Raw genomic sequence first — 144,179 nt, forward strand, 5'->3', positions numbered from 1 at the left:
AGGTCTATATATGATATTACTATGTTTCGTTGACAAACTCGTCTACACATGCAGAGTGTGCTATGAAAACTATCACATAGATTTAGGATAGTACCATTTGACCTGACGGCTGCAACTGTCGAATTTTCAGTATCATTCTGGTGATGAAAAATATTTTGGCTAGGAGAAGAATAATAGAAATGGAGGCTCTGTTACTCAGAGGGCTTTCAATTCCTCAGTAGCAAAACTCATCTCTCATCCCATCTTGTACCTCCCTAGGCTTAGCTTCTTTGCATTCGGTTACCCTGAAGCATTTGGCACTTGTTTATTTTGTTTGTGAAAAGCTTATTCATAAAGGATATGGCGATGTGCTGCTTGCACCTGGGAACCAGTGTTATTACCAAATCAACAGTTACTTGCAGAGATTTAGAAGGTAAAGTCTGACATGCAAATCAGCTCTTGCTAGTGACTGCAGAGATCAGAGGAAACATAGATTTTAAATGCAGAAAGACACAGTCATGGTAGGCATGGGTGAGAATTTTCTAGTAGTGAATATGGGGAAAATAGGAAACATTAACTTACTCTTTTGTTCTGTAGGTTTTGTTCCTATAATGATAATAAGACTTGCCTGAATTTCCACACCTGGAAAGGAATGACACCTGGTTTTTACTCATCTCTTTAATCTCAAAGCCTTCTTTCTCAACCCGGATGCCATACTGCACCGTGCAGAGTAATGCAGGTGTCATAATAACAATTACACCAACATTTATGGAATTTTTCTATGGACTGGACTCTTCTAAAGACGTTAAAGTGCATCCTCACATCAAAAACACATTGAGGTGAGTGTGAAAGTTAGCTCTACTCTATAGATGAATAAACTAGAGTGTCTCAGAATCAGGCCCTGTAATTCAAAACCCATCCTCTTCTTATTCGTATCCTCTTAAGTTCACCTTACGGCTTTGGAGAAAAAACAAATAAGTACATGTGTGAAGCATTAAGAAGCAATATGAAATGATAAAAAGAATTTGTATGTCAGGATCTGGAAAGTCAAGTTCAAGGCTCTGATCTGCCACAACTCTCTGTATCAAATTGGATAAACCAGGTGAACATTCTATACGATGATAGAATTAAATGAATTATTATTACACATAGTTCCCGATGACCATTCTGACTATAAATACCAAATTTTTGCTACAGATTATAAAAATAATCTCTTTTAATCAAAAAGAGGGAGACCTCATTCTGAAAGGTATGGACCACATCTGACGTTTTCGTTTTATTCATTTTCTTTAACTTTTCTTTTCTTTTTTTTTTAATATTTTCTTTTTTTTAAAATTTTTACTTATTTATGATAGTCACAGAGAGAGAGAGAGAGAGAGAGAGGCAGAGACACAGGCAGAGGGAGAAGCAGGCTCCATGCACCGGGAGCCCGACGTGGGATTCAATCCCGGGTCTCCAGGATCGTGCCCTGGGCCAAAGGCAGGCGCCAAACCGCTGCGCCACCCAGGGATCCCCTTCTTTAACTTTTCAACTCATTTTGCAGTAGGTTTCTTTTATACCAAACACTTCATAGAACTACTTTAACAAAGGTCTCCAGTGAATTTCCAATTACTATTTTTAATTTTTGAAACTAGTATTGTATCAGTTAAAGGATCTTTTTGTGCCACAGAATTTGATTCATTGAGATTCTGAGAAAAGCTATGGGATCTTTCACTGGAGGAATACACTAATGCATGAAAACACATTTCTACATATGGTCTCAGGTGACCCACAGTTCCAAATACTGCATGATGCTGAAGAGGGGTAAGGGAACTCCTCTGGATTTGTTGAGAAGGACTTTGTAAATCTCCACTGTTAAAGTTTGGACAAAACTCAGATTATAAATGATTACAGAGGGAAGAGTTTGAGTCAATGAATGCATTGGAAGCTTGTGGGATTTCTTTTTGAAAATAGGAATATGGGGATCCCTGGATAGCTCAGCAGTTTAGCACCTGCCTTCGGCTCAGGGCGTGATCCTGAAGTCCCAGGATCAAGTCCCACATCAGGCTCCCTGCATGGAGCCTGCTTCTCCCTCTGCCTGTGTCTCTGCCTCTCTCTCTCTCTCTCTCTCTCTGTGTGTGTCTCTCATGAATAAATAAATAAAATCTTAAAAAAAAAGAAAATAGGAATATATAAACAAGCAGTGTTAATCCTGGAAACATTAGAAATGATCTTATTCAAAGCTTTATTTTACAAATCAGGCAAATTATCTATAAAAATAGAAAACAAACTTTGATATTGTAAAATTACTTGACTAGTTTTCTCTTTTCCCCCTCCCCCAAGCCTCAAAATAAAGCCATGGGCAAAGTAAGTTGTCAACATCTGTTTTGTGCTGTAAATTATTTCTTTTTAAGTATATATGTGGGATTTCCATTTCTTCCCATTTTCATTTCCCAAAGAGAAGAGTCTTACAATCTGTTTTGGCTTGCATTCCATGCTTCCGTGTCTATCTGTGAGTTGGTAGTGGTGAATGAAACCAGAGAGTTAAGTGGCATCTTGCTGTGCACATCAGAGGAAGAAATGATAAGATAAAGAGATAAGCAAAGTGATAAATAGCTTGGGTGATAAACACATGCTGACTACTGCTCTTTTCGCCCCGACTCCAATCAGAAGTGATATCCCCTGCTACTTCCTCATACCATTTTTCTACCAGTGCCAGAGATGGGCAGTTTCAAGTAGACCCATATGAATGTTGCTCTAACCACTGAATGAATGACTGTAAGCAAGTTGTTGAGTGACTCCAGACCTCATTCCTTCATCATTTGCAAGTTTGTGGACAGGCTTTAAAAAAAAAAAGTCTGGGGCAGCCCGGGTGGCTCAGCGGTTTAGTGCTGCCTTCAGCCCAGGACATGACCCTGGAGTCCCAGGATCAAGTCCCACATCGGGCTCCCTGCATGGAGCCTGCTTCTCCCTCTGCCTGTGTCTCTGCCTCTCTCTCTCTCTCTCATGAATTTATAAATAAAATCTTTGAAAAGAAAAAAAAAAGTCTGTGTAGATCTCAGTATATTTCCTAGGATATAGTGAATATTCAACAGTGGTGATTTTCACTATGATCACGTATCAAAACATTTCCTTTTAGGAAAATCTCTGCTGGTGGTAGAGTACTTGTTCAAAGCAAAAACAAACAAAAAAAAAAAAAAAAAAAAGAAAAATTGTTACACAAATTCATAATGAGCATTCAGTTTTCTATTTTGAAAAAAAAAAGTATAAAAGGATATTCTCTAGGTGTCCTCTACCAGTGCTATGAGAAGTTCACATTTACATGATTATATGTGTATGTGTGTGTGTGTATAAATATAAAAATATAAATATATAGTCTCTATCTACCTACCTACCTGTCTATGTATTGAGAGATATTTATTGCAAGGTATTGGCTTCCATGGTTATGGAGGCTAAGAAATTCCAAGATCTGCTGTCAGCAAGCTGGAGACCCAAGAGAGCCAATGGCGTAAATCCAGTTCAAGTCAAAAGAACTGAGAACCAGGAGAGCTGATGGTCTAAGTTCCAGTGCAAATGCCAGCAGACTTGAAACAAGCAAGAGTCAGTATTTTAGTTCAAGTGTGATGGCAGCAAACAGCCAATGTCCCAGCCCAGCAATTAGGCAGGAGGAATTCAGCCTTTTTTGTTTTATTCAGATCTTCAACTGGACTACTATTGGATGAGGTCCATCCACATTAAGGAGAATAATCTATTTTACTTGGTTAATCTCTTCCAGAAACATCTCACAGATATATTCTGAAAAATGTTTGGCCAAATGTCTGGGCACCCCATGTCTCAGTCAAGTTGACATATAAATTCATCATCACACCATAGAATTGCAGATGCCCAGAATTTGAGAAAGATGGAATTTGCCTGACTCTGCATGAATTGCGTGTTCCTTGTGACTTAGTTTTCAATACCAGAAGCCTGCTACAAGGAGAGACAGAGCAAAATGGCAGAGACTAGGTTCTCAAAATTCTAGACAAACCAAGGTAGGTAAGACTCATTCATGGCTAGAAGGTCAGACACAGTCTAGTGAGCCTTGCTGTTCCTAAACCTGATCACTATAATCAACAACTTGTCCACCCCACTGGAATTATGACAGTAAACATTTGTCCTGAAATGTTACGTTGCTTTTCTTGAATAGGAACATAAGATCAAATCCAAAGGAGAATTTGATCATGAGAGATGTAATGTCCCTGGTGGGGGGCGGGGGGGCAGTCTATCAGAATGACTCTAAGGTTTTACCTATATTCACCTGCAAATCCACCAATATCACCCCTAAGTATAACTTACATCCACATCCCCTTATCTCATTTATGCTCCATCATTGCCTCCAATAGCCCTTACAAGATCTGTGCCTGCCATTTTGAAATCTGGCCATTCTCATGAAAAAAAAAGGGGGGGGTACCTTGGTTTCCAGTCAATTCTAAACATACTTTATCAGCACGAAAGGAATCAGATGTCAACACCTAACACAAAGGCTGCTCTTGGTTTAGTTTGAAAAACTGGCCAATGGACAACCCATCTCACAGAATCTACTTAGAGTGCTTATCAAATTGTAATAAATTTGATTTAAAAGAAGAGCTTTGAATGCAGTTAAATGAACACCTTTAACATGGGAGGTTTTGTAGTCTATTTGCTGTCACCGGTAATATCCAGCAAACTCCTCGTCTCTCTTTTCCTTATAGAGCCTTTACTTCAACAAGTAGAGATTTGCTTTGTTTTCTTTCTTTTCTTGGCAGGCAGAAGAGTTGTGATATCCAGGGTACCAAGGCTTCAGCTCCGGTTTGTCATCTGGCGATGCTATCACATCTCATTTTTAAAAGAGAAAATTGCACTGGTGCCCACAGGCCATAGAAATGTCAAAACTACTAAAGAGTTTGATCCTCCCGATAGTTTGGGAAAGCTCTCTGAAAATCCCATGGATGTAACAAAAGAGCAGGAGAGAGAGAAGGGAGAAAGGGAAAGGGAAAAAGTAAAGCAGTATTCATTTCCCCTAAACCCATGCAGCAATCAACTTTGCAATTACCGAGATCCATTTCACTGGACTTTATAACTGGAAATGAAATGAGTGAGAAATGAGAATCTCTAATGAAGCCTCAGGTCCCCACCCATCACGTTATCATCACATTCCACCACTTCCAACATTCACTCGCCAGCTTTGTAATTTGCAGCTTATTTTCTCACAGCTCGCCAAGCGATTCGCATTCATTTACATTATTGCAGTTTAACACGCAGACAAGTAGAAATATGGTTTCAGATCTGATGGGCTCGGCATTTTTTTTAATATTTATTTATTTATTTATTTATTTATTTATTTATTTATTTATTTATTTTTGCCTAGTTGAGTTTGTTTTGCTGCCTGAAACAAATGTCTCTGGAGCTCTGTTTAATTTAGCATGTCAAACTGCTTCCTTCAAAGGCGATTTGGAAATGCTTTATATATACGATAGACACAAAAAAAAAGCCAGAAAAAAAAAAAGCGGGGTGGGGAGTGGGGCATGATGTTTAAATGAGGAGCCATGAAAACACAAGCAGGGCTGCCTATCAACGTGGATGAGATTTCCATTGTTGTTAGATGAGCACCTGCCTTCCCGAATTGAAACCAACAGAAGAGAGGGGCAGGAGGCATTTCAAAATTATGAGCTATGAAGATGTTTCTTGTGCATCATTTCTTTCTCCTCCTCTTCTTTTAATTTTTATTGTTTTAAACTATCACCTCATAGTGGCAACTCAGGATTTGACTAAGGACCCAAACAAACACTGTCCAGAGATCTTGAGCTCTTGGGGATTCCATCCTTTTTATATTTATTCTTGATACTAGACCCCAGACATATGATTTGCACTGATTTCCTCCCATCCTGGGCACTGTCTTTTCACTCTCTTGATCATGATCATAGCCTTTGATGCACAAATGTTTTTAATTTTTATAAAATCCACATCACCTTTTCTTTTCTTTCTTTTTTTTTTTTTTTTTTTTTTTTTTTTGCTTTCCTGTTGCTCATACAGCTTGATGAACAAGTCTCATCCAGTGCCCAGTGCATTAAGGTATTCTAAAAATATTCTTTAAAAATGGAATCTGCCTGGACTTTCCAGGAAGGAATGACATTTAATATTGAGGTCATGGGGATACAGGTGATTTCTCGTCACCAGGTGCAAAATCTGAAATGCTATTGGGATGAAAAGTTTTTGTAATTCAGTGGTGAACAAAAACTGTCCTAAACTGTCATGAAGCTAGAGATACTCTTCATTTATCCCACTTAGTGGGAATATTTGTCCATTTTGTTTCAGAAGTATTACTATGGTCAATAATGAGATGATATCTCAGACTCCACTGACTCTAATGATTGGCATACATACTGAACTACTCTTTTTTGCTCCAGATGCCAATAAGCTTCCTTTTAAGGTGTACAAATATTAATATATTTTAATTTAATATTTAATATGCAAATACATTGTGATAGGATTTAACTTAATATTTAATATACAAATAAATTGTAAAATGATTACTGCAATCAAGTTAACATATCCATCCCCTCACATAGTTTCCTTTGTGTGTATGTGTGTGTGTGAGAGAGAGAATATTTGAGGTCTATTTTCTTAGCAAATGTCAGCTGAATTACTTTTAAAAAAATCTAGAATATTCTTTTTAAAAAAGATGTTATTTATTTATTCATGAGAGACACACAGAGAAAGGCAGAGACATAGGCAGAGGGAGAAGCCGTCTCCCTGTGAGGAGTCCAATGCGGGACTCGATCTCAGGACCCTGGGATTATGACTTGAGCCAAAGGCAGACACTCAACCACTGAGCCACCCAGGTGTCCCCAGAATCTAAAATAGTCTGAATTTTGAAGACCTGCTGAAATCATTTATGAGCCTGCCATGGTAATAGCAACTAACAGGGGTGTAATGCCGGGGGGCCTGGTTTTCTTAGTTAAGTGTCTAACTTTGGTTCAGGGCTCAGGTCATGATCTCAGGGTCCTGACTGAGCCCCAGGCATGTGGGATCAGTTCCCTGCCCAGCACGGAGTCTGCTTGCCCCTCTGCCCTTCCCCTTTCTCCTCCCCTGCTCATGCTCTCTCTCTCAAATAAATAAACAAAATCTTAGTAAAAAAAAAAAAAAAAAAAATAGAATGGAATCTTTTAGTTTCTAATGGGCTTTCTTGTATTATCTCACTTGAACCTCACCAAAGGTTTTTACGGAGGGTGTTAGACCTATTTTGCAAGTAAAAACACTGATGCTCAGAGAGATGAAGTGTGTTAAAGAAAACCAGAGCAGGACAGAAGTTAAAGCAGTGGAGATAAAATTTATTATTTTTTAAAGCTACTGTAATAAGGAAAAACAGACATCAGTATTAATGGGTTAAATTCCAAACACAGCATGAACCAGTGGGAATTATTGTCAAGGAGTTAAGGGGGGGGTCGTTTGGGGGGTGTCAGTGAGTTCAGAATTATTAGGAGGAAATCTTCAGGGTAAGGGAAGATTTTGGTGAAGCTGTTTTAAGATAATTGCTGAAGGTAGGTCAGTGTGAACAGATACCAAAGTGGGGAGATGAGGAATTTGGTGAGATATTGAGGGTGATCAGATATTGCTAGCTATGCAGGATTCTTGGCTAAAACTGAATCCTCAAGAAAGAACACAGAACCCCTAATTGAGGCCTAGCCAGAAGGAGAGCCTCAAAGAACCTGGCAAAAGTTTGGTCAAGGAGAGAGTCTTTGTCCAGTGATTTTCCCAAAACTGATGAAGTGTCAGAACTGAGAGGATAGATCTTATGTCCTCTAGGCTCCAAATTCCAGTGGGTAGTATAGTATCTATGTTTCAAGCATTCAGATCAAGATTTACTAAACAAGTTGACCTCTAAGCAAACTGTAGTCAACACTGTGTCTATGGGATGCTAGAATAAAGCAGGTAATTAATTGAGAGAAGGAGCAAGAGCAAGAGTGAGAGAGAGACACAGAGTCAGTAGTCTATGCCAGACATACTCTGGATGTGACAAGACACGTAATTTTCTATTACTGCATGCCCGGAAACCTGAAGTCAGGGAGTGCGGCTGATAGAACCAAGAAGAAAATCAGGACTGCCCACATAGCCTGCTCCGGATTTCTCTTCCATGAGATGCATCCTAATGAAAGCATAAGGACTCTGAATTTGAGATGGAGAAGAGGAGGGGGCATCAAAGAACCCTGAAATTGCTTTTAAAACCTTGAGAGTTCCAGCTTACATGACTTCTTATAGGATGTTACTTGTTAACTGTGTAGCCTTGGAAAAGCGTTGTTAACCTCTTTGAGGCTTCTTTTCTTTCTTCTTTTTTTTCTGATGTAGCTATAAGTTTGGCCAACCTCTTAATATTGTAAGGCTCCATCCTGCTGGCAAACACTTCAGAAGCTAAGAACTCACTTTGTATACCTGCCATATGGGAGGAGAGAAGAGAGTGCCATTGGAGGGTAGCCATATTGAGTAAATAGTTGTTTCAATAGTCCTGGCCTTGTTTCTAGTGGAAATTTCATTCAGAAGTTGTGAAAAGATTCTTTTTATTTATTTATTTATTTATTTATTTATTTATTTATTTATTTATTATTGTTTTTTACAGAGGGAGAGAAAGAGAGTGGGGTGAGGAGGGGCAGAAGGAGAGAAAGAATCTTAAGCAGGTTCTACACCCAGTGTGGAACCTGACATGGGGCTCCATCTAACAACTGTGAGATCATCACCTGAGCTAGAATCAGATGCTACACCAACTGAGCTAGCCAAGTGCCTCATGAAGAGATTGTTTAAGTCAGGCCACCCATCACTGCACTTGATTTCACTCAATCAAACCAAGGTAGGAATTTGGCAATAGGCACCATTCTGAATCATCCCCTGCTCCCTGTTCTTTCTACTTGTATACCTGCTTGCAGAAATGAGTTGGACAATTTACTACAATCCAGAATTTAAAAGAATTTTTTTTTGTGTTAAAAAAAAAGTTTATAATTCTTCCAAGTTACCAATTAGCTTAGATCTCAAATATATGGATAGGTTGGTAGGGCAACTAGGGTGGGGTATGGAATAAAACCTGAGTAGAACCTTTCTTATTTTGTTTGATTCAAGCAAAATAAGCAGTTCTCATAGGCACGTAACCAATCTTTCATATAAATCCCTTTCCTCTGGCATTCGATTGAGATACAGGAGCCTGAAGGTTCCTGTACATAAGAAGCGTACAATGCATGCATTGCAGTGACTCAAGTTAGCTATTCCCCCATACATCCTCATTTCCTTTTTTCTTTTTTTAAAAAATGAAAACAAAAACAAAAATGTCTTTACTACCAAGGTTAGGAGTATCAATTACTAGCTAAAATCTTTTTTTTTTTTTTTCAGGAAATAATTCTGCTGAAACTAATCTTGTCATATTAAGGTAGGTAGGTAAAGTAATGTTTAAGAGATTTCCCAACTTTTATTACTTATAGAGTGTCAAGATAATAATTCTTACAAAAAAACCCACTTTTTTCCCCCTTCTGTGGCTCTTATGATTCTATTATTTTTAGTGGCCCCACCCCCTCCAGGGTGTAGACTCATTTCTTCTCTCCCTTGTGTTAAGCCAGGACAGGAAGCATTTTGTGATGGGCAGGATAGATTTCCAGAACTCCCTGGTGCTTCTAAATCTCCTATTTTGGCTGGGGGAAATTACCCAGCACAATTTGTAATATCAGACAGCAGTATAAGGAGAGGCTAAATGTCAGGGCTGGGGAAGCAGAATGATGAGGGATAAATGTAATGGCCTAAAGCAGGGCTGAAGACGATCCCATTAATCTTTCATTTTACAGGCACTGGTTTCTAAGGCAGACAACAGGGACACAAATAGAAGAGGTGTGATCTGAGCAACTTATGGGATAAAACCTTCCCATGACAACCCACTTGGAATGTTACATGGCCTTGCTAATGCCAGCATTTAAAGGATTCTGATGTTCCTGCTGTTGTCTTAAAGATCTCATTAGAAGAACATAGATGAACATTCCTTGAATCTCTGTGGAAAATATTCACAGTTTGTGGGCCATGAGAGAATTTGGGGGGTTTCATTTTTTAAATGAATCGAACTCGTTTTAGATCATGGCCATTAAGAACTCATGGGAGCATGGTATTTTCTGTTATTATTGTTGCTGATTAAAACTGGACTCCAATGGTTCAATGCCATAATAGCAATGTCGAAACCCATCTACAATTGAGTCAACAATATCCCATGAAATCAGGTTAGGTCACAGTCAAATTTTTACCATTTCACGTATCTCACGTGACTGGTTCTGAATAGCCTATCCTAATCTTGGATTTACAAGTGAAATTGTTTATTTGCATATTTATTGAAATAGTGTGGTAGACTAGATAGAGTGGTTACAGTGAGATCCTATCCCTCTGCCCCTTCCCCCACATGCTCACGTGTATGTGCATGCTCTCTTGCTCTCTCTTTCTCAAATAAATCTTTAAAAAACAAGGATGGAAAATATGTTTGAAAGACCACAACACTAACATTACATGGCATAATTTATATTTTTCCGAGTATGTCAGGAATCACTTCAGAATTTTATAATTTATCAGAATTATTGTTATGAAAAGAAATTTTCAGTGCATTATAAGGATGCAAAGGGGTCAATTATATACTTATTTAAATGTGGAATATGCAATACTCTCATATGATCTTCTAAGTGACTAATCATACAATTCTCACAGCAGAGAATCTGATCGTTGGGTAATTTATGCATTTGAATAAGCACAATGTGTGAAAGAACTTATGTATCTTCAACTATGACAGGGCATAAATATTTTTTTTATCATTTTCATGTCACTGGGCTATTAGAACACTAGTGCATTCCAGAATTAATTTTATTTTTTAAAGATTCATTTAATTATTTTACAGAGAGAGAGAGAGGGAAAGAGAGATAAGTCGGAGAAGGGAAAGATGGAGAGAATCTTCAAGCAGACTCTGCTTGAGCCCAATGCTGGATTTCATCTCATGACCCTGAGATCATGGCCTGAACCGAAACCAAGAGTCAGATGCTCAACTGACTGAGCCTCTCAGGCACCCTATTTTCCATCTTTTTTTTTTTTTTTTAAGAAATGCTTTAGGTTTTGATATTATTTGTGTACTACTAAAAGCAAAACTGTCTTCACAAATTTGACTTTTGCTGTGCATTGTGTAGAACAAGTGCATATGTAGAACAACTGAATATACACCTGTTGAATTATATTTAATGCTATAATCCTATTTACTAGAATATTTGATTAAACTACACAAATTATTTTCCAACTCGGCTATGGAATCTGGTTTCATGTGATCAAGTGTGACCGCTAATATTTTCATAAAGTTTTTTAACTTTCATTTTGAAATAATGTCAAATTTTAAAAAGTGGCAACAATAGTATAACTAATTCTCATATACCATCTCTCCAGCTTTCAAAAATGATGACATCTTTATATAACTACAGTTTTAAAAATATTTTATTTATTTATATGAGAGAGAAAGAGAGCAAACGAGAGAGAGAGAGAGAGAGAGCACAAACAGTGGGGAGAGGATAGAGAGGGAGGGAGAAGCAGGAGCTTGATCCTGGACCCTACAGGACGCAAGGATCAGGATCAGGTTAAGTATCAAAGGCAGATACTTAACCGACTGAATCACCCAGGTGCCCCCTTATTGCAGTTTTATAATAATCAAAATTAGGAAATTCACGAAGGCATAGTACTATTAAGTAATCAACAGACCTGCACAAATTTTACCAATTGTCCAACTAATGTATTCTTTTCTGGTGCAAGATTCAATCCATAATCCCACATTGCAATCAACCATCATGTCTCCTTAATCCACTGCAGATTGATATGGTTCTTTGTCTTTCATGACCTCAAGCCTTTGAAGAAGACTGCACATTTACTTTGTAGACTGTCTCTTCTTTTGGGTTTGTCTGATGTTTCCTCACAATCAAATTAAGGTTCACATTTTTGGCAAGAGGACCAAAAAGGCATAATACCCTTTTCACTGCATCATATCAGGAAGTACATGTTGTTGCTAAGTCTCATTACTGGTCTTATTAATTTTGGTCACTTTAAGATTTGGCTACAAGAGACCAAACTTGAGATCATTCTGCTTTATTGTGACTAAACCAACTTCAGATCTTAACTTCACATTCAGACTTTAGTTTTGGAAACAGTTGTTGAGATAATGGTGTATGAGCTTTACTTGGAGACAAGATTGTTATTTTCTTTTGAATTTGTGGTTAGTTTCTAGAAACCAAGACATGGGTCTAAACCTTTTATGTAAGCTAAAGGAATCAGTACATGCAAGTTCAGTCTCTCTCATTGGTTTCTCTCTCTGTCTTGCCGCAGTTGCGGAAAACCCACCAAGATAACAGGAGTCTACTCTTCTTTATTAGAAATGAAGCAACATGGATCACAACCCTCCCCCCCCAAAAGAAATATCATATACTTGCAATTCTTCCATTTTCAATCCTTAAGTATAATACTCAACCAAATTACCTTTTCTTTCTTAGGGAATGATCTCTTGCTGACCTTAACTTCCCTTTTATTGTTAAAGGACATTATAAGGTCGGTTTACGTAAGGAGAAATAAGACCAACAGCCCAGTTCTTAATGACAGGAAGTAGGAGAGACAAAACAAAAAAGTTTAAGAGCTGCAGGAAAAAATTACTGAGAGACTGTAACTGTATATGTCTCTGTGTGGGAAAGATTAGTGAAACGAGACTCATCCCTCTCTAAATCAGAAATTCAGTTGGAAATGAGAAGAAAGACCAACATAACACAAATGGTGAAGAGCCAAATATGGAAGCGCATGTGAAATTAAACTGTCCAGGTCCATCATCATATAAAAGCTGTGCTACCAAGAGTGCCAGCAGGTTGACATCCTGCTTATGTGAACCTAAACAGAGTTGATGAGATTGTTTTAGTGAGACTATCTGACCACTCTGGCTGCCTTATCATTAAAAGCAAAGAATGAGATTGCTAAATGATGAGCCAAGTCCTATGTATTATCACATCAGAAAGTATTAAAAAACGTGTGGTCTTCATTTATGGTTCAGTGTGTTCATATACTCAAGTAGGATTTATCCCTGATGAAACATGGTAAATATGCAATTTGGAACATCAAAGTACAACTATCTATAGTTTCTCTATTTGGGAAAAGCCTATGAAATCAGAGGGGAGAGATCTCTTTTTTAATAATTCTAGGATTCAGATAATTTAATGGGGAACATTTGCCTCACTACCATCGTAGAACAGAGTTGGTCACTGATACCCAACAGTTAGTCCTGGGTGGAGAAGCAATCACTATCACTGCATTCCTCAACATACAGATATCTGGGAGACAGAATGAAAGAGTTTGAGTCTAAATGCTCCAGATTATTAGGGATCCCGGCTGTTTTCACTGTTCTCTTTCAAGCTCAATCAGTCTTAGCTTTTTACATCAACAGTGAATGTTCACTTGACAAAATACATTCATAACTACTCTATATTCTATCTCTCTTGACAACACCATTCAATTATCAACCTGTCTTTTCTAAAAATGATGCCATAGAATTAAATTCATGAGCTGCTTTCCATGCTGCATTTTTTAAGTTTTTAAATAACAAAACAACCTCTGTATTTATTTAATACTTCCAAAAAGGAGCACATTTTTTAGCTACTTCATGATTAACTATTGAAATGTGTAAGCCTAGGAATTTAACAGGTCTGCAAAAACCAAACACCTTCTAAATCTGACTTCCATTTGAAAAATTAGAGAAACCATTGAACTCTTATTATAACTGCCTGTTGCTTAAAAGATCATACTGAATACCAAAGAGAAGTAAATAGATCCGATGAAAGGAATTTCTGTGGCTGGCTGCTTAGGTTTGTTTTGTGTAAAACACACCTTTTTTATTTAAATTAGATAAATGGCAGGGTTTCCTGCCTAATGAGACTGTTTGGACTCGTGGTTTGGAAGTGTCACCTCCATTCTTTATCAGATAATCATAATTAGGGCAAATGAACGAACCAGGGAAGTGGGAAGCAAGTCAAAAAGTATACTGAATGGAAACAAAAAAGACTTCCAACAAGCAGACCACCAGGGCGCAATCAGGGGGAAATATCTACAGTACAAACACACAGCCGGGGAAAGGGTGTTGGGCGACAATGACATGATGTGGAATTGTAGAGCTAATAGCAAGTTTGAATCCTGACTGTCCAGATTGCCTACCCTCTTGTTTTTAAATTACATCCGCTTTTTCAATACAGCCCCCAAAACTCCAGTGTTTCTTTCTTCCTCTCTCTTACTGTTCATCAAAACTGCCCGTGGTAGATTTAAATTGCATTAGCCCTTAAATTTGCTTGTGATATTTTTCTGCTTCAATTTGAGAAGTCTTTCAACAACATTGGCATTTCCCTGTCCTAGCACACATACACAAAAATTTTCTGAATACCTACATGTAGTCCTTTGGAAGCACTGTAGAATCCATATCAGATAATAATAATTGCTATCAGTCTCCTCTAAAATTCTGTTTTTGTTTTTTTTGTTTTTTTTTTTTATGAAGTTTCAATATTACTAAATGTCTTTCTCTTTAAGAAAGATTCCTGGGGGAAATTTCTAGGCCAAGCCAAGATCAAGACCTGAACTGCGATTAAATACAAAAGGGCACGGTAGTTGCTACAGGGATAGAAGAGGCCAAGGCCAGGTTATCATTCAAAATGGTGGAAAAACAAAAATAAGATAATCGTGTAATTAATTTGAAGGAAATGTGGAAGTAGATTTTTAAAACCTGATGCCTCAAGAACATGGGAAGTAAAGAACAGATTCCAGATTAGTGACTGGTTACACATTGGAATGATAGCACATATATATTACTAGGCACCATTTTTCCATTAATTCTGATTCAGTAAGTCAAAGGTGGTGCACAAAGATCTGCATGCTTTAGGTGTACAGATGATTCTGATTCACCTTGTTATCACATAGAATACTTTCGAGGAGCACTGTGCTAATATACGATTGAACTTGCTTTGTGGCAAGGGACATAAACTCATCTCAAATTTGTTTAAGCCAAAGCAGCAGGAATATATTGATTCAAGTGGTTGAAGTGTTCAAGAGAAGATCATTAAGGTCAAGATGAAGGTGGATCCAGGTGCTGAAAGGAAATCATCTGGAAACTTTTTCTGTCTTCTGGCTTTGCTTTTATACTTGCTGGCTTCATTCTCAGGTAGGCTTTGACTAGGAAAGGTATTAATATGGAACTAACAATTTTGGCTTAAGGTATACCAGCTTAGTAAACCTATTAAGAAGATGATTTCTATTTTAAATTAGTTCAACAAATTTACTTTGATTTGATTATATTGAAGTAATTTATTAAATTAATTAAATTAATCTATGGAATTAATTTGGTCTACTAAAATAACTGCAGTGGACAAAAGGATGGGGCATACTCATTAACTACCTTTGTCTTCCTCCCCAGAATTTTGGGATGAGATCTTCACACACAAACCAAATAGACTGAAGATGAATGAGGGTTAGAACGTGGGGTTGGATTTCCAAAAGGAAATCTGGATCCTACTCTCAGAAGAGGAAATGAATGCTGAGAAAGAATAAACAACCTATGTCCACTACACATGGATTCAGGTAAAGCAAACAAAGCCCTGGGCCTGAATACAATGAATCTAGCTAATGGTCAGCAACTCAGTAAGAAGAAAGTCAGCTTATGGAGAGGTAGTTTTTTATTCTAGAATAAGGATGTGTTTTCTTGTCACAGAATGTGTACTCTCTGCTTTGAAGAAGCACGAGTGTCTAGGAGTGTATTTAACAGGTTCTGGGAGAGTTAAATTCAATAGGTACTAGAAGGTATTTTCACAAGGGCAAAGTTCTTTGAGGGATTTTGATAGATGGGTGTAGAACTCTGAATGCAAAGACTTCAGCAACAGACTATTAAGTAATTTAGTCATACTCGGGCAACGGGGCATACTGGGTGTAGTCAGTTAAGCAGCCAACTCTTTGTTTCAGCTCAGGTTAAGATCTTCAGGGTCATAAGATCCAACCCCAGGTTGGACTCTGTGCTCAGAGGGGAATCTGCTTGGGATTCTATCTCTCTCTTTCTCTCTCTCTCTCCCTCCACCCCTCCCCTGTGCTCTCTCTGTAAAATAAATATTTCTAAAAGAAAAAGAATTTAGTTACAGATAATGTTTTCTACTGCTGATTTACCTCTAATCAGAAACTCTGAGAATGTTCAAAAGTTTTATACAGTGTGCTAATTCCAAAATAGATTTTACTTCAATAAATTTCTCGGGAAAGTTAGGAAAGGATATACCAATGATGTTTGATAAATGAAAAAGGCCATAATAATCTGTGATTAAAAGCTATAGGTTGATGTGAAAGGTAACATATTCATTGTTAGTTTATTACCTGTCAGTTTAAGGTCTTTGACACTCAGCACATGTAACATAGTATTAAGCTATATATGGATACACATATAAAATACATATATAAGAGCATATAAAGTATATATTATTTTACTTTTTTATTTTAGTAAAATAAATATAACTTAAAATTTACCATTTTACCTATTTTAAGTATATAGTTTAGTGGCATCAAGTACATTCACATTGTTGTACAACAATTATCACTATCTAAATGCAAAGCTTTTCATTAACACAAACTAAAACTCTGTATCCATTAAACAATAGCTCCCCATTCCTCCCTGGTAGCCATTGGTAACCACTGGTCAACTTTCTGTCTCTGTAAATTTGACTAGTTTAGATATTGCAGCTGAGTTGAGTCATATAGTGTTTGTCTTTTTGTGGCTGTGTTATTTCACTTAGCATAATGTCCTCAAGATTCACCATAAATAGCATGTAGCAGAATGTCTTTCCTTTTTTCTCTCTTCTTTTCTTTTTAGAGAGAGAAAGTTACAGTGGAGTGGGATGGGGAGGGACAAAGGGAGAGAGCAAGGGACAATCTTAAGCAGACTCCATGTCCAGCTCAGAGCCCAATATGTGGCTCGATCTCAAAACCCTGAGATCATGACCTGTGCCAACACCAAGAGTCGGTTGCTTAACCAACTACCCAGGTGCCTCACGTCTTTCCGTTTTTAAGACTGAATAATATTCCATTGTGAGACTATACTACATTTTTTAAGTCATTTATCCAGTGGCAGACATTTCAGGCTATTTACATCTTTTGGCTATTCTGATAATGCTATGAACATGGATGTACAGAACACTATATGTAATATATATATTATATTATGTACTATATGTTATATATTTTAATTATATATATTATGTATTATATTACATATATGTGTATATTTTTAATGAAAAAAGAAAAGTCTGCAAATGCATATAAATGTATATTTTAGCTGGTAAATATCAAACTTTTATATTTTGGATTATAGCTGTCATTACCATAAAAAGAATCTTATAAAATAATTTTACTTTAGGGATCCCTGGGTGGCGCAGCGGTTTGGCGCCTGCCTTTGACCCAAGGCGCGATCCTGGAGACCCGGGATCAAATCCCACGTCGGGCTCCCGGTGCATAGAGCCTGCTTCTCCCTCTGCCTGTCTCTGCCTCTCTCTCTCTCTCTCTCTCTCTCTGTGTGACTATCATAAATAAAAAAAAAATTAAAAAAAAATAATAATTTTACTTTAGAACAAGTGAGTGCTTGCTTTGGCAGCACATGTACCAAAACTGGAAAGCTACAGAGAAGATTAGTATGGCCCCTGCACAAAGATGACATGCAAAATCATGAAGCGTTCCATTATTTATAAAAAAACAAACAACAAAGCTAAATTCTCTTTAGGTAGAAAGCCTAAAGAAATTAATTGTGGAGTTTATAGACTTTAAATAAGCATGAATAGACTTCAGATGACTGTTGTGTAAATAAGACTATGCTGTGTTATCCATCGTTGCTCCCAGTGTGTGATACCACCTATGGTACTTAGAAGTGTAGGTGGCATCTGGACAAACATTTAATTCCGTGGTTATATATACATCTTTTTTTTTTATTGTGACAATATGTCGCCAGTGCATAAAACATGAGGCAACCTTAGAAAAATGCCTTTTTAAAACAGATGCACACACACACACACACACACACACCCCAGTAGGCTTGAAATATATGATTTTATTTAAAAAGTAGTAAGTGGATATGGCAAAAATTGTTAAGGTAATGACTGAAATTTTGGTAATTTATTATGTACTTAGGAAAAAATAATGGAAAACAAATCTATTACCAGGAAGAAAGATAAAAGTCATTTAAGTTTGCATTTGTATGCATGGAATTGACAGAATAATAGGTCATAACACATTAGGGAGAGAGAGCTAATGTAGTACTTATTCAATGCATTTGCATACAAGAGACATATAAAAAGGAAGAATTTGACTGGGGTTTGAACCAAGACTTGAAAGAGGTGATAGAAAGAAACTTTTGCCTCATTGTTCACAGTGCTGATGTCAGATTCTCTTTCTGCCAAAATTAGCTTAAATAGAATGAAGTGATTTTCACATTAAGTCCTTTTACAGATGCACCTGGTTTTCTTGTTCATTGTCAGTTGCAAACCCCAAATGTTACACTGAACACATTAACATTGCATTTGTCAGACCTATAGAACAGTTAAGTTCGTTCTTAGCAGAGAATGGTTATTGTTTTCTATTTCAAAACTGTTTCTACATGACATCTAAACGCTAGAGGTGAACTGTAAAACTCAGTTCAAGGTACTCGATCTTTTCTCTATCGAAGGTTAAATAGATAGGTTCTCATAGGTTATCTCCAAAGCAGTGAATGAATCAAAGTTTATTTTTGGATATTTTGATGTTTGGCCATTTCCTGAAATTTATCTGTGCTGAAACTTGTTAATTTCATATCTTTTTTTTTCTATTATAAAGCAAGAATCATTGTAAAGGATTGTAAAGGATGAAAAATTGGGTATTTTGATAGGATATAAAGTCATTTCGTTTTAGGAAAACACTTTAAAAATGTCAGTTCTTATTATCAGAAGGCCATATACTCCTGATGCTATTATAATCTTAAAGATTTGAGCTGAGAGCATCATATAGGAATATCTCAATGCGTTTCAAACGAGTGCTTCTTAATTATCTTCCCATGAAATATAGGAAACTGGCAAGATAGACACTAGACGGAAAAGGCCTTTACCTGACACTTTGGAAGCCCATGGCTCCACCACAGTTTTAGGTCCATAGAAAGTGCTAAATAAACTTAAATTTCTGTGGATGACTGATACTATATGCTCATTTGAATAAAAGTCATCTAAAATTTCTAACTTGAGCTTTAAAAAATATCCAAAAACTGTTAAGGAAAAGCTAGCTGTCTTTGGAAAGTTAAAACTTATGTTTTGTAAGCACAAAATTAAAGGCAGAAAATTTTAAACATTTTTAGTTTATGTCAAAGATATAAAAGTATATGGAGTTTATGGGAAAATGTATTAAGTCTGAGAACACAACACCCTTTTTCTGGATTATTTGGTATTCTTTCTCTTTTTTTCTCTCTTGCCATAAGTATATCTATCAAAATATATCCTAGATCATTAAATTTCATTGCATTTCCTAGATTGTGGAGTACTTATGATTTTTGAATACATTAACTTCAAATTTAGATATTATAAGCTCAAAGCTGATTCTTCTTAAAGGAAAACAGGCTAATTATATCCATTTATTTAATCTCTATTAAAGCCATCACAAATGATTTATTGAATATTTTTAAAATACAAATACCTTTTCATATAGGTCTCCAAGAAAATGCTAGAATCACAGAGTATGCCCTCTGATGATTTTTATATTCAAAAAGATTATCTTTTCAAAGTTTCAATAATTAGAAAACTATTTTTGCAATTTAAAAATATATACATGTATACTATCAACATTCTTAGATTCTGGAGTCTATGAATTAATATTTTTCAAAAATTGGTACAAAGTACTTGAAAATGCAAGATAAAATACTGATAAAATTTTAAGAGTGAAAAATATGGAATTAATATTCCCTACTAATATCATCTATTAAAATGTGTTATTTAAGTGAATGCCTGGGTGGGTCAGCCATGGAGCATCTACCTTTGGCTCACATCATGATCCCGGTGTCCAGGGATAGAATCCCACATTGGGCTCCCCGCAGGGAGCCCGCTTCTCCCTCTGTCTATGTCTCTGCCTCTCTCTTTTATGAGTAAATAAAATAAAATCTTTTTAAAAATGTGTTAAGGACAGTATTGTACAGCATTTTTCAAAGCGTGTCATGAAAATACTTATTTTTTTGCAAAAATGGTTTATGATAAAAGGAGTTAGTGTTCTAAGAAATTAGGGATGTGTGTCCCAGCAAGCCCTAATGCACATTATTGTATTAAGGTTTCTAAGACAGTAGGATTACTCTAAAATGGCTTTAACTTGAACTTATGTTTCATGCTGTTTTTTAGTGCACACATGGAATGGCTTTTAGAACTGATGTTCGCTAGAATAGTAGAAGGAGGCCAGAGAACATAATGTTTACGAGGATACCTTGGCACTAAGATGCTTGGATTCAAATCTTGCTACTTAAGTCTTTACCTTGGAGTTTCTCTATCTGTGAAATGGGAACACTGAAATAATAGTATCTGTCTTATAACATAAGTATTATATTAATTAACATATGTAAGGGCTTGGAATAATGCACAGAACAATGGGCACTTAAAAAATGCTGTTATCAAAATTTGGTAAACCGTTCTGGGGCTTTGAAGTAACCTATGATCAATTCATTTGTTCCCATTCTATCTCTTACTACATATGCATGATATGTATGTGTGTGTATATATATGCATACAAGTGCATCTATCCATCTACTCTAATCTATTTTATTTTTTAAATATTTTATTTATTTATTCATGAGAGACAGAGAGAGAGAGAAAGGGAGAGAGAGAGAGAGAGGCAGAGGGAGAAGCAGACTCCATGCAGGGAACCCGACCTGGGACTTGATCCTGGGTCTCCAGAATCAGGCCTTGGGCTGAAGGCGGTGCTAAACCGCTGAGCCACCTGGGCTGACGCACCATCTAATCTATTTTAATAAGTTTTGCTTCTTGGGGCACCTGGTGGCTCAGTTGGTTAAGTGTCTGTCTTCAGCTAAGGTCATGATCCCAGCATCCTGGAATTGAGTTCTGTCTTGGGCTCCCTACTCCGTGCAGAGCCTGCTTCTTCCTTCCCCTCTGCTGCTCCTCCCTGCCCCCTGCACCGCTAGTGTTTTCATTTTCTCTCAAATAAATGAATAACATTTATAAAAAAAAAATAAAAATGAAAATATAAATTTCATTTATCTGCATATTGCAAAATATTTTCAATACAAAATCATAGGGAAGCCTGAGTGGCTCAGCAGTTTAGCATTGGCCTTCAGGGAGTGATTACGAGTCATGGGATTGAGTCCCACTTTGGGCTCCCCTTGAGGAACCTGCTTCTCCCTCTGCGTATGTCTCTGCCTCTCTCTGTATCTCTCATAAATAAATAGATAAAATATTTTTTAAAAGAGAAAAAATACAAAATCATAAAATTAATGTCAGATATAAAATCTTAAGATTAGTTTGTTAAAAAGTATTTTACTATATTTTCCTAAAATACAAATAAAATCATGTCCTTTTTTTCCAGGAATGCTGTCCAGTTAGCTATCTGAATTAGAGAAAGCATTTGCTAAAGACATACATACCTTTGACTCAGCCCTCTTATTTCCAGACTACTACACAGAGCTCCTTAAATCTTTTGCTGGGACTTTGAAAATGAATTTCTGCTCAAACATGTGTTCTCTTTTGTAACCAGAATATAAGTTTCTGAGAGTATTTTCCTCTTACTGTGTATCTGGTTGCTAGACACACATGGTCTGTTCAGATTTCCTCCTAGGTTAGACATACATAATATTTTTATTAAAATCCATACATTTTATAATGAGATTGAAAGAAATAATTCCACATTGCCCATATACTGCTCCTATTTTTCCCATATTCTCATAGAATGAGTAAAAATGCAAACTTATTTATGCTTTATTTTAATTAAATTGATATTTTTTAAAAATGAATCACCAGTCTAATGTACACTGCTAAAAAATAAGAGAGGAATTTATTGGCTTACATAATTATACCATTCAAGCTGTGAAATTTACTTTAGGTACTTCTGTATGCAAAGCCTTAAATCAATGGGTCTCAGTGGGGATAGTACCACCCTCCAGGGCACATTTTGAAAATTTATGGAGGTTATTTTTAGTTATCATAACATTTGGGGGGTAGTCACTACTAGAGTTTTGTGAATGGGGCCAGGAAGGTTAGACATCCTGCAATGATCAGGATTGTTCTGCAAAATAATATTATCCATAGCCTGCAGAGTTCTAAATATCTTCCATGCATCCAAAGTGCGTATTTATACCTAAACCTAAAGACTAAAACTCCATTTTACATATAAATTCAAAACAGGTTTTTGGGATAGCTTTAAAGCAAACTGAATAGCCAAGAAATGCAAATATTATATAAATCAAAGAAAACTTGTTCTGTTTTAAACTTTACCAAGAATTGCATATCACTTTGAATTTTCCATTAAATGTGGCCATATTTCTCATGGAATTTCTGGATCTTTCTCAATTTGTAGGTTCTGAATGCAAATTTATAATAGAGGATATCTGAGGCTCTTTTTCATAGCCAGGTGAAAATACTATTAAAATTAGTGGAGACATAAAATATAGGCATCTCATTAAATTTTATTAATAAAGGTTGTCTAAAAATAACTCATGTTCTTAGCTTTCTATATTTGAGTATTTCGAAAACACAATGAAAAACTTAATTGTGAGAAAACATAAAAAAATTATTTTTCATTTTCTATATTTAGAATTGGACCATGAACCACGTGGGAGTTAGGAACACTAACCTTCTGGTGCAGTCAGAAATTCATGTGTAGCTTTTGACTCCCCCAAAAACTTAACTACTAATAGCCTACTGTTGACTGGAAGCCTTATCAATAATCTAAACAGTCGAGTCACACATATTTTGTATGTTATATGTATTATATACCGCATTCTTAAAATAAAGTAAACTAGAGAAAAGAAAATGTTAAGAAAATAATTAAGGTAAGGAATAGAAAATAAATTTACGGCACTATCCTATATTTATAAAAAGAAAAAAAATCCATATGTAAGTGGATCTACACAGTTCAAAGATGTTGTTCAAGAGCAACCTGTAGTTGTTTGTTTGTTTGTTTATTTATTTATTTATTTTCCAGAGAAAGAGAGAGATCAGTGAAAGAATACTAAGCAGGCTCCATGTCCAATGTGGAACCTGACGTGGGGCTCAACCTCATGACCCTGAGATCATGACCTGAGCCAAAACCAAGAGTTGGATGCTTAACCAGCTAAGCCACCCAGGCACCCTAAAATATTGTTATAAAAAAGGTTTCAATTAAGAAGTATTAGGAATATGAAGAAATATCAAAACATTTTTGAACACTAGTGTTTTAGAATCACACTTGTAGGTAATACTGAGAGCAATGACCTAACTCTTCTCAGTTATGTGACTGCCTTACAACCACACATCTAGTACTACTAAGAAAGAAGCAAGACACCAGATTTCTATACTTCTAGCAAACTCTATAAAGCTATAGTTGAAGATAATCATCGTGTGAACTTTCAATAATATACACTTACTGAATTAAAATACAGGATTAAAGGAAGATAATCAATCAACCAATATTTGTCTTAAATTAATTCTTATCCTCCTATGTTTTAAAGTAAAACAAAGTGCTTTTGCAACTTTTCTGATAACTCCTTTTGACTCTGTGAAAAATACCAGAGCACTTTGTCTTAGTTAAATCTACTGTCCACTTTGAGTCCTGCCTTAGAGACCTTAAGACTTTACACACCTTAAATAATAATTGGAATCATGAATCATCTTTATCTCCGAGTCAATAGAAGACCCATGTACGCACTATGCTGAGGGAAAAACAAAATCCCAACCCCAAATTCCAAATCACTTTGTTTTCAGGATTAAGCAGACTTAAATATTACTTCCTTTGCTACTTCAACTGAAAGAATGTGGGTCTAAAAGCAGTTTTAGTAAGACCTGAATGAAATTATAAAGCATTTTAAAAATGAATCCTATTCTCCTGAGTTTTAATAATAAAATGAACCTTGTTCCTGGAAAATATCAAAATTGTGGTCTAGAAATGATGTGCAGTGACTAGCCTACGTAATATTTGAGTCTGTGGAATATTAATTTACTGAATGATTGGTTGCTTATTGCAAATTTGGTCAGAAATTTGGCAGTGCTGACTCTGGTACAGTCATTCTCTCTGTTCATTATCTTGTAGGTGTGCTACCTCCTAAAAGGGTCATAAGAGCAATGTGCTATAACTTGGGCTTTCTTACAGCTGCAGTTCTACCTAATTTGTACTTTGGCACTCGAAAGATTATAATAAATGAAGTGCTGCTTTCAAAGTTTCAGACACACCAATTTTTCCCCGTTTGGCAAAGGTGGATTTAATTTGACTTTCACGAGTGCAAAATCTGTCTCCTTAGAAGTTGGTCAAACTATTAATTTTATGGCAGGGACAACTGAGTACAGTAAACCTTTTCACAAAGCCAGACAGCTTAACCTAATTAAAGGGTTGTTTTGACAGGTGGTTTAAAGTAGAATGAATACTATCAAGAACGTTTCAAGAAATGAGTTTGATGAATGTGTAGAGTGTGCATGCAGGTGAAAGGGTGATTTGGAAAGCTCTGATGACAGGTATGTGTCCAAAAAGTGGAAGGTAGACTTCAAGATTTGTCTGTGTATTTAATTGGCAATTTCTTTCTCTTATTTAGATATTTTAAGAGATGGAAAACATCAAGTTCATGTGAACACCAAAAGATACCGAGAATGGACATTGGCCATGAAAATAACTTGCAAAATAACTTGCTTGTTTTGGAGAAGAATAAAAGTCTCCCTTTAAGAAACTGGAGGTGTGTTAGGACAGAAATTTTAATTTTGAATTGAGATTTTTCTGAATATTAGTAAAAGCTTTCATGCTTTATTTCTATTGGAATTTTTGAATCCTAAGACTTGAGACAATATAGAGATATTATCAGTAGCCCATCTTATGATAATTTGATCAGTTAACATATAACTTTTGGGCAACTTTTTTTGTCCTTTTATATAGGTTTCAGAAATGAAAAAATGAAATAAAAAAAGATCAATTTTCCAGGCTATGTTTCAAGGATGTGCTCTCAAGAGAAGAATCTATAAAATTCGTTTGGAAATGGCAGCATGTGGTCTTCTACTTCATGTGCAACAAGGATTGATTCTCAGAATGCAGATTCTTTATAAACCATTCTTATTTTTCACCCTCAGTTTCTTTTCCCCAACTCTTCACTAGAAAGTGCAATTAAGGTGATACAAGCTTCTGGATCCCAGAAAGCAAAATGAAACCAAATCAATACAGGTACCTATAGATATTCAGTAATCATATGTTATATTTCTCTAAAAAGGTGAAAATTTCTTTAAAATTTAACACATTGACAGTTTCAACATTTTCAGAAGGAATTGCCTTGGCATATGCCTCATCAAATTGCTTCCTTATCTCTCTGATGATGGATAATAACCTCTTAAAAAGAACCCATGAGAATTTCCATTTTCATTTATTTCTGTACTTATAAAATTTTAAAATCTGAAATTGCCAATAGTTAAAGTGACATTACTGCCGATGACAAGAATAATAACAAATTTTAAAGTAACTTGTTCAAAGTCACATACCATAAATTAATATGTAAATTAATTGATAAAAATGAAATTTAATCCAAGCCTTTAAAATTTGAGGCACATTCTCTTAACTATTCTCTTAACTATGAGGCACAGACTCTCTTAACTGAGTCTTCAAAAATATGCTTTGTAAACTTTTGTTATTCTAATTTAATTAAACAATTTAAGATAAAATCCACTCAAAATCTAATATTTGCATATTCAAAATGTGTTTGGATTAATACAGATCTAGCTTAAATTCTAAAACATGGCCTTGGGGATCCCTAGGTGGCTCAACAGTTTGGCGCCTGCCTTCGGCCCAGGGCGTGATGGATCCTGGGATCCAGTCCCACATCCAGCTTCCTGCATGGGGCCTGCTTCTGCCTCTGCCTGTGTCTCTTGCCTCTTTCTCTATCATGAATAAATAAATAAAATCTTTAAAAAATAAAAAATAAATAAAAAATAAAAACGTGGCCTCTACATAGGACAAAGAAATAAGATGAAAATACCAACTATATTGAACTAACATATAGAAAAAACTATTGCCAGAACTATGAAAACTTTTTGCTGATTTAAGGTAACTAGAAGTAGGAAAAAAAGGAAAGTTGACCAAAATTATGACCTGGCTTCAACTGGGTTTTTGTGAGATAAATGCCGCCTCAGAAAAAAGAAAATTCACACTGCTGTCATCAAATCAACGTGAGCACTGACTCATGATCTAGACACTAATAACAGGACATTGATGTATTTTGTCTCATTGTACTTGGATACTGGTCTTTCTTACATATACTGAATCTTCCCTGCAAGCTCTGCCAAATGTTATTAAAATGAAGGGAGCTTTATAAACAACATAAGCTAATGAGCAAGAGCAGCATGAAAAAGTTTTGTGTGCATTCTAAAAGTTATAGATCCAATGAGTAAAGGGAAATTGTTGAGATAAGATAATTAAAAGAAAAAATTCTTGATAGCAGATAACTCAGAAATTATATTTAAAAGTTGGATAGCTAGAAATATTAGAAAACTCGGTAGTAGAAGCAGGTGAAACAGACAACTTCAGGATAATAGAACTTTCTTGGATCCGAATTTTAGAAAGGTACTCGGTCTACTATCTTCTCTCTAAATATGTAAAGAGTACACATGCCTACTATTCAGAGGATGAGAACAAAGTCAGTATCTTCTTCAGTCCCTTGAAATTGTGTGGAAATAATTTTTTATCATGTAGTCAAAAGAAAGAGTAAAAGGTACACAAACTCACACATGCTCACTACACTCGTATTACATAAATCACTTGCAAATATTTTTCCCATTCTATGTCTTTTTACTCTCTTGATAGGAACTTTTTATACACAGCATTTTAAAGTTTTGATGAAATCCCATTATTTTTTTCTTTTTTGTTTCATGTTTATACAACACAGATATCTAGGCATTTCATAAATGTTCTTTAAAAAATGGAATCTGCCTGAACTTCCCCCCAAAACGGGATTTCATCATGGGATCATAGAAATACAGATCAAAATTTCTCAATCCCAATTCCAAAATCCAATAACTATTGAAATGGAAAGTTTCTCTAACTCAGTTAAGAATGAAATTTGTACTAAATATAGTCACAAAACTAGATGTACTCTTTATTTATCTCACTTGGTAGGAATATTTGTCTATTTTGTTGCAGAAATATTAATGTATTTGATTATGCAGACCTCATTCAATCTAATGAGTGGCACATGTACTGAATCACTTTTCTGAAATATAAAATATTCTGAATTTTGAAGATATCTTGTCCCAGGAGATTCTGTAAGGGCTTGTGAATCTTCATTGACTTAGTAAATAGCAATGGTGTAACACCAATTTAGTGTCTAAAAAGCTTTCCTGTATATTACCTCACTTGAACCTCATCAGACTTTTATAGTGGGTGTTATTCTTATTTTGCAAATAAGAACACTAAGTCTTAAAGAGGTTATATGACTTTCCCAAAGGTAATAAAGCATAAGAACTGAGAGGTTGGATCCCATGTTTTCTGGCTCCAAATCCCAGTGGATAGCATGGTTTCTATTTGCTCAGTACACAGAAGAGATCTGCTAAACAAGTTTATCCCCATATAGTGTCATTCCCTTCGAAAACAAAATATTAGTGTTGATTATAAAAAATGGTCTGAAAGTGAAGTATAAAAAAAGTGTAAAAGTAAGAAGACATTTTCAGGAAAATGTAAACAGAAAAGAATACTATTCCTTATACAGCGTTGCAAACCCTCAGAGACAATTTATAGGGAAGGTAATATTATCCCCATTTTATAACTAAAGAAACTTAGGTAAATAGTTATGTATAACTTGTCCACAATTTCCAGAGTTATTGCTGTTATCACTCTCCCTGTCACACTATCACAATGTCACACTACTGATACCATGAAATGGGTATTAAGGCAAAAACATTTAAACAGAATAAGTAGGCATTTTAAAAATCAGTTAAGGATGCAATTCACAATGATAAGATAATTAAGTAACTTTGATGAACACAGAGTATTGAATATTGCCACAAGCCACAGTAGTTAGAAAAGTAAAGTGAAATTGATATTAAAGTCAATTATATAAGTTGACAATAACATATTAATATAATTTGTCTTCAGATAATGTAGGTGATAATTAATTGCATAGATTATTAACATATTCATATATAAAAAATCTGTTCTCTTTATACAAAGGCTGTAGCTCCTTTTCAAGTGCATAATGGAATATTTCAAAATTTGATCTAGTATGATTCAGGGAAAATATCAGAGCCCAAACCAGATGTTTTAGAGGTTATATTATTTGACTGCAGTAGAATAGCACATTAAATTAATAACAGCTAACCACCATCCAATAAAAAAGAAAGAAAATCACCTTTATCCAAAGAAATCAATAAAAATTCCCAAATATCTATAAACTTAAAACAAATCTACCTAAAAGTTTTGCCAAAGTTTTAGGAAATAAAATCTGCAATTATAATGACAATCATACATATAAAAATTTACGGTATTTATCCCAAAACATATAAAGAGGAAAAAATGTTATTAAATGTTTTTATTAGTAAAGAAAAAAAATAGAATAAACTATGCAATCAAGGAAAGGCACATATAGTTAGACACACACACACTCATATGCACATACCTTTAAGGAGAATAGGTACTGCTAGAAAATTAACAGAATTTACGAATTGAGATAAGATTAAATTTTTTGAAAGATAAACCACTGGCAAAGCTATTCATAGAAAGAATAAAACTGCTTGCTATTATAAAATAGAGGATAAAACCATATTTAAAAAAACAGCTTTTAACCTGAATGGGACAGTAATCATCAAATATATTCAAAATGTAACAACAAACACACTTTTTATATTACCAAGCTTCTATAACTTTTCAGAAAATTCTAACAAATCATCTGAGAATAGATACTTCCATATAATTTGATCAGCTTTTTCTAAGTGTAAGCTTAGAAAACTGTAAAAAGCAAGGAAAGATGTTTAATCATAATTGTAAATAGAAAAGATATGAACTGCTAAAACAGTAAAATATTACCTTTAGCTATCATATTTAGATTTAAAAATAGATTTAAAAATAGTGATGTGATTCAGTAGTGCTGAGACAATTAAGGAAAAAATTCATAACTGGCTCATGAATGTAAAAATTGATTGTGTCTTCCTGGAGGCATTTGCTACAGAAATACTGTAGGATGTCTAAGCCAATAATTCATAGCTAAGAATTTGATTATTTGATTTCAGGATGTAGTAAAAGCAAAGTGTGTATTCAGACATATATGTATAAAGATCTTTATTACAGTGTTGCTTTTTTTTTTCCTGTATCTAATAATATCTGTATGGTCAAGTCAATTTTGGTGCATCCACGTGTCTATAAATGGATTATTATGAACTCATCAAGAGAGATGATACAGAGATCTGTTTATTGCCACAGAAATACCTTCATCATTTATGGGAAAATACAATAAAATATCTAAAAATTATTTCTCATGTGTTTTTGTTTATGCATATTGCCTTATGTATATTATAAAATATATTTATACTATAAATAATGTGTATATAACTATATATTAGGTTATATATTTCGTATAAATAATAGCTAAGTAGTTAATAAGTTAAACAAATGCCCCTATCATTTGTTAAACATGCACCAGAAATGAAATGTTGGGGAAGACTGGTTCATAGAACTGTTAAAACTATAACTGAGTGTGGAAAGATTGGCTTTACATAAGTAAAAGGAAAGGAATATAAACAAAATTTTAGAGGCAGAGAGTGTGGTGTTTATTGGGTGACCTACACTGGACATGAAAGAAATCTGATTTATGGTCAATGTATACAAGACTTGTTCCTCCTGTGGTTGACATAAGCAACCTTCATTTATCTGAAAACTTGATCTTCTAGAGTGAAAATCTTTTTTTTTTTTTTTCTCTCTCTTCACTGGGACCCATTTGATGCTTTCTGAAACATGGCTTTTTTTGGTGATTTATCCAGTAAGAATCTGATAGTTCCTATCAAAGCATTTGGCACCCATTTGACACTTGATAAATGCTTCTTTGCTATGAGCAGGACACAGCAAGCATGTGGGCTAGCTCATGATAGTTTGTCTGAATCTCTGTATTATCGCTCTTCAGACTGTTTTCAGGGAGACTCACATTACAAAGGATTGTAATTTTCTGGCTTCTTATAGCCTTTTGAAAGTGCTAATGCAAGTGATCAATGAATAGAAACTGGGCCGGTAGCAATATTCTGTATGAGCCCAACATTTGGCCATTATAATATGGTTTCTATGAATATCTTGTACATATGATTTTGTTTTCCTTAAGATAGATTCCCAAAACTGGTCAAAAGTATGTGCTTGAAGGGCAATTTTGTTCCTTATTTGTGGTTCACCCGTTGGTCATTTGTATGTCTTTTGAAAAATGTGTATTCAGATCCTTTTCCTGTTTTTTTTTTTTTCTATTAAATTATGTGAGTTCCTTGAATAATTTGGATATTAGTCTCTTATCAGATATTTGGTTTACAAATATGTTCTCCCAGTCTAGAGGTTGCTTATTCATCCTGTTGATTACTTCCTTTGCTGTGCAGGAGCTATTTAATTTAATGTAATTCCAGTTGCCTATTTTAGTATTTGTCGACTGTGCTTTTGTTGTCATGACCAAAAAAATTATTCCCAAGACCAATGTCAAGAAACTTTTCCCTTGTATTTTATTCTAGTGGTTTTATAGTTTCAGGTCTTAAATTTAACTTTTCAGTCATTTTGAGTTGATTTTGGTATATGGTACAAGAGGACACTTGAGGACACTTTCATTCTTCTGCACATGAATATTCAGTTTTTCGAACACCATGTATTAAAGGGACTATCGTTCCCCAATAGTGTGTTCTTGCCAAACTTGTCAAAGATCAGCTGACCCAAAATGTGTTCATTTATTTCTGGCCTCTCTTTTCTGTTCCTGTTCTTCTATTTCTAATGTCTGTACCATATTGTTTTGATTATCAAAGATTTATAATATATTTGGAAATCAAGGAGTATGAAATACAAACCAAAACCAAAATGAGCTATACCCTACCACCTGCCAGGATGGCTATTATCAAAAAGATAAAAGAAAACAAATGATGGTGAAGATATGGAGAAAAGGGAATTTTTAAATTAATTAACTAACTAATTAATTAATTAATTTTAGAGGTAAAGAGAGAGAGATAGAGTGAGGGAGCATAGAGCAGGAGCAGAGGGAGAGGGCTGAACAAACTCAGCTCTGAACGCAGAGCCCAACACCTGACTCCATCTCGTGACCCTGAGAAAATGGCCTGAGCTGAAATCAAGAGTATGAGGCTTAACTATCTGAGCCAACAAGGCACCCTGAAAAGGGACTCTTGGTGGTAATGTAAATTAGTAAAGCCATTACAGAAAACAATACAGAGGTTCTTAAAAAGATGAAAAATAAAACTATCATATGGTCTAACAATTTTATATCTAAATATATATTCAAAGGAAATAAACATTGGGACTGGAAGAGGTGTCTGTACTCACATGTTCATTGAAGCATTGTTCAAAATAGCCAAATATGGAAACAACCTAAATAACTGCCAGTGGATGAACTGGTAAAGAGTTAGTATACACAAGTGCACACGTCCACGTGTGCGTACACACGGCAATACTATTTAGCTTTAAAAAGGAAGGAAATCCTTCCATTTGCAACAATATAGATGAACCTGGAGTGCATTATGCTAAGTTAAATAAGCCAGGCACAGAAAGACAAATACTATATGATCATACTTTTATGTGGAATTTAAAACAAACTCACAAGAAGCTATATAGAATGGCGGTTGCTGGCAGAGGAGGAATGGAATGAGATGTTGTTGGTGGTCAAAGGGTACAAGGTTTAGTTATGCAAGATGAATGAATTCTAGAAATCTGACATACAGCATGTTAATAATAGTTAACAATATAGTATTGTATACTTGAAGTTGGCCAATAGAATAGATTTAAATTAAATCTTCTCACTGCACATACACACACACATAATAGCAATCATGTAGAAGTGATAAGTAAGCTATTGGGCTTGATCGTGATGATCATTTCACAGTATATACATAATTCAAAACAGCAAGTTGTACACCATGAATATATAAAATTTTTATATGTTAGAAACATCACAATAAAGTTTAAAAGAGAAGGGAAAAATATGTGCATGCTGTAAATCTCTTTCTCCTATTCCTTCTTTCTCCTTTGTGTCTTTCTACCACATTTATTTGTTGTCTTCTTCATTCTGTGATAACTGTACTATTGTCCTTATAGATACCGCAGTGGTAATTTTGAAAAAAATTGAGAAAGCCTTATTTGCCATAATATTTCTACATCTTGGCAATATTAACTGCAAGTACAATGAATTGTAATAAAATGTGGTTGAGTCTCCATGGACTTTGTTAACTTTTCAAATTAAACTTTATTGATGTTTTATAGATTCACATTGAGATTTTACAATTCTGTCTTTAGTGAAATTGTTTTATGGAACTAATGCCATGAACTAAATTAATTATTTTAAAACTTAACCCCATATTAAAAATATTATCTGGTTCTTAGATGAAAAAAATGTGCAATGAACATTTAAGCAAGCTAAAGGTTGTTGAATAAAATACACTGAGTTGAATTATTTATTAAAATATTATTATGATTTATTAATACAAATTGCTATTAATGCAGAAGTTTCAAAGATCAAAGAATAATCAGATGATTGGAAATATACCACATTTTCCTAGGTTTTGCCATTTAGTTCATTTAGTTCAATGCTAAGCTGAGATAAATATAGGATTTTTTCCCCCAGTGAGATTACTTACTATGGAGGTTCCAGAGCTTACCATTCTTAAAGTGAATGGATCTAGCTATCCACAGACATGAATAAAAGAATGAAATGTGTTCTCTTTACCAAAGACTAAAAAGAGTTAGTTCTCTGTCTAGAGCTTTGTTTCCTTGATTGAGTTTTCATAAGAAGCATTAGAGGTTAGGGTGCTGGGAGTCTCCTAGATGACTGACAAGAAAATAACTCATGAGATGAATTTGTCTCCCACCATTGAAATCAACTTCAAGTGATGTATTAAGGAAAATCTGACTTATTACTGAGATTCAGACTTAAGGAAAGCTAATAAATATGTTTTACTCATTCACACACACACATAAGATGTATTAAGAAGTTATGTAATTATCAGTAAAGATAATATCCATAAGTTCCTTCAACATTATAGCTCCAGTCTTGAGAGATTTGTTCTAACAATTCTACTGACTACATTTTTCTCAAAGCTTTATTGAGATATGATTCAAATGTCATATAACTCATCAGTTTAAATTATACAGTTCAATGGTATTTAGTGTGTTCACCAAGATAAAACCATTACCACAATAAATTTTAGGGACATTTAATTTTTTTTTATTCTGTAGGGTGCATCAGTATTTTACTCCCTTTTATTTTTTATTTTTTAAAGATTTTATTTATTTATTCATAAGAGACACACACAGAGAGAGGCAGAGACACAGGCAGAAGGAGAAGCAGACTCCATGCAGGGAGCCCGATGTGGCTCTGGATCCTGATCCTGGGTCTCCAGGATTACAGCCTGGGCTGAAGGCGGCGCTAAACTGCTGAGCCACAGGGGCTGCCCTATTCCCTTTTATTTCCAAGTAATATTCAATTATGTGGATATACCATATTTTATCTCTTCATTGGTTGATCAATTATACATCCCCACCAGCAGTGTATGAGAGTTCAAATTTATCTGCATTGTCATTGTTATTTGCCTTTTTTTTATTATAATCACCATGACTTGCATCTCTCTGATGGCTAATGATATTGAGTATTTTTTCATGTACATAGATCTTTTGTGTATCTTCTTTATAGAGACGTCTATTCTGATTATTTGTACATCTTCTAATGGAGTTGTTCAACTATTGAGATCTAAGAGTTCTTTATATATTCCAAAATACAGGTCTCTTATCAGATATATGATTTTAAAATACCTAAGCCCATTCTGTGGGTTGTCCTTACACTTTCATGATGATGTTCTTTGAAGCACTAACTTTTAACATTTTTATAAAGCCCAGTTTTATTTTTTTTTTCGTTGTTTTAGGTGTTCTATCTAAGAATCCTTGCAGAAGTCAAGGTCATTCTTATATATTCTTCTAAGAGTTTTGTAGTTTTTTTCTTTATATTTCGATCTTTTTGATCCATTTTTATTTTATTTTTGTGTGTGGTGTGAGAATTTGCACGTGGCCATCCAGTTGTTCCAGTAACATTTGTTAGTGTTGAAGAGACTGTTCTTTGCCCTATATGGTTGTCTTGGCATTCAATGAATACTGACTAAGGTTGAAAATAACTTTATTATATTGGTTGCCCTAAAAATAATTTCAGATATGTCATTCCTATAACTATGCAAATCTCAACCTTTGGAAAGAGATGAATAGCAATCTGTTTATTACTGATAACTATACTTTCTACAATTTAGTGTTATTTTAACACCTTTGACATTGTAAATATTGCAGTATCAGTATAAAAGTCTTAGTAGCATATTGCTTACAACTTTAATCAAATTTAACAACATAAGAACTGTTCTGTGTGTGTGTATGCATGAATTTGTATTCACGAGTTTGTGCGTATGTCTGTATATGACATAGAGATTATACGTAATAGTATGTCTGAAGTAAGAATGTGCTGCATTATGTTATTGATATCTGGAGTTGTTATTGTAATCTAGGGTTGTACCTAATATGAATTAAATTCTAGAATCAGTTAATAAGTGGGAAAAATTAAAATTCACCTGTGAAATCTCTTAAATTGCCTAGAAGTAGATTATTAAAGTTTCAACATCCAAGACTATTTTTAGCTTGCATGTTAGAAGAAATAGGAGTAGAGGTTGAAAGCCAGTAAGTTGCTGTCATATTCATATTGTTTCATGACTGAGGAGTGTGGCTAAGAATTACCTTCCCTTTCACATCTTTATGAAAAAAAAAAAGCCCTATTCAAATTTTTTATTAAAAGAAATGATGAATAGGGGAAAAATCAAATATGCCTTATCTAGCCAAGAAATAAAGACCATTAAAATTACAAATCAATTGGTTCTACGTACTAAGAATATTCAGGATATTTACCTATAGAAGTCACACTAGTTCCTTATTATAAATTATTACCTTTTATCTTACCTGCAGTTCCTAATTATCTAGCAGTAGTATTATATGACTGAAAATAAGTAAAAGAAAAGGAAATATTTAAAAAATTATATAAAATTATAAAATATCAGAATCCCTGAGATTTTAATTGAACTATAGTACATTTCCAACCAATGAAAATGTAAATTTTCTTCACGGTACTCTGTTTGAGATCATAAGAATGAGTAATTGTTTTTGTTAAAGTAGAATAAATAAAGTTCTAAAAACTCTCAGTGTTTCAAGATTGCCAACAGAATAAAGGAAAAATAGGCAAAGTGTAGAGGTATGGCAATCCATTTCTTGGATATCAGCTTCTGTCTGAAATGGCTTATTGGATTGATAAATTGCATAAATAATTCTAAAATATATTCAACCACTGTCCTAGGGCTTATATTTGGCACAGAGTGTATGTGGTTTTAATCATTGTTTTAGTCCAAGTTCTGTGAGAAGTAGATGTCAAGATTGGATTAAGCCTCCATGGCATTTATCAGAGGAACAATTTGTGAACCAAAATTGGTAGGGGGGGAAACCAGGATGGGGGAGGAGGGGTGTTAGACCATGATGCAGGTATGATCTTGAATTCAGGAAAAAGGTTGGTGAAAGCACTTTCATTTGCAGTAAAGTTCTTGAGAAAATTAGATGAGACTGTCAAAGGAGTTCTCAAGCCAAGGTTGCTCCTGAGAAACATACTGTGTCTTCCAGGAATGGGTGTGCTGTGGCGTCTCTGCTGTGTTCAGTGACTGATTAAGCACACAGATCTTACAATTTTTGTCAGATTTATCCTTGAATATTTTATACTTTTTCATGCTGTTAAAATGTCATTTTTAACTTTGATTTCTGTATGTTCTTTGCTAGTTACTGTAGATTATCACATATTAGTTCTGTGTCCCTAATTTAAACTTACTAAATGATTAGTGTCTTTTTTTGGTCGATTTCTATTTTTGTATATTTTCTATGTAAAATATCATGCCATCTTTGAATAGAGACAGCTTTACTTTTTCCTATACAATCAGGACGACTTGTTTATTTTCTTGCCTGATTTCACTAGTTAGACCCCTGTAGTAGAATGGTGAATAAAAGGGTGAATGGTGAATAAAACATTTTATCTTATTCCTGATGGTAGAGGGAAAGTTTTCAGCCTTTCACTGTTAAGCATGATGCTATCTGTAGGTTTTATAGATACCGTTTATCAGGTTGAAAAAGTTCAATCCTATTGCTGAAAGTTATCAGGAAGGGCTTTGAAATTTGCCAAGTGCTTTACCTGCGTCTATTGAGATAACCTTATGTTTTTCTTTTTCAGTTTGTTAAAAAAGTGGCATTCCTTGGTCATGATGTAGTTAAATATCCTTGGTCATGATGTATTACCTATCTTATATATTTTTGGATTGAATATTAACTATTAAATGATAATATCAATATTAAGTAAATTTATATAATAGGAAAATCACATTTATTTATCATGTCTTCTGGTCTTCATTCATATGTTGATCCTTATTTTCACTTGGTATTTTCCTTCTGCCTAAAGGGTTTGTTCAACATGTCTTATAGTACAGGTCTTAGGTGGTGTTATTTCTGCTTCTGCATGTCTAAAAAGTCTTCATTTTTACTATTTTTTAAAATATATTTTTACTGGAAATAAATCTTAGGTTGGCCTCTTTTTCCCTTCTTTACTTAAAACTGCTGCTTTACCATTTTTATCCCTTGCATTTTTTTCTGACAAGAAAGTGCTGTCATGTGTTTCCTTGTTCCTCTGAAAGTAGGGTTCTTCCCATTCCTCATTGGTTGCTTTAAAGGTTTTCTGTTTATTACTAGCTTTTGAGCAATTTGATTATTATTATATAATATTATATATAATATATAATATTATATAATAATAATAAGTATAATAATTATAATTATAATTACAAAACTTTTAAAACTTTAAAAATTTAAATTTAAAAAAATTTAACATTTTTAAACTTTTCAAACATAAGATCATGTTTCTTGCCCTTTGGGTTTGGTGAATCTCTCGGATCTGTGGATATATAGTTTTTATCACATTTGGAAAATTTGGGTCTATTATGTCTTCAAATATTTTCTGTCCCCTCTTTTGAGGATTTTGATTCCACATATATTAAAATTCTTGAAGATCTACAGCTCCATGATGCCCTTTTAACTTTTTATTTGATTATGCATGTGTTTAATTTTAAATAGTTTCTGTTACTATGTCGTAAATTTCAGAAATCTTTTCTTCTGCAAATCTAATTTGCTGTTTTTTTTTTAACATTTTAAACATTAACATTTTCAGTTGTAGAAGTTTATTTAGTCTTTATATTTTTTTCCAAGTCATGATTTAACTCATGGAACATAAGAAATACAGTCATAATAATAGTTGGAATAGCCTTATCTTCTAATTTTAACATCTATGTCAATTTGAGTTTCCCAATTAATTAGTATGTTTTTTGAGTACATGTCACGTTTGCGATTCTGTGTATGTCTGGTAATTTTAGATTTGATGCTTAACATTTTGAATTTTACCTTGCTGGATACTGGATATTTTTGTATTCCCATAAATGCAAAAATCCCTGTAATTATTTCTGAGCTTTGACATTATATTTCTTAACTCTTAGACTAATTGGGAGTTTGGATAGGTAGAACTGGTAGGAAATAATGCATGAGAAATACCAAAGACTGCTTGATACTATATACACCTGCCTAGAAATATTCCAAATGAATTATGTCTATGATATTTATTTCCATCCTGCCAAAATGTAAGTTCACTTTATTAATGGGTCATTTAACAAACTGTAAGCAACAAATAACTATAATTGACTGAATATTTTCTTAGAAACATTAATCCAGATCTGATTATTTGACTCCATCACTTGAGAAGGTAGTTCACACATTTAATATCTCCCTATAACATTCTCTTCTCCCTTGTGTAAGATGATGCAATATGTTTGACTGTCTAGATAATTAAGAAAAATATAGAAAGATACAAGTATAAGACATCAAGTACTTTCAAATATCTAAGTAGGTCATAAAGCTGTCTTTTCCTAAATCTTAGTGTTTTGTTTATATTTTTTGTATTTACACTCCCATCAGTGCCAGACTTCTGCTTGGATACACTCCAAGGCATGTCAACATTTTACTGAGCCTCTGCCTATAGCAATTTGAATTATAGAAATTGAACAACTTCATGGTTAAGCCTTTTTCTATATACAGGACCTCCTCCTGATGCAAAAGTAGATCTGCTTTCCAATGGTTATTGAAATGCATTTCATTTGAAACTCAGGGGGAAAACCAAGAAAATTTATGCTCAGCACTTTGAAGATTCAGAATAATACCAGGGTTTACCTTCTGTTTTGCTTTTCACATTTGCACATACCCACGGTGCAGTGAATATTTATTATCTCACAATGAAAAGACTAATTCTTATCTAGCTAAATAATAGTCAATGGTTAGATTTACATGACCTCAGTCTAGTGAAGTAGATAACTTCAGGGGTCAGGGAGATATTTCACATAAGCCCATTGTAAATAGTGGGAAAAGGGGCTGCGGATGTATTGTGTGAGGTTTAAGTTCAATTCCTGTTGCAAACATAATAGAAAGGTAACATTAGTTTATATCCTATGGACACTTGGTTTTACTTGCTTCTAGGAACATCTATCTTTTTTTCCCTTTCTTTGTACAAGAACACTGCTTTACTTAAAGGAAATAAAATCAGATTTTAATTATAAGACTTCAAAAATTTTAGTTATTGCCACATTTAAAAGCATTGAATGTTTGATATAGCTTTGTTTATGAGAAACCATTTTTCAGGTTTCTCACTTAATAACTGTAGAATCAATTTTTAAAAGAGGTAGTTTTACCAATAACATTTTGGTTGTTGGTATATTGGTGGTATATTTAGTATATTTGGTTGTTGGTATATTGGTGGTATATTTAGTATATTTGGTATTTGGTATATTGGTCGTTCCTTCTTATTTGGAGTACTTTTGGAATACTGGAATGAATCCTTTTGTAGTCAGTCTTCATCACTCAAGGGTCAAAAATTCATGCTAAGTTATGAAAATCTGCATCCGAAAGGTGAACAAGAGATCTTCCATACTTTTCTAAAAATGACATATTCTTTATATGTTAGAATATCAAGTGATGACAATACTCTGAGGCATTATTTACAATATTATTCTTAAGCTCAATAATCCCCATTTTTTTGTCTTATTTATAGTAATCTTTATATATAATATATAATCATATATTTTTTGCTATTGTTCAGGAATGTCTGTTCTGATGGAACCCTTAATTCTTTAACTGCCAGATGGATCATATTTAAAGACTAGTATTGAAATACTTTAACTTTCCGTAAAGAATAATTTGTCAAAACATTGTATTGACTCTTAGATATAATGAGTTAATAAAATAGCTTTGCACTGCTTCATAAAATAATGCCACATTAAAGTGTTAACAGTGAAAAGAAGAAGTGTGGGCTTTGAGCATCAGGATCAAGCAATGAGACAAGATGATCATGGGTTTCAAACTTGGGAAATTTCAGATCAAGTGAGGATGCAGAATCCAAAGCAGATTGGAAAAAATGGCTCAGAGCAAGGTTTTGGAAGCCTCCATGAAAGTGATAATTGAATTGTGTTGCAGGGAATCGTTTCTTAGAACTATTCACTTTGCATCTCTTTCCAGTTGACTCCATGGTCCAGCTGCAATGAATTTTCTCTGATTTCAATTTTTTTAAAAGATTTTATTTATTTATTCATGAGAGACACACACACACACACAGAGAGAGAGAGAGAGGCACAGACACAGGCAGATGGAGAAGCAGGCTCCATGCAGGTAGCCTGATATGGTACTCGATTTCGGGTCTCCAGGATCACACCCTGGGCTGAAGGCAGTGGTAAACCGCTGAGCCACTGGGTTGCCCAATTTTCTCTGATTTCAAAAAGACTTCAGTGAGATTTTTAAAGAGTAGTTGAGAATGTGATAAGGAATATAAGCCAAGAGCAATCAGTCCTATAGGAATTATTTGGAGGGTCACATGACTTGTTTGTTAGAGCGGATGGCAAGATTGTTTAGGGAAGCCTATATTTATGCAGTGCTCTCAAACTGTTCTTGCATATCTCCCCCTGTGGAAGTTTCTTAACATCCTCCACCAAGGAATCATGTGCAACTAATGCAGATAAAAAGGAAAGTAGGAATCTGATAACTGACAAAGAATACTTGATATTATAGTTCATTGAATACAAACAAGAATAATTATTTTGAAACTTATGACCATTTATCTTTTTTTTATAATCTTATTTCATTTCCTGCATCCTTTTGTGTTATTATCCTAGAGAGAGGTGAGGGCAAATTGAAAGAAAGACGATAGGGCCTAAAAAGAATTTGCCATAAGAAATAGAGAGACCTAATGGTGGAGGTGAAGCTCTGGTGCAAAAGAGGATAGAGTATAGCAGGCAGTAAAATGTGAATATTTTTACTTGTCTCCTTTGCACTGACCATCATAGGGCAAGAGAGGAGAGGGACACATAGAAACACTTAGATAGGTTTGAGAAGATACAAGAAGCTCATGTTTAGTGCCCTATGCTCCCTCTTGTGGTGTTATTGAGACTGGAAGCCTTCCAGAGAAATATCACACGTGGCATAGCACAGTGGACATTACGGTAAGAGTGGCCAAAGGAGCAGCATTACGGGAGGAGGTCTAGATAAAATCTGATATGTAGCACTACATGTTGCTCACAGCCTGAATGTACCATGTAGGAGGTCCAGAAATTAGAGTGGAAACCACAAAACACCAACATATCTGAACACATTTTTAAGAGGAGAAAAAATATGTTAAGATAAAGTCCAAATTTTAAATGTATAGCATTTATGAAAAAGTATCTATTCTAGAGCAGAGAAGATAGAGTTATTACCAAACAGCACTTCTCCAATGGACAAAAAAAAAAAAAAAAAAGGCATTTATATTTGCTTAAAATAAAAGCTCTTCCATAGTGCCTAATGACGTAGTACAGTTGACCCTTGAACAACATGAGTTTAAACTGCATGGGTCTACTTCTATGCAGATTACATTTGATAAGCATGGTACAGTGCTATAAGCATATTTTAACTTCCCTCTGATTTTCTTAATAACATTTTTTTCTCTAGCTTCCTTTGTTATAAGAATATAGTATATAGAACATACAACATACAAAATATGTGTTAATCAACTGTTTATGATATAAGTAAGGCTTCTAGTCAATGGTACGCTATATCGCTAAATTTTGGGAAAGTCAAAATGATATACATGATTTTCAACTGCACAAAGGTTCAAGGGCCAACTGTGTGTATAAGCAGTACAAAAGTAGAAATTTAAGGTCAAGTGTCAAAAGAAGCTTTTGTTTGTTTAACAGCTTTCTGAGTAAATAGCAGACAAAAAATTAAAAATAAAATTAAATAAATAAATAATTAATTAAAAATAAAATTTAAAAAATAGCATTTTTAACTTCTAGCTCAGATTTATTTTCAAGATAAATTTGTCACAAATTAGTCTATGTTTCTTCTCTTTTTTCTTTTCTGTTCTTCTTCTCATTTCTTCTTTTTTCTCACCCTACTCATCCCTTTCCTTTTCTTGGACAAAACAGGGATAATTTAACCTGTATTTTGCTTCCTTTGATGAACTTGGGAACAGCCCAAACATATTTCTTAAAGGTTGCCACTCTTTCATTCAAGCCTTCCTTTCTTTCTGGAACCCTAAATCATTCATATATCAGACTTTATTTTTAATGTCTTTAAAATTTTCTTTCAGATTTTCCAACTATTTGACTCCTGCTGGTGCATTATATATATTATTTAACCTGACATGCAATTTATTACTTTTCTCTTTAACTGGTTCTAATCTGTTCTAAACTTATTCACAGAATTTTACTTTTAATAATTAGATTTTAATTTTGAAAATGTGTATTTGGTAATTTAAAAACATGATATTTATTATTTTAATAACATTTTATCTTTTATTTTTCATTATCTCAATCACTATTTTATTCAATCTCTTATTTTTCAAACATATTGAGGGGTGTGTGTATATGTGTGTGTAATGTAAATCTCCACATATACTATTTTTGCATTTTTCATTCTGCTACAGTTTTTGTTGGCTTTTGATCATGGTACACTTTTCCCTTGTGACTTGGTGGTTTACTTTTAATTGTGACTCATATTGCTTGGATATTTAATTGCAAGGATTACTGAAGTGAGTTCCTACAGAGAAAATTTGAACATATTTCTGAACAATTCCTGGGGAGCAATATCTATGTTGAATCAAAGCTGAATAATTGAAGCTGAATTATTCACCAGAAATGGTTTTCCTCCCAAATAAGTTCTGTAGTCTGAACTTTATGAGAACTGCCTTCAGAAATGACATCATTTTCTCTATCTAGCATCTTATTCAAGACAGGTACCATGGTATGGAAAAATATGGTATTTTTCTTCTTCAACCTTACACTAAATATGTATCCTTTATAATAAAGCTGAAGTTTATGCAAGTTCAACAAGTGGCTATATATTAATACTTCTTCAGTTATCTGACAATCTTTCTGGACATGAACTTTCACATAGTCTATAGCATATGACGCTTGCTTTTCTTTCTTTCTTTCTTTCTTTCTTTCTTTCTTTCTTTCTTTCTTTCTTTCTTTTCTTTATTTCTTCTTTCTTCTTTTTCTTTTTTTTTTAAAGATTTTATTGATTTATTCGTGAAAGACACAAAGAGAGAGAAAGGCAGAGACACAGGCAGAAGGAGAAGCAGGCTCCATGCAGGGAGCCTGATGTGGGACTCGATCTTGGGACTCTGAGATCATGCCCTGAACCAAAGGCAGATGCTCAACTGCTGAGCCACCAGGCATCACTCTTTTTTCTTTTTATCTGCCAGCTCATTATGCAATTAAAAGATGATTTTTATATTAACTTGATGTTATTAGATACTATCAGTGAGTAGGTAACTCAGGGTATGAAGTGAACCAGATTACTGACAAGGGAAATGCAAGTCTTGACCCCACTAAAAAATAAATTTAAAAAAAAATTACAGAACATACCAGATAATTAAAATGCCCATACAAAGGCATATCTCACTGTTATAGGTTGAACTGTGCTCCTGCACCACCAAATATTATGTTTGAGTCTTTAACCCCAGTATGTAATTTCATTGAAGATAGACCCTTTACAGAGGTAAAAATGAGGTCATTAGGGTAGTCTCTAATCTTATATGACTAGTATTCTTATAAAACTCTTGGTCACAGATCTGGGATTATAAAAATCTTGGACACAGAGGTTAAGTGACCAATATGGTCTCTCATAGGCCTTTGAGTAGTCTAGAAGAGCCTAATGACCATCACATAAGCCAAGATCTAAACAAGGTAGTTTCATGCAGCCACAGGTGTTCTGTAAACCTTAAAGCAGTATTATAGTAGGGGTTTGTGGGAGTTCAGGGAACTTTAGTAAGATGATTGGGAAGGTCCCTTGAATGAGTTCATATGGTTTAAGATCTGAATGACAAAAAGGAAACCATGGGACATTCTTGGTAACAGATATAGAGAACGAAGGAGCAGCAAAGGGAAAGACCCAGAGAAAGGAAGTGGCTGCAGTTTTCAGGGAAAAGAAGAAAGATCACTGTGGTTATGTCTTGGTAAATGATGGCAACTGGCACTTAATTCCCAGCAAGACAGAAGAGACAGCTGTTATTACAATAAATCAACCAATGTCCACTCTAGGGACATTAAATGCTCAGGGCATTTTTCAAGGGAATTTCCTATATGGAGTTCAGCAGATTTATAATCAGGAAGCACTTAGTTGCCTTGAAAATGGCCTCACCTTTACAGCCTAGGGCCAAAAATCCTAACCACTGAAGATGGCACAAATACGAAAGAAATTGATATTTCCATGTTACATCCTGGGGCTCCAATTCCATAGGCATTTTTTACCTCATTTCACATGCCATAAAAAAAAGGCTTAGAGAGGTTTTGCAGCCAGTCCTTGTATTCCAGAGCTTATAAATTGCTCTCTTTAAAAAAAATCCCGCTATATCTCACATTACTATACCCTTTATAACTAAACTCAAGCATCTCTGAGTACAAAATGAGTCCATTCTTCAGGACATCTGTTTTTACCAAGAAAAAGAGGCTACAGCGTGTTGATCAACATGGCTTCTCCAAGAGGTCAGAATGTGGCCTTGTGCACATCACTTCGTTTAGTTTACCCAAGAAATGCTGATTAAGTTCCTATTGAGTGCTGAATACTCTCCTTGAAGTGAGGCACATAGCAACGAGTAGGACAAAGGCAGATCCTGATAGCTTATGTTGGAGCTAGAGAGTTAGCCAGTTAACAACAACATTGAAAAAGAAAAACACAGAGACACTCACAGTGGCAGAATGTCGCTTGAAGATAAGAGCTTTGCTACCACAGTGTAGTGAGCTAATAAACTAATTTTATTTATCATTTACTCTACACCAGAGACTTTTCTGTGTGCTTGGTGTGTATCAACTCATTTAGCTCATTTAGCATTCAACTGTCTATGGTGGGTACTGTTGTCATCCCTCTGTTACAGATGGATTAACTGATGAATAGAGAAGTTTAATATTTGCCAAAAGACACACAGCTAGTAGATGCAGAACTGAGATGCCAATTCAAGGAGTCCAAAGTGTGCATATCCTCTACAAACCATCTTAATATTGATATCTTTAAATGCATACCTTCTAAAATGCGTTTGCCTGGATGCTTCTTGTTCCTTTGATATGGTCCAGCCACACATAATAGCCAAGAAATGGACAGAAAAAAGGAAAAAAAAAAAAAAAAACACTTCCCTAATATTCCCTCATTTACTTTCATGTTTATCTTTCTTTTCTTATTTTTAGTTTTTTGACTTCCATTTTCTGCTTCAGATTTAAAAAATTTTTTTAATTTTTTTTTACTTATTTATGATAGTCACAGAGAGAGAGAGAGAGAGGCAGAGACATAGGCAGAGGGAGAAGCAGGCTCCATGCACCGGGAGCCCAACGTGGGATTCGATCCCGGGTCTCCAGGATCGCGCCCTGGGCCAAAGACAGGCGCTAAACCGCTGCGCCACCCAGGGATCCCCAGATTTAAAAAATTTTTATGAAGACATATACCTAACTTAGTTCATCATAGTCCATTCTGCACTCATACTCTTAATTTCCTATTTGTCTCTACATATTAACAGCTACAGGAAGAGGACACCCCCCTTTTTTTTTAGTGAAATCCATGACCAGTGAGGCATCTGTCCACAACAGGCTGTGCAGGGAGAGATTATCAAAATGTTAAAAAAAAAACAGCAAAAGCATTAGAATCAGATAAACCAACTCTTTAACAATATCTCCAACCACCTGGAAGTATGTGGTATGTGACCATTTCTAAGTCATTAAAACCTTCAGCCTCAATTTTCCCATCTGTAACATGGGGACAGGAAAACAATCTTCTCAAAAGACTCTACTTGAATAATTTCTGCATTACACTACTACTGGAAGTAACATCAGTTGCAGGCAATGGTTGGCTGGAAATTGAATTGCATAGAAACAAATAATGATTTATTTTTTATTTTTTTTAAGATTTTATTTATTCATTCATGAGAGACAGAGACACAGGCAGAGGGAGAAGCAGGCTCCATGCAGGTAGCTTTACATGGGACTCGATCCCAGATCTCCAGGATCAGGCCCTGGGCCAAAGGCAGGAGCTAGACTGCTGAGCCACCCAGGCTGCCCACGAATAATGATTTAAAGAGTAAAAACAAACTCTATCCTTAAAACATTTTCCCAACATGATCTTTGGTAATGATAGGCCATAAAATCTTACAATTTATTCAGTGAAAAATCTATGCTGATTTGTTGTATTTCCTCACAGAATTTGTGTAACTCTGTTCTTTTCCACAATGATTGTGTGGTTATATTATTTGTAATATTTAGCTAGAATTTATATTAGAAAGAATAATTTATAGGACATTTAAAGCTAAACTAGCTCAACAAAATGGACAACTCATTTCTACTGCCATAGTAGCCATGGGCACACTACAAAATGTTATAAATTAACATCCTAGAGTCAGTATTTTTTCAGTGTATTATCATATAGATAAAGACATTTTATAATATCTGTGGGAGGAAATTTGACAAATACATAAGATAATTGTTGTCACTAGCAAAAGAAAATCATCCCTTCAGGTTTTTGGTTTGCTAATTCAATGAAGATCACCAAGATCCCAAGGCACCTGGGTGGCTCAATCAGTTAAGCTACTGACCTGTATTGGGCTCAGATCCTGATTTCATGGTTGTGAGATTGAACCCTGTACTGGGCTCCGCACTCAGAGTGACATAAGCTTGAGTTTTTTCTCCCTTTGCCTCTGCCCCTCATGCCCCATAAATAAATAATAAATAAATAAATAAATAAATAAATAAATCTTTTAAAAACAAAAAAAAGATAACTGAGGTCCCAAGGCAGGATTAATAACACAGAGCACAGTCCATGATACAGTTAGATAGATATACACAGCTAAATGAATAAAAATCCAAGCCCAGGATGACAGAAAATATTTGCAACATAGAGACACAAAAACTTTTAAAAGTCAGCAATAAGAAAATAAGCAACTTAATTAAAAAATGAAGGAAGAATCCTAACAAACACTTTAGAAATCAAGATTTTTAAAAAAAGTAAGAGATGGCAAATAAATGTCTGAAAAGATGCTCAACATTATTTGTCATTAAGGGATTGCAAATTAAAACAACAATGTGATACTAGTACTTACTGATGAAATGACTAACATTTTAGAAACTTATAACACCAATTACTGGCTGGGATGTGAAGCAACAGGAACTCTCATTTATTGTTAGTGGGAATGCAAAACAGTACAGCTGTTTTCATAGATAGTTCGACAGTTTCTTACAAAACCAAATATAGTCTTATTATATAATCCAATATTCATGATTATATATATTTGCTTATTTGAAAATATGTGTGCATTTTATCTGCACATGAGTGTTACGGCAGCTTTATTTATAAACACCGAAAAGTGAATACAAGCAAGATATCCTTTGATGAGGGAGTGGATTAAAAAATAAATAAATAAACAATGATCCATCCATATAAATGGAATACTAGTCAACAACAAAAAGAGCTATAAAACCATGAAATGGATTAATCTTCAAGGCATATTGTTAAGTGAAAGAAGCCAGACTAAAAAAACTACAAACTGAATGTTTCCAATTATACAACATTCTGGAAAAAAAAAAAAAAATAAAACTATAGAAGCAGTGAAATGTTAGCTAATGTTTTGACCTGAAGCCTGGGAAGAAGTTTGAATATGTAAAGCACAGGGGATTTTTATGTTGGTGAAACTATTCTTTATGGTAGTATACTGGTGCATATAACACATTAAACACTTGCTGAAACTCATAGAACTTTATAGTGCAAAGAGTAAATCTTAGGGTATGCGAGTTAGAAAAAAAATAGGAATTTGGGGGAATCTCCAAATAGGATGAAGAGTATGACACAAGAATCCAAACATATTAAATCCCAGGGACAATGAATACATCTAATGCCAAGACTTTGGTGATTAATACCATTACTCAGTAAAAGCAATAGAGCTCCTTGGAGAAATGAAAGATTCCAAGACTGGGGAAAGAAACATACATACAGATCCTGAAGCAGCTTGTGATGCCAGGAAATAAGTATTCAGACCAACAAAATACAAAAACCAACGGATCTACCAACCAAAACCCCCAGTATGATAAGGATATGTTAAAGGAATATAAGGACCACCTAAAAGAGCTCTTAGTGGCCAACCTGGAGCACTTTGAACAAGAAAATAAATAAATTAGTATTGAATTATAACCTAAATAATAAAATAAATAATAAGTCCATACTGACATAAATAAATTATTACATGAATAAATAATTATGGAAGAAGAGCCAAATCTCCTATATAGAGAATCCCAATTTTTAATGTAGATATCGAGCAACAAGATGGAGTGTAACACTTGCCTACTTGAGTGTGGGTTCTGCATAGTGACTTTCTTACAGATTATAATATAGAGAAGAGGAAAAAAGAAAGAGTAATTTTACAGTGTCTAAGTCTGACAAACACTGCCTCAAGTTAGCTGATGAAGGTTAACATCAACAGTGTGTCATATTAATAGCCTGTACTCTTGATATGATGTGATAAGAATGGATTTACCTCTATAATCTTCCTCTTCAAAACACTTTACCCTGTTCTTATCATGGGAAAATCATGAAATAGGTCCCAAATGAGGGACATTCTGCAAATTATCTGACTAGTATTTTTCAAAACTGTCAAGATCATAAAAACAGTCTGAAAAACTGTCACAACTAAGAGAAGCTTAGGGAGACCTGACTATGAAATGTAGTGTGGTGTCTTTGGAGGGATCCTGGAACAGAGAAAGGATATTAGAAGAAAATGGAGGAAATCTGAATAATATATGGACTATACTTCATAATATACCAACATCAATACTTTAATTATGACAAATATGTAATAGGTGAACCTGAATGTACAGTATACAGAAACTGTATTATCTTCATTTTTAATTTTTTTCAAGATATTATTTATTTATTTTTGTAAATAAAAGAGAGAACATGAGCAGAGGAAGGGACAGAGGGAGAGGGACAAGCTGACCCCTTGCTGAGTGCGGAGCCTGACATAAGGATCAATCTCACAACCCTGAGATCATGACCTGAGCCAAAATCAAGAGTTGGTTGCTTATCTAACTGAGGAACCAGGCAGCTCTGTACTACCTTCATTTTTTTTTTTTTTGAATCTCAAATTTAACTTGAAAAAAAAAAAAGCATGTTTAAAAATTTTTTATTCTTACATTTTGTTTTTTGATGATCTCTGGATCTTCACATACACAATCATTCTCAAAGAAAGCAACAATAATTTTATTTCTTTTTATACAACCTTGCTATCTTTCATTCTTTTTCTCTCTTATGTTCAAAAATGTCCAGTAACATATATTTTTTATATCCAGTAAAATATTAAATGAAGCTGGGCTTTTCAGCATCAGTAAGCTTCCCCAATATCACCCTTACATGTTTCCTGTTTGGTGTTTTTAAGATACACTTTCATTTGTTCAAATTTTCTCTGGGTGGATAAAAGTGAGAGTTGAAGAAGTTTCAGAGGTAGGGACCAATAATAATAGTTACCATTTATGACTCCCTGTTGTGTAGATATTATTCTAGACCCTTTACCTAGATCTTTTTGAGTCTACAAGATCGCATGGCAAGTCACTTTATAGACTTTTAACTCATCAGCAGAGTAGATCCCAGAGAAGTTAATTAATTTGCTTAATGTCACAAAAAGGGTCTAGCAGAGATAGACAAAGCTCTTTTGTCCATCTAAAGTAGCATATACTTAAAACAAGTGATTTAAGGAGTTTAAAAAGGTACAGACATTTATACGTCAAAAAACATGATTTAAGAGTTTGAAATTGAAGGCTTTGTAGAGAAACGAGGCTGAGTATGGAAGAGGAGGAGTTGAAAAGGGGTCCGTGGCAAGGAGGTTATATTTGGGGTCTAGTTTGTGGATGTCACAAAGCACAGATCAGGGTAAGAGCTAGAGTGTACCAAGAGAAGTGACAAAAGTATTAGGGTCAAGATCAGAAATGATACTCTGCTTTTTGGTGTAACCCACATGCTTTCACCCTCAGATGCACAGACACTGTAGCTGTAAATACAATAATTAAAGAAATACCAAATACCCACCTCATCAATCATATTTGGCTTCAATATCTGTCTCTACCCACTGAAACTGTGTGTTGTTACACAAACAATTTAATAGTTCTGTTTCAATTATCTGATTTGCAAAAGGGAAAGAATAATGATAGAAACATCATAGGAGACACTGTGAAATTCACTGAGGCTTTAGAAAGACAGATCCTCTAACTTGCTAGATTTGAAGATGAGAACTGTCAAGCTACAGTACCGCCTTTCTATCCTGAATGAAAGACTAAGAGGTGGAGAGAAACTTAGCTCTGAGCACCTTAGTCCACCATGCCTGAAGCACTGAAGACCAGTACCTCTAAGAGGATGGTGTTGGCATGTTCCCTTCTTTGTCTAACCTAGTTTGAGTCAGATTTTCTTTCGTTTTTGAAAGAGAGAGAGAGAGAGAGAGAGAGAGACTTAACTGATATATTCTTTTCTTCCTCATACTCAAATTCTCAAGTTCTTTGTCTATAGGTGAGTGTGGTCATGATTTCTGGTAATAGCACTGCTCAAATGATTTACCAAGAGGGCCACTGTGGGTTAAGTATGACATTTAATTAACTAATTAAAATCTGAGAGATGTTCTCTCATGGCTGCTGGCCCCAGACAGAGCCCTGGGGAATGAGGCTCTTCCAATACCTCTCAGACTCTCACCTTCTAGGTTATATTGAAAGAACCAGGTTTCCAAATCTGAAGTGGGAAGTGTAGTGAAACTCACGTCTCACGCGAGAAAGGTCCCTTAAACAGCAGATGGCTGTCTGAGTGGTTCTGAAACATTTAGTTTCTATTTGATATTAACCACAAGTAGTCAGAAAATAGCTTGGCTCATGCTACTCAGCAAATTCTCTCAAGGGCAAGGATTCATGCCATGAGTTTTTTAAGGTCTGATGACTAAATCTCCTACTTCATTTATTACGGGGGCACTATCTGTTCTCTGGGGGCAGCACAGAATAGAAAAGAAACATTTTGTAGAAAGAGGTTGGATGATGAGTGTGCATCTCTTTCCCCAATGCTGCATTTTGTCACTTCAGCCCAGGACGAGAGCAGCCAACTAAAGAGCTTCTGGATGTTGCATTGTAAAAGATAAGAAAAGAATCCCATTGAATGGCTAGCAAGCAGAAGAATGCATGTCAGCTCCTTCTGTGAATACCTAAGGAATGGAATGGCAGCCCTGCCCCCCAACTTCACAGGTACTTTTGCATTTCGTGAAGACAGTTGTAGATTTTGTTGGAAAACTTAGCCACTAGAGGGTTCCTCTGTTCAGCCAGGGCATACAAGGTTGAAGAGTTGACACAGAGGAAGAGAGAGAGAGAGAGAGAGAAAGAGAGAGAGAGAGAAATGGGAGGGGAGACGGAGAGAGAGAGAGAGAGGGAAACAGTTACAGCTTTGAAAATATGAATAAAAGAGAAAAACAAAAATTGGAAGGTAGTAGGATTGCTTTAGTTCATGAATATCTGCCTGTATTCCACTAATACAGGCTGTTGGTTGAGCATCTTAAATGGGATTGCTCCTCTTTGAAGGAGAAATAAATGATTTTGCTCTAAAATACACAATGTCATATTGATAATTATTGATTCTAACTAGCTAGTATATTAACATCGGAACGGAGGATTAAGGTAGTTGGTTGCAGTCCTTCTCCCCCTCACCTGCACCATCATGGAAATCCTGATATCTAAACTGAAAAATGGATGAGATTATATGATTTATAAGAAATATCTATTTTGGTCATTCAGATAATGAAAAAATATTTTTCTCGGCTCACACTCTCCCAAACCCTTGGAATTTTCTAAGTAAGGAGAACTATAAAGGTGTCTTTGTTTGCTCTAGGGTGACTTTTGGACCCCACCCAAGCCCAGGGCCTGGTTGTCAGGAGAACCAACCCTGAGATTAAAGGTTGGGAATTTTCAATTCCCACCCATGTCCTCTGGAGAAGGGAGAGGGGCCAGAGGTTGAATCCGTCACCAAGGACCAATGGTTTGATAAATCATGCCTCTGTAATGAAGCACCTTGTAAAAACCCAAAAGGATGGGTCAGAGAGGCTCTGGGTTGATGAAAATGTGGAGATTTGGGAAGAGTGTCACAATTAGAGAGAGCATGGAAGCTCCTGGTCCTTTCTCCACAGTTCGCCCTCTGAACTTTTTCCATTTGACTATTCCTGAGTGACATCCTTTTATAATAAACCAGTGATCTAGTAAGTAAAATATTTCCCTGAGTTCTGTGAGCCACTCTAGGAAATGCACTGAACCTGAGGAGAGGGTCATGGGAATGAATCTCTGATGTACAGCTAGTCAGTCAGATAAACAAGTAGCAATACAGAAAAATGCTTTTGACTTGAGATGTTAGACTTAGATAACAATTAATTCAGAAAATTTATGGGTTTCTGCCATAGGATGAATTGTGCCCAAATAACATCCTTCCGAAGTGTTTGGGTATTTATAAATGTGATTCTAAAAGAAGGTTGTGTCTTCCTTGGTTTGGAAGTGGCCATGGATGGCCATAAAATGAGGTCAGATATTTATTAAACATTTTCTGCTTTCACTTAGAAACTTGAAAGGTCCAGATGGTTAGTAAAAATATATCCTGCAAGTGAAGTTTCCCAGCATTGGGTGTCCAAAGCATTTTGCCCCATTTTTAGTTTTGCTGACAGTGGGAATATATTTTCAGGCTGGCTGAGATAGTGAATCAGATTGTAATAATTGTTCCTGCATGGACACACTCATTAAGCTGGTGAAGATTTTATGACTGCTGTTTTTTTACTTTTGTTCAAACAATATTGTTTTTATTCCCCCATCAGTAATGTCTTGAAGTCTTTTTCATGTATTTATATTCAATCAATCTTTTAAGACTGCTAAAATCCTAAAACATCTTCAAAGTCTTCAGGCCTCCCAGATGAATGATTCTTCTGAACTAAAAGACTCTTTAATAATCTATGCCTTCATCTGGCCCTTGGTCATATGAATATGATCTTAAAATTTATTATCTTCATTTATTATTATTATTATTATTAATTATTATATAAACTACTATGAACTATTATTTATGGAGATTTTTGCCGTCTATATAAAAAGTGGAGAGCTGAGACCATGTCTGCTTGACTTTAATACACTAAATCATCCATCTATTAATTCAGATGAATTCCTAAGCATGGAAGACTTTATACTTTTCAGAGAATCCTACATTGGCTATGATTGGTCCTGCATCTGACTCTATTAAACAATTCTCACATTGAATTATATATGTTTGCCTCTCTGGCACTCTTCTGGATAGAAAAGGAGGAATCCTTAAGGGAAAGACTTTTCTTTTTCATCTTTCTATCTCCTGTATCTAATGTAGTACAGGTGACATATTAGGCAATTATTCTTTCTTTCCTCCATTTATTCACCAAGTCAATCATCCATTATAATTCAAAACCATATTGAAGCCCTACTCTGTCCCAGGGTCTCTAATTTCTAGTGATGCAAAAATTAATCTGGCATTAATTTTACCTCTCAAAAAGTCCTTGGCTAGTGGTGGGTCATTTATATTTAAATAAACAGTACAAAATAACATTGTTATTATAGAATACACGGATATACTCAAAGAATATACTGATAGAAATGCCCAGGTTATTGGGTGCGTGGGTGGCTCAGTTGATTGGGTGGCTGACTCTTGATTTGGGCTCAGATCATGATCTCTGGGCCTGGGATTGTGCCCCAAGTAGAGGCCCACGTCTGGCTCCAAGCTCAACAGAGTGGGCTCCAGCCCTCTCTCCCTCTCCCCCAACTTGTGTGCATATACTCTCTCTAAAATAAATAAATACATCTTTAGAAAAAAAAAAAAATTCCCATGCTTGGCTTCTCAGAGGTTGATGTTCGATCACCTATTACCTTTCCAAGGCTCAAAGTATAATATTTCCTTTAATGCCAAATCAAGAATTACAACAACCACGAGTTTGTTTTAAATGCTTTCACACAAAACATATAAAAATCCAATGAAATATAATTCTACTACTGGCAAATATTAAAAATATTTCTGAAGTATTCATAGGATACTACAAGTCTGGCCATATGTGTTCAGCTCACCTGTAGTAGTGTAGTAGACATGGGTAGAACTGTGTAGTAGCAATGGGTATCCATGTATGTCTGTAAGTGGAAGATGTATGAGAAAATCCAAAGATTAGCCAAGGGAATATATACAAAGGATTCTGAGTAACTGCTGTACAAGAGTTGTTCTGGGTATGGGACCATGTGGGAGTAAATAGTTTGAGAAAATAATATCTTCCCTTTGTAAAACTTTTAGTATTAATGAGAATGTGTGCTCTCCAACAAGAAGGAGCTTACAGAGCCACAAGACACAATAGGTATGCTGTGGGAGGGCTCAGTCTGGAGGAAAGAAAGGGATGTGAAACAGCTGAGAGAAGAGTCCTGATTTGGCTCATTCCTTCTAACATTTATTTATTCTCTCTGGGTCATCTTATTCTTGATTTAAGACTCATTTGAATCACAGTTGACCTAGATGACAGTGATGGGAGGAATAGGGAATGAGACCCCAGATGCTTTATTAAGTGTCAGTGAAGTATTTGACTCCCTAACTTACTTCTCTTACTTGGTGTGACAAAACATTCTGCTCTTATCCAAAACTGATATATGTATACTTATCTCTTGTATTTTAAAGACATAAAATTATAACATAAAGTGAATACTGAAGAAAGTATTGTTAACTGTTTGGTGTGTGGGATTATGGACACAGAGTGTCCTGCCTTTTGGGGTTAATGGCAAATTGCTAAAGGACATTTGAAGATCATTCAGAGCTTCAGGTGGGAGAGGTGATTATCAATCACGATTGTACCGAAGGCTGGCAAAGTAGTGCTTTGAACATAATTATATGATGGATTCAATGTCCCTCACCCCTTTTTAAATGCCACTTTGCTTTCAGAATCTGATGATGTTCTTTATATAATACAAAATGTCTTAGGGGTGAAAGTCACTATATTAAAAGTATCTCTATGTTCCAAATGTGTTGCAAAATATTGCAGCAAGAAATTCAACCAGAATGAAAGGAAGGAACTCTGAATTATGCTGTGTATGGATCACTGCAGATTTATAGAAAAGTTATAAACCAGATCCATATATGTGAAGGGTTTGCATAAAACTCCTTTCCTATAGAACAGAGACCAAGAATATTAACAAAGAAAGTATATAAAGAGTTAAATCCATGCTACTTCAATCTTTCCAATAAATTGATTTTATTTATAACAACATTGCCTGGCTAGCTTATTTCTTGACTTTTTTCTTTAAAAAAAAACTATGTGTCAAGGAGAGAATTACCTGATTCCACTCAGATCAAATTTATTTCATAGAAAATAATGCCTTTAGGAAGCAGGTGCAACAATGTTTTATTCTGTTTTATAACATTAAGAATTTCTCTCTTACTTCTCAAGAAAACATTCTGAGCTTTTGGGTTAACAGTGGTGCACACAGAAAACATGAATTGGGAATAACAAGGCCGAAATTAGTTATTTTTAAAGTGTATCTTTCCAAATTGGACTTGATATAAGCTTTATTAACTAGTATGATGGCTGGCTGAGGGTGGCAAATCAAGAAAAATGACAAGAGGCTAGGTAGCTGGTCTTGTTTTACATCTTCATTAATGATCGAGAAGGAGCAAACAGCGCATTAAGTTTGGATGATATTAATTCAATAGCTTTTGAAAGCCTAGTGAGGTCAGGGAAAGAATTTTTTAAAAGGCCTGTAAAACTTAAAATTGATGAAAAAAGATTGAAATAAGAGAAAGGGACTTCCCAGAGCTTGGGAATAGGTAATGTTCAGAACCAATACTTAATGAAAAGGGTATATTGCTAATGAGAACTACTGAATAAAACCTCAGATTTATAATGGGAAAAATTAATAGAATTTGCAATATGACCCAAGGGTGAAAAGATAAAGATAAATTAGCCTAATCATGTATTAGTCTAATACATGAATTTAAGAATGTGAGCATTTATACAAAATGAAGATATCACCCACAAATATTCTTCATAGTTCAGTCACAACAAATGAAAGCCCCAAAAATCTTTGTATATGTCATTCATCCATAACACCTATGCTTAAATTTTCTCTTTACTTCCAGCAGCAACCAGAATCATATTCAGATTTTCCTTTGACTTATAGGCCAAGGACTCAAGTTGTCATTCTATCTATTAGTAATGTAGTTATGAATAAAACAGACCAAATCCTGCCCCTACTGAGCCTATATTCAAGTGGAGGGAGACAAACAATTTTGGGGGATCAATTGAAAGAGTTTTAAGAATAAAATTAATAACTTAATGGGATGGGCACTGGGTGTCATACTATATGTTGGCAAATTGAATTTAAATTAAAAAAGAGAGATGCTTGGATGGCTCAGTTGTTGAGCATCTGCCTTTGGCTCAAGTCATAATCCTAGGGTCCTGGGATCGATTCTCGCATTGGACTCCTCTCAGGGAGACGGCTTCTCCCTCTTCCTATGTCTCTGCCTCTCTCTGTGTGTCTCTCATGAATCAATAAATACAGTCTTAAGAAAGAAAGAAAGAAAGAAAGAAAGAAAGAAAGAAAGAAAGAAAGAAAGAAAGAAAGAAAGAAAGAAAGAAGAAAGAAAGAAGAAAGAAAGAAAGAAAGAAAGAAAGAAAGAAAGAAAGAAAGAAAGAAAGAAAAAAGAAAATTAAATGATAAAATAAACATTTTGGAAAGTGTTGAAAATGCCACATTAATTGCATCTGTGTTAAACCTTATTGATAGAAGTATTAAAATAATAACTTTAGTATCCATTTCAGTTGTCTGTGTAACAAATCACCCCAAATTTAGTGTTTTAAAACAATGTCAATCATCTTTTGTCATTATCCCGAATATTCTGGGGCATTGATGAGGCTCAGCTGGGCAATGTTTTCTTGGATTCTCTTCACTGTTTTAGTCAAATGGCTGCTGGGGCTGGAAGCATCTCTAAAGCTTCTGTGCTCTGCTGTCTGGTACCTGGTCTGGGAAGATTCAAACGGCTGGAGGCTTAAACAGTCACAGCTCCTTGAGCATCTCTGTCCTATGTGGTTTATCCTTGTGATTTATCAGCATGGTGGCTTCAGAATAGTTTTGAGCTCCAAATGCAAGTGGCCTGGGAGGAAGAGACAAAACCAGGTGAGAACTATATTTCCTTTATAACCTAGACTAGGATCACTCAGTGTCACTTTTACCACAATTTACTGATTGAGATATTTATAAAGGTGCAATCCAACACTTCCATAGGGCATCCTGTGCTCATCACAACAAATGCACTATTAATCCCTATCACCCATCCCCCTCTCCTGTGGTAACCATCAGTTTGTTCTCTTTAGTTAAGAGTGTATATCTTGGTTTGCTTCTTTCTCTCTCTCTCTCTCCCTCTTTTCCCCCTTTGATCGTTCTGTTTCTTAAATTCCACATATGAGTGAAATCATATGGTATTTGTCTTTCTCTGACTGACTGATTTTGCTTAGCATAATATACTCTAGTTCCACCCTTGCCATTACAAATGGCAAGATTTCATTTTTTTTTTTTTAGAGATGTGCTCACTTATTTTTTTTTTAATTTTTATTTATTTATTTGTGATAGTCACAGAGAGAGAGAGAGGCAGAGACACAGGCAGAGGGAGAAGCAGGCTCCAGGCCCCAGGAGCCTGATGTGGGATTCGACCCCGGGTCTCCAGGATCGTGCCCTGGGCCAAAGGCAGGCGCTAAACCGCTGTGCCACCCAGGGATCCCCTATTTCATTCTTTTTTAATGGCTCATTATATATATATATATATATATATATATATACATATATATATATATATATATATTCAGCCTATGCTTACTTAGGCTGTTTCCATAATTTGTCTATTGTAAATAATGCTGCTATAAATGTAGTGGTGCATATATCCATTTGAGTTAGTATTTTTGTCTTCTTTGTTTTATTATTATTATTATTTATTAATTTTTAAATTAAATTAAATTAAATTTTTTTCTACTTTGGGTAAATACCCAGTAGGATGATTGCTGGTTGTAGGGAGTCCTATTTTTATTTTTATTTATTTTTAAAATATTTTATTTATTTATTCATGAGAGACAGAAAAAGAGAGAGGCAGAGACACAGGCAGAGGGAGAAGCAGGCTCCGTGCAGGGAGCCCGACATGGGACTCGATCCCGGGTCTCCAGGATCACACCCTGGGCTGAAGGCGGCACTAAACCCCTGAGCCACCCAGGCTGCCCGGGAGTCCTATTTTTAACTTTTAACTTTTTCAACCCTATACTGTTTCCCAGAGTGGCTGCATTAGTTTGCAATTCCCACCAACAGTGCAAGAGGATTCTCTTTTCTCCACATCCTTGACAGCACCTGTTATTTCTTATGTTTTTGTTTTAGCCACTTTGACAGGTGAGTAGTGATATCTCATTGTAGTTTTGATCTGCAATTCCCTGATGATCAGTGATGTTGAACATCTTTACATATGCCTGTTGACCATGTGCATGTCTTCTTTGGAAAAATGTCTATGTATGTCTTCTGCCCATATTTTAATTGGATTATTCATTCTTTGGGTGTTGAATTTTATGTTTTTTTATATATTATTTTTAAAGATTTATACATTTATTTTAGAGCAAGAGCATGAGAAAGAATGCAAGTGGGGGGGTGGGGCAGAGGGAGAGAATCTTCAAGCAAATCCCCTGCTGAGCAAGGAGTCTGAATCGGTCTCCTTGCTCAGCAGGGGATGTGCTCACAACCCAGGAGATCATGACCTGAGCTGAAATCAAGTGTCAGATGCTCAACTGACTGAGCCACCTAGGTGCCCCATATAGGTTCTTTATGTATTTTAGATATTAACCCTTTATCGGGATCCCTGGGTGGCGCAGCGGTTTGGCGCCTGCCTTTGGCCCAGGGCGCGATCCTGGAGACCCGGAATCGAATCCCACATCGGGCTCCCGGTGCATGGAGCCTGCTTCTCCCTTTGCCTATGTCTCTGCCTCTCTCTCTCTCTCTCTCTCTGTGACTATCATAAATAAAAATAAAATAAATTTAAAAAATTAATATTAACCCTTTATCAAATATGTCATTTGCAAGCATCTTCCATTCCATAGGTTACCTTTTAGTTTTGTTAATTATTTCCTTCACTGTCCGGAAGCCTTTATTTGGATAAAGCTCCAATAGTTTATTTTCGCTTTTGTTCCCCTTGCCTTAGGAGACATATCTAGAAAGAAGTTGCTATGGCCAATGTCAAAGAAGTTATTGCCTCTGTTCTCTTCTAGGATTTTTATAGTTTCAGGTCTCACATTTAGGTCTTTAATCCATTTTGAATTTATTTTTGTGTATGGTGTAAGAAAATGGTCCAGTTTCATTCTTTCGCAAGTTGCTGTCCAATTTCCCCAACACCATTTGTTGGAAATACTTTTTCCCATTGGATATTCTTTCCTGATTTCTGAAGATTAATTGACCATGTAGTTTTTGATTCCTTTCTGGGTTTTCCATTCAGTCTCATTGATCTCTGTGTCTATTTTTGGATCAGTGACATATTGTTTTGATCACTATAGTTTTGTAATGTGACTTGAAGTCGAGAACGATGATGCCCCAGTTTTACTTTTCTGCTACAAAGTTGCTTTGGCTATTTTGAGGTTTTTTTTGTGACTCCCTACAAATTGTAGGATTGTTTGTTCTAGCTCTGTGAAAAATGCTGTTGGCATTTTGATAAAGATTGCAATAAATGCATAGATTGCTTTGTGTAATATATACATTTTAACAATATCTCTTCTTCCAATCCAAGAGCATGCCATTTTTTGTGTTATCTTCACTTTCTTTCATCAATATTACATAGTTTTCAGATTACAGGTCTTTCACTTTGGTTAGGTGTAATCCTAGATATCTAGGAATGCAGCAGATTTCTGTATATTGATTTTGTACCTTGCAACTTTATTCAATTCACATGGAGTTTTTCAGGTTCTCTATGTAGAGTATCATGGCATCTGGAAATAGTGAAAGTTTGACTTCTTCCTTGCCAGTTTGGATGCTTTTTATTTCTTTTTGTTTTCGAATTGCTGTGGCTAGGAATTTCAGTACAATGTTAAATAACAAGGTGAGAGTGGACATCCTTGTCTAGTTTCTGACCATAGAGGTAAAGCTCTCAGTTTTTTCCTATTGAGAATAGTATTAACTGTGGGTTTTTCATATATGGACTTTATTATATTGAGTTATGTTCCCTCTAACTTACTTTGTTGAGGATTTTTATCTTGAATGAATATTGTACTATATCAAACACTTTTTCAGGATATATTGACATGATTACACGGTTCTTAACAGATATATACAGAACATTCCATCCTAAAACAGTAGAACACATTATTTTCAAGTGCATATGGAATATTCTCCTAAATAGATTACATATTATGTCATAACACAGGCCTCAACAAATTCAAAAAGATTGAAATCAGACCATGCACCTTTTCTTTTTATTTTTTTTTTTAAAGATTTTACTTTTATTTATTCATGAGGGACACAGAGACAGAGAGGCAGAATCACAGGCAGAGGGAGAAGCAGGCTCACTGCGGGGAGCCGACGCGGGACTCAATCCTGGGACTCAGGATCACGACTTGAGCTGAAGGCAGATGCTCAACCACTGAGCCACCCAGATGCCCTCTCATGCACCTTTTCTGACTACAACATGATGAAACAAAAAGTCAATTACAATAAATAATGTGGGAAGACCATAAATATATGGAGCTTAAAGAAGATGCTACTCAACAATAATTGGATCAACCAAGAAATCAAAGAAGAAATTTAAAAAAAAATAATACATAGAAACAACTGAGAAAATGAAAACACATTAGTCCAAAATGTTTGGGTTGCAGCAAAAGCGTCCATAAGACAGAAATATGTAACAATATGGGCCTAATTCAAGAAGCAAGAAAAATCTCACATAACCTTATACATAAAGAAGCTAGAAAAAGAACAACAATTGAAGCCTAATGCCAGCAGAAGGGAGGAAATAATAGAGAAGGAAGAAATGATATAGAAACTAAAAACAAAATGAAATAGATCAATGAAACCAGGAGGTGATTGAAAAACTTAATAAAATTGATAAACCTCTAACCAGACTTCTCAAAAAGAGAAAAGAAATAAATATTTTTTATAAATAAATCACAAATGAAGAGAATTAACAATCAAAACCACAGAAATATAAGCAATTAGAAGAGAATATTATGAAAAGTACATACTAAAAATTAGACATCCTGGAAGAAATGGATAAATTCCTATAAACATATAAACTACCAAAACTGAAACAGGAAGAAATAGAAATTTGAAAATTTGAAAAGATTGATAACCAGCAAATAAATTGAATCAAAAAAAAAAAAAAAAAACATCAAACAAACAAATATCCAGGGCCAGATGGCTTCACAGGTGAATTTTACCAAACATTTAAAGAAGAGTTAACACCTATTCTTTTCAAACTATTCCAAAAATTAGAAAAGGAAGGAAAACTTCAAAATTCATTCTGAGGCATGCATTATCCTGATACCAAAACCAGATACCATTATCCTGATACCAAACTATTCCAAAAATTAGAAAAGGAAGGAAAACTTCAAAATTCATTCTGAGGCATGCATTATCCTGATACCAAAACCAGATTTTTTTCTTCTCTAAAAAAAAAAAAAAAGAACAGGCCAATATCCCTGACGAACATAGATGCAAAAATTCTCAATACAATATTAGCAAACCAAATCCAGCAAAATATTTTAAAAAATCATTCACCACAATCAAGTGGGGTTTATTCCTGGGTTGCAAGTTTGGTTCAATATTTGCAAATCAGTCCGTGTGATACACTACATTAATAAAAGAAAGGATGAGAACCATATGATTTATGGTTTCTTAAATCAGGCCTAAAATCCCCATAATTGTCCACATATATGCCCGAATATGGACAACTCCATTGATCAGATTCTCCATCCACACTACAAATGATGTGTTTCATTCTGTAGTATCTGTTGATTAGTTTCATTAGATATGCATAGTTTTTTCCTTGAGCTTGTTATTTTGCATGCAGAGAAAGGAGTTAGAACTTTTTTGTGACATCTTGCAAAAACAAACTTTTTTTAGATTGGGAACAATGTGGGAAAGACTCCCCTACCTTAAATTCATGGCATCTGTGATTCTGTCTTCATAAAGCAGTTGATAATTCAATTCCTTATATTTTCATATTGTAGGCTGTTTTTTAATTGGACAATATTTCATATTCATGTCCTATTTTTGGATATTTTGTTTAAAGTGACCTGGGTCCAGTAGTTCTTAGCATCTCAATCAACTTTGCAGATTCTGCACAATTGGCCCAAATATTGACAATATATCTTATCGGAGCAAGAAGAAAAACACAATACTGCAGGTCACTCTTATAAACCCACTCCACTCCTCCCACACACTCACCTCAGAACCACCACTGAGGGAGCACGACTCCTTCATTTCATTTTTGAATTTTGAATCCATAGCAGTGATTCACTTCGTAACAACACTATTTAGCTGTGGTAGAACTGCCATTCTTCCCTACAAATTCTACCAGGCCATAGTGTTTTACAGATAAACATAGAGTCTAGTGTATACTCTGGGAAGAATGAAGACTGGCTATAAAAAAGAAACACAACTGTCTGAAAACCCATTATTGATCATCCTCTTCCCTCTCCATAGGCAATGATTCCCTTGGAATAACCCGTATCACATAGTTCTGAAACCTAAAGCAAGCAGTAAACCTCATTTAAGTGCCACTGCTTCCAGGAAGTCTTCCCTGAAGTGATCTAACAAGCTCTTTAATGTTCCTGGAGATCTGTTTATATTTTTTCGTTTTTTTATTCATTCAATAAGTATTTATTAAGCACCTAATATATGGACACATAGTGCTAACTAACGGATGCATAAAAATCAGAAAGAAAACAGACACAGATTCTATCTTACTAATTGGATTGGTGATTTAAGGGAAGCAAATAGGGATCATGTAATAATAAAAACAATGTGTGTTTCTGTGTGTCTGTATGTGTGCATGTGGTGATGGGGGGATAGTGGTGGTTACAAAAAATACTCCAAAAAAATATCTTAAAAGAGGTGCTATTTATTTATTTATTTTTTTAAGATTTTACTTATTTATTCGTGAGAGACACACAGAGAGAGGTAGAGACACAGGCAGAGGGAGAAGCAGGCTCCATGCAGGGAGCCCGATGTGGGACTCGATCCCAGGACTTCAGGATCACGCCCTAGGCCAAAGGCAGGCGCTAAACCGCTGAGCCACCCAGGGATCCCCTAAAAGAGGTGACATTTAAATTGAGACCTGAAGAAGTTAATGATGTAAAGGATATGACCAAGGTTGGAGGAGAGAGAATGGAGCTAAAGGAAGCTGAATGAGGCTGAAGGAAGAGCAACAACTAAAGCTCTAGAGAATAAAGAGCTTGACATGTTCAAGACAGTGAACTCCAGAATGTTTGGAGAAGCAGCAGGTGAAGCTTAGGAGCCAGATGTGGCACAGAGTTTAATTTTAACTCAAAAATGCTATAGAAAGTCATTACAAAATCTTAAGGGGTTTCATGCAATTTCATAATGAATATCTTTCATATTCTGAAGTTTGCATGGTTTTCACTAGATTATTTACCATAGTTTCTTTTTCTAAGTGGTAAACTACTTTTGTCCGCAGGCTTGATGGTTACCTACCAGTATTTTTTCTATGATATCTGATAGAAAGTTGGTGTTTATTAAATAGCAGTTGAATCGAATTGAAAAAAAAACTAATTTAACTCCTTATTTACTCTTCTCAGGCTCATCAGTTGTTTGATTATGTATTAGTTATCTAGTACTATACATCAAATCCCCCCAGAATTTTTTGACTAGGTAAACAATAATCATTTATTATCTCACACATGTCTCACCATATTTATAGGTCAGGATTTTGGGAGGAGCTTGGTTGGGAAGTTCTGGCACAGGGTCTTTCATGAGCACGCAGTTCACTGGGCTGCAGTCATTTGAAGGCTTGTTTGGGGTTGGAACATCCCACTTGTGAGATGGTTTATTCGCATGGCTGGAAAATTGGTGCTGGTTGTCTACAAAAGTCTCAGTTCTTATCCACATGGACCTCAGGGCTGTTTAAGTGTTCTCATGTCATGGTGGTTAGCTTCCCTGAAGGAGTGATTCTAGGACCAAGGTAGAAGCTGCAATACTTTTTATGATGTAGCCCTAATTCAGTGTTAGTGGACAAGCACAAAAGCACAGATGCTAAGAAGCAAGGCTCATTGGGAGCCACCTTGGAGGCTGATTGCCACAGGTTGTAAGTACTAAATACCAAATGTGTTCTACCACAGATTGGTTAGGAGTCATCACACATTGTTTTCGCTTTGCTAAGTCTGGTATGCTCCAGCAGGGCTGCACGTGAAATTGATTTTTCTATCGAAAAGAAAATCTGGAGATTCTAATCCAGATGCTCTAGGCTGTGCAGAAACCCACCTCTGGCTGCTGAATACAATCCAATATCTCTTCTGCTCTCAGCTCCATTTCTTTTTTGCCACCATGGGAACCAGATGGTAAATCTCTCAGGAGTACTGGTGGCTTTTAAAGCCTATTTACAAGATTACATGAGACAGCATGTCTTTAATTTGCTATTTAGCTGAAGAGTAATATGTTTCTCTATTTGCAAAATGGTTTTATCAAGGTACCGGAACAAGAGATAGGAAATTAGGATTTCTAGGATCAATTTCCTAACTGACTTATAAGTTGCTGTGTAGCCTTCAGCAAAGCACCTGATGTGCTTATGTGTAAAACAGGGATATGAAGAATAAATCCCTACTTCAAGGGAATGCATCATAGTTGAGCTCATATTAATTTAATGGGCTTTGAAAAATCTCACAAGAAAAAATACTATGGAATGCAAATTATTATGGTGTAAAGCTTTTTGGGATAGAAGCGCTATGTGCCTCAGAAATATCACTCTATTTTATCTTCTTTTGGGTATCGCCTTTTAATTTCAAAAAGTATCTCATTTTCTTGAATTGTGACAGGACAAAGGGCAAGCTCAAATTACATTTTGTAAATGATACATTGTTTTCGTAGCTGTCTTTCTCGTAACCTTAAAAGTGTTCCATCATTCTCATTTGGAACTCACTCCTGTAATCAAATAACTCTGCTCAAAGATGACAATTGCTTTTTACTCTTATGCTAACAATAAAAGGTATACCACACTACGCACATTTTTTTTACTGCTTAAAGTGTGGTTTTAATAATTATGGAAGTCTGAGGGAAGGTAAAGGAAGAAGGAAATTGAACTACAAACTTTGCCATGATTATTACACATAATAGTGCATATAATACAGTTGTGTATAATAGTGTATAGCATATCAATATATGTATAATATATATTGTGTGGATATAGTGACGGTCTAGTATCTATGTATATATCTAGTTTTTCATTTAGTATCTGGTATAATTAGGTTCTTGAAAATTATTTGGGGGTTGTCTTGTCTTAGGAAAGGAGAGGGGGAAAGGTAGGTATTGAATATTATAGAAATTTTAAGGACTCAGTCATAGGAAATGTTGACAATATGTGACATGCACATATGATCAAAGTCCAAAGTTCACAAAATGTAAAGTAGTTGGATTTATATTTTAGAGCTCTCTCCCTTCCCCATCATGTTTTCCTTTTTCTAATCAGTTATGCTGCCACTTTTTACCTTTAGGAATCCATTAGTCTCATGCTGTTTCTCTATCAAAATCTCTTCTTGAGAGTGAAGCTGAAATTGCTTCTCATGAGAAGCCAAAGTGACAGAGAGCAGTTTAAAATATGACCTCAGCCTCGGGAATTTGCAACTTGAAGAGGGGTGAAGGTCCCGTGGTAGAAGTTAATAAATGACCCTAAAATGTCTCTTAGTGACAAGAAGACTTCTTCACCCACAACAAGTATATGATTGGCTCTGCCCACAACAAATCCAATACCAATTTGGAATCTTGTGGCAAGAGTGAGAAAAGGTGACAAGGAGGTAAATCTGAGTAAGAAAAGGGGAAGAGTCAGATCTGTGGCACCCCAAGTAAATCTTCTTAGCATCATGTATTCTTCTATTCCTGTCGCTCCAAATATTTAGGCATTATTTCTTTTTATCCAGGAGGAAAAAAAAGAAAACTCTGTTAATAAAAAATTAAGTACATAACAAATCATTCCAAGAACTAGTACTTAAAATAATAAACATTGATTGTTTTTTATGGTTTTGTGGATTGGCTAGGTGTTTCTTCTGGTCTGGGGCAGGTTACTTGCGATAGAATAATTTAGAATTGCCTCAGGAACCTATCTGATGGCTGGCATTAGTTGGTCTAAGGTACCTCACCTATCTCTTTGTTGACTGGCTCGATGTTACATGGGACAAAGTCATGCATATCTCACCATACAGCAGGCTAGCCCAAGTTCGTTTTTATGGAGCTAGAAAGCTTCCTAACAGTAACAACAGGCTAGCCCCAAATTCACAAGCATTTGCTGACAGCATATTTTCTCATATACCCCATTGTACAAAGTGAGCCAAAACCTAGGCCTGGCATCAAAGGACTGAGAAATACACTTGACTTTTTGACGGGAAGAATCTGAAATAATACAAGGCCTTTTTTTTTTTCTGTCACATACCATATATTCTTTCATTACATCTGTAGTCTGTCATTTCTTACTGATGCCACAATATTAAATATATGCTCCTTCTTTGTTTCCCAATGGATAGGCACTATCAAAGTGCTATTCTTTGTTCCCTAACAAAATATTTTCTGGAGAAAGGGTATAAAAATTTTGTTTATATTGAGGTGCATTATTATCATCATCATCCTCTTCCTAGGAATCTATCATTTTAACATGGAAAAGTGTATTGAGCCTAATGTCATCATCATATGAATAGAGTCACAGATTTCTACAGACCTATTTGGAGATATTTAAGAGTAAAACTAGGAATTCCTTTTGATTCTGAAATATTACCAGATAGGCCAAGTGGTATCAAGTCCTCTTTCGAAAGAGTTACTGTTTATCTAGAGAAGCCAGCCTCAGTCTGACTTTTAAAAGTGGTGTTAACCATCTATTGGATGATACAGAAAGCCACCATCTATGGAAATCAACTACCATAGTATCTATTTGTCATTTTCCCGTGTATTTTCCTTGTCTATTTCTTATTTTCCTGATATGTAGCTACATGTCTGCAATCTTAAATATGCCCACCTTTCTGTATACTCATTTATCTATTTTTTTGAAAGATTTTGTTTATTTGAGAGATAGAGGAAGAGAGTACGCGCACATGACTGGGGAGAAGAGGCAGAAGGGGAGGAATGAGGAGAAACAGACTTCTCGCTGAGCAGGGAGCCTGACTCAGGGCTCAATCCCAAGACCCAGGGATTATAACCTCAGCCGAAGGCAAATGCCCAACTGACTGAACCACCCAAGCACCCCACATTTATCCATCTACATAGCCGATATTTATGTAGCATGTACTATATGACTGTTAGTAAGTGTTAGGTAAACCTGAGGGAAGATAATGGACAGTGTCACTGCCACCGTGGATCTCACCTTTTAGTGAGCATACTGGTTCTTTTCCTTTGTCTTTCTAAACTCAATCTTCAACCTTCTCCACTTTGCTCTGTGCTCCAGACTGTATCAACGTGCTTCTTTGCCCCAGACTGTATTAATGTGCTTCTTTGCCCCTTTGGCTTTCAGAGGAGTTTGAATAATGAGAGGCATCAGCCACAGAACAAAAGGTATACAGAATGAAGTAATGGTAGTACTCCCAGGGCTGAGTTTTTGTTGGATTGCCATAGTTTGGCTGCCCCTTTCTACTGAAGTTTCGGAGACAGCATTTATCATTAGAGACAAGGTGGGTGCAATTATCACTATAGGCCATAGTTACCCATAAGAGCAGTAATCAGAGTGTTTGGAGCTGTTGTGATAGCTAATTGATCAGAGTCCTGAAGACTTAAATAGATGAATAGCCTTCTAAGATACTGCTTGACACGTATAGAAGCAGGCATTTTCTAACTATGATACAAAGAAAGTAAACTTGAGCCACTGTCATGGAGATCATGCTCTTTACTGAAGGACATAAGCTAGTTAATTGATCCAGACTGCTTGAGGGTTAAGACCTTATCCATTTGAGGAAGGCACAGTAGTGGCCACAGATATACACCATGCATGTTCCCCAAAGTGGTCAGGGGCCATTTCCAGAGTCACAGGGATTAAAAAAAAATAAAAAAAGATAAATGCTCAGACTTCCTTGTTGATATTACACAGTAGCTTTGCGCTTGTAGCAATCACGAGACCTAAAGTACCACTCTGGTCTACTGGCTTCAGAGGGTTTTGGAGGTCAGGTGATAATTGGGAAACTTAGATAAATCTATCTCATTGTCTCTCCAGTGGGATTGAGGGTCCATCTCTTGTTTTATTTTGTTTTCCGGATCCAGACTGTATTATAGGACTAAATACACTAAGTAATTAAAAGAATCCCCACAATGGTTCCCTGAGCTCTGGTCTTTTATAATAAGAATGGGTATGTGGAAGTCCCTAGAAATGCCCCTTCAGAAGCTATATGGGGCCCCCAAAGAATGGCAAATTACTACTTTTAATCAAAGCCCTGGGAGATGCAGAAGTCTTGATTACCATATCATCCTTACTTAATTCACACATTTTGGTCAGTAAAAAAGCTAAATAGTTCATGGAAAATGACAGATTATTGTAGACATAACCAGGTCATGCTGTAATTCACAATTATAAATCCAAATGTGGTATCTTGACTGAAACGAATAAACCATTTGGCACCTGGTATACAATCATTGGCCTAAAAGGCTTTTTTTCTACTTGCCTTTCAAAGATATGCTTATCAAAGATAATCAGAAAATGTTTTCAACTAGCAAGGACTGTAGTATACCCCTCCTCTCTTGCCTCTGGATTGTGACAGCTCTCCTACTCTCTCATTATATAATCCAGAGGGAATTTGGTGATCTTTTTTTGTTTTGTTTTTCCTTTTCCCCCTCAGCTTTAGTGGGGAATGACTGATAAATAAAAATCGTATATAAGTTGAACAATATGATGTTTTGATATGTCTGTATACGTGGATAAATAATTTACACAATCAAGCTAATTAGCCTATTTATCATCTTTTTATTTACTATTTGTGTGTGTGGAGGGGGGTGAGAATACTTAAGATCTACTTAGATAGCAGATTGCAAGTAAATAATAAATTATTATTAATTATAGTCACCATGCCATATATTAGGTTTCCAGAACATATTTATCTTATAACTAGAAGTACCTAGTTACAGGTACTAGTACTATAGTAACTAGTATTGGGTATAGACCAATGTGTCCCCATGTTCCCCACCCCTAGTCCCATATAACCACTTTTCTGCCATCTGTTTCTATGAGTTCAACTTTTTTTAGATTCTACATATAAAATCACTGTCATGCAGTATTTATCTTTCTGTGTTTGGTTTATTTCACATAGCATAATGTCCTCCAGGTTAATCCATGTAGTAACAAATGGTAGGACTTCATTCTTTTTAAAAACCAAATAATATTTCATTGTATATACCTTTTTTTTTTATCCATTCATCTATTAACAGAAATTGAGGCTGTTTCCACATCTTGGTTATCGTAAATAGTGCTTCAGTGAACATGGTAGTTCAGATATCTCTCCGAGACAGCTATTTTATATCCTTTATGTATATACCCAGATGTGATATTGCTGGTAGTCCTATTTTAAATTTTGTAAGGAACCTCCATACTGTTTTTCATAATAGCTGTATTGATTTATAGTCCTACAAACAATGTACAAAGGGGAACTTGGTATTCTTGATAGCACAAACACATGGTTCATTATATTAATGATATGAAGTTAATTGGACTGCGTGAACAAGACATAGAAAGCACCCTAGGTAACTTAGTAAGCTTTATGCATTTCAGAGAGGGACAATAATACTTGAGGGATTTCAGAGGCTTGGATTGGTGAAGTTTCTAGGCATCTAGGAATCTGATGCATGGCAGTATATCACCTTTAAGCTGAGAAACCAGTGTTGCATCTACCATGTCCATCACAGAGAAAGAAATATATTAGTGTTGGTCTGACCCACATAATGTATAATCTTTAAGGCTGCCAGTTCCAAGTGGAGTTCAGAGCAAAACAAACAAAAAAAGGCTTTGAAAAAGGTGTATAGACTGTGATACAAGTTTTCCTGCCACTTGGTTTTTAAAATTCAGCAGCATTCACGGTAAGGGAAGTGTCTGTGGCATATAGACATAGGGAATGGTGCCTCTGGGAAACCCTAATAAGAGTTGGTGGCTGTGCGTCTGGAGGTGGACAATACTTTTCACTGCCAGCAAAATTCCCCATTGTGAAAGCAAAGTTTGATTTTATGTCGGGCCAAATAGAAATCAATGTCTTCACAAAGGATAGTTGGAGGCTCAGTGACTTTAACTAGTTGTGTTACTCACTACCAAAACTTGGAAAAATGGAAGTGCTATGGAAGACCAAACCTTGGAAGGGCTTAAAGGCTAGTGCAAACACCATGAGCAGGTGGTTCAGGTTCTCGTGGTATCTGCTCTTACTGCTTTACTCTTACTCTTTTATCGCATGCTCTGGCTTCATCAGGAGTTCCCAATTATAAGTTAAGTGGGGGAGGAGAATATCAGACTTGCTATAAAATGGACCTTCCTCATATGCTGGCACTATCTAGAAGTAAATGCAACCCTACCTAAGGGTGACCTATAGTACAGCAGTGGAGGAAAATTCTTCCAGTGGCAGGAATTTGGGAATAATACCTGTTTTTCTGCTTCATGAAGACTTGGCCTAAGGTATGTATCTACACTACTTCAGAGGTGGTGACTATGAATTTTTCACATAGTTAACAACTTAGAATCAAATTGAAAGATTAGAGGTAAGGCGATCTGAGGAGGGGTAGCTGAACAAATCTCTCAAGATGGGCAGAGATTATGCAGGTATTTAGGTCCCAAATGTCAACTTATTTTTATGCCCTATAGGGAAGGCCCAGAAATAATTAGGTGGGTAGATCTTAGGAGTAAATAACAAAGACTGAACCCTGTGGCATTGTCAAATTCAGAAGTCCAGGAAATAAGAAGAGGCACAAAACATTAACTATCACTCTGGTCACCTGATACATTATTATTAAAGCGATGATTTGAAAACATATCTGATCAAACTACTTTCCTACTTAAATCTGTCTTTAGCTTCCTATTTTCCATAAGGTAAAGCCTGAGCTCCCTGTTATGTCATGCAAAGTTATATATTGCACTTATCTCCTGTCCGTATCTGTAAATCTGTGAACTAGATTCAATTCATAGTTCTCTGATGTATGGTGGGACCTCAGCAAATTCCTGGGCAGAGTTATCTATAAGACTGGGAGGGTGTTACTCAGTTGGTGAATTAATGTTGTGTTGGTGATATAAACTTTCAAAAGACTATTTCTTGTCTCTATAAGCAGACTGGAATGTCTAGAGTATGATGATTCATTTTATGTGACTGGGTTACAAGGTACCCAGAGATTTTGTCAAACATTATTCTGGTTGTGGCTGTAAGGGTGTTTGTGGGTGAGATTAACATTTAAATCAATAAACAGAGTAAAATAAATTGCTGTTCCTACTGTAGATGGGCCTCATCTAATCAGTCGAAGGACTGACTAGAACAAAAGGCTGATGGAGGGTCCCCTGAGTAAGAGAGGATTCTTTCTGCCTGATTGCCTTCAAACTGGGACATTAGATTTTTTTTTCCCCTACTTTTGGACTCAAACCAAAACCATGGCTCTTCATGAGTCTTAAACCTGCTGACCTTTGGACAGGAACTACATGATTGGTTCTCCTGAATCTTCAACTTGTTGACTTGCTCTGCAGACATGGGATTTATCCATCTCCACAATTTCATGAGCCAATTCCTTATAAGAAACCTCTTTATATATTTCCCCTACTGGTTCTGTACTTATTTACTGAAGGAATGAACTATATAACAACAACAGCAAAAAGAGTTATAGATTCAGATTCTTCTTTTCTATATATAAATACCTAGTTTGAGTGATTCCCATGCTGATCTATCATTGATCTAATGCCTATAATTTAATTCCCCACTATATAATTAATATTACTGAGGTCTTGGAACATTGATAAATAATAATAAATATAGCTAATAACATTTTTAAAAAGATTTTATTTATTTCTACATGAGAGACTCACACAGAGAGAAATAGAGAGAGAGAGAGAGAGAGACAGGCAGAGAGAAAAGCAGACTCCCTGCGGGGAGCCTGATGCAGGACTCGATCCCAGGAATCTTGGATCACACCCTGAGCTGAAGGCAGACGCTCAACCACTGAGCCACCCAGGCATCTCAGCTATTAAAAATTTTAAGAGTACCAGTATGTACCACCGATTATTCTAAAAGCTATATCCATTGATTTATTTAGTCCTGGCAATAATTACACATAGTAAATATTAATGTTATCCTGGAAAAAAAGCATATATAATTTGTGAGACATGTCCTTTATGCCAGTCCCTTTGCTATGTGTCTTATATAAATTATTACATTAAACATTTACTATAAACTCACAAGTTATGGAGGTAACACTGTCACTCAGTAATTTTAATAATCTGTTCAAGTTCAACAATGTGGGAGATGTCAGTCTGAAACCCACGTGTCTATGTAAATCCCAGATTCTTTTCCTCTAGTATTCTAATTGGGTTGAGGCTAAATTCTGACCCAAGATAGAAAGATGCATCTTCTTTTCACCTAAGTAAGCACTATGGAGCTTGGTCTTTAGAGGCCATGGCAACACTTTTTAGGTCTATTTCAAGGTCTGTCCAGATAGAATATTGTAAGCTTATCTAAGGTTCCATGCACTAAAAGTACCAAGCGAGTACTTATCAGAAGGGATTGATAAATAACAAAGCCTGGGACATTGGAGATCTTAACAAGCAATAGTCTCAAAAAATTCAAAAGAAAATGGATTTTGAGCTACAATCAACATGAATCTAAAGCATGTGTGAAAAAGAAATGCATGTTCAGACCTGAAAACCTGTCATTTCATGAGCTCCTCCCTTAGCTTTTCGCTCTCTCTTGAGTATACTCTGGGTTTATTTATTGCTTCTGAACCACTACTGAAAGTCTCCCAGCTCTAAGTTGAGTCACCAACCTTAATAACATAGTGACATGTATATTGGATTATATTTCATCAACGTACAATTCCATCCATTGTGTACTTTGTCCAATCCTCCAATATATCCGATGATGTGTTTTTCTATCTAATTATGTTTCCAAATATTAGCAGAGATAGAATTGTCTACATCCCTAGGAAAAGACAAGCCCTCATACTATTCTGCAATACTTTTTAAAGGAACAGCCCTGCTGCGTTTTGCCCTGAGGTATTTTCATTGTGTGTTGCCTGCTTAAAAGCCGGGTGACCTTTGAGGATGGAAAATATGCACTGTCCATTATGGCCACACATTCACTAGTGGCTACCTGGATTCTAGTTTAAAGAACATATTCCTGTGCTGCTCCTTCTGTGTCAGAAGGTTTAGTAGCTGCGTCAGCAGCCAGCCACTGCATGTTTCTTCTCCTGTATATAGGCCCTCAAACTGGATTTAATGAGCCAACCATTTACATTAATTTTATTAGAAAATAATTTCTAACTAAACCTCAGTTCATTATTCTTTTAAAGTTCTTTGAAAGAATAGAGGTTTGCCTTGAATAATTTCACAGCGATTTAAATTTTCAATATGTAATATTGAGCTGCCACAGACTATGAGACATCAAAGCCTCTGTCTCTTAAAAATATTAAAATGTTGTGTATGAGGGTAATAATAATGGTTGGCATAAACCTATGTGAAGATCTCAAAACATTTTTACATTTCTTTTAGTAATACTGAATTTGCTGAATTACTGTCTTTTGCTAGTTGTTTTTGGTCCTACTTGATGCACATTAAAGTGATAACATTTCCATTATTAAAATCGAGGACAGCGGGCAGCCCAGGTGGCTCAGCGGTTTAGTGCCTGCCTTCAGCCCAGGGCCTGATCCTGGAGTCCCAGGATCTAGTCCCACATCAGGCTCCCTGCATGGAACCTGCTCCTCCCTCTGCCTGTGTCTCTGCCTCTCTTCTCTCTCTCTCTTTCTCTCTCTCTCTGTCTCTCAAGAATAAACAAATAAAATCTTTTTTAAAAAATGTAGAACAATCAAATTTGGCATAGTTCCTGGAGATCTGAAAAAGTTACTCATATTCCTATAAAGAAGCAAATCTGAGAATGCTTCCTTCTCTTTTCTGTGGACAAGTGTAGAAAAGTCTGGAGAAATCTTCCAGCTATAATAACCATTTCTCTCTGATGATCATACTATTTGATGACGATGAAAAATAATTCTGGGTTTTCACTTAGTTTCTTGGCATCTACACAAGCTTCGCATATTTATATGATGCATGATCATGGTTAGAAATGTTTTCAAAACTATTCCTGGAGAGAAAAATATCAATAGAACTCTAGCATCATGATATATGATGTAAGCTTAAGACTATGAATAAATTATTTCCAAATAATATACAACCCTGTGCCAACTTGCATTTGGTCATTTTTTAAAAACAAAATATTAGTTACAAAGTCAGGGGTGGGTTCCTGGTCTTTCTTTGAAACAACGGTTAATATGAATATTTAGAATCTGAAGTATAGAACAGAGTTTGAGGAGTAGAGAGGGCTTTTAGGAGAAAGCTTTAAGCTTGGGGCAAACTATCTCTTATCTATGGCTCTTTCTAATGACCATAAAATAGAGAATGATATGAGACTATTGTTTATAAACACAGGTAGTTATAGGAAAAATGAAAGGTGAAGTTGAATAAGTAAAAAAAAATAGACATATATGCTGTATGTTTACCTCAGTAAACTAGGTGAGATGATGATGTGAAAGAGTTGTGTAGCTAAAAATATTAAGAGTAGGTTGAGCACAGATATTTCCCTAAGAAGAAGGGAATAGCTATACCAGTATAAAAATTATCTGTTGTCACAGAGGGCCAAGATTCTGTAGAAAAAATAGGTAGAACCATCCCACAAGCAGGGACATCAGCACCCGAACTACCTATGGGTCTAAGAGTTAAGTTTGCTCCAATAATTATATTATACATTGATGACAAGACAATCTCTACCAAGACACCAAAATGGGGATAATTCCAAACTTTTTTTTTTTTTACTCTAAGTTGAACTCTCATGGCCAACACCACAATTTGCCCACCCTCTTGTCTACGATTATTAGAGATCTGTTGGCATTTGCTATATTAGCCATGATCTGTGGGTGGGGGCAAAGTATGGAAAGCAGCATTTCATTTTCCTAAGACAAAGCCCAGGAACACAAAGTTTCCATGCCCCTTTCTTTCCTGTCTTTTTCATCTCTCTTTAAACTGTTGATTTCCTGGTAAATGGATATGAGACATATTAATTGGCGTCCTGGCAGGAAGCAGATGGCATATTCAAACCAGTGATTTGAAGAAATTTAAGTAAAGAGACTATTTAAAAAGGGCTTTGGCAGAATTCAGGAAAATCAGTATGGGAACGTGGAGTACACTGGAGCTAGTGACAGGCCTACAGCGCTAAAAGGTTGTAGAAGTTCAAGGGATTTGGAGAAAGGTCACTGTTGGGACAAGAGCCTGGTTGAGGGATGCAACCAGACATCCTTACCCAACAGATAGGAAGCTGACCTCAGGTTCTCTCACTCACTTGCCTCTTGTTGGCTAAAATCCACACAATGACAGAGGGCAAGGGATCCTTTGATATAATCCGCAAAGCTCATCTGTCGGGGGCCAGGGCAGAGTGGAAAAGGAAACACTGAAAATCTTCAGGGGTAAAAATGTTCTTTAAGACACTAGAAGAGAGGGACGCCTGGGTGACTAAGTGGTAAGTGAGCGCCTCTCTTCGGCCCAGGGCGTGATCCTAGAGTCCCTGGATCGAGTCCCACGTTGGGCTCCCTGCATGGAGCCTGCTTCTCCCCCTGCCTATGTCTCTGTCTCTCTCTTTGTCTCTCATGAATAAATAAATAAAATCTTGAAAAAAAAGACATAAAATCAGGATAAACAAACTTTTAAGGAACCTTCACATCTGCTTTGGAGCAAGCAGATAGTTATCAGATGCAAACAATAGGGTTAGGAACTTTTCCTTAGATTTTGGAAATTCTATTACAGTCATTCACAATGTTCAAGACAGGGCCAATATACAGAACAATTTTATGGGACTGATCCACAACGTATAAGGAGTTCAGAGAAGTTGGGGTAAAATGAGGGGAAACATAGACTTAGAAGCAAATTGCACAGGTCTGCCGCAGCTGAGGAGGTACTTGTTTGCTCAGGGTAGAATTCTCTGGAATCTGGCCTAGGTTTGAGGCTTGACCTCTGTCTGACTTCACCAAGCTTTTCTTCTCTTATTACTCAATGTAAGAATTTATTGAATGTTTTCTGAAATTATAACACCTTGCCAGTTCATTTGAATTTTTTCTCTCCAATTAGCTTTGTTGGTGAAGAACCTGGCAGTGTCTGTGAATCGCTCCACACTCTTCATTCTGTCTTTCTCCCCTTCTCTGACTATTGCTTAGCAAACACTTCTGGTCTGAACTGCACAGAGGAGTGGCTTCTTCAGAGGAGGCACATTGAGCCCTGTAGTACTTGCTTTCTCTACCCAAGGGGATTTTTTGAGCCAATCGTATCATGTACTTACATTGCTCTAAGAGTGCCAGGGTGGGGACAGTAAGAGGGGTAGATATGCAAACGTTGCACAGTCATCTAATAAGGCCTAGAAGAGAGAGATGCCCAGTGAGCATCCAGCAAACATATGAAGGGTAATTTATGGAAAAGCAATTTGGGGACTTTTTGTAGATTGTATGACAATCATCATAAAAAAATTTCAATCCAACAATATATTTATATATGGTAGTATAAATTTGCACTCACTGAATTGTTAGGTGTTACAGAGGGAAAAATGTCTATAATATATGCTCTGTGTGTCAAGGAACTTACCACCTGGTTAAGATGACTGTGTTGCACTGTTGTTTAAGTGCCCAGTGAGTGGTACTGGCATTAAGTATTGAAAGAGAACTCTATATAATAAGAAAACTTAAAGAATATGAAGGTCAGACTATAAGCTGAAACACAGGCATTCGAAAGATTGCAAGGGGAGATGGTTTTCCAAAGGAAGTATAAGCATCTACCCCTTTCAAACTAGAGTGATAAAGAATTACAGCAGCAGCAGAGTTGGCAAGAATAACAAGATTCCTGACCTCCAAAATCTTCCCTATCTATAATTCTCATGGATTTCCATCTGTCTCAGCAAAGATAAGAATATGAATTCTTCTGCAGTGTGGTCTTATTTATCTGATATGTGTCATAATTTATAGCGTATAAGAAATATGAAACTATATCCATTTGGGGTTCATTTGGGGGTAAATCTAGAGTGCTTGTATTAAATCTGTTTCTGTATTTGTGTATGTGTATGTATAAAATATCGTATTTCTAAATATGAATGTCCACATACACAAATATGAATATATCTACAGTATTATCAAGTGTTTCTGAGCTTGCAGTATTATGAATAATGTACTGTTAGACATATAAATACCACCCAGGTTTTAAAAGCCTAATAAATGTTATATAATCATTCTAAACATTTTAGTAGAAACTTTCTGTTTCCTCTGCTTTGTTAGCTCTTCATCCATATTCAGTTCTCATAAAATACAGTATGTTTTTCCTGGTTGGACTTAAAATTTCTCTCCTTGTGCTTGATTATTTAACTCAGCGTCAGAATTGCTTGGTTTGGCAAGATCTTAAAGCATCCAGGAAGTTAAAATTATGCATAGAAAATTACATTTTGCTTTATTATGTGGGCAGGTCTTATTTTTACATGTTGTCTCTATTGCAACACATAGCAAGACAGTCTCTCATTTTGTGAAAGTACATGGAGATAAATTTCTTTATATTTGGGGGCTCCTTTGAAGATGTGCAACTACCAGACTTAGCAGTCAGATTCAAGATGCTCTTTGTTCATTAACACTCATTGCCTTTGTTCAGGTCCGCATCATTACCATTATCTCAATTATTAGAGGCTCTTCTATCTTCCTCCCTATAGAATGTTTGTAAAGAATAAAACCCCATTGTTTTGTACTTATGGTAAAGCAAATTTGCCCACCCAATTTGTCAAAAATGCTTAAGTGGCTCTGAATGCCTGTTGTTTTAATTCCTTAACGCAGCATTAGTCACTTTTCACAATGACATTTAACATCTCTTTTACGTTTTTTTGTTGTTCTTGTTTGTTTCTCAGTATACCCAGGTCTCCACTGACCACACAGACTTGCCAATAAGACTCTGTAGTTGTTACGGAGCAAATTTTGTAATTTATATCTCCATGTGTTGGGTCATATTGTACTTCCTCCCTGCAATGACATCTCCCCTCTCTTGCTTTTGTAATATCTGTCCTTTTAGGCCAAAATTAAATCTTCTGGTCATGATCTTTTCCTTTTCCATTTATCCATGTTCCATTTATACTCCAATAAAACATGTGTCATTCTTGTCTCTGTTATGATAATTTATGTACATCTCTCTTCCTCTCTCTCTTATTGGCTAACATTTTACTAAAACAACAACAACAACAACAAAGAACATTTAGTATGTCTCTACTGTGGGCCATGTTATTTTGCTAAGAGTTTGGAAAGAAAGTAGAATACAACAGAACCTTTGTGCTATGAAAGTAGTTACTTTCAATTTAGTGGATCCACAGTTAAACAAATTATTACAAAACAATCTGATGTAACTACTTATAAAAGAATATATAAAATGTTATATAAAAAGAGAAGAAATACTACCAAAGTCTACCTATGAGAGTAAGGGAAGTCTTCATTAATAACAGGTTAATAATGAAAAAAAGTAACAGGTTAATAAAACTCAGTCTTTATAGATGAAGAGAAAATTCAGGCAAAAATGAAGCAAGACTCCTAGAAAATAAACAGATTAATTGGAAAAATTAGATTGCCAGATGCATACAAAGGATTAAGTAAAGTTAGATTCAGAGTGCTTATAGAGGAAATGCAGTAGAAGTCAGGTCATAAAAAGTCTTTTGTGTCCTACTAAGGCTGTAAAGGATAAGGAAGAGCTGAAAAAATTCTAAGCGGAGCAGATTTGTGTATCTGAAACACTGCCCAGGCTGTGGTGCAAAGAGAGTATGGCTTTGAGTAAATTAAACTTGAGAAAGGGAGTAAAATTATAGGATTGCTACTGTGGTTCAAGTGAGACATGATTAAATAATGGACCATGGCAGTGGCCTTGATCATGAAGAAGAGAGGAAGATTTGAGGACAAAGAGAAGTAACCAGAAGTAATAGCAATGTTTTTAGTGGCTAATTGACTACAGGAAAAGAGAGAGAGAGAGAGAGATAGGGAGTTGAAATCATTCTCTGGTTTGAGACAGGGCAACTAGAGAAGCAGGCAGTCCATTTGCCAACACAGGGAATGCAAGGAAAGGCTAGTAGAAGAGGCAAGAGAATGAAGTTGTGTTGGACAGGCTGAGTTTGAGGTGCATTTAGAATTTTCATCTTGAGTCATCAATTTGAAAGACAGAATAAAGTTGAAGAGCTTGAAAAAAAAAAAAGTTGAAGAGCTTGAGAGAGAGATGATAAGACAGCTCGAGAGAGTATGAAGGTGTTGTCAGGACTGGAAGCAACACAGGTAATTAAAGTGGCAGCTTGCAATGGAATGTCCAGAGTAAGGTTATGGAGTGAAAACATTCAGAGAGCACTAAAAACTCTCAACATAAAAAGAGCCAAGGGAAGCTTATGATCAGTAAAAATGTAAGGTGAAGAAGATTTTAAAGGAATGTAGAGTAATGAAAGATGAAAAAGGAGAAAGTTTTCAATGCCATCACATACTAGCAAGCTAACAATGAAATATTATCCATTGAATTAGGGAATCAGGATCTTTGATATCTTCATCAAGTCATTTGCAATTGGAGGAAAAGTCAATTTTCAGCAACTTGGGAGTGGAAAGAAGGAGACACTACATATTGTATTCTGTTTTTGATATGGTGAGAAATGAAGAAATAGTATGTGGTAGGGCAATTACCAAAGAGAAACAGTATTGTTGAATATTCTATTTCTGTTCTTGTTTTATTGGTGAGAGATCTCAAGTAGAACTATAGTTTTATGGAAATGACCAAATGGAAAGCAGTAAAGTAACTCCCTTGAGACAGTGGGAATTTGATAGAAGTTGAATCAAGATGAATTGTACGTATTAGAAAAAAAAGGTGATGGAATAGTCTTTGAACAGTATCTGGAAAAAAACCCAAGATTTTAAAAGAAAAAGTGAGATGCCTTTGTCCCCCTGCACAGCACTTGCCCCCCAAACTTGGATTAGGAAGCTAGGTCATCCATCTACTGTGATGTAGAGAGGAGAAGGGGCCTTTGAAGAAATGGATACATATCTGAAATAACCACTGTGTGGATATGGACAAGGACTTGACCAACTGCATTTGGTAGGATGTCTGTGCAATTTTCAGGGCCCATATGAAGGTTGACACCATAAAGTTTCAATGGTACCTTTATTAAGAATTGGATGATTTTTATACCAGGTGCAGAAATAAAAGAGATAATGGGACAGGGACAGTTCAATGTAGATTTGAGGAATTTTAGATGGAATATAATTTAAGCATTGTGCAAGGAATGTTGAGGTGATCATATAAAAGATCAGAAGTAATGAACCATGAGGTTTTGAAGCCTTAGAAGTGGGTGGTAAGTTCAGGAAAAATAAGAATTTCCTTTTGGTTGACGCAGAAGCCTGTTGTTCTCAAACTTATGTGTATATAAGAATCATCAGGGATATCATGTTAAAAGTGTAAGCTTTCAGGCTGACTCCACAGACTTTAGGGTGAGTTTTGGGAAACTACATTTTTAAACCATCCCAGATGATGATGCGGGAGGTCCTCAATCAATTTAACTTTTTTTTTTTTTTTTTTTAAAGAAAGAAAACACTGAGAAAGGATGTCAGTTGAAAATAAAGATTGGGAGTGAGGCTGGAAAGGTAAATGAAAGTTGTGTTGTCATGGGACTTAAGTGTTTGTGTTGAAGAATGTAAAATTCTTCTTTCAGATAATATATTAGCCTGAGAAGTTTACAAAAACAAAACAAAAACTCTAAGAACTAATAAGTAAGTTCAGCAAGGTTGTAGGATACAAAATCAACAAGCAAAAATCAATCACATTTCTACATGCTAACAATGAACATGTGGAAATCAAAATTTAAGACATAATACCGGGATCCCTGGGTGGCGCAGCGGTTTGGCGCCTGCCTTTGGCCCAGGGCGTGATCCTGGAGACCCGGGATCGAATCCCACGTCAGGCTCCTGGCATGGAGCCTGCTTCTCCCTCTGCCTGTGTCTCTGCCTCTCTCTCTCTCTCTGTGTGACTATCATAAATAAATAAAAATTTATAAAAAAAAAATAAAACATAATACCATATATAATCATTCCAAAGAAATGACACACATACGTATAAACTTAACAAAATATATATGAAATCTGTATGCCCCAAATTATAAAATGCTGAGGAAAGAAATCAAAGAAGAGCTAAATAAACAGAAAGACACGTTATATTCATGGATGGAAAGATTCTATATAGTAAAGATGTCAATTTTTTCCAAATGGATCTATAGGTTTAATGTGATTCCCATCAAAACCCTAGCAAGATTTTTTAAGACATCGTCAAACATTCTCAAACGTATAAGGAAAGGCACAGGTACTAGAGCAGCTAAAAACAATCATGCAACAGAAGAACATAGAAGGAATTGCTTTATGCATTATTAAGCCCTGCTGCATTTCTATAGTAACCAAGACACTGTGGTCATGGTGGAGGGATGGATGCTTACAGCAATCAAATTGAGAACTCATGAATAAACCCATGTACGAATGACCAGTTGATTTTTGACAAAGGTACAAGATCAAGTCAATGGAGTAGATAGCCTTTTCAAAAAATTGTGATGGAGCAATTGGGCAACCACAGAGGGGAAAAAAAAAGGGTTGTGACTGAACCTCAAACCTTACACAATGATATATCAGGTGGAAGTTTTTGCAAGAAAATGGGAATTGGTTGTCCTTGTCTGGAGCAGGGGGGGCAGGTTTGAAGTCTTTCTCTCCCTGCCCAGAGCTTCCTGACAGGACTCCTTCACCAATCAATGACCCTCTGGATTTTGTTCATGGTGTCTCAAAATACACGTGCATCAGTACGTCTTCATGTTAGAAGACAGATTGCTGGGCCTCACCTTCAGAGTTTCAGATTCTTAGTAGGTCTATGGTGAGAACCAGGAATTTACAGTTCCAAATGAATTTCCAGATGTCCCTAGGGAATGCTGATGCTGCAAGTAGGGAGTGATGTTCTGAGAACCTCTGTTTTCAGTGTCCACAGAGCACAAGTGAAAATTGATGTTCACACCATAAGCAACCGAAAGACATTTTTAAGGTAGTAATAAATGTAATAAAACTAATAATACCTTGTCAATATTTGGAAGATGATTCTGAGTGGGAAGATAATGGAAGAACAGTGAAAAGAATGCTATGGTGGTCCAAAAAAAAATGAAAGAGGCATATTTAAGGAGCCAGATGTATAATTGGAAGTGATTGGTGACAGCTTGGGAGTCAGGAAAAAGAAGGAGGCATGCCAGTGATGTGTACAACATTTTGGCTTGGAGAGATTAGTTTCTCTTCAATGATGTGACAGAGAAAATACGCTCAACTCTGCACATTAACATAGTCATCTTCTGTAAGTGATCTAACTTTACTTCTAAGCACCCACTCCAACAAGAATCAAGGGGTGACTGGAACTTAAATTGCCAACTAATGGAAATAGATTATTACAGAAGAAGAAGAAGACTATTTCAAGAAGCCCCACCCTTTTGCAGGTCAATGATCACTATCTTGTTTATTCTCCTCTGTGCTTCTGGGAAGATGTAATTTTGCTAATTGAGAAGGGATGAGGAGTATTGTGTCCTAGGAGACTGAGTATCAATGGCATCAATGCCGGAAGATGACTCATTGAATCTATTGAGGTGTGACAGGTGCCATCCAGCCTTGTGGTTTCAGGTCACTCCCTCTGTGGTTGCTACCTGCCATCAGCCATTGGTACCAATGTTTGCATTTGTGATGTTCTCCTTTATCTGATGCAGGCTTTGTTGGCCCAGCTGCCCTCTCAGCATTTCTTGGTTCCATCAACAAAACAGGTGGTAACTTCTGTTGTCCTGAGTGCCATGTGTTGACCACGGACCATCAATGGTGTCACGCAGCTCTCCATCCAAGCTTCTGCCATGCATGCTATACAGCTGCTCCTCAGCTACACTTCATCTGGATCCCAGCCAAACACTGAGCTCCTTTCTGAGGTTTTTCCCCAGGAAATCATGCTAGAATTCCTCAGGATTCATGTGTATAGCCCTGAGTGTTAGGGAAACAGAGGCCTTACCAGGTTCTTCTTTTACCATTCCCTTTCTTTTTTCTCATACTCCAAGGAAGCAAAGGAGGCTAAGCATTTTCTGCTAGTATTGGGGAGAGAACTCCCCTGTATTATCTTCTCCATTCCCAAAGTAGTGTTCATCCACTCCTTTTCTAGAAGCTACAATCATGGATGAATACAGGTGGAAATGGATTTGTCATAATGTAAGATACACTGGAAGATAGGACATATGCAAAATATCCCAGGCACAGAGTGATAAAGAATATGAAAAAGGAGCTACTTTGTTAGGGAAGACTGCTTACTCTGCTTGAGCAGGATTAAATTTACGTCTTGCCATCAGTCTTCTAGTTGGAGATAATCCAACAGAATTTGGGAATATAGATCTAGAGTTCTGAAATAAGATTGTGCTGAAAATATAGATATAATAATTCTCCATGTAATTCTTCAGGTTGCCCCAGCCATTTAATTAAAAGTAAAACAATCAGTTAATTAAAAGCTGTCTCCTTAGCTGGAATATATTCAAGCTAATTGGAGTGGTTTTACGGTCATGGTTTTTTGGTTTTCAGTTTTGTTTGTTTGTTTGTGTTTTGTTTTGTTTTACAGAATGTCACACTAGTTAACTATTTTGACTATAGCCCTGGGATATGCTCTATGTTTAATAGTTAATTTTGACATTTGGAGTTTGGAGAATTAATTTCATATGGCTAAATTACAGATAGTGACATAGTATTGTAGAAATGGCCCTATTTATTTATTACAAAAATGATGTGGTTGCAGCTTAGTTCTGGGTTGAACTAAAAAAAAAATACATATTTGTAATTACTCCTCCTCACAGTTATAGCTCAAAATGTCTATTTGATGGGGGATTTGAGAAAGCAGTCTGATTGTGGTGAGAGCCTTTCTAGAGTCTTCTGTCTGCTAACTTCCTGTCCTCTCCCTTCCCTAGTTCCTCACTCTTCCCCACTCCCAACCCAAGCCAGGTTTCCGCTCTGCAATCCTATTATCCTTGTTTCTTACCAGCCACTTCTCAGATATTTTTTTCTCCTGGCTTTTGCATTTTTTTTCTCCAACCTCTGAATGTTGGAGCCCCCGGAGGTCCATGCTGGACAGTTTTCTTCTTTCCCTTACCCTTGGAGATCTCATTCTGTCTCCCAGATTAGTGTGTTCATCAGCACAATTACCATCTATCAGCAGAGAACTTGCATGTTATGTCTGGCTCTGACCTCTGTAAACTCCAGACGCTCCAATATCTGCCATTGTGGCTCAAGATAGAACCAATCTTGAATTTAAATATCCCAGATAGAATTCTTGATACATGTCCTCCGTGCTGCCATAACAAAATAGTACAGAGAGCATGGAGTAAACAGCAGAAATGTATTTTCTTATAGTTCTGGAGACTGAAAGTACAAGTTCAAGATGTTGGCTGGGTTGTGTCTCGTGAGATGCTTCACGTGGCGAATTAATGGCGGCTCTTTTGCTGTTTCCTCGCCTTACATTCCCTTAGTCCATTTGTGTGGGGAAGGAGAGGGCTCTCTCTCTCTTCATCTTCTCAAGGCGACCTATGATATCAGATTAGGATCCCACCCTCATGACATTATTTAACTCTAAATACCCCCTAAAAGCCTTATCCCCAATTATAGTTACACTGGGAGTTAAGGCTTTAACATACACATTTTAGAGGAACACAATTTAGCCCATCCCCTCCTTCTTCAGGATCCTGAAACTTTTGGTATGGAGGAAACAGAAAGCAGATGTTATTATAAGGGTAATTCTATTCTCTGGTGCCCCTTCTTGTAAGGACATGGATCCAATGAGTTCAGGGCCCTACTTTTATTTCCTCATTTCAACCTTAAGGTCTTCCTTTTAAATTTATCTACAAAGTAAGCCACATTGGGAGTTAGGACTTCAACCCATGCATTTTGGAAATCACAAGCATTCAGTCCATGTCATTCCCCGCAACTTGAATCTTCTCTTCCATAGTCCTCCTCCATATTGCAGTCAATGAGGTATCAGTGTGACCTCCAATCCATCAGTAATGCAATGGCCTCCATCCTCAAAATCCATGCCGAGTGTGATCATGTTTCACCTCCTGTCCACCTGCCTCTCTATAGAAGCCTATTTCAATAGACTCTAGATTTCCCTGCTTCTACTTAAGTTTGTCTACAATTTGTTTTCCACAAACGTAAATCAGATAATTTCACTCTCCTGCTCAAAGCCTCTCATACCTTTCATGTCCCTTGGGATGAACACCAGCCTTCTTGGCCCTGGCTGTGAGACCTCACGTGGTGCAAGAGGCTACCAACAGAAGCCAATTCCTCTACCCTGGTTTATTCTGTTACTATGCTACACTTCTATCAGCCCCTTTAGGAGTGTTCATGCTTCTGCCTTCCCACCTTTGCATTTGTTCTTTTCTGTCTAGGTTGTTCTTTCTTTCTCCTGCTCTGTGCATGGTTTGATGCCTTCACTTCAGGACTGTGTCAGTTGTGTCTACTGCTGCCTCCTTCCATTCACTTTTCAATCCCTTGTAGCCAGGTATCATATCAGAGAACCTACGTTCACTAGCCAAATTGCTAAATCTAACAGAAATGATTCAGCTTGTGTATAGCTCGTGCTTGCAGCAGCATTTGACACCCTCGAACACACTTTTTTTCTTTCTTGAACTATTCGTCTTTGCCTTTCGTTACACCTTTCTGATGTGTCACTCATGAAACATTCTTCTAAGGGCAAAAGTAATGAATAAACAACTGAATGTATAGCATGAGGTCACCTCGATAGGAGATGCTTTTTCGGACTAGCCTGTCTAAACCATAGTCCTTCTTTTACTTTCCACCCCAAGACTCTATTTATCACCACCTGATAGGCTATTATACAATAGAATGTACACTCTCTGAGGGCAGAAGGTCAAGAATGTTTTTGTAAATCCTTGCTATGATTCTGGTTTTCAAAACACCACCAATCATGTGGTCATAGCAGCTCAATAAATATTTTCTGAGTTACTGACTGAGTCGTGGCATTATTAAGCCAAAAGGAATATCATTATTTGATGCCTTACATCTTGGTGTAATTTCAAGTAATTTTTTTCTTATTTTTGATGCAGACAATACAAGTACTCACAAGTTTCTAGAAAGTGTGTACAGCATCCACATAGTCCTGAGGGAAGTTGGGTGCAGTTTACACCATTACAATAAAATTGGAAAGAGAAGAGAGAAGTATGAGCTCACTCCACTGCCTGTCTCCAGGGAGAGGTTACAGTGCAAAAGGTAGAGATGAAAACTATAAACTGTTTTTTCTTGATTTGAACGAAAGTTTCAATGTGCCTGAAAAACTGTTGCATACGTCTGTGGTTCTCTGAGGAAGAAGTCAGCACGAGTTCACACTCAGTCAATAACCTCTTTAATAATTTCTAGAAGTAACTGCAATATCCATGGTTGTGCTATCGTTTTTACTGTTCCCCAAGTATGTTTTGATCAGTTGTAGGAAACAAAATTAATTCCTCAAGTTTCAAGATTAACTGGCAAACTCTCAGTGAAACTGACCAGATTATCAAGTACTAGAAAGCACCATGGCATAGACTGAATGTGATAGAAAATCCAAGTGAGAAAATGAATGCATTTTCTTGTTTTTATTGTCAGAAACGTATTAAATTGAATTAATTGTGATGTGTAAACATTCCCTTTTGAATCCGTAATGAAATCTCAGTTTCAGAATATGAGGAATCCAGAGCCAGCCAGACACAGACGACGAAGACACATACCCCTTCACATTCAGAAATGAAGTGTTTTGAGGATCAATCATTGAAAAGTGTCGTTCATGGTGGGATATTTGTCAATTATAAGAGAAACTGCTACGTGATGGCACATCCTCCCATTACATTTTCTTACTTAGAAGTAAGAAATAAAGCCAATTTTCGTTGCCTTAACGGAAGCAGCAAGCTCATTAGTTACAGATGCATCAAGTCTTCAGCAGGGTGATAAGGATGGGTGGTATCCCATCCAGCCCACCTCCCACATCTGGCATTAAATATGCCCCAGTGAGTAGCCATCCTTCCACACTAGGTTTGAGAAATTCTCTACTTCATACTCTATCTAATATCGCTGCCAACCAAAGAACACTCCTAGGTGTGTAACCCTTCAGCTGCAAGAACTTCAAAGACAAAACTTATTTTTTAAAAGATTTTTATTTATTCATTTATTCATTAGAGACAAAGAGAGAGAGGCAGAGATATAGGCAGAGAGAGAAACAGGTCCCTCGCAGGAAGCCTGATGGGGGACTCGATCCCAGGACTCCAGGATCATGCCCTGAGCCGAAGGCAGACGCTCAACTACTGAGCCACCAAGGCATCCCAAGACCTATTTGTAAACAGTTTGAATTATGCTTCCTTGTTTCAATCACCCCTGTACATGGGGAGGTGGCTGGTTGTGGTTAGAAGAATAGCAATCCTCAACTTGATAAGATACGATAGGCCGTATTTTGGGGTGATTTCCAAGATTCTTACTTCCTGGTATATATAAATTTGTACATCATTCCTTCCCCTTGGGGATGGGAGGAACCTGGAATTTGCTTCTAACCAGTGGAATATTACAAAGGTTAAGAGGATTTTTTTTATCTATGATTAAGGTCCTTAACCATTTGATTTTGATTTAGTCAAAGGGTGATTTTTCTGGGTGAGCCTTACTTAATCAGTCGAGACCTTCTCTGAACCTAGAGACTCTCTTTGTTTCTGACTTTGAAGAAGCAGCTTTGAAAGCTGCAATGAAATGAATTCTGCCAACAGACTGAGGGGGCTTGGAAACTGATCTTTTCCTAATCAAGTCTTCAGATGACAACACAGCTCAGCCAACATCTTGGTGTCAGTGTTGTGAGACCCCGAGTAGAGAACCCAAATAAGGTGTGCCCAGACTCCTGACCTATAGAACCTGTGTGATAATAAATGCACACTATTTTAAACTCATAAGTTTAAGTGATAATTTATTACACAGCATAGGAAACTGATACACAAGCGTTCAGGAAGTTAAAAATAATTGCTGAGCAAAGACAAGGATTTAGGGCATGAGATGTGTTCTCTGCTATCAGGACAGAGGAGAATTCGATGGAGAACATTGATAAAAATCTGAATTTACTGTATCTGATAATCTGAAGATCTAGACAGTGTTTTAGATGTGTCTACTTATTTGACTCATAAAATAATTTATGTAAATTTTATATTCCCATTCTCATCCTCTAAACCTATCTTATTATTTTCTTTTGTATATTCACTAAACTGTGTAATTTACTTGTTTCTTGAATATAAAATGCACCACCATCTGGATAAAAACAGAAAAGAAAAATCAATGATTTGGAGAGCCTCAAATATACAGATGTTTAGTGTTGAATAAACTAACATTCTGGATGGCTGACTGATTTGTATTTGCTTTTATTTGGATGTTTTGGGACTATGCAGATATACCACTTGAATCTGTAGTTAATGATAAGAACCCAGATTTGTTAGTGATGACAATATGTAGTATGATAACATGAATTAAAAACCTTCTATGACTGTGCCTATGTGTGTTTGATAAAATGTTTTCTATTTCTTCTCCTATCCAGAGTTTAATATATAATTGAAATGAATTATAACAAAATTTACAGACTTCAAGACATTTAAAATTACATTTCTATTTTGCTTCCCATAAATAGGGCTTCTTCTTTCTTTCTATTTTCCACTGGACCTCAGTTTCATTCATTCTTAAATGCCCAGTGTTGTCGGCAGTGGTATATTACATTAGAATACAATAAATAAATAGTCCAATTGGCAGAATAAAGAAATTCTCACTGTGCTTGTGGGAAGGGATGAGCTCAGAATTTTTCTACACCATCTCCTTGAACCCCACTCCCTGAATAGAGAAATTCTTGTTGTCTCTAGTCTGGAATATTCTGACTCAGCAGGATAAATTCCTGATATTCATAGATACAACTAAGTGTTTATGTGTGTGTTGATCTATGGAAGAAGTAACCCTAAGGATTTTTTGTAATACAACATTACCAGTCATTGAGAATAATTCACAGATAGTGGGACGCCTGAGTGGCCCCACAGTTGAGCATCTGCCTTTGGCTCAGGGCCTGATCCCGGGATCCAGATCGAGTCCCACATTGGGCTCCCTGTGAGGAGCCTGTTTCTCCCTCTGCCTATGTCTCTGCTTGTCTCTCTCTCTGTGTCTTTCATGAATAAATAAATAAATCTTTTTTAAAAATTCACAGATAGTAACACAAAGCCTATGCATTCACATTTTTTTCAATGAAATGAGTAAGACAATGCTCTTTTACAAATAATTATAAATTGAGTGAATGTGATAAAATCTCCCTTGTAGAGATACAGAGACTGTGGTAATTCAAAAGAAGAAGAAGAAGAAGAAGAAGAAGAAGAAGAAGAAGAAGAAGAAGAAGAAGAAGGAGGAGGAGGAGGAGGAGGAGGAGGAGGAGGAGGAGGAGGAGGAGAAAAGATGGGAAAGAGGGTTTCCATTTGGGGAGAATTGTTCTCAACCAACTTTATAATGTAACCTATGAATATTTGATCTTTGAATCTCTATGGCATATAGGAAAATTTCTTTTAATTATATTGAGCACTGGAGGTTGTATATACATAGTTTAACACTGAAAATTCTTAACCACTTAAATAAATTCTTAGGTTGCATGTTCATACTTTTATCTGATGAATAGAGTAAGGGATTAGTTGCAATGTTGGAAAATTGCATTTTGGGAGGACTGCCTACTGGACAACCAACCTAGGCATGTCCTACTGATTATAGGACAATTTCTTCAAAGAATCTGGTGGTGAAAAGAAACATGGGTGATATATCCTGAATTTGGAATTTTTATGTTAATCTCTAAATGCATTACCTTTTCTCAGGCATTTCTCATTGCAAATAAATGCCATCGTCTCACTATCATGAGTAATATTTTTCAATACAAAAAGTACTTGAGTTTTCAAGTGCTTCCATATATGTTATTTCAAGAAGGCATGATCTCCTTTAGGAAGAGAGAAACATTTTTGTTTTTGTTTCTGCTTGCAGGTCACCTTGGGCGATTGAAAAGGAAAGCATTCTTATGCATCCAGATTCATTTATTTTTTGGCTTGAATTTGTAGCAGAGAAAAAGCACCAATTCCCCACTGTTTCCTGTTCGTAGCAGGTCCAGCTGCCTGCGGGTGGTCTGTACGGCTATGAGAGCAGAGCTTCATGTAAGAAAGAGGTTGCCCATGGTCTTCCAACCTCAGATTCATCAGTTAGGATTGCTAAGATCTGGCACAAACTCTAGGGAGAGATTATAATTTGAAAAACTCTTCCCTTTAATTAATGATTGTGTTTCAATCTTAGTATAACTCTCCCTTGTTTAAAGCTACCCTTGCATTTACGTACTGATTTTTAACATTGATTTTGTTATGACATTGTCTTAAGATAACATTTCTACAAAGAAAAGGCAATGATATTTATTGATGTTTGCTTCAAGTAAAGCACAATGGCTTTGTTTGAATGGATAGTTTGGTATCTTTATAAATTTTTTAAAATTTATTTATTCATGAGAGACACAGAGAGACATAAGCAGGGGGAGAAGCAGGGTCCCTATGGGGAACCCAATGCAGGACTCGGTCCCAGGACCCCGGCATCATGACCTGAGCCAAAGGCAAACAGTCAACCACTGAGCCACCCAGGTGCCCGATAGTTTGGTATCTTAAAGTTTATTAAAAATGGAAATGAAAGGGTCATCATTGCAACTTAAAACAAAAACAAAAAATTTCAAATCAAAGGTATAATTTAGAGAACATAAAGTTGAATTATGTTAAATTAGTCATATAAAAATGTGAACTTTATACCTTTCTGTTTAGGTTACATATTTGAAATATCAATTTTGTTTCAGGAGATAAATTTATACATTCTTATCTTTCAGCTATGTTTTCTTTTCTTTTCTTTTTTTTTTTTTTGAGCTATGTTTTCAAATGAAATTTCTGTCTCCAGTACCATTTTACTTAACAATTGTTTGAGCTATTTTGTGTTCCAGAAATGGTGCTATGTCCTGGGCATTCAGAGATAAATATCACCCACTTGATACACATCAGCCTATGGAGGAAAATAGTGGACTCCAACAGGAACTAAATGAAGGAAGTAGAATGATCTTTTAAGACACATTCCTTTAATCTACTTTTTATGCTGACTTAGAAATGAGAAAGAATGGTTCACTTACTGGCAGTTAATCATGTTCAGTCAACTTGTATTAGTTGGTAGCCCTTTGGTGTTTGGCTGACCATGCATGAGTTATTATTACTGATGGGAGAGCAGGACATTGCAGGCTACTCAGTCACATAGGATGGGTGTGAGCCCCTGTCTCATCCTTACTTAAATCTGTGACTTCAGGCAAGAGATGAGGACCCCAGTGCTGCACAGCTCCATCACAACAGCAGGATAATTACCATATGTCCCTACTGAAATGTGAAGATGAACAAAACAACATGTATAAATCACTTAGGAAACTGCCTGAAGTATTATTACTGAACATGTGCTATGGGTTTGCAATTACAAATTCCATGTAATGTTATAAGTAGAAAAAAAAAATAAGTTCCTGGATCATAGGTAAGCAGAATATTTTGATAAAGCTAGGACAACCCATTTGAAATACCAAATTAGGTATAAGAATCCAGCATCTGGTGACATTGTACTAACCCATAGGAAGACTACCAGGTTATCAGCAATGAGAAACATGAGCAGACTGTGGCAATGTCTTAATTATAAACTTTCAACTCATGGGAATATTTTTCCTACACTTGAAATCATGCCCATTGGTAAGGTCCTTTAAATAATCTTGTTCAATATGCACAGGGATCTTGTATAATTTAAATGACTTCCCCATTTTTCAGATAAATGTACTAAGGTCCTAATATAGTTTAAGTGAATTTCTCATAGTTGTACAGCTAGAATTTTATGAATTTGAATGCATGACTTTTGACTCTGAAGCCTGGCAGTTAACCACTTATCTCCTGTGGGGAGGTTGAGCATGGTTCATATGAATTTCCATAAGTCAAGACAGAAGGAGCAGCCATCTCATCACTGGAGCAAAGGTACATGGATGAGCCAGCTGTGGTTGGGGACAGTGAGGGATCCACTTTGACTGATAGTGTTGGATTAAACATGGGACTTGTATAGTTGTGGATTAAATCAAAACTGAAAAATAAGAAACTCAAAGTGACTTAAACAAATAGGTTTCTTGTTCACATAACCAGAAGTTTAGGGGTAAGTGGTTACTAAGGTAAAAGAGATAGTTTAAGGATGCCATCAGGGCTCCCATATTATTTTTGTTTGCTTCTCTTCTTCATTTATAATAGGGTCAATTTTTTCCTTATGTTCATCACTTTACGGTCATGTTTCAGTTCCACATAGGGAAATGGAAGAAGCTTGAGGAAGAAGCCTTAAAAATCTATGTCAGCCACATATGTCCTTTCTTTAAGAAAGTCATAGGTTTCCAAAAATTCCTCTTACCTCCACCTCCAACCAGGCAGACTCTTACCTTGCTCTCTCTGGCTGGAACTAGTTCACAAAGTCAGCCTAAGCTATAAGGGGACCAGACAACTTTCAGTATAATAGTTAGTTTGGGGGTACCTTATGTTGCAGTTACAAACAACTCTCTGAACATCTCTCTGAACATCTTGATGACTTTAAGGACAAGGGATAGGAGAACACGGTTTCCTAGAGAAATGTACTATTACAAAATGGCAAAGGAACAAGTAAGTGCTTTTCTTTCATCAGATTCTAGAGCTTGAAATGTCTCATAAGTCTCTACGTGAATCTACAAAAGAAAAAAATATATCCTACATGGATCTCAAATATAAGGACAATATTAAGATTTCTCTTGTGACATTTTCTGCTCTTGATAATTTGCTTTCAGGACTAAAGAGCACTGCTTCTTCCTTCCCACTTTCGGTGCCTGCTACGCAGAACAGCTGGGCCTGTACTATAGATTGAAAGTTTGTTATACTATATGTTGGCAAATTGAACTTCAATTAAAAAAAAAAAAAAAAGAAAGATGATTACCATAAAAAAAAAAAAGAAAAGGAAAGGAAAAAGAAAGTTTGCTTCCCTATAACCTCATATGTTGAAACCTATTCTGAATGTGATGGTGTTTGGAGGCAGGACCTTTGGAAGGTTATTTGATCATTCAGGGGGAAGGAACCCTCACAAATGGCTTTCATACCTTTTAAGAAGGGACAAGAAAGGGTTTCCTTCTCTTTATCTCCCCCTGTCATGTGAGAATGCAGCAAAAAAGAACTCTTCCACAAGGCAGGACACAGAGTCTCACCAAACACAAATCTGTTGGCTTCTTGATCTTGGACTTTTCAGCCTCCAGAACTGTGAGGAAAAAACATCTCATTCTTTTTTATTCGAGGAGATGTCTTGTACCAAATGCTATTCTCCTCATTCCTCCTCTAGTAATAGCACTAGTGGTAATGGTAGTAGTAGTAATCAGGAAGGGAGTAGGGACTAAAAATAGGTTGCTTTAGGCCCGGACAAGAGAAGACCCTTCTCAGGGTCCTGCAATTTATAGGACCTTGTACTCTGGCCCTTTTTAGTTTTGTCCATAGAACAAAAAGTACATGGCTACAAGGGACTCTTAGATCTTATTAGATTGCTTGAGGCCTGGCCCGATGCCCCTGAACCTATCTTTAATCCTGCAGTTTTCTTCCCTAGTTGGCCTCCTGAAGGCCCCAATGAGAGGCTGTTGTCATTATTTGGGAGAGGCAGGTGCATGAGCCCAGCTGAGCAGATGGGCGTTCATGTATATATGCAGAGGCCCTTCATGCTGAGTAACAGAACCTGGAGTGGGAAGGGAAGACCTAAGGTCCAGGATTTCTCATTGTCCTCTTGCCTGGGGCATGACAAATTTTAAGGGCAGGCCTTACAGGAGAGGGAGATAAAAGGGGGTGAAGGTGACAGGGAGGGAAATGCAGTGAAGTGTAATTGTAATTTCAGGTCCCAGAAATTGCAGTCCTGTGTCTTAGGGAAAAGAGAGTTGAATCCTTTGTAAAGAACTTGATAGGGTCATCTCAGGGAGCTTTCTTCGGCTTAATTGTGTTCTGATAAGAAGAAAGCACACATAGGCACAGTGAAAGAAAAGAGAGAGAAGCTGACTGTTAAGATGATTATAATTGCTAGGGAAACCAAAGCTGCAGTGGTATCTTAAAAAACAAAACTGTTCAGTTCCATGAACCTGAAGATGTAGCTACCAGGGCAGCTCTATGTTTCCATTTTCCTCAGTGTATCCTTATAATTAACTCCAATTCCCTGAGGCTCCATTCTGTTTCTTGCAGCCTCCAAGAGCTGGGCTATGGGAATAATTATCCCAACACCACTGCCACCTTCCTCATGCCTTCAGAGACTCACAGCTAAAATGCTATGAGAGATCGATCCCTTTGTTTGAGTTTGAAGTTTGCAGCATCAAAGCACTTTAACAAACTACACATCTGTCCTCCTGTTGTCTTCAGCTGATTGAAGGTAAATGCCATGGAAGCCTGTGACAACTTTGCAGAAGGGGGAAACTGACCCTGGGGGGGGGGGGGGTGTTTCACTGGTTGCAAGCAATGGCGGAGTCTACATCTAGTCCAAGAGAGCCATTTGTCCCTACTTCCTTCCTTCACATCTGCACATTCGTGCTTTCTGGCTGAACGTGTTTCACAAACAACCAACCCAAGCCTTGGTCTATGTTGGAAGTTTGGTAGAAAATATAGTTTCTAGTTCAAATCTCTTTTTCCTATCTTCTTCATCTGTGTTTTCTTTTTCTTTTTTTTTTTTTTTTTTTAGGTTTTTTTCAAAGTGCTGAGAGATTCAGCTCATTGACCTTGCTGCACAGATGCATCCTTCCCCTTGCAGTTCTAATTTCTAACTCCTGTTGAGAGCTATTGTGCGAGGGCATTGTTAGGCTCCCATGCCCCGCTCAATCCTCAGCCTTTCTTCTTAAACTGCCAACAGCGCCAATTAGTACCACATGTGGTGTGAGTTTGCACAGTGGCTGTTGTAGCCAAATCCTGAAAATGTGGCCAAAATGCTAATTGGCCTATAGACAAGTTCTTGGGTGTGAGTTTCGAGGAAAACGTTTAAGCATCACAGCATAAATATAAGTCCTTTTATTTTCTGTAGGTCCTGGCATGCTTTATGCCTTTAAAGTGAAGTGTGCAACAAGACCTGGGGTGCTCTAAAGAGGAAATATGAAGAAATACCAAAATGAAATAAAATTGGAAGAGTAGATCATTGAAAGCTTGGCTGAAGAGCTTTAAAGGAAGAGACAATGTGTGCCTAGAGTTTTGAGCTTGTAACTGCCCGCCATCACGACAGAGGTCCCTAAAATCTGTCCATCAACAGCAAAGCAAGTGCCTCTTGCCCTCCCAACCCCTTGAATCTTTTAGCAGTTACAAGAATTTTGTGTCGGGAACCTTTTTGTGACTAGGTACATCTATTCTGAATTCCCTGAGTGCTTCGTCTCCAAGGATGTGTTCTATCATCCCAAATCATAACAAATCACCCTGAATTCATTGCCGCATTTTCTTCCTCCGTTGTTCTAGTTTAGTGCAGAGCTCAGGTCTGGGTGTGCAGTCTTTAGAGAGTGAGCAGAGACCCTTGCCAGGTCTCCTTCTTCATCTCTGCCCTAATCTGGGGAAATTATATAAATTTGGGGGAGAGTAATGACATAGTAAGTGGACACTATTAAATGCTAGAGACTCTCTTAGGCATTTCATTATATCATTGGTTTAATGATCAAATGAACCTACAAGTAATTATCGTCTCTCCCACTACAGAAGTAAAGAAAGTAAAGTTCAATGAGGAAAGACATTTTTTCTAATTCATATAGCTACAAAGAGGTAAATCTGGTATTGAGACCTGGTTCTGTCTCATTCGCTAAATGATACTGTCACATAAAACTTGAGTGATCATAGAGATTACCATTTATAAAGCACTATCAAGTACCAGGCATAATGTAAAGAGCTTGACACACATTTTCACTAAGCCTTACTGTAAAACCAAGGTAGGCACAGGCAAACTAAATGACTTGCCCAAGGCCACGCAGCTGAAATGTACAGAAATGAGGTCGAATACTGATCTGTATCATCTCTGCTCCTTTCATTGCACTAAACCTTCTACACCAGTAAGAGGCCCCAGTTTTCTGTGAGACAAAATGGTCACTGAGTCTCTTCACCTCTCAAGAAGAACACCCTGGAGTATGGTTTTCCCTGGCATCTGGGGAATCACAGCTACAAGTCATCTTCTCAAGAGGCTATCTTCAAGTCATTGTTTCTGTGTACTCCCTCATAAACCGAGTTCTCGTGTTTGTCTTGTCGGGAATCATCTAAGGCACCCTTCAGGACCCTGATATGTAGTTTCTTAAAATAAGCAGAGTGTACTCAGCCCCTGAACATTTGCTTCCATATTGCTATGAGATTCTGTTTCCCCAGGTTTCTCATTTGTATACAACTGAGTAATTGGTGGGTAATTGGCACCTTAAGTAGTGGGGGTGGGTCCCCATGCCCTCTTTCTACTTAGTGGTAGATCATGCCCATTATATAACCATATATGGGCTCACCTTCTTATATCATCAGTATCACTCAGTGGACATATCTGTAGTTGTGCTGTCCAGTTGGGATCTTGGCCAAATCAGATTTGAGTTATTTCTCTGTATGTCTTCTACTCACCATGCCAAGTGGTTGTCCAGATCATAATTTGGGTTTGAGCAAGAAAAGAAAAAAAAAATAATCTTGCTGACCAGATCAACTAATTTCCCTAAAGTATCAAGCTTTCATCCCAAGATTAAAACCCATCATTCCTGATTCAGCTGGGTTTAGTCAGTGACCTGGGCTCTGTGTATATCCTATTTCCAAGGCCAAGCGGCACAAACCACAGCCTGTCTAAGTATTTGCATAGAAAACAACCCGAACCAGAGATTACGCAGTTTGGGTTGGGAAAAGCAATCCATTCCATTTACAAACATCTGTTGAAAAGGTCAGACATAGGTTGGCCAGTCCTTGGGCTCTGATTCTGGAGACTACTTTGGTTGCAAGTAGTGTGTCCAAGGGAAACTAAAATTCAAAGAGAACCCAACGTCAGGCAGAAATCCCTGACGGTTAACTCAAATTCAGTCCAAACTAAGATTTCACAGTCTCTTTCCAGAGGTGTTGAGCCAGAGAGACAAGTGAGAGAATTTATTACTTTTATTCAAGTATATAGACAAAGAGTAGAAATTGTGTGTGTGTATATTTCCGAGAGAAAGAGCGAGAGCGAGAGAGAGAAACATTTCTGTTAGCTCATCTTAAATTCAAGATTTTGTTTCCTTTTCTATACATGCATAAAGAAATTATTTTCAGGTAACCAATGTGCTGCTAGCAAAATATGGATCATCGATTTCATTTGATTTATTTCTTTTTTTCATGGAAAGCCACGCTACCACTCAAGGTAATTTAAAATAAAGTCCCTGGTAATAATGTGCAGTTTAAGCAATGAAAACAACAGAGACTATCAGTTTCCATTTCAGAGTATTGGAATGAAACATTCTTTCAACTTGGGGTCAGTGAACACATACTGCTATAATTCCTACAAGCCTGTGCCCCAAAGAGCTCATTTCCCTGATCTGATCTGACCAGGGATGTATCTGTCAGGGAAATTCATTACCAGTCTCCCAGCAATGCCAAATGAAGTGAACTGCGCAGCAGGGCACACTGCACATGTAGGAGAACCAAAACCTACTACTATTTATTGGCTACTAAAAGAAATTTCCTTTTAGGATCCACAAATATGGCTTTAATTTAGTGGGGTTTTGAGATGGTGGGGAGGGATGGGGGATGAAGGAGGGGGGGAAGTTTAGGAATATTCTTTCTCATGTAAATGGAACAGTATGTTTCTAAGCTTGGTCTACTAAGAAAAACACCAATGTCACAATCACTCTTACTCGCGTCAAATACCCTGCCTCTGTGTTTGGGCTTGAGCGTGGTGAGGGCTAATTCCAGAGGGTGCCTTATCTTCAGATTGGCTGGGTAATAGCCATCTATCATCTACCTCTTTATTTTTCCTGTCTTTGTCATTATGCTAATTACAATCTGTACCAATTGCCTGATCAGTCAAAGTAAAGAGATAGGATCTGTTTCACTTATGTTCCAGGCCGTGTCTGGCTTTCTTGGGTGTTTGTCAGGATGGTGGTGAGTCTTTTGCCTTAATCAGAATTTTAGCACAGGGAACATTAGTTGGGCTTATATCCATGCTGTGATTTGAAGTTCAGTGTGCTACAAGAGTGTGGTAGATTAAAGATAGTTGCAAGCTCTTTGAGGAATGGAGTCTAATTCTACACTCCTTGGACTGGCTTACATAACTTTTTCCACTAATAAAATGTGAAAGAAGTGGCTTGGATAATCCAACTTTGGGCTGTACGAAGCCTGGCCATTTTGTCTCTTGAAATGCTTACTCTGTTAGCCCAGAACTGCCATGTAAGGAGTTCGACAAACTCCCACATCAAAACAAGATACCATCAATCTGTAGGCTTACAATCGACAGTCTCAACTGAGTCTAGCATTTGGGTCATCCAGAGATGGGTCTCTTAAGATGGGGTTCTGAAAATGCTGGAGATAGTTCGTATCCACTGAACCAGCCTATCCACCTGCTGAATATCATCCAGGTGACACCTGGAACAAGAAAAGGTTTCCAACTACCTGTCAACTGGACAAGTATGAGAGCTAGTAGCAAATCATTGTTTTAAGCTATCAATTTGCGGGAATGTTTGTTAATCAGAAAAAAAAAAATCCCACCTAAACAAAGCTTGATTCAAAAATAGAAGCATACCACTTTATATGCTAGGATGGTCATCTCATTTTTGTCATTTTTGGTGCATGCTTTTATCCTTTGGATCTCAGATCAATTGTCATTCCCTCTTAAAGCCTCTGTCTCCAGCTTTGCTCAAGACAGATTAGATCTTCATTCTCCTTATTAAGTCCTCCTGCCTCAAATTCAGTTCCCTGAGGAGATGTAATTTTTAAACTGATTGATCATTTATTCATGTAGGAAACACCTACCAAGTGCAAGTCATGATGTTCATGGCTGGGAAAATTGGGGAGCCTCTCATTTTGTTTGTGGCATTCCTCAAACCTAGTATGCATGTACTTGGAGCTTGACACACATCAGTTTTTGCCAAATTCAAACTTTAGACATACTCTCTTTTTGTGCAGTTAACTGGTTGCTCTGAGTTGCCTCATTTGTTGCTATAAGATAGAGATCATGAATATGGATAGCAATTAGAATTGACGTCAGGGACACCTGGGTGGCTCAGAGGTTGAGCGTCTGCCTTTAGCTCAGGGCATGATCTTGGTCCAGGGATCGAGTCCCACATCAGGCTCCCTGCGAGGAGCCTACTTCTCCCTTTGTCTATGCCTCTACTTCTCTCTCTGTGTCTCTCATGAATAAATAAATAAAATCTTTAAAAAAAAAAAAAAGAACTGAGTTCAAATTCAAATAAAAGACATATGACTGCATTGATACCTGTTTGTGCTTCTTTCATGATAGAAGTTATTTTGGGTGGCTCAGTTGATTAAGAAACTGCCTTGGGCTCAGGTTCTGATCTCAGGATCCTAGGATGGAGCCCACCTCTGCTCTGCGCTCAGGGGAGTGTCTGTCTATGCCTCTGCCCCTCCCCCTGCTCATGCGCACTCTCAAATAAAAAACTAAAAACTAACTAACTAACTAACTAACTAACTAAATAAATAAATAAATAAATAAATAAATAAAATATTTTTAAAGAAGTTACCCCAAAGGCTAAGGGGTTAAATTACAGTCCCATCACATCACAGCAGCTCTTTGTTTCCCAAGCACTAGAGTGGGAGCCATATTATTCAACTCCTACAGTTATGAGTATTAATACATTACTATGTATAAAGTGGCTTGGAACAGTGCCCTGTACATAGTAAGTGCTAAAGAAATATTTGTTAAACAAAATAATTTAAAAATATTTCTTAAAAAAATATTGCTTAGAATAGTATCTAGTATAGAAGGACAATGATGAAACTATTTTTCTCATGCCGTGCCATTCCTTTTTACTTTTTTTTTCTTTTTGCTCCTTTTAGCTTGTTGACACCTAAAAAGAAGTGACAAGTTTATACATTGTTTATCTTTTTAACCTAAGTAATGGGTAAGTTTGAAAATAATTTAGTTTCATACTACAGGGCAAATGTTATGTGGGTAAACCAAGCTCTTTGTTAATTAAAGCACATACCTGCTAAGGCTCTCAGATGGGCAAAAGCCCAATGATTTTGGCTTTCTCTCTTTTTTTTTTAATCACTTGATTTATTATTGGTTTGCAAATATAGTACTGTTGAATTGCAGTGAAGTGATACTCGGTCAAATTTTAACCAATGCATGTACTGTGCACTTCTTTCTTTGAGTATTAATATTCTACTTTATAGTTGAATCTCTAGGGGAGAAAGAAAGGAACGAGGAAACAAACAAGGAAGATAGGAAAACAGAAAAGGCAGACATGTTATATGTCAATATGATTCAGTATCATTGGATCCAACTCATTTCTGTTTCATTAGAATCTTTATAATTAAAGTCATAGAAGTTTAATTATATTAATCTGAAAATATATTCTTCAACCTGAATAAACACAGCAATAGGAAGATCTAGGGACACTTGGGTGGTTCAGCGGCTGAGCGTCTGCCTTCGGCTCAGGGCAGGATCCTAGAATTCTGCTTCTCCCTCTCCCTGTGTCTCTCATGAATAAATAAATAAAATTTTAAAAGAAAAGAAATAGGAAGGTCTAGTTTTTATAATTACTGGTGGGCAGTACATATCCTTAGAACTTTCAATTATACTGGCAAATTAGAGTCATTGTATACAGTCATATAAATACATATATATACATAAATATATGCATATAATACTGATATTGTTTAATTTATGTCAATCATGTCCAAGTAAAATTCAGCAATCTATAGGTAGAGAAAAATAAAGGTTTTCAAAAAACTATATGTGTATCTAATTTCTAGAGAGAGATCAAACAGTGATTGCCTTAAAAAATAGAAGCAGAAAACAGATAATAAGCAGTTGCAAATGCATGAAATTAAATAAAGCAACTAGTGAACATTATATAAAACAAATATTAAAAGGAATAAGGATGGATATAATGAGTCAGGAGTTACCAACTCCTCCTCTGCTTCTACTCTGTAAATTCCTCCCAACCAGCTGCTTCTTTCACAAAGAACCTCCCACTCTGTTTTCTAAATGTTTATAATCTTGAACTATTTTCTGATCAGATGTGGGTTCCTCAAAATATGAATCTCTATGTGACTATCCTTGGTCTTAACTACATTATATTGAAATGATTTGTTTACCTGACTGCATTTTCCACAGGTCTATGATCTCCTCGAAGGCAGTGCAACTGCCTTCTACTCGGCTTATTATCTCAAGTCCAGTATGTGTCACAGAATGTCAAGTGGAAATTGTCTTCACATCTCAATGTGTCTAATGACCCAAAGCTGCATATAACAGGTGACAAGAAATCCTGTACTATAATGACAGCTGCTACACACATCACTGTAAGATTTAGTAACAGTTTGGCAAACTGATCCTGACTACCAACACCCTTACCCACTTTCTCTATGCATAAAAAAGGCTGGACATTTTAAAAAGTGCGTTTTTCTTTCTTTTTTTAAACGAAAATACAGAGAAGAAAGTGCTTCACCTTCACCTAAAGGTGAGAGAAAGAACCAGATATTTCTCCCTCCACTTTCTCCTGTTCCCACCATGCAAAATGAGGGGGAAAACCAGAAGAACCACTCATGAACACTTGATTTTTTTTTTTTCCAAAATGGCAAGCAATCTCTTCATTCTTACATAGACTCTGGCTGAGATGTTGGCTGATTCCAGCAGACAAAGCATAGGAGTGTTCTCAGAATCTGACATTTATCTATGAAAAGATTTGTGCTTGCTTTTTTTTTTTTTTTTTTTTTCCTTGAAAAAGCCAAAGGAAGGAGGATACCTGGCCCTGGAAAGCTAGGCAAGAAAATAGACCTGCAATAGATACAACCACTATTTTCACTATTTTTAAGAGCAAAATACTTTGTCACTGGTGACTAAAGATACCTCTGAAAGGGACCTGAGCTTTGATTCCCCAGTGAGCCAAAAGGACTTTAGCAGAAAGAGGCTCTGGGTGCATTGTCTGGGTCAGGATTTGAGGGAGTTGCACAACATTGACCACAGGCAATTGCTTTGACACAGAAAAAGTGGAATTTAGTCATTGGAGTGGCATTGGAATAAGCAATGCCAAGAAAAAAATTCCCTGCATAAACTCTATGATCAAGGGTTTGTATTTTTAGGAATGCTATAGCAGAGGGTACCAATTACCCAAGGCTTTACATCCAGGATTTTACTCCCTTGTCTGTAATTCTACTCTGAATCTAGAAGAGCCTGGGCATTGGAAGACAAACTCACAGGAATGGGACAAGAGCAATGGAAAAATTAGATAGTTGTAAACATTTTACTCAAAAGCATTTAGTTTTAAGTCCACATTTTGATGAATTTTGACAAATGTATGCACTTGTACAACTACCACCGAACCAAAATACAGACCATTAAAATCACCCAGAAAAGTTTCTTGGTGCCTCTGCAGACTTTGACTTTCCAGCCCTACTCTTGGCCATATGAGATCACTGATTTACTTTGTCGCTATAGATAAGTCTTTTTTTTTTTTTCAAATTTCAAATAAACAGGATATTAGAGTGTCTGCTTTTGTGTTTTGTTTCATTAAGCTTGTCTTTTTTTCTGAGATTTATGCACACTGTTGATGTATCAGTTGTTTGTTCCTTTTTAATTCTGGAATTAAGTGCAATTTTATTATATGGATATGCCACAATTTGTCCATTCACCTGTTGATGAATCTCTGGGTTGTTTCGAGTTTTGGGCTACTATGAATAAAGCTGTTATAAACAGTAGAGTCTTTGTGCAAACTTATGTTTTTATTTTCCTGTTTAATACTTAGGATTATAATTTCTGAATATATGGTAAGTATATGCATTTAACTTATAAGAAAATGTAGGACTATTTTTCATGTTGTATCATTTTACATTACCTCCAGCAAATATATGAGAGTTCCATTTGTGCCACATCCTTATCAAAACTTGATATTGTGGGTGTTTTTAACATTACCTAAAAAGTATAGTATCAAAAATATATACAGAACTAATACAACTCAACACCCAAAAAACAAATAATCCAATTAAAAAGTGAGAAGGGACGCCTGGGTGGTTCAGTGGTTGAGTTTCTGCCTTTGGCTGAGGTCCTGGTCCTGGGGTCCTGGGATCAAGTTCTGTATCAGGCTTCCATGCGGGGATCCTGCTTCTTCCTCTCTCTGTCTCTGCCTCTCTCTGTGTCTCTCATGAATAAATAAATAAAATCTTTAAAAAAGTAAGCAGAAGACATGACCAGATATTTCTCTAACGAAGACATATAGATGGTCAACAGACACATAAGAAGATGCTCAACATCACCCATCTTCAGGGAAATACAAATGAAAGCTACAATGAGCTATCACTTCACACCTGTCAGAATGGCTAAAACCGAAAACAAGAAAAAACAAGTGTTGGCAAGGATGTGGAGAAAAAGGAGCTGTCATGTGGTTTTGGTGTGAATGCAAACTGGTGCAGCCACTGTAGAAGATGGTGTGGGGCAGCCCCCGTGGGTCAGCGGTTTAGTGCCGCCTTCAGTCCAGGGCATGATCCCAGAGACCCAGGATCGAGTCCCACATCTGGCTCTCTGCATGGAGCCTGCTTCTCCCTTTGCCTGTGTCTCTGCTTCTCTCTCTCTCTCCTCTCTCTCTGTGTCTCTCATGAATTAATAAATTTAAAAAAAATCTTTAAAAAAAGAAGAGGTTTCTTTAAATCTTAAAAAAAAGAAGAAGAAGAAGAAGATGGTGTGAAGATTCCTCAAAATATTAAAAATAGAACTCCCGGGATCCCTGGGTGGCGCAGTGGTTTAGCGCCTGCCTTTGGCCCAGGGCGCGATCCTGGAGACTCAGGATCGAATCCCACATCGGGCTCCCGGTGCATGGAGCCTGCTTCTCCCTCTGCCTGTGTCTCTGCCTCTCTCTCTCTCTCTGTGTGATTATCATAAATAAATAATAAAAACAAATTAAAAAAAAATAGAACTCCCTATGATCCAGTAATTGTACTACCGGGTCTTTATCACCAAAATACAAAGACACTCATTCAAAGGGATACATGCACCCCTATGTTTATAGCAACATTACTTATAATAGACAAATTATGGATGTCCATCGAGATATATATAATATATGTATATATATGTATATAAAATGGAATGTTATTCAGCCATAGAAAAGAATGAAATCTTGCCATTTGCAACAACATGATGGAGCTAGAGAGTATGGGAAGCAAAATAAGTCAGAGAAAGACAAATACCGTAACATTTCACTCATATATGGAATTTAAGAAACAAAACAAATGAGCAAAGGAAAAAGAAAAATAATGAGAAGCAGACTCAACTATAGAAAACAAACTGATAGTTACCAGAGAGGAGGTTGGTGGGGTGTGTGTGAAATAGGTGATGGGGAATCAAGAGTACACTTGTGATAAGCACTGGGTGATATATGGAATTGTGGAATTACTATATTGTATACCTGAAACTGGTATAACACTGCTAACTATACTGGAATTAAAAAAAAAAATACCTAACTTAGTAAGTAGTGTTATTTCATTGTTGGTTTACTTCACGTTATCCTGTTGACTATGGATTTTGAATATTTTTATGTGTTTACTACCATTAATGCATTTCCTTCTGAGAAATGTTGAAAGCTTTCTCTTTATTTTCTTATTGAGTTGTAAGAAGTTCTTATATATACTCAATACAAATCCTTTGTGAGACAAATATATAACAAATACTTTTTTTTTCCCCCGTCCTGTTGAATGACCATCTTTTCCTCACCTGGGCACCTATGTCAAATATAAATTAATTATATATGAATGACTTCATTCCTGAACTATCTATATATACATTTATCCTTATACAGATAACAAAAGGTTGTGGTTCCTGTAGTAACATATAAGTTTTGGAATCAGGTACTCTAAGTCCTATAGCTTTGCTCTACTTTTTCAAAATGATTTTGACTATTTGACTATGTTTTGTCTTCTGCACTTCCACACACATCTTAAACCAAGTTTAATTTCTACAAAAAAAATTGCTGACTTTTTCTTGGCTTTTGTTGAGTGTTAAATTAATTTGGGGAGAATTGACACCCATTGAATCTTCTAATCTATTGACATACAATGTTTCTTTGCTTATTTGTGCTCTTTTAAACATTTCTCTCACCAATATTTTATAGTCTTAGTCCATAGTTCTTACAAATATTAAATTAAACTTTACCCAAAGTATTTCATATTTCAAAGCTATTGTCAATGGTAATAATTTGTGAAGATTAATGTCTAATATTTATTTGCTAGTAGATAGAGATGCAGTTGAATTTTGTAAACTGAACATATGTCCTATGACCTTACCAGTTGTTATTTTCGGAGATTCTTTAGAATTTTCTGTATAAAACATCTAGTCACAAGTGCATAGAAACAGTATTACTCCTTACTTTGTAATCTCTTGTCTAATTTTTTTTTTCTTAACTCATTTCACTAGCAGGACCCTACATCTAGCTGAGTAGAAGTAGTAAAAATACTTGTTTCCCATCTACAATATTAACTTGTAAGTCTTATATAGATTTCCTTTAAAGGTTGAGGAGCTTTCTATTCCTAATTGTTGAGAATTATTATCATAAATCGTTACTGAGTTTTGTCAAGTGTCCTTTATATCCATTGATTGATCACAGTGGATTTTATTTTCCATCAGCTATTGTGTATTAAATTGATTTTTAAATATAAAATAATCCTTGCATTTCTCGGATAAATCCGATTTGTGCATGGTATAAGATTCTTTTTATATAAAATTGGATTTAATTAGCTAATATTTTGCTAAGAATTTTGTTTATGAAGGATATTATTTTCTAGTTTTCTTGAAATATCTTTATGGTTTGATAACTGTGTAATACTGTTTTATAAAATGAGTTAGGAAATGATAACTCCTTTATATCATAAAAGAGTTGAGGTACAAATAGCAATTTTTGCTTCCTTAAATGTTTGAGACAATTGACAAGAGAAATTATACAAGACTACAGCTTATTAATATGACTGCCAAATTCTAGAATTGCTCAGGGAAATATCCAGACTTAGGCAGTGGCAATGGGAAAGGATGGTGGAAATATTGGCATTTCTCTGACCAGGCAGGAGGAAGGGAAAATGGAACATCACCATACACCCAGCCCTTGGGCAATATCTGCATGGAGCTCAGAGGTTCAAGGTGTTTTCTCCCTTATAGATTGGATTATGCAAGCCTGCAAGGAGTCTTGTCTTAATCTCCCTGGGCACGTGGGATCCTGGAAATCCATAGAGGAAGCACAACAAATCCTAGGGAGTTAAGAAGAAGACAGGCTATCTATGTCCCTTGAAGAGGCTGATCAGGGCATATTCATTACAGGATGAAAGCCAAGATACTCTAATCCACTTTAAGTACCTGTATAAGACACCAAGTGGGACACAATATTTATGATGCCAATATCAATTCATTGCTGCTATGAAAGAAACTGACAAATCCTGGGAATGGGTATAGGCTGTGGGATTTGAGACAGTTAAGGAGCTCAGAAGCCAAAAGCCTACCCCAAGTGGCTGTCAAGGGCCCAGTAAAAGTAACCCAGAGGCAAATGTGGTTTGACCTCATTGTTACTGGGATCTCACCTGAAGAGACCCTACTGCAATTTGACACTCTTTGTCAGCCTGTGGAAAGCCTTAAAACCTCAACAGTTCAGACCTGCTCCTCCTACCTCTCCTGCCCCACTGTCCCTGATGCCCCACCTGCTCCAGCAAGAGGCCTCAGGATATAGTCCTATTCAGGATGAGTGCCTCTCATCCCCAGGTATAGGATGAAGGCTATGATTACCTCCAGATAAGGGCCACTGAAGGTGATTGGAGACCCACATTGAGCTCACTAGTCACTGATCCCCCAGAAATAAACAAAGGTGACAACTCTGGTAGATACTGGATTTGAATGTATTCTAATACATAGTAACTCAGAAATTTTTTGGGGCCAATCAGCATTATTGAATACAGAAGGCAAATGGTTACCATCAGAAAGGTCCTTTTGACATTGCAAGTTAGGTGTTTTCCCTTGTGCCTAAGAAAACAAAATTCTCTCTCCAATACCAGGGAACACACTGGACGCTGATATCCTTACAAGAGCAAACTCTGCAAACTTCTATCAGTGAATTTCACCTCTGGGTTAGAGTAATCAAACCAGTGCTGAAGGGAAACACCGACGGGGACCAAGTAAGGTTTCTGCCCATAGGAAAAATGGTGCCTGGGAGGCATAGAAAAGCAGAAGACACCATCCAAGAACTGCACCAAGCAGATATTTTATGTTCTGCCCAGAGTGCTTTCAATAGCCTGTAAGAAATGGCCTGTAAAAGTAACACATCCTTTGTATTTTAAAAAAATTAACAAGGCAATTGCCAAATGAGTCTGGGCCCGGCCACTAGCAGTCCTAACCAATGAGGAATTAGCAAATTAATCATATTGGCTTGCTCCCTCTGAGCAAAGGTTCTAAATATGTGGATACTATATCTGGCCTAACTCAAGCTCTGCCTTGTAATCATGCAACCAGGCTGCCACCATCAGGGGATTGGAGAAGCTAAGTACCATCTACAGATGTCCTCATTGACTAGACAATTACTAGAGGTTATGTTTCAGAGGTCATGATGTGCAAAACTGAGCAAAGGAGCATGGTATTGAAATACAGGTTCCATCACCCTTATAACCCTAAAGCAGGAGATTAAATTATTAACTGGTAAAACCGTTTTGGCCAGGTAGACTAAAGTACGATCCCAGGTTTTAACACATTTGAATGATCAACAGTAGAGTCTGGTACCCCATACCTGAGACTGGGGACCCCTACCAAAACACCTAAACCCTTAAAAGTATGAAATTACAGGAGACAGCCATTGCCCTGGCTCCCCCCATGGGTCATGTATGCTGCCGAACAAACCAAGTCCCTTCATTCATGGGAAAGGAGTTATCTACTGGAATTTGCAATGGGATGTTCCACCAAACTAGGTAAGTAACTATGCACCCCTGGGTAAAGGGAAAGTACTCCATCTCCATTAGGATCCCATTGGAGCAGGACCTGTTCAAATGCATTAAATGTGAAATGGAGCATTTAATGGAAAGAAGGGAGAAGATGGGGGTCCTGGTCTGGGATATACAGTCCCCAGCCCATCTCTTCACATCTGACAGCACTACTTCCCTCAGGCAATATGTGTGTATGAACAACTAGGTCAGATTCTTAAAGTTATAGTCTCATTAACATCTAAAGATCAGGCCACAAGAACAATTCTTCTAAAAGGAGAACTTACCAAGCAAGTTCCTACTAAATAGCTGTCTTATCAGTCTTAAACTCCTGCTACTCTTGTGATGTCTAGTCACGTGACAAGCTTTCTGTAGTGGGCCCACTTTTACACCTGACAAAGAAATCACTCCAGATGTTGGCAGCTGCCCCCTCTAGCTTGTTAGGATTGCCATGGTGGGTATGGTCCCATCAGGATAGAGATTGGAAGGCCATAAAGCACTACATGAAGGAAGAACAAGCTAAGATTAGTATTCTTAATTAATCTGCTTTTACCAACGCTGATCCAGAAACCTGGCCTGTGGCATACACTATCAATAATACTGGGTATGGGTATTCTTTTCCTGTCAGTCAAACTACACAAGCCATCCATCAAATTGCTGTCAAGAAGAGGGGGGTAAAATGTTAGAGGAGGTCATTCAGAAGACATGACCTCCAGTTGACCTGTGAGCTGAACCCCAGTGAACCTGAGAGAATCAGAAGTTCCTCCCCTGGCCCCCAGCCCCCTGAAAGGAAGGCTTTGCCCGTACTTCCATGGTGGGAACTTTTTCCAAGGATGCAATCTTGAGAAAACAATGTGTGGTTGAGACCATCCAAACAGTTTACGTGGGGACGAAACCCAGATAAGGCCTTCATACAAGCTTCTAAGATTCAGGGGGGAGTGTGGAGATCTCCACTTGCAGGCACCAGGACAAGCCACCCACGTATGCCCCCTTGCTTATGGAATCTGGAGTGAGAATGGGGCCAATTTCAGATTTTACTGGGGAGAGCTCCGAGTTTGCAAACCAACAGGGAAGGCTTTTAATTATGATTTTCATTTATCTGATAGACATAAAGGCACTTCTGTTTTCTGTTTCTTCTTTCACTTGTTTTGGTAATTGGGGATCTCTCGAGGGGTTTGTCCATGTGAACTAAAATTTTGAAATTGATGGCTTACTGCTATTTGTAATATTTCTTCTTAAACTTTCACTGTTTGATCTCTGGTAAGTTTTCCTCTTTCATTCTTGGTATATGTGGCTTGTTTCTTGATCCATCTAGCCGAAGTTTCCTCCTTTATTTTTGTTTTTGGTTTCTTTACTTTTATCTAGGCTTCAATTTCATCAATTTATGCTTTTATTTCTTTTTTAATATATTCATATTAAAAAAGAAATAAATAAAATAAAATAAAATAAAATTCATATTATCTATTCAATATATTAATATGAATAGATATATTCATATCTATCTATATATATTTTAAGGGGGAAACTTATGTCATTGGTTTTAAGTGTTGCTTCTTTTCTGATATAAATCTTTAAAGATAATAAGTCTTTCTTTAAGCTAGTTACAGTTACAGTCCATATTTTTAATATGTTGTGATTTTCATTTTATGTGATTTAAAATATTTTCTAATTTTGCTTGGGATTTTTTTTAATTCATATTTATGACTTCGACATGCATTGTTTGAGTTTCCAAATATTTGGGGGATTTCCAAATGCTTTTTTGTTATTGGCTTCTCATTTAATTGTTTTTGTGGTTACAGAATATTCTATGGTCCCAATACTTTTCTATCTTGTTGGAAATTTCATGTGCACCTGTAAATGTGTAGCTTGCAGAGGGTATGGGAATGTCAGTTGGGTCACGTTGATTGATATCATTTCAATCTATTGCCTCTTAATGCCTCTTCTATCTACTAGTTATACTCATTATTAAGAGAGGAATGGGGAAATATTCAATTTTATATTATTGTATTCCTTTTCAGTCTATTAATTTTCCTTTCTGTAATTTGAAGTTCTATTTTAAGATACATACACATTTATTATTGTTGTCTTCTTTATGAATTGACATTATTACAAAATGTCTATCTTTATTTTGAATAATATGACCTCTTTTGAGCCTTAGTCCAATTCTAATACAAGAAATCCATATCTCCTATGCTTAGAATTTGCATGCATATTTTTTCCTGTTCTGTAATTTTAATCATTCTGTGTCTTCACAGGTAAAATGAATTTCATATGGGCAGCATTTTGCATTTTTATGTATCCTGAAAATCTTTGTATTTTAATTGAGAGTGTACAACATTTGGATTTAGTATATAATTATTGAGAAGGTTGTACTTAACTCTATCACACTGCTAGCTGTTTTCCATTTATAGCACCAATTTTTTATTCCTTTTTTCCATTTTCCTGATTTCTTTTGGATTCATGAAGTACATTTTACCAATCAGTGTTATTACCACATTTAATTCTTTGTGTTTTCCCATGGTTGTCCTAAGGTTTATAGTATTACAGTGAACTTAGTGCACTCTATTTCAATTTAAATTTTACCATTTCATATGACTTTATAGATCTTAACTAAGTGCTTCCATTTCCCTTCCTTTCTCCTATCTTTGACATAATTATACAGATATGCATGTGTGATAACCTTTCAATGCATTACTATTATTTTTGTTTTAAAAATTAAACTATCTTTAGGAAAGATTTAAAATGAGCAAAATTTTTAAATTTAGCTACATATTTACTAATTAAGAATTTTCATACCACTGTGTGTACAAATTTCCATTTCAAATTATTTTTCACCTGAAGAACCTCTTTAACATCTTTTTGTACTGTCAAACTGTTGGTGATAAATTATCTCGATGTTTGTTTTTCTAAAAAATTCATTAATTTGACCATGCTAGTGAATGATATTTCACTTAATTAAAAAAAAAATTCTATTTTTATAGTCTTTGTCTTTCATCACCTAAAAGATGTCATGAAAATTATTTTGGTTTGCATAGTTTCTGATGGGAAGCTTGTAATTACCCTTATCTTGGTTTTTCTATATAGTCCTTATTTCCTGGTAGCCTTTATGATTTTTTTCTTTATCAACAATTTTCAGTAACTTGATTTTGATATACTTTGGAGTGTATGTATCTATGTCTGTATTTATTATGCTTTGGGTTCTTTGAGCTTCTTTGTCTCATGTATGTGTGTATTTTAAATCAAATTTGAAAAATGTATATTATTTTGTAACCTATGTGGAATATATTGTCGTTGTTTCATATTGCTACTATTGTAGTTGCTTTTGGCTTTCTTTTTTTTTTGCTTCGTTTTCTTTTTTGGAACCCTAAATGCACATATTTTAGGCTACTCGTGATTTTTCTACTACTCTTTCAGGGTCTGTTTATTTTCTTTCAGTTTTTAATTTTTCTTACTATGCTCATTATTCACAGATTCTGTTGTTTTCAATACCTGGAGTTAAAATCTTTTAAATCTTTTTATAGTGTTTTTTGTTTGTTTGTTTGTTTGTTTGTTTTCTAAGTAGACTCCATGCCCAGCATGGAGCCCAATACAGAGCTTGCACTCATGACCCTGAGATCAAGACCTGAGCTAAGATTAAGAGTCAGATCTTTAACCAACTGAGTCACCCAGGGCCCCCTTTTCTAGTGTTTAATCTGTAGTTAATATCATTCAATGACATTTTTATTTCAGATATTTTATTTTTTATACATAGGAGTTCCATCTGATATTTTTTATATTTTCCACTTACATTTTCAGTATGTTCGTATTTTTCTTTGAATACGTGAATGTAGTTATAATAGCTGTTTTCATGGTCCTCTTGGCTAATTCCATCATCCCTATCATTTCTGTTACCACAGTCAGTTACCAACAGTAACTATTGTGATATCTAGAGGTAAAATAGGCAAGTGCAGTGAATACTTTTGCTGTGGTGGTTTTAGGGGAAGAAATTCTAAAAATTTTGTAACTAAAAGCAAACTGCAATGTTGAATATGAATACTGGCTTTATTCTACCTTTTGATTTTTAACATTAATCAACTTCCATATTAATTAAAGTTGACTATAGTTATTCTCAAATAATATAAGCCAACTAAAAAAAACCTCAAACATTCATATTTCTTCTACTTATGGACAAGATTTTCCTTTTTTTGGATGTCTATTAATTTTTGGATATTTGTTAGACATTTTGACATTATGTTGTTGAGTGTCTGGATTTTGTTTTCTTTCTTTAAGGATCATTGAGGTTTGTTTTGGCAGCCAGTCCTGTTACTGATAGATCCATTTAATCCCTTTAATCCTATTTTGGAACTTTTCTAGGGCATGGCAAGAGTAGTCTTTTATCTGGAGATAGACTCTGGCTTCTCAGCTCTGGCTTGTGGGAACTCAAATATTTCCCTTTCTAATGTGAATATAGAGCATTGCCGAGCTTATGACTTTCTGCTCCTTCTTTGAAGTTTTGCTTTTCACATCTGTGATCACTTTGTGATGTGCCAAGTTTTCTAGACTAAACAAGACTCCTCAGAATCCTTTGTGTTTTCAGTTAAATGGGAAACAAGAGAGGCAGTAGCCATCTTGTAGCGTGCACAAATCTTCTCCCAGTTTATCAATGAGACAGTAAGCCAGGTGTTGCTGTAAAGAAATTTCCGAGATGGAATTAAAATCATAGTCAGTTAACTTTGAGGTAATAAAAAAACAATTATCTTGGGTGGGACTAATTTAATCAGATATAAACCTTTAAAAGAAGGTATAGGTTCTCTCTGAGGAGAGGGACTCAGAGCAGCAGCTAGGCCTGATAGGGCTTTCCCTTTCTACTGAATCTGCTCTTCCTAACTGCCTGTTTTGTTGCATCAGGCTAACTTCACCAGTCCCCTAAATTTCATAAATCAAATTCCTTGTAATAATTATATATTATTAATCATACTTACATACATATAATTATATTAATTATACATACATACATGTTGGAAATATATCCATTTCTATGCTTTGCTATAGCCTCATTTCACCAGCTCCAAAATTGCATAAGGCAATTTATTTTAATAATTATATATACACATATATAAATACATATAAACACATATATAAAACACACATACACACACAAAACACATGTATACCTACTGGGGATCCTGGGTGGCTCAGTTGGTTAAGTTTCTGACTTCCACTCAGGTCATGATGGGATAGAACCCTGCATCAGGCTCCCTGCTCAGCAAGGAGTCTGCATGTTCCTCCCCCTCTGCCCCTTCCCCTGCTGGTGCTCTATCTCTCTCTCAAATAAATTAAATCTTTAAAAAAATAAAAAAAAATAAACATATATATGCCTATACATTATATATACTAAACTAAACTATTATAACGTAGTATGTAGATATACATCCTGTTCATTCTTCTCTAGTTTAACCCTTGCTGAATTGTAATACTTACCAAATCCTACAAGGGATGTCTTTGTAAATTTCTTGAGCTCATTTCCTATGTAACTCCCTCTTTTTTATGGAATTCTCTCATACAAACTTCACCTGCTTTAGCATCCTCAAACTCTGACCTTGTTCTCCTGAACTCAGCAGGACTCATAGTTTCGGTTTGGATTTCCCCTTCCTGCTAATAATTGCTTCCAGTCAGAACACTAAGATTGTTGTAGATTTGCCTCATTTTTTTTTTTCCTTTTATGAAGCATCATGTCCTGCGTGGGTTTTTATTAAATATCTGAAAACCACCTTTTAAAAATATTTTGCTGAGTTTTCCAGTTGTTTAAGGTTGAGAGTTGAAGTTCTAGATAATTACTACAACATGCCTAAAAACAGAAACTTTGGTTTTGATTTTTTTTTTAATTTTTAAAACTTTTGTTTAAGGATTTAAGTTTTAGAGCAATTTTAGGTTTGCAGCAAAATTGAGAGAAATGTACAAAGATTTCCCATATATTTCCTGCCCCTATATATGCACAGCCTCCTCCATTATAAGTATTTTCTGCCAGAATGATATATTTGTTACAGTTGATGAATTATACTGGCACACCAAGATCTCCTCTAAGTTTATAGTTTACCTTAGAGTTCATTCTTGGAGTTGTACATTCTATGAGGTTGGATCGTCTAGATTTTTATATGTGAGAGTTGATTTTCTAGAGTTAAAATTTACCATAATCTTCCCACTGTAACCCAGTCACAAAGAATGGAAATATTTCAGACTGCACTTGAAGGCATTGGTGAGGGGGAGAATATCCTGATTGTATCCTTCCAAGTTCATCTGATTTAATTATTTAATTGTATATCTTACCTGGTACATAACATCCTTTCAAATTTTTTTTGTTGTACCATACTGAGTTGTGCTTCCAGCACCTACCTAACACAGCACCTGTTACCTAATTAATTTAAAGCAGCAGAGTGTAATGGTTAAGAACTTAAGAGCTAGATAAAATTATATTTGGATTCTAGTTACTAATTGACTAATTATATGACTTAAATGCAAATTTATTAATTTCTGGTAGCCTAATTTTCTTCATCTTAAATAAATGGTAGTTATAATTTCAACCTCATTGGGTTGCTATTAGATTAAATAAAAGCGTATTCACAAATTTCTTAGCACTGTTATTGTCCCATTGTGAACGCTCGAATGATCTTTAGAATCTTACTATATTTTTATTTAAAAAAATAATAAATATTTAAATAAAATGTGCCTATTAGCAAAAACTTGTCTCCATTTTTGAAGAAAAAGAAGCCCCAATTTGTTTGGAGCTTTAGATGTGATATTGTAAGTTGTCTAGATGATCCTCTCATCAGATGCTTGAAACTTGAGTCAATAGGGAATTAAATTCAAACAAACTTATGCAATCTAGACAACTATAGATTCATATAACTGAGATGTCCAGTGGTAGAGAAGGTCTCAAGTGATTGATGAGCTCCACTTCTCAAGAATCTTTTAAGTCCTCCTTAAGTTGCTTTCATCCTCAAGCTGATTTCACTCAAGGTAACAAAATGGCTTTAGTAAATCCTGGGCTTACAACTATATATTTCACCATCTGAAGTATGAGAATTTTTTCATACATAAATATAAAACAAATGCCCTCTCCTTTTCTTGGATAGCACCACCTGGGATCACAAGCCCATCCTTTCTAGTCAAAGTAATGGCTTATCCCGAGAGATAATCTGGGACTAAATGTCCATATGGTCGAATAAACCAGTGGTACAATTGATACGTATAGGTAGTGTACTTACTTGTGTTCTCCTGATCTATCTTTGAGTTGGAGCCAGACTTATTCAGTCAATACTTGCTGTTCAGTGGGAAAAATTGCAATGTTTTCTACAAAGACCATGTGTAATATCCACATTTTTTGTGTATGACCAGAGTGTGTTTTAATATTTTCAGTCATCAGAAACTTACTACAATCTACCCAAGTCACATGTATTGATTGTTGACAGATTTTGATCGGTATGTCTCAGATTTTGTGTTTGACAATGAGCTTGGACAAAAACAATGTCCTCTTCTGGACTGACAAGGCAATCTGAGAAACATTTATTTAATGGTCCTTATATATAAGGAAGGATACTAAAAGTTTTACATATATGTAATAATTTATCACTTTTCTCAAGCTTATGAAGCTAGATCTAGTATTATCTGCATTTTACAACTGAGGTAACTTGCATAGGGTGAGGGTCACAAAGAAATTGTCAGAGCAAGGGATTGGAATCCAACTGTTCTGGCTCCTAAATCCATGTTCTTAACCAAATACAATAATACAGTATCTATTAGTTGAAAATCCTTAATATAGAGAGAAATCAAAGACTGTAAAGTCTGATTAGTTGGGAAAACTTGCTCTAGCTCACTCTATCATCTATGTATCTATATTCATTTATCTATTATCTATCAATCATCTGTCTACCTATTCATCTTCCCATCTATCAAATCTACCTATTTTCTAGCAATAGTAGGGATACACTATAAGATATATTGTATTAACTACTCCCAAAATTTTCACTCTTTTACTTTTAATATGATGCATATATTAATTTATTTATTTATTCATTCATTCTATAACTCATTAAATGTACTGACCCATTCATCCAACCCGACACACTGAACTAACTCCTTGGAGTAAAGAGATTTAAGACAAGCTTCCTGCTCTTAAAGATGTCATAGTCTTGTCCCCTAGACCAATCTTTTTGAAATTGTAGGCTATAGGCCATCATTTAACAAAAAAAAAAAAAAAAAAAAGACACAGGAATGAATAAGGAGGTTGTGAGATACACACACACACACACGCACACACACAATGGGATATTGTTCAGCCATCAGGAAAGATGAAAACTTGTCATTTGCATTGATGTGAATGGAAGTAGATGGTATCATGCTGAGTTAAATAAGTCAATCAGAGAAAGACAATTATCATATGGTTTCATTCATATATTGACTATAGGAAACAGCACAAAGGTCATAGGGTAAGGGAGGGAGAACTGAATGAGAAGTCATCAGAGAAGGAGAAAAACCATTAGAGACTCTCAGCTATAGAAATCAAACTGAGAGTTGCTGGAAGGGGGAGGAATGGGGGTTAGAGTAATTGGATGATGGACATTAAGGAGGGCATGTGATATGATGAGCACTGGGTATTATATGCAACTGATGAATTATTGAATACTATATCTGAGACTAATGATGTACTATATGTTGGCTAATAGAATTTAAATTTAAGAAAAGACTGGAAAATATCAGAATTGTTTATATGTAATAGTTGTAACTGTTATCTGTTTTGCATGTTTTATGTGTCTGTGTGAGTGTTCTATGCATATGAGTTTATGGTATAAAGAGTGTTTCTTAATGTAGGAAATGACCCAGAATAATTTAGAATGACTACCTTAGGACCTAGTCAACCAAATCTTTAGACTTTTTTTTAAACATCTTACTTCCTATCATTATATTACAGGGACTTAAGGAACAGGACTGTATCTTATATTTTACTTTATCCCTCCTGGCACACATCCTAGTAATTTGCTCGGAGTTACTGCTTAATGCAATGGTTGTCTTACTGATTAATGAAGAAGAAATGTTTTATTTGGAATTATTGTTGTCCATTTTTGATTGATAACTAGTTTCTTTGGATTTATTTTAGAGGTCATTTAAACAATACGCTTGACTTTGTGGTAAGGAAAACAAGTGGTTGGCTGACCAAAATTTGGAGTTTTTCAACCAATTTATGTTCTTTTTAGAGACAGAGCCCAAGTCTAGCTTATGAGCAGCTATCACAAGGCAATAACTCTTGCTCTCTAACCTTATTAAAGTAGATTTGTTTTGTCAATGTTGAGGTAAAATAGTTTTAAATAGTATTATTAAACCCTAAGCTAAGCAATAGCTTTACCATCAGACTTTATGTCTTGTGGTTGCAACATTTTATGGATTTATTCTCCTTGCTGTCAGCAAAAAAAAAACAAAAAAAAAAAAAAAAAAAAAAAAAGAGAGAGAAAAAAAGAAAAAAAAAAAAGAAAGAAAAAGAAAAGAAAAAAGACCAGCTGGAAAAGGCTACATTAAATGAAGACCACAAGATTTTGGACATGCAAATGACCAACAGTAGGGAATCTGCGATGGAAATCTCATGTGTGTTGAACAATTTCATTAGTATATCATGCTTCTCACCATCCCTTTCTCTTTGCCTCTGAAACTTGTACAAGTACATAAAGATATAGAATAGTTTCTCTGACTAACAGCGTCGTCTGTCATCTCACCTCTACAGAAAACATGGGAAGAAGTAACCAAACCAAACAATTAGTTCTTTATGGATTTAGGAAAATGCAATAGAACAACCTTTGCTGGAGGTTCAGGACTTCTCTACAAAGAATGCCTGTGTAGTTAACATTCACGTGCTCATTTTTAACCTAATTTTTTTCCTTTCTAAACTTATTGATAGTCATCTGGGAAAGTGATTATTTAACATAGGTATTCATGTTGCAGAGCACTTTTTTTTTTTAAAATATTTTACTTATTTATTCATGAGGGACACACAGGGAGAGGCAGAGACACAGGCAAAGGGAGAAGCAGGCTACCTGCAGGGAATCTGATGCGAGACTGGATCTCAGCACCCCAAGATCACACAGTCTGAGCCAAAGTCTGATGATGCTCAACCACCACTACCCAGGGGCCCCTACAGAGCACTTCTTAACTCATTTTCACTGTAGTTTAGAGTGGGCCTTTAAAACCTATTTATCTTCCATCCACTTATGTCATTCATTCATTCATTCATTCGTTCGTTCGTTCATTCACTGTTTTAAAGACACCTAACAGAAAAAGAAAACCTCGGGGAGCTTAAAAGATAGTAATAACACTCCTTTATGCCTAATTAAGTCTTTTATGTAGTTCTCTAAGAAGTAACTTATATAAACATTTTTTCTGGTAATAATATTGCATAAATATAAATTGATACAAAAGTCTCAAACATGTTCTAAAAGCAAACTAAACATAATGAAAACATTAAAAGGTAGCTCATAGTGGTGTGATGTTTTATTGTTATTTTTTGAAATTGCTTATTAGTAAAGTGAATTAAGTTAATACAAGAAGAAGAGATGGAAATTAATTTAGTATAACAACTAATTCTGGGGACTTGGGGAATCACTTCTGATCACTCTCCTTTGTCTGTGAAGTATAAATATTTGAATTTAGCATCTAAAGCTATCTATAAGTATGACTTTAAGTTAGAAGGGGGTTTTCTACTGATCTTTATAGAATTAGACTTTTGGAGGAATGAGTCCCACTTACATTGACATATAATACATTGGCAGCTAAGTTATACCCAGTGATATTTAAGATAAAGGGATTTTGGAGCCCCACCTATACAAATAATGGACAAATAAATACTTTTTAATTTTGGAAAATCTATAATGCTGTAACGCTTTGTCTCCATGTAACCCAGACTGAGTCAATGCAACACCCTTGTGAATATTTCTATCACATATGAGTTGGAGTGGCGTAGTGGTATCAATTTTGGGGTGTTTGACTAAACAGATATAGTTTTAATCTTCAGAGATTCATTTCTCTTTAAAATGACTATACGATAGTCTAAACCCCATCTTGCTTGACCACAAAATTTTCAGTCTTTTGTAAGATTCCACTCTCCTGGGTGATCTGGGTGATTCTGAATAACATTTATGTGTTTTACAAATTATTCCTGGTTGTTGCTTGTCCAAGCTCTTATGTCTTTAGGTTATGATACCGAAAGTAACTCTAACTAACCATCTGTCTTCTTATGTCCTGAACTTCCAACCCAGATGTTGTAGGGGCCATCTTTCATCAGTGGAGTACCTTTGATCTTTTCTTTACTGCTCCAAATCTGTCTCTGCATTCTCAGTCCTCTCTGAAACAGAGCAAGAGGAAGGAAAAGAACAAAACAGCTTACCTCTCTCTCACTCCCAATTGTCAGCCCATTTCCCAGGCCACATAATTATAATTTACAGAGATATGAACGTATTTTACATTTTCATGCTTTTGTAGCATCTTATGTTATAAAATTAACTCACGATGTTTCGGGTTGTCAGATTTAGCAACAAAAGTGTTACATATACTTTATGCTTGTATAATAATTACTTATTCTTTACCTGAAATTACAGTGTAACCAGGCATCCTATATTTTCTCTGGCAACCTTAACTAACTGAGTCTTCCTCCTAGAACTGGTTACTTTAAGAGAGAGAGAGAGAAGAAGAAGAAGAAGAAGAAGAAGAAGAAGAAGAAGAAGAAGAAGAAGAAGAAGAAGGAAAAAAGAAAAGAAAGAAAGAAAGAAAGAAGAAAGAAAGAAAGAAAGAAGAAGAAAGAAAGAAAGAAAGAAAGAAAGAAAGAAAGAAAGAAAGAAAGAAAGAAAGAAAGAAAGAAAGAAAGAAAGAAAGAAAGAAAGAAAGAAAGAGAAAAAATATTTTGCTAGGCAAAAATGAATTAAGAATAAGTCTAGCCTAAGGAATCTAAACCTTCCCCGGAAGACACACAAATTTTTTGATTCTTAAAAATAGCAAGTTTCCATCATCCTTATCTATCAATGACTCAAGGAGTTGGATTTAACTTTCAGCCCATCTTGTAAATGGCTATTTCCCTCCCTAAAAGGTTGTTTCAGTGCTTAGGGAGAAACTTCTTTTCAAGGTATTGCCCTGATCTTGGAGATACTTCTTTTGTCTCAAGGTTTGGTTGATAGGATGCTTTCCTCAGATTCTCCTTTCTAGAAATCTGAAGGATAATCCCCTCCCCATAGTCAATTTTTTTGCCATTGCAGTCCAATTATAAGGAATATAGAAAGCAGTGTGTTCAGGACTGCCCATATAAGAGTAGAATGGAATGGGAAAAGTCAGGTTGCCCAAATACAAAAATGTCTTCATCTCTAATCTAAATTAAGGGGCTTCCCCAATTCTGAAGCTCTGAGCTGTTTTGGAATTCTTTGCATTTAATGACATTGCAGGGGCACTTTCTGAAGTTTAGCTGTAAAATGTTCTACCAGAGTGATATTTGGTGCATTTGGGTGAATTCTGCATTGACAAAACGGGCACTCTGCTCTGACACGGATCACAAAAATCTGCAAACTCAGTTTTCATAACCTATTTACAGTCAGATTTATATCAGTGTTGAAATGCTTTAGCAATCAAATTAATTCAAGTCTGCCTTAGCATCTCTTTACCTTATGATTAAAAATATTCACAATATTGTGTTATAGAATGTTTTTGCATGTTTTCCTTGCACTCAGCTTACTTAGTACAGACTTTGCTAATGCAACCTTCTGATCAGTTAACTACTGAAGCATTAGCTCTATTATCTGTTGCCTCAAAAATTTGTAACAGAATCTGAACCTTTGACCCCATCCTAGGAAAGTAGTAATTAATGTCAGATACATTTTGATAACACTGTTAAAATTATTTTAAATGCTTGAGCAGCTAATTAGAGAGAGTAGTTTCCTGTATTACTTTATCAAGCATCATCCCAGGGTGAATATTATCTTTCTGATTAAACACAACAGAATACCTAACACTTCAGGAAAATAATCAAATAAAGCATATTTCTATATAGAGTGTGTTTATCTAGGGAGCATATTTAACGAAGTAGCAATTCTTTCTCCTCTATGATTCAGAAAGTGAAATGGCACTCTGACCCAGAACATTCTTTACATGATGATGGCACCGTTTGTGTTTTGAGAAGTTATGAAACTCAGCTAAGGTCATCTGTGGGTCCTGCAATCTTGTACAAGATTAATTTTTCCAATATATTTTGTGGGTGTAGAAAGGATCAGAGGAGGCATGTAGGTCATGCTAGTGTCTGATGAAATTTTTCTTTGACACCTGCTGCCTGTCCATATTTAGTTTATGAGGAAATGTTGCTTAAGCTTGATGAGCCAAAAATATTTTGACTATTATGCTATTTACTTACGAATAAATAAATCCTAGAAACTTCTTTATTATTTCCAGATTTGGTAAATATTGGAATGAGGCTGGGAAATTAAGACATATTTTGATCCCAAACTTTTTTTTCAGCATTTCACATTAATTAAAGTCTAAGATGCATTTGGCTAAGCTATTAAAGTAATTTTAAATCCAAGACTTTAGACTGTCAACACTTGGTCAAAGTAATCTCCAGTCTTTAATAAATCTCATGATTACTTCACACAGTATTATTGGATTTCTTTTTTCTCTTTAAAGTGGATGTGGTATGAAGGTTTTTTTTTTTTTTTTCTTTTCTTTCCTTCTTCTAACTGCAAGCAATCAATAAATGTATGAGAAAATAGGTTAACTTTTTGAAACTCCCAAACTACTATTTTGAATACTTTGAAAGGATATCATGAAAACATGACTAAGTAGGCTGAGTTTTAAATTTTATGTATCACTAAAAAAATTTGTGATTTTTATGTTAGAAAAGGAATTGGTGATACCTGGCCTCAATTTAACCACCATATTGATTTACCCACATTTTCAAAGTGTATTCACTTCCATTAGCATGGGTAGAAACTGGCAAACACTCTAGCCATTTTGTCTTTGAATATGTGACTTATCTCACCTAACAATCATTCATATTTATTTTCTAATTCTCCAAACTCCATGCCACTTTCAAGGAAAGGCATCTGCCATGAGAACATTTCTGAGCATTCAAGCATACATCAGCCTCTCATTTCTCACCATCCTCATCCTCATCAGTAACACCAGGGCCTTACTAGGCATAATTAATCTAAGTTGATTGCTTAACTCTGTGCCTGGAATGCATTAATTTACTTAGTTCTAGGAAGTAAGTAGTGCCATTTTCTCTACTCTTCAGGAGAAGAATCTTTAGAGAGGTTGACTAATTTCCTAAGGGGATCTGGCTGCTTTACACTAAATCAAAGATCTTCATACTATGTTATATGGCTTCACAACAGTGATCTAGTCAATAGTCCAAAAGCAACTATGAGTATGGCTTGAAGATAAGGGAGAAATGGGCTCAGAAAATAGTGTGCTCCTGTCTTCTGAAACCCACTCACTTAAGCTGGTCAAGGTGAAAACTTTTGGAACACACACACATGTGCAAACACAGAAGTCTTTATATTGGATACAGCAGGCAAAGAAGTATATTTAATTTTTTTTTATTTATTTATGATAGTCACAGAGAGAGAAAGAGAGAGAGGCAGAGACACAGGCAGAGGGAGAAGCAGGCTCCATGCACCGGGAGCCTGATGTGGGATTCGATCCCAGGTCTCCAGGATCGCGCCCTGGGCCAAAGGCAGGCGCCAAACCGCTGCGCCACCCAGGGATCCCAAAGAAGTATATTTAATCAACACTTTATATGTATTTTGGGTCTAATACTGGGAAAGAATCAGTATATTTCTGATGGCTTTCTGTTTTACACTGCAGATAGGTAGGCTTCTCTCTCCTCTCCATATCTCCTTTAGGTCAAAATGCTATTAACCATTTCATTTCCCCCACATTTGCTGTTGGACTTTCTTATCATTAGCTTATTTATCCTAACATATGTTAAATGTGGGAATTTGTATGGGTTGCTAAAAGAGGTTTTGTTTTTACTATAAGATCTTATGTTGGTAGGAATAGCAAGATTGGGTTTGTTGCTTTTACTATCTTAGTATGTACAGTATATAATGAATCACACTTGCTCTTACTGCACATATTCTAAGGACAGATTGGCACAAAGACATCTTCAAAACACTCTTATATTGAGTTATAAACACGAAGATTGTGATGACTACCCAGTGATAAAGGTGAGGTTATTACTTGAATCCTGAATCCTACTCTGGGACTTCATAGAGCCATGGAGAGGATGATGCCAGGAGGCCCAAGAAACTAGGGTGGACACAAAGGATTCCAGATCTATTTTGGAAATAGCTCTTAGGTTGGCTAAATTCTAAGCCCTTTACTAAGATCTCAGTGGCAGCAAGGGTCACTGAATACTAAATTAGCTGTTATCGCTCTCTGAATTTTGAAAACCGATGGGGATAGCTACCTTTCTAGAATAGCTATGTTTCCCCCACCCCCCAAATTAGATCAATGAAGAAATTTACAAGAGTATGATAATACTCTTGCTTTCTACTGTCATGTTCAGCACTCTATGGATTAGATATGGTTGCCTTCTGTAGACATTGCCACAAGGAGACTAGGTACTATCTGTGGCTCCCACAGTTCTGAGGTGGTCTTCTAATAAGTCTCATGTATAATATTACTAATCAACTCAGTCTTCACATGCTGGATTTGTCAGGATTCTCCAGAGAAATATAATCAACAGGATATGTGTATGGAGAGAAATAATTGTATGGAATTGGCTTACACAGTTGTGAGGCTGGCAAGCCCAAAATCTAGAGAGAAGACTGGCAGGTTGAGCATTTATGTCAGTGCTGAAGTTGAGTCTTGACTTTGAAATAACAGGCTGAAAACTCAAACAGGATTTCTCCTTTGCAGTCTCAAGGCCACATTGGCCACTGCTTCTCACCCAGGAAGCATTAATCTTTGCTGTTAGGGCCTTCAGCTGATTGCATGAGGCCCCAACTTTGTAGAGGGGAATCTTCTTTACTCAAAGTTGACTGATTTAATTATATATATATATATATATATATATATATATATATAATATGTAATATATATATATATGTAAAAAAGTCTTCATGACAACATTTAGACTGGCATCTAAACAACTGGGTAGGGATCCCTGGGTGGCGCAGTGGTTTGGCTCCTGCCTTTGGCCCAGGGCATGATCCTGGAGACCCGGGATCGAATCCCACGTCGGGCTCCCGGTGCATGGAGCCTGCTTCTCCCTCTGCCTATGTCTCTGCCTCTCTCTGTCTCTCTCTCTCTGTGGGACTATCATAAATAAAAAATAAAAAATAAACAACTGGGTACCATAGCCTAGCCAAGCTACATAAAAGTAATGATAAAACATGCTCTTCAAGCAAATTAGAATGACACAGAAAGATCAGTGTAAAGGGAGGAAATATAAGCTGTTTAGAAACTGGGGTTTGGATTTTTTCCCCTTAATTTTTAATATTTTCATGAATCAAGAATGTGTGAGCAATAACTCACTCCCCTCCCCTACATGCAATAACAGATATAATGAAAATGAATTGATTAGTGACTGCCATACTGCAGTCATATGAGCTGGAAATAAAACATAAACTAGAGATAGATAGTGGTTCTCAGTGTTCCTTTATCATGGAATCAATTTAATTAGATCAACATATTTTAGCCTTGCAAACTTACTTATTCAACAAAATTTATTGACCATCTTCTATATGCCAGCACTGATTTAAGCTCTGGATACACGACAAAAAGCAAAACCAAAAAATCTGTTTCCATGGACTTTATATCTCAGCAAGAGTTGGCTGATAATAAAGAAGTAAGGGGGAGCACTGATGGGAGAGGGAACAATTTTAAGAAGCTTGTCATGTGAAGTGTCTCTAAGGAACTTGTGTTTGAATGGAGATCCGAATGAAGAATGTGAGTTCTGTGGATATCTGTGGAAAGAAGAAATGGAATGTCTAGGATATTCCAGAAGCAGCTGGAGACAAGTGTGGCTACAGTGAAGAGGAACGTGATAGAAGATGATGTCAGAGGGAGAGAGGGAGGAAGGACTAGGGTCTTGAGGCCTTAGTTGGTCAGAAATGTTGAACTTACCTTTTAGAAGAAAGCTCTTAGAGAACTATGAGTGCAAGAGTCATCCGACTTAGATTCTGAAAGGATTCTTACAGCAGCTCTGTGGAGAACAATTTCTACTTGAGATCAGGTTGTGGTGTTTGAAAAGCTGCTTGAACCAGGGAGTTGAGAGTGGAGAGAGTGAGAAGTGGCTGGATTCATGTATCTATCCTGCTTGAATGGTACAATGCTAGGATTTGTATTAAGGTATCTTCCAAAAGGCAAAAGCATAGATGCCCTCATTGAAGGGCACCTGGGGATTCAGTCAGTTAAGTGTCTGCCTTCAGCTCAGGTCATGATCTTGGGGACCTGGGATCAAGTCCTGCATTGGACTCCCTGCTCAGGGAGGACCCTGCTTCTCCCTCTGCCTCTGCCTACTGCTTGCCCCTGTTTGTGCTCTCTCTCTTTCTCTATCTGTCTCTTTCTGTGTGATAATTAATTAATTAATAAAAAAAAAAGAAGCTCTCTTTGGCATAGAGCATCCCCTTTAGATAAAAACATGAAACATCTGTTGGGGTTAGGAGGAAATACAGGAAAGACCTTGAGGCCTAGAGATGAGGTGGAGTTGTGTTGTGTCTCCTCCCAAGCAGAGACAATGAGTGAGTCATCTTCCTGCCTTGCCCTTCCTCTGAAGAGAAGAGGGAGAGAGACAGCAGAGAGAGAAGGAGACCGAGTAGACCTGGAATGTTTGTCTGCTCACCAAGCAATAAGCTCTCATCTTTTCCAGATGCTTTCATTTTCATAGGTGTGGTTCACATCCTTCCTCTAATCCCTTTGCCTACCCTTTCATTGGATTCCCTTCCCGACATTTTCCAGAAAAGGACAGGAGTTGCAAAAGCTATGCAGACTGACTTGTAAAAGCAACCAAAGCTCAAAGAGCAACTTGCTCCACACACGGAAGTGCTGTGGCAAAGAGGATAGGGCTTGTGAAGCTAAGTCAGGAATGTGGCATCACCTCCCACAGCTTGTCGTGAGGTGAGTTGAGAGAGAACGAATAATCCAACACTTGAGCATAGAACCCTGTGTATCAGTGAGTGCGTTGGGGAGAACATGTTAGATCATGGTTTGTTATCAACAAAACTAGAAGTTAAGGGGGATACCTGGCTGGTTCAGTTGGTAGAGGGTGTAACTCATGACCCTGAGATCAGGGGTATTCCAGTCCCATGTTGGGTATAGAGATTACTTAAAAACAAAACAAAAACAATAAAGAAAAACTGGAAGGTAGGAGTTTTAATAAGAGTTTTTGTAAATCAGATTCAAAATACTAACCCTACTATGTATCTTGATGTAAATGTATGAGGGAGAAAAGAATATTATTTAAATATCCTGTCTTGATAATTGGATGATACATTTGGACCACCTGGTCCATAACTTCTATAAATGAAACATAGTTGATTCATATTATTCACAGTACTTATATTCTACAAAGTTGCTGTGAACACCAAGTTAGGAAATAATAGAATCATTGCCCCTAGTTACCTGTAAGTCTCAAGTCAGAATATTTTCATAAACCAATCAATACATAATCTTCTCTTATATGTGTTTATCTTTAAAGACACCTAATTTAATATGTGTTGTTGATTCTTTAACATTGAAATCATGGCCAACACACCCTATCTCATATCTGAAGGAAGCCTCTCTAATACATGTATTTTCTCTGGAAGGCACTTTACATCTCTCTTGCTCTGAGGAGCACTAGATAGCACTAGGCACTTTACTTGAGAGCCACTTTTTTATTTATTTTATTTTATTTTATTTTATTTTATTATTTTATTTTATTTTATTATTTTTTGAGAGCCACTTTAAACAGCAAAATCCCCAACAAAAAGCACAAAAATTAAAAACAAACAAACAAGCCCCAAGAAACATAGCTCCAAATAAATAAATCATGAAAAGGACACTTGTTTACAAAATGAAAGCTGAAACAAGAAATCAGGGCATTGCCTTATTTCACCTCATATAAGAATATATACTTCAGACTATGGAGATTTCAGTTTTTCACAGCTCTGCTTATGTTCATAAATAATCATGAAAATACTGTACATATTGATTTGGGGTTACAAATAAATTTTAGCAAGTGGGCATTTACAGCTATGAATGTGCAAAAAATCTGGGTCACTTTTACTTCTCTGGGAAGGGACTATAGTGAGTCACAATTATTAGCAACACACACACACTACTTATATCCTCCTTTCTGTAATTTGTATTTGGACAGAAATCCAGGGCCTATGTAATCCTACTGTAATTATTTTACCACTACCTTTGAAACACTAAGAAGTGAATTCAGGCAGTTTTGAGTGTGAATCTTGTGTCTGCCATTTAGTTTCTCTGTAGCCATGACCACCAGTTATCTATCTGTAAAATGGGTACAATAACACATATTTCAAAAAGTTGCTATGAGAATTGATTGAAGTATCTAGCATTTTTGAGTACCTGGTATGTTTTCATCAATGCCATTTATTTTAACTAAGCCCATTACATACTCAGCTTTCTTGTAGCTTCACAATCCCTCTTGATTCCTCTTTCCCTCTACTTCTAGGAAAAACCAAACAAAATAAAGGGCTATTTTTCAGTAATCACTACCCTCAGATTGTGATATGATGATCTTGTTTCTACTTTATGCATGATTATTTATCTATCTATCAAGTTCTTTTGGAACATATTAAAGAATAAATCATAAATTTAAAAAAAGCAAGCAAATAAATGTAGTAATAAAGAAGTCATATTTACTTTTTCAGGCCTCAGTAGAACTGGCTTCACTGTGAGATGTTTGAAGTCTAGCATTTCTCTTCTAAATACTTATATGTCGGGCAGCCTGGGTGGCTCAGTGGTTTAGCGCTGTCTTCAGCCCAGAGTGTGATCCTAGAGAACCGGAATCGAGTCGCATGTTGGGCTCCCTGGATGGAGCCTGCTTATCCTTCTGCTGTGTCTCTGCCTCTCTCTCTCTCTCTGTGTCTCTCATAGATAAAAAAAATAAAATGAATGAATAAATAAATAAATAGTTATATGTAAGAAATATTATAAAAAGTGAACTTGTGGATAAGTGCTATGCTTAGGAGGGGGTATGTGTTTTAGTAATAAGCAATACAACAATAAAAGAATTGGAACTCTAAAACAGAGGTTTGCCTATTTTTATGACAATATATGAAGAAGCATTTAGAGTTTACGAAGAAGAGTTCTAATCTGACCAAACTCAAGTATTTTTCTACATTTGTAATGTCTCAATGATGTGAGGAGATTAGCACTGAATATAATTTTAAGAGTGTAATAATAATAATAATAATAATAATAATAATTGAATCATTGATTTATTTTGAGCATTCATTATTAAGCATTTTTTTCTGAAAATGCACATTGTTACTTTTTTATCATAACAATCTGCAGTGGAAGCAATTTCTATTTCTATATTTAGATGAGAAAGTAAACTTAGAAAAGTTATGGAAATAATCGAAGGTCACACAGCTCGTAAATGGTGGGACTGTAATTGGAACTCAGGTTTCATCTCTCAAATTTCATTTACCTTTTCTAAACATTTACTTATCTTCAGTGACTATTTGGATTGGTGGTGAATGCTACGAAACATTTTTATCAAATTACTAGGTTTGTATACAGCCTGAAAAAGAGCAGGATCCCAAACTTTCTAAAGAGGATTTTCAAAGCCTTATTTAAGAATCTTTGCTAGAAAAACAAATCGACTTCATATATGGGGCTTTCTCATCTGGGAAAAGCAAAGGAAAAAGGGACTGCCCAAACCATGCACAGGATGATTGCTATTGCTAGATTGATCGTCAGCACAGGGGTTTTGTTAGAAGAACAACATATAATTGAGAAGATAAAACTACATTCAGATATGAAAGAATGAAAATTATCAAAACCAGAAAACATATATTATATAAATAGAGTAAAACACTTTTTCTCTTTCAGATTTTCCATCCTGACCTACAAAATATGGTTTATGTTGGAAAAAGTTTTTTTTCTTAGTCATTTTGGTTTCAGGGATAGGTAGAGCACATTAAAAGTCATCTCTATCCTGCATTGTTTCCTTTTCAATCAACCTCAACTTTCAGTGAGTAAAAAATAAAAGAGTGCCTATGTGAGAACACAAAAAAACAAGGAGATAAAGCTCTAAGATTCCTTTTCCTCTATAAAGAGGCTTATACAATGATTGGAGCAGACATCAGGAAATTAGACAAAATGGTAGTGTTAAATCCATTAGGCAACCTACATTCTCCAGTGAAAAATGACATAACTTTTAACAGTTTGGGTGAAAAAATTAAATATGTGGCTAGGATATTTAATTCCTTTGTGGGTTACTCCCTCAGTAAGTATTTGCTAAAGTTTCACCATATGTACTTCCTTGGCTCACACTTCAGATCACGTGTAAAATTTATTTAACAGGCATATTCTCAAAACCATTTAAGCCATGAGAGGTCCTTTTCCATTTCCTTGGTAGGTTTTTATTCCTTGTTATTTATTTAGGATTTAAGGGAATATGTGAACACGTGTGTGTGTGTGTGTGTGCACGTGTGTGTGTGTGTGCAAATGAGTTTTGTAGGAGATTTTAGGATTAGTTAGACAATGTAAACATTTAGTTACCAGGTTTTTGATTCCTTGGATTGAAATACTATCTTAAAGTTAAAAGAACCCCATTTATCAAAATGAAAGGAAAACATGCAGAAAATAAATATTTCTTGTTGTTAACCAACTGAAGTGAGATTTGAAAGTTTACCTCTACATAAGGAATGAAAATCAATATCATCTATAACAACACATGCAAAGGCAAAAATTAGGTGCTTTTTTTTTTCAGAAAGTAAAACACTTCTATTTATTTACGTATTTATGTATTTATTTATTCATGAGAGACGCAGACTGAGAGAGAGAGGCAGAGACAAAGGCAGAGGGAGAAGCAGGCTCCACTCAGGGAGCCTGCTATGGGACTCAATCCCAGGACCCCAGAGCCACGAGCCGAGCCAAAGGCAGACCCTCAACCACTGAGCCAACCAGGTACCCTCTACAGGTTTTTAAACATGATGGTTAGAACAAAATGTCAGCCTTAGATGCTATGAAATTGCTTATGATGCAAAGTAGAAAAACCCCATGGGTTTACATGCATCCTGGGTCCTCTTTCTAAGGGGAATCCTCCATCCTCCGATATTGGCAGACTTCAGGGAGGACAGTAGAGGAAGCTCTTCACAGGATGCAATTTAAATGATACTCAGTGGTCCCTACCTGTTCAGATTCTTGCTTGCACAGCCTGTCATGAGACCTGACTATCATGATGAGAGAGAGATTCTTCAGCAAGTAGGACAGTATGAATTGATAACCAGCTGAGAGCAAGTCCCTTTGAGAATATGCCTTAGCCACACGCAGCTGAGGAAAGTCACTCAAAGGGCAACCTTAGGCAAAAGATTGAGGCTGGACAGAAAACACAAAAGGTATTTTGGGCTGTTTGGTCATGTGACTCAGGGAAAACATTGAGTCTGATGTAGTTCTCCTAAGGCAGATTCTTAGTGGAATCCATAACTGACACAGAGGAGAATCCTAGGCAGAACCCACACACTTAACTGAAGGAAAATAATCACGGGTCCAAATCTTTGGAGCAATTCTGCTGAAAGTCTTTGTGATTTCAACACCACGTCCATATCGCATGTCGATCGGCATCTGAAAGAGGCCTAGTTGGCCAGGAGATAGAGATAAGCCAAGTCTAGCTCATAAGCATATAATCACTCTAGTTTATTCGAGAGGAAAATGGGAATTTTATGTGATAGAAAGTCAGTCCATATACATTTAAACAATAACAGTGAATTTATGGGCTCATATAGTTGGGAGGTCTAAAGAGCTGACTGTAGGTATGTCTCAATCTCAGTGTCCAAATAAAGTCACCAGGTTCGGTGTGTCGGTCTCTTTAGTTTCTTTTCTTTCCTTCAATCTAATTTCTTTGGTGGTTAGTTCCAGAAATCACCATCTAAAGCTCAAGTTTGTAGCATCCTGATATCTAGGATTTTAGAAACCAAGACAAAGTTTTCTGTCTCTGGGTCCTTAGTGTCCTGGCCCAGGAGGATTTACATTGACACTTGTTGGTTAAACTTAATCCAACTTTAAGCTTTTGTCCCCACAGGAAATATCAACAATGTTTTAGTTTATTTTGATATTCAGAAAAGCATGGGCTGAGGAGACACTACAGAAAATTATTTTTGGCAAATGCTCAGGTCTTCAATCATGGTGACAAAAATAGCTACATGCTCATAAGAGCCATATTATCAGTGTTTCACCTGACTTGACAAGTTCTGACTGATAGACACGTGATCTGGAGAATTTCCCATCTGCCTACTATGCATAAATTCCCTCTCTTTCAATCTCTAGGGGTTTCTGCTTTTAAAACAAATTTTCTTTCAAAATTAAGAGGATTTTAAAGCAAAAACAGTGGTAAGGAGCACAACTGCTCCTTTTTTTCTTCCCAATGGCTATGACAAGGGATCTAAACCTTATAAATATTTGAGAAATTTGAGTAAGTTTACTGTTCTCTTTGACTTTCCAAACTCTTTAGACAAACAAGAAAGCATGACCGAGAGAAGGAAAGAGGTGGTGAAAACTGAGTTCAGAGAAAAAAAAAAAAAAAGCTTGACCAAAGTGCTTGTCAGTACAGGAGTACTTGAGGAAAATACATATTAAGTGACAAAGCACATAAATCAGTAAAATAACTATTGTGAAATATTTACTACCAGACTTTTATTTTTTTATTTTTATTTTTTTAATTTTTTTTAATTTTTTTTAAATTTTTTTAATTTATTTATGATAGTCACACAGAGAGAGAGAGAGAGAGGCAGAGACATAGGCCAAGGGAGAAGCAGGCTCCATGCACCGGGAGCCTGATGTGGGATTCGATCCCGGGTCTCCAGGATCGCGCCCTGGGCCAAAGGCAGGCGCCAAACCGCTGCGCCACCCAGGGATCCCCCAGACTTTTAAAAAATATAGTTTTTGGAATGCATTTAATCATTTGACCATGGATTAAACTTTAAAAAAAAAAAGTTGAAGGCAGGGCAGAAAAATATAACATTTGGAATTAAGAGTCTCCTGAAGGGGTGAAGAGGCATTAAAAATCTGAAATATAAATCTACTGTGAGTCAATGGAAGAAAAGAGATTAATTCTCAATAAAATGTACAAAACACACATATACACACAACTTTTTGGGAACAAACCAATCACATAATGGAAGCATCCTGTCTGTGATGTGCTTGCTCTGAAATATGGAGGGAGAGCAGTAGATTACCCAGACATCCAATAAGATGCAGCCCTTGTGAATGGTCCTATTTTACCATTCATTCTTCAGCTCTATAGAACTTCACCGAATGTGCATCAACAATACTTTAGAGGAGCTTGTGTCACTAGAATTATGTTTTATTTATAATAATTGATTCTCTTTGGCTTGTGTTCCACTTTTTAAGAGCCCACAGTATAAGGATCTTGATACATGTGATCGCTATAGTCCATAATACATCTAATCATGCTGTATTTTGCAATGGTGAGTGACTTTTAATATGAACCTGTGATCTTTGTTGATATATAATGTTAGTTAATAGTATAGTGAAGCTTTGAAACAACTGAACACAAATGCCAGGTGACTATTCACAGTCACACAAGGAGAGAATACATAGTGATTTCTTAAAATTTACTCCATCTTTACAAAACTGCTAGAGGGAAATTATGGAAGCATCAATCAATTAGTATTTATAAAGGACTTATACTGGGCTCACAGTACTCTGACAATTACTTTTCCCAAAACAAGGGAAACATAAGATACGATACTTTCGAGTATGTGAAGTTTTATCATACTGTCCGTAAATGCAATTTCTTTTCACCAAAGTCACTGTCTATGAGAGGCTGGAAGAGAGGGAAACTAAGCTGGACCTTCAAGGATTTGTTGAATGTAGAGAAGCAAAACACATGGATTTCATAGAAATGAAGGCAAAATGTACGAAAATGAAGTAATAGAAGTGGGAATGTGTGTATAAGGAAGAGGCCCAGGGTGAGAAGGAAGAGGCAGTACATGTTTTGTTTGGATGCAGCAAGCTTTCCTAGGTAACAAAGGATTAGTTTAAAGCAGGCTTTCAAATTCATCCAAGGAATTTGAAAGTTCGATTTTGTATAAGAGAAAGAAAACCTTTATCTTTCTGGATAGGAGAACGATGTTTGGGCAATCATAATTGGCAATGATATTTGTTCCACGGATGGAGCAAAGTATAAAATGTCTATTAGAAGGAAGACAGAAAGTCTAAATGTAGAAGGAAGTTGAAAGATTATTATCTGCGCTATTGGGGATTTGGGTCGGATGGCAGTCAGATTTAAACTGAGCATTAAACTGAACCCATACTCTTAAGAATTTAGTTTAGTAGTATCACCTACCAAAAGGTATTTTTAAGTAAGTCTGATATGAAGAATATTCCTATGAAAGCCTTGTTTTTTGATTAACTTTACTGCAATTATCGGAGCTGTGATTAAAAAGAAAAAAAAATAAAATCTTCCATGAATGTGTCTGAAATATGGGAGAGAAAAAAAAGGTGAATCTCTCTCTTTAAGTTCATCAGTGTGAAGCTCTTTGTATTGATTCTACTCACACCAGGGGTTTAGTCATATGCTAAATTAAGCCAAGGATTGAGATTTAGATCCTGCATTTACATTGTAGTTTATTTCCTAATTAACAAACCAGAAATTTGTTTTTAGGTGAAAATCACTGGTTTGGGGGATCTGTTTTATTTTACCCTTTGGGCTATTAACTACTGTGCTTTCTGGAGGCTTTCAATTGACCTCTCTAGACAGCTGCAACTTTTAATGCAGCTTTTTCAACCTTATTTATTTCCAAGTAGGTTTTTGTGTCCTAGAATCTTTAACGTGGGAGACAACTTGATATTTCAACACTGACTTCTGGTGGTTAAATTTAAGCAGTATGCCACACGGGAGCAAACAAGTAACCAGAATTGTAAAGGACTTTAAACATGTAACACTTATGGAAATAAAGACGATAATTTGGTGGTGAAACCAAAGGCAAACTACATTTCTGTCTTCATTTCCCTACTTCAAGCACACTGATTAGAACAACAACAACAAAGCCTGAATGAGATTTGCAAGATTTTAAGACTTGAGTTGGTTTGGGCCCTTTGGCATACTGCATGCAGATAATTTAGTGTTATGTGATTGCATATGTACAGCCAAATGGAAAGAAAAAACAAACTCTTTTGGGTTGTTTTGGTGAGACATTTGCAGTAATTATCCCAACAAGTTACTGACTTGACTCTTCTTGATAGGTTGTGGGAATATCATCAGATGATTATGCAATAATGAGAGTTTAAAAAAGAAATAGTCTCAAGTACTCTATATCGATTTGTAAAGAATGCTAAAACAAATTTTTAATATTGATGTTCCTTTAGGGTATTAGAGTCTTGAGTAATGCTAGGAGTCACTAAAGGTATCCAAATTAAATTCACAAATAGAATGTATTCATGGAGATTTCCAGTTTTAGTCATTATTGGCAAAGATGCTTATGATACTTCAACACAATGCTATTATAAACAACCAACTTGGAAAAATACAGAAAGCCAAAACAAAACAAAATCCAAGCAAATGTAAATTTCTCTACAACATGGACTCTATCTTACTACTCCCCAGTATTTCTATTCTGTTCTATTTCTGTTACTATTCCCACACAATTCAACTCTATCAACTAATAAGGGTGATATATCAAATGACCTTTGAATTGGGCCCAAGATTTTAGGTCTTGGACTTTTGCTGTTAGCCTTTGTCTTACCGAGAAAATTTTATTCCCTCAAACAGCCTCTCAATTCTTTTTGTTTGTTTGTTTGTTTTTAGTTCTCAATTAAAATATCATCTCTTCTAGGAATATTTTTAATGCTCCCATTAGAATATTATGTTCATCTGGCTTGTACTAAAATTATTTTGGTGCCTGTCTTGCATTTGCTATTAAATTATTAATAGCGATGACAGGAAACTGCTATTGTGTTGTCGTCATCTTCATTTTTTAAAAATCTTTTGTGTTTCTGATACCTGAAAAAGAGTTCTTTGGAAATATAGGTGTTAAATAAATATTTGACAACTGGAAGTCAGCTTGACTGTAAACTGTTGATAAAACCAAGAGCGGTTCTGAACTGTTACTTAACCTAACATCATATACCCGTGTTCTTTTCTTGTGTACTGTAGTTATGAGCTAGAAATGGAGCATCTGCCAGATGTAGCGTTTGTTGTTACTTTGAAAGGCACAGCTCCAAGGCTCCCATGGTTTCTCAGTCATAGCATGCTAGTAAGAGGATATGAGGATGGACTTGTGGGTCAAACTGTCCTATACCTCTGTGCCAACTTCACTGGTTGCTAAATAAAATGACTTAACCATCTTAAGATAATTATTTTTCATATGTAAAATGGAGATTGAAAGAGTTCCTGTTTCCCAGGCTGCTCTGAAATTAAATACACACGTGTAGGCAAGTGGCTTTACACACCACTCGTCTATATCAAATGCTCCACAAGAATTCAGTTGCCTCTAAAGTTTTTGAGGGATAGCTGAATATTCAAATTCTTCCCAGCCTTACCCCTTTTTTCAACCTTGCACACCTCTTAATTTTAGATGCATTTTGCCTTAAGACCTCAGCAATGATTTTCAAACTATCAACTTTTTTTTTTTTTTCCACGTGGGCCTAAGAAGAGGAACTCTTGTTAAATGTCATTAATTTCTTCTTTCCCTCCATAGACATTTTTAGCCCAGATCTGGGAGGTGATGACTGTGATTGAAGGAATGGCAGGTTAGGAAAACAAGATGGGGGTGGGTGATATGTTGGAAACCTACATTGATTCAAGATAAGTTGACCTTAGTTTAAATCTAATATTTTCCTTCCTAAATGATTACATATTTTCCTACTTAATAATGACCAGTGCAGAAAGGCTGAGAGACCTTTGAAGTTCAATTGATAAATTATCTCCAGACCTTGTAAAACTATCATCATCCAGCTGGCTTACTGTATATTCAAATTCAATTTGGGACAATAAGAAAATTGTAGCCATGTGTCGACTTTAGGGCTATGTGTGTGTGTGTGTGTGTGTACGTGTGTGCACATGGGATGCATATGCATGTATGATTGTTAGTAGCATGTGTGTGTATCTGATTGGAAATATGTCCAGTTGAAACAAAACAAAACAAAACAAAACACTGAGCCTAAAAGATGAATGCTCAACAGGAGGTTTCTATGATCCAGGAACCTATCTGACTTGAAGCTGTTAATTTTCTCTGGTATGTTCCAACACATTGCCAGGGACATATAGGATTTCTCCCTAGTTGCTGCTATTATACTCTTTCTTACTCTGTTGCAAAGAGTGGAGGCAAAGACCACAGGATCTTTGAGCATAATTATTTCTTAGTTATTTCAGAAAAGAGACTGCATTTTTCTGTATACAGATGAGGTTTTCTTTCATCCCAGTGGCCTTCTGTCAAAGCTCTGAGAATTTCAGCAAGTGGTGGATCCAGCCGTCCAGCTCGAGCACACAGGCATGATGCTGTGTGTTTTTTTTAAATGATCTTTTATGATCTTTCTAGTCACCTTTCCCTCTCTATATACACACACTCACACACATACACACACATACATATGTATATATCATATACAATGAAATTACTGTCTACTTTTCATAGTAAAATCTACAGTTTGTGTTTCGCTTTTCAGTTAAAGACATTTCTTTTTCTCCCTCTTCCTAACCTCACTCTTCTGGAAATTGAAAATTTACTTCTCTGCAAAACTGCAAGTTGTGCCAAACCCCAAATAGCTCAGGGATCATAATTCAGAAGCCACTGGTTTAGTCTCTCATATGCAAAGTCTGTAGAAGTAACTATGGGCCCTGGGATAATTTTCTTAAGAACAGCCAGGAAACCTAACAGGAAGATACTGAAGTTGCCTGAAAGAACTTTCCAGAAGAGTTGTTGGGATAACTGCTTTATATTTTAAACCATATAGTAACACAGTCTGAGTCTTTTTCAGGTAGGCAAATCCTCCTTTTTCAAGAAGATAAGTGATTCCTTGGGAAATAACACTTGTTTCCCACCTTTTCTGAGGATTTAAGAGGACTGGACTGGGATTTAAAAGATTCAAATTCTAGTCCCTGCTGAAAAGTTAACTAGCTGTGACCTTGGGAAAATGGCACACCCCTTAGTCTGTTTCCTCATCTGTAATTTGAGGGCTTTGGAAGGAATGATCTCTGTGGCCTCATTTAGCTCAAAACTTTTGCGATTCTCTATGATTACTTTCCTGCACCCATTCCCTCCAAACAAAAGAGGTCAGAAGGTGTTTTGTGTGTGTGTGTGTGTGTGTGTGTGTGTGTGTTTTGCTTTGTTTGTGAGTATGAGATGAATCCTTCATTTTATTATTTCCCCACTTATAAAAATAAAAGGGAATTCCCCTGTAGTCTATAAGAAGGTCTTCTGTTGAGTACTGTGTATTACAGCCCTTTTTCCATTGTAATCCTCTAAAAATACCTGCTAATACAAAACAAGTGCAGATGGTTACATAACTTCTCCCTGACGTACAATATTCTGAGTGGTCTGCCCTCCATCCATACAATTTTCAATTGTTGGAAGAGCCAGAGTTTCAATTTGGCAGACAACCAGGGTCCGATATTGTAATGACGGTTGGTAACCTCTAGATTGTTCATCCTGGGATGCCCATTAATCAAGTGAGAAGAAACTGTGATGAGTAACTCAATCTCCCATTCTATGTTCATAGTCTTTCCTCTCAATAGTTTCTCCTTGTGGGATAAAAGTAGCTCATGCATTGTGAATATATAAATAAGGACACTCCAACAAGTAAATCCATAACAGGTAAAAGATTGGCCAATGAGACAGGAAACAATGCAAAAGCAAGTGCATTGGTGGAAAGAGCAGAAAGGAAAGTATAACTAAAGGGAAAAAATAGTGATTAAGCATAAAAGGTAAGAAGAAGTGTGGGGACTTGGCAAATGATGGAGCATGAGACAGGAAGGAAGTAGAAGTCATGGTTGCTTCAGGTGTTTTGAAGCTGGATACCTAGGGACAGGGGATGGCATTAGCAGAGATAAGCTATGTTGGAAGAAGAGTTCGGGGGCGCCCAGGTGGCTCAGTGGTTGAGGGTCTGCTTTTGGCTTAGGTCGTGATCCCGAGGTCCTGGAATCAGGTCCCACATTGGGCTCCCTGCAGGGAGCCTGCTTCTCCCTCTGCCTGTGTGTCTCCTCTCTCGCTGTGTGTCTCATGGATAAATAACTAAAATCTTTAAAGAAAAAAAAAAGAAGAAGGGTTTAAATAGGGATATGAGGAGCCTGAGATCTTGGGAGGGTGTCTAAAGGGAGGTGTTCAGCAAACCACGAGGGATTTAAGACCTCTCTTTCACCTGATATGCTTTAATGGTTTAATACGTGGGAGGAAAATAATTAGAAAGGAAGTTAACTTGGCATTAAGATATTGTAAATCATTTTTATCTTAAAGGCATATAGGTCTTATACTCTATTTTCAGGGAAAGTAGCTGACTCCATTAGAACTGACACTAAAGACCTCTAAACTCAAGAGGGCATTTATTGGTAACTGGTCTCCTTTATTTTATATATAATTTTAGCAGATCGACTAACAGCCTAACAAGAGAGTTTCCTGCTCAAGAACTAGTTTCTATTCTACAAAATTAAATTTTGTTTTACTAGTTTTTTATTATATGGCCCGTTTGATATTGAGCAATTTAAATCTAGTTGGAGAAATTAGATACGCTGATTGGGGAAATAAATAGGAGCACAAAGACCAGTAGGGTCCACTTGGTTTAGCAGTTGCTGGGGCCAACACTTCAATCCTATCTCAACAGACAAAATCCTAGTTTTCCTTTAGGACCAGGGTCAAGAGCCACCTCCTTAGCAAAACCTCCCCGGAATCTCTCTGGCCCTGTTCTCCATCTCTTGAGCTCCAGTAGGCACCACACTTGCCCCTGACAGGGTGCATACCGTTTGCTGAAGTGGTGGCTGGTTTTCTTACCTGTCCCTGCACTGGACTGTGATCTCCTGCAGGCAAGTAGCATCTCATCTCATTATCGTGATTATTACAAATGTTTACAAATTATAAACAAATGTTTGTTCAAATCCAGTGTCACGTTTAGTACCTATTATGCTGTATTCCACTGAAAGATGGAATTGGATTGAAAAGATTCAAAATGGAGGGCTTGTTTTTCCTCATGAACATGTTTCTCTTTGCTGCCTTTCTTGTCTCACTGCCTTTCATCCTGGGTGCAGGATTGCTTTTTCTCTCCACGTTTTGTCCTGTTTTTAATCTATCCTTTCCTTTTTTCCTTCCACCTCCATCCCCCCATCTCTCGTGATAGATCTTTGCAGAGCCAAACTAAAAACTTTCCTTTTCTGTCTGGCTAAGATTCTGAGTATCTACTGTGTACCGGTCATAGAACTGGACATATTCATTAATTATATTTTAAACTCCATAACAATTTTACACAGTGTTTTGTTACATTTTACAGATAAGGAAAGTGAGGCCTTGAGAAGTTATCTGTGCAAGGTCGCACAGCAAGTCAGCGATAAAAGCCGGCAAAGTGGGTTCAGGACCAGTCTTAACAACTGCGCTTTGTGATATTGAAGAGAATTATGCCTCTTAACTTTGTTTAAAATGATTTATTCTCTCTACCAAATCATAAAAGAATAATGTTGTGGGCAAGTCCCAAAAGGAAATGGAAAAATAATACAGAAAGGAAAAGTGGATGAAATTTGAGGAGATTCTGAGAAAGCAATTTGAATCTTAGTTCTGATCTAGAAACCAAGGAAATCTAAACCAAGTGCTTCTGACTTCAGCATTGTTTTGCTGCGTTAACCTGCACGCAACTGTGCTCTGTGGCATGAAATTCTGCTATAAACATTCCTCATTGTAGGGCTTCTTACATGCCTGAGGTACACCTCTCCTGTGGTTAGGCTTACATACAAACACCACAAGCAACAATCATAAAATACCACACACACAAAGACCGCGTGCTTGCACAAAACATATAGCCCTCTCGTGTTATCAGAGCTGGTTGAGTGACCAACTCAACATCGCAAGGTGCTGGATTTCTCCATCATCTGACCGAGCTGCTTCAAGCATCATATAGCATTTTGTTCAAGACCATATGAAACACTCCAGCGCTGAATCTTTCTTGTGTCAGCCACAAGTGATTCAAATGAAACATATTCAAAGATTTCATATTGGATTTTTGCTGGCAAGTTGACATCCCAGATATGTGAGTGCTGCATTAAAAATAAAATTTGCATATTGTTGTGTGGAATTTGCAGAATGTACTGCTGAAAGGAAGAACCTCATGTTGAGATCCCAAACCAAAGTCAAGCCTAAGTCACCAAGATATGTTCCATGAGTGAGTTCCTTAGAGTTAAGAAGAAAAAAAAATGAAGTTACTGTGCTTTGTTGAGTCTCCTCACACTGTGATTGATGGAGGATTTAAGCATGAAGATACTCCTCTTCATATCCAAATCTCCAGGTTACCTTATTGCAAATAGGAAGTCAATGCTTGGGAAGCCTAGAGAAACATTGTTTCCTTCCAAATACCAGGCAAATCCTGTTCAAAGTCAATGGGAACAAATTGAATTGTAGTTAACCCTCTGTCCTAAAACATATTCTTTCAATAGAAAAATGTTAATTTTTATTCAATCTGGCTGCAGTCAGATAGAGTGGCTTTGGTGTGCGTCTATGTGTCTGATGATCTAAATGTCACAACACAGAAGCTTGAGGCCTGGTCTCACTTTTCAGTCTTCTGATTTTACCTTATAAATACAAAATTAGGGTGATCAGAATGAGCAGAGGGATGAAGCTTCATATGTTAAAAATGGCACAACAAAGCTGGTGTTGATGGTCTTAAAGAGTGGACAAGGATCGCTATCACATATTGCCATAAATATTTTAATAGGAATTTCAAACCTACCAAAGGAAAAGAGTATAACGAATGCTAATATTCTCACCAACACCATCTTTAACCATCAATAATGCGGGGATATGCTCATTTCATCTATAATCCTACCACCTCCCTCAGCCCCACAGCATTACCTTGAGATGTGTTTCCCAGACATCATCTCATTTCATTGGTAAATATTGCAGTATGTGTCTCTAAAAGATACAATATTATAAAATTAGAAGCAATAACAGCCATTCTGTAATTTTAAATATGCAATTTTCAAATATCCCTTATTTATCTCATAGCGTTTTTGCAGCTAGTTTTCTCAAATCAGGAAGAATGCGACTTATCTCATATGTCTTTTCAGTTTTTTAGTGTATAAATTGTTTCTCTGGACTTAGCTGAAGAAATCAGGTCACTTGTGATATAGAATTTCCACAATCTGGATTTTGCCAAGAATGACCAGAATACTACTTTTGACTTCCTTTGTTTTATTGCAAAAAAAAAAACACTAAAGGGTAAAAGTTGCTTCCTTTTATAAGATACATTATTTTACATGTCAAAAAGTAAGGAGATTAATGCCCTCAAACCAGGTATATGTCTTATTTTTCTCCACTGTTTTCATCATTTTCCTTTACATTGATGTCTTACAACAAAAGAACATTATGGAAAAGGAGCGATGCTTTATCATATGTATGAGGCCAAGGGAATCTTGTTCACACTGTTGCAGTTGGGAAGGAGCTTTGGGAGCCATCTGTTCGGTTGCATTTGACTGTTGTTAAAAACTGAGGCTCATGGAACTCAAACAGCAATGCTTATTTTCAGACTTTGCTTTTCTGGAGGCCTAGATGTCCTTAGAGATGGTTAGGTTCCTCCAATGCTCTCCTTCGTAGAATCAAAGGTGGAGATGGGACTGTGGGCAGCATATAGAACACATGCAGAATCTGCCTTTTGCTTCTCCATCAGCCAGGCTGACCTCAGTTCGGGCATATTCAGGGATCTTGCTCACTTTTTACGCAGTGTAGCTGTGTATAGTAGCAGGAACTCCAGGGCTTGGATCATGGCTTTGAGCTAAATTCCACCCCCTGGCCAATTCCTGCCGACTCTCTCTCTGAATTCCAGTTTCCTTGTCTGAGTAATCTAGGTTGTGCAGTAGATTGTGTTATAGCTTAAATATAATCCCTAAGGAATTATTGCAATTTCCAGGGTCACTGACATTAGGCTTGGCCTTGGGACTTTGTGGCACCCCTTCTTGTGGAATGTAAAAACATTTCGTCAGAACTCAGGAGTTTGACCAATCCAATATCAGGACAGAGTTGAGTTGTGCCATGTCTGAGATGTAGTGGTTCGCCATATCTCACCTTTCTCTGTTCTTAGAAACTGCAGTATCCCAAATGGAGCCTGCATAGCCACGACTGCTCTTCAAGGACATGTGGCATGAGTGAGAAATCAGTGTTGGTGTGGAAAGTCACTAGGATTTGAGGGTTGTCACCAAAGCATAACTGTCTATTCTGCTTGATAAATATGTTCAGGGATGCTCTATTACCCTTATATTACCCTTATAGGGTTGTAGTGAAAATCAAGTACAGACATGTAAGGGGGATGTTTTTCCTTTCTCTCTCTCTCTCTCTCTCTCTCTCTCTGTGTGTGTGTGTGTGTGTGTGTGTTTGATGGGAGGCTTTTAAGTCAATGTGAAATGTCTACTTACTCTGTACTTTATTTCTTGCACATGCATTTTATATCCTCAACCACAGTATAAGAACCTCAAGAAAACTTCAAATTATACCACATTTTGATAGTTTAGGATTTATGGCCTGAACAATATTTTGTTTGCCTAGTGTTTAAAGTTAGAATTGTGTTAAGGGTGTGACTCTGACAAGTATAAGCTCTGTGAAATTAGGTAAATCACTTAATTTCTCTGAGCCTCAGTAAAATCTCTGCCTTGCCCTGCTTTTGGCAGCAAGGGCTATAACTATGTAAAAGCATTTGTTAACCCCTTAGCATCATATCAGTGTTTTTGTTTGTTTGTTTTAGTAGAGGTTTTATTTCATGTTTTAATGTCTCATAGGGTTAGGTAGTCCATCATGTTTTTCTTTTCCTTTCCTTTTCTTTTCTTTCTTTTTTTTTTTTTTTTTAACATGTAAGGACTTTAATTTTTATTTAATGTTTTAAGTTTTTATTTAAATTCTAGTTGGTTAGCCTACTGTATAATATTAGTTTCAGGAATAGA

The 144,179-nt window shown here is 36.3% G+C and overlaps 3 long non-coding RNA genes and 1 other non-coding gene across 6 annotated transcripts; all 4 read left to right on the forward strand.

Annotated features, from left to right (window-relative positions):
* The first annotated feature begins 8,594 nt into the window (after nt 1-8,594).
* Nucleotides 8,595-91,060, forward strand: LOC112657630 (uncharacterized). Of its 3 annotated transcripts, none has more exons than XR_007412469.1 (8): nt 8,595-8,818; nt 9,352-9,388; nt 15,043-15,199; nt 15,452-15,615; nt 24,800-25,416; nt 51,180-51,338; nt 86,732-86,894; nt 90,684-91,060. It is a non-coding gene; the product is annotated as an uncharacterized LOC112657630 (long non-coding RNA). The 3 variants fall into 3 exon arrangements; XR_003135185.3 differs by lacking the exon at nt 15,043-15,199 and having other exon boundaries at nt 24,800-24,937; nt 25,135-25,416; nt 90,684-91,030; XR_007412468.1 differs by lacking the exon at nt 15,043-15,199 and having other exon boundaries at nt 90,684-91,032.
* Nucleotides 17,647-17,753, forward strand: LOC112658097 (U6 spliceosomal RNA). The gene has a single exon (XR_003135502.1). It is a non-coding gene; the product is annotated as a U6 spliceosomal RNA (small nuclear RNA).
* A 576-nt stretch (nt 91,061-91,636) lies between the features above and the next one.
* LOC112657800 (uncharacterized) lies at nt 91,637-96,857 on the forward strand. The gene is made up of 3 exons (XR_003135305.3): nt 91,637-92,722; nt 94,967-95,150; nt 95,793-96,857. It is a non-coding gene; the product is annotated as an uncharacterized LOC112657800 (long non-coding RNA).
* A 3,856-nt stretch (nt 96,858-100,713) lies between these two features.
* LOC118355499 (uncharacterized) lies at nt 100,714-102,650 on the forward strand. Its single transcript, XR_007412232.1, has 2 exons — nt 100,714-100,812; nt 102,033-102,650. It is a non-coding gene; the product is annotated as an uncharacterized LOC118355499 (long non-coding RNA).
* Nucleotides 102,651-144,179: the final 41,529 nt, after the last annotated feature.

This window comes from Canis lupus, chromosome 8 (genome assembly GCF_003254725.2).
Source record: "Canis lupus dingo isolate Sandy chromosome 8, ASM325472v2, whole genome shotgun sequence".
NCBI classification, from domain to species: domain Eukaryota; kingdom Metazoa; phylum Chordata; class Mammalia; order Carnivora; family Canidae; genus Canis; species Canis lupus.